Here is a 120,745-nt window from a genome sequence, read left to right on the forward strand (position 1 = left end):
CTCAGCTTCGGCCCCTGCTGCCGCTGAGCTTTCGGCTCGTCACATGTGCTCACGCCCCCCCCTTGGGGTTGCGCAGCATGAGGCTTGGAAGCCATCAAAACGGCCATTCACATGATACACACGCGCACCCGTGCATATGTGCTTATAGCTTACTTGCCCGGTACGATATGCACATGTACATGTATATTATATTGTATACATTACATTACATTACATTTACATTTATATTACATTCATGCACGCTCAGCACAGGTGATACAGCCTTTCCAGCGCCTGCATATGCCATGATGCCCAAAGGTAACCCCAAGCGCTGGGCAGCGGGCGCTCCCCCCGGGATTTGACGGAAATGAGATCAAGATTGACTGAGATCAAGGCTGGGCCTCTTTGTCCTCTTTTGCAGCGAGCTAGTCCTCTGCGTAACGGGCGCGATGCAACCGCCGTCGCTACGAAAACCAACGGCAGCTGGCGATGGCATGGATGTGCCCGATTCTCGGTCAGCAGCCTGGCCTGGCCTATGCTGTAACAGGCCCTTTGGATGGCTTGGCCCATGGCAGTACGACACCAAGCCGTGTACTATCCCCAAGTCACAAAGAGGATGGGCTTGCCACGTAGGGGACTTGCAATCTATCCAAAGCGAGCCGAGCAGCATCTGCCGCGCTGCTTGGGAGGTGATGAGATGTGATGGGATGCAAACAGTGCCGTAGTACCTATGAGACGAGAGCAAGGCTGTGTCTGGAGGTGGACACCCATGATCGCTGCAGGGTGTCTGTTAGCCATGGAACGGCGATCGAGACCAGGGACAGGGGGGCCTGGTTGGCTGGATCATTGCCGACGAGGCAAGAATATACGTGTACTCGTAGGTACAGCACAGCTTCGGGTGTAGGCATGGCAATGCATGCTCTTTGTCTGCTTCTGGACGGACACGCATCTTGGTGCTTTGTTTACTCGCTTTACTCCGAATGGATACAAGTACATACACAAGGCGATATTCGCAGCTTTCATCCTCATCATCCCAGCTACGAGTACATGTACATGTATTCCGGCGCGCCACAAAAAGCCACCAAGACAGGGATATCCGTGTTGTGCTCGGTTTGCGAAAAAAAAAAAAAAAAAAAAAAAAACCACACCGGTACTCGCGCACTGCATACCAGAAACGGAATTGCTTTTTATTTTCTTTTTACTGCGAGAATGAGAAAACAAGACCCCTCCCCAGTATATACACACACAGAAAAAAAAAAGAAGAAGAAAAAGAAATTATGAGGCAGGGAATAGCTCGTGGCATTGCCATGCTTCTTGTGCTTCCAAAGGTCCACGCCCGGCTTGACGCCACAGCCCGGCAAGCTTCTCTCTCTCTCTCTCTTCCCCCTTGCCGCTCAAACGGGCTGTTTTTTAAAAACCAACGGCAGCTAGCCTCGAAGCATGGATAATGCACCCACCAAGTGCTACCGAGAAAAGGATTCTACGAACTGCCGTGGTCTTTTTTAGCTTGTATTGTTCGTGACGGTGCAAAGTACTGTGTTGTAGACCTTGAATCGTGACGAGATGCTCCAACCGAGCTGACTGACTCAACCCTCTCCTATCCAATGCAGCCCGTATCACAAGCTGCCCAAAGGTCTCGTCACTCACATACAAGCTCAATCTATATCCAACTCCCATGCCCTTGCCCCCCCCCTGCTCATACTCAACGCCCCATGTCCCACGGCCGTTCGTGCCACAACGCCTGTTTAGAAGTCTGTGGTGGCCGTGACACGTTTCTTGGTTCAATAAGCCTCTTGTGGAAGCCAAAAACGCACGAGCACAAGAGCACAGAGCACGAGCAAAGCCGTGCCACAAAGGAAACCCAGAAAAAGCAACACAAGAGTCAAGATTCCGCGTCTTGTGTCCGATGAAGTCCAGCAGGCTCCCCGCCTGTCCGATCTTTCCGCGCCCCCCCCCTCTCTCCAGCCTCGTACGACTTTCGCCAGAGACCCCAGGGACGTTGCCAGACAACGGTCGAACTCGTTGGTTCGTTCTTGTCCCTGTTTCATGCATGCACTCCGTGCGGCGGCGCATGGAGCAACCGGTCTTGTTTCCTCCATCTCGGCTGCTTCCAGCTCACTGGCCACTGCAACCCCCCCCCTCCTCAATCCATGATCCATGGCCTATCTCGCCCATCTCTCCCTTGCATGTTTGCCGGACCACCTCCCGGCCCGTGGCTTTTCTCTCTCTCTCTTGATTGAGATGTGACGAGTAAATGTGACGAGTCCTTCGCCTCCAACGCGGCTGTGAGCAAATGCCAACGCATGGGGATTGGCGCCAGAGTATAATCGTACGAGGAGCAGCGTCCACAGTCCTTCCTACTAGCACCAAAAGCTGTTGAGCGGTTTCCATCGTCTCCTTGTATCATGTCTCACTAAGAATGGCCCATGTCGTGGCTTCGTCCACCTCCCGTGCGTTCTTGGGGAGTGATGGTTGCCAGCAAAGAAAGCGGCAGTCCCTGCTCTGTGCTCTAGTACGTGTACTTTGTGTGCATGAAGGGAAACCCTCACTAGCTGTTGGCTTCCGTCCCTCTTTTTCGAAACCCGGGCTTGGTAACGGAGAGTATACGCGGCGCACATGGCAAGAAGAAGAAGAAGAAAAAATCACCGCCAACAACTCTTCGCTTCGGACAGTCCGAGGCCACGGCACGGCCCTGACAAATGAACCGACTGCTGGCACGCAGTAGCACTGTTGCCCAGCTCGGGCCTTGTGTTGGGTGCGTTCTAGACGGGTCTTGATCGAGATGAGATGATGTGGTGTAAGTCGAATCAACAAACGATGCCGTGGCAGGGATGGCCACCGGCTTCCAATCAAAAAAACGCCAATGAGAAGAGAGAAACTCCAGGAGGAGTCAGCAATCTAGAGAGAAAGAGAGGGGGGGAGACACATGCAACACCAAGCATCTCTCCCTCTCTCTCTGCTTTCTGCGCGCGCCCGCCCGCGACTAACAGCAGCTCGATGGTTGATGATAGGCCTCTGCCCTCTTGTAACCCCCCCTCTCCTTGTCCATCATCCATCTTCCAATTCCGTAAGGCCATGCATATCCGTCGCTGCAGCTACCCGGTCTGCCGATCCGTCCGCCGTCAGTTCTCAGCCCGTCCGTGGGTTCATGCTGTTACTAGCACCAACGGTATGTGTGACCTAGGCCTCTCTCTCTTATTTCAAAAGCCGCACATGGCCGTAGAGAAACCATCACCTGCATGAGAGCAAGCGGTTGAAGGATTTTGTGACAATTCGTGCAAGCGAGGGAGGAGAAGTGCATGTACGTGTACGGTAAGCCTCGCTACTACTATTGATGCCGTTCATCTTTCTTGGGTTAACGGCTTGTTTTCTCTTTTATTGGCACTCCATACCGTAGATGTAAGCTAGTTGTCTCGCCGCAACGTAAAACCGCCATGGCCTGATACTACTGATTTCCAGAAAGCACGCCAAAAGCAAAGAGAGAAAAAAAAAGAAAGGAAAGAAAAGTGCCAAGAAAAAAAGAAAACAAGGGAACATACATAAATCTCCGCTTAAAAGCAAGCCGTGGAGCTGAAGTCACGCCATACAGAAAGGGAGGTTGTTGGTTCAACGCACGCATCTCTCTCTAGAGACCTTACTCCGTACCCGCCATCAAAAAAGCAAAAAAAAAGAAAAAAGACCAAAAAAAGAAACCGGCGCTAGAAGCCATGTGCCCCAGAAGAAAAGAATAAAAATAAAACAAAACCTAAAAGATTAAAAAAGACAACAGCACAATCCAAGAAACAAGATAGGAGGAAACAGCAAGAAAAAGCCAACTTCTTCTCTCATCCCCCCAAGCTTACGTACTTCTCATCCTCGTCTCAGGCGGGATCATCGAAAGAGGAAGCGCATCAACCAGCCTCGTTCGCCCATCAGCACTAGCCGCGGTATCGACCCTAAATTGAACCGAGTGCTACAACTTAATCTCACCCTCTTCTACCCGAAACACAGCGTCACTTGATCTCCCTCCCCCAAGATCTTATCCCTTCCCCGATCCTATTAGTAAAAGTCAGATGAGCCAATCAGCGCTGTATTACCTCAACCGCTGTAGCCAGTCTATGACGCACCAATTTGAGGGAGCAACGAAAACTGGAAAAAAAACTGGAAAAAAAAAAAGCAAAGAAAAGAAAACAGGCTTGCACAGAACTTGAAGCGACGGTTTGAATGCATCACGCGCACAGACATCTCATGCATGCGCGGCCTACAATTGAAAAAAAAGGGAACAAACTACTAAGGTAGGCATGTCGCATCTTGTACTCCCCCCCGGGTTCACTGCATTCATCACCATTGATCATGTTGCAAATTTCTTTCTTTAATCTGCCTCTGCCAGGGCAGGCAAGAATAGCAGATACAATAAAACCTATTTTGTCTAAAATCCCAAAGTAGCTTGGCATCATTGTTCCCATGGCAGGTGAATGTTGCCCAGACCCTGAAGTATATATATATATATTGAACGCCTGCAATGCCATGATGATTTGCCGCCCAAATCCAATGAAACAAAAATAGGAAAAGAAGAAAAGAAAAGTAATCCCCGCAATCAAAGACACATGTACAGTAAAAACCATCAGTGCAGGCCCCTCGGCTAGAAAAATGGGTATTGTGTTCTGCAAGTTATTTTTTCCCTTTCAGAAAAAAAAAGGAATGTTGAATATTTCTTTGCGTCATCAATATGCTCCGCGCCCGTTAAGCTCCGTGCCCAGAAAAATCAATAAACATCATGCAAAGGACTAGGGAGTTTGAAGAGTGTAAAGTAGGGTGGTGAGGGTCGGGTTGGCCACGCTCTAACTTCGCTCCTCGGGCTTGGGACGTAGTGATCTTGCTTCCAGCTGGCGTTTGCGCTCCAGCTTGGCGTAATGGAGACCACAGGCATTGCATAAAGTCCTGGCACCATCAGGACCCCGTCTCCATTCCGGAGTGTCGATACGATTGCAGCTGTGGCATCGTCCAGGAGGGGCAGCGCGCTGTTGCTCTATTAGCGGGGCTCATTCATACGAGATTGGCTCTAGGAGTATGGCAAGCTTACGCCTCGTCGCTTTTTGACTTCTGTCATGCCATATGGTGGCTTGATCGAGTCCCCATACATGGGGACATCTTGGTCTTCCTCGTAAGGGCCCTTTGGTGGTTTGGCACCTTCGCGAGCCCTCTCGCTCTGTAGAGAGGCTACAATTACCTCTCTGCATTGCTCGAGAGAACGCTTGAGGTACTCGACGTTGGAGAGCATGTCGCTCACTTCCCGCTCAGTCGGGAGGCGCTCGGGAATTGGTTGAGATCCGTGCTGCTCTTGGGCAATTCGGCCGTAGGCCTCTGCGAAATTGAAAATGGTTCGCGAGCAGGTTCCAATCTACATACTCGTTTAGCGCACACCCTTTTGTGTCTGTCAGCTTCACGTCATCACTTACTCGGCTCAGAGCTTCCTGGTAACTCCAGCTCTCAAACGATCGCGAGGTGCCGTTATCGTACCGAGCCCTAGCAGCATACTCGGCCTCTTCAGCATGTGTAGGCGCCGGCCGAGAATCGTATTGCCCAGGCAGATGCGAAGCCGCATGGCCTCGGGGTGAAACCTGGTAAGGAGGGAGCGGCTGTTGCCCAGGTGGAAGCTGTGCCGGCTGATACGGGACGGAAGTCGGCGGCGGCGGGGGTTGGGAATACACTCCATTCAGTGAGCGGTGATCAGATGGCTTTGGCGGCTCGGCTAGGTGATGAGGAAGGGGGTGGCCATCATGCTTCGTCGGGGGAGTAGGCCGGCGATCAGACACGGGGGGAAGACCGGGTCTGCCAGTGTTAAAGGGCGGTCTCGGTGAATCTGAGTATGCACTGTGGCTTTCCTGTCGAGGAGGAAAGGCAACAGAGTGCAGAGGCTGAGATGAGTGCTTGTCGGCTTCGGGGTACTGTCGAGCAGACGGAGCAAATGGTGAGGGCAGGCTTGAGCCAGGCTGCAGAGTATGCGCAGGCGGGGGGTACTGTCCAGGCCGTGCACCAGAAATGACTTCTGAAATTGATGGTAGTGACTGGCGAGTCGAGGACTCATTGTCGGGAGAGGGTCGTCGAGGCTCCGAGGAGATCATGTTGGCGACGCTTGGCCCGGATGAAGGTGGGTGAGAGTAGTTGGAAGGATATGGCTGAGGCGGGTAATGGGCGCTAGGGGCGAGAACTGAGGCTGCTGCCATGACAGGCTGGTCCAGATACCGTCGGTCGACGGCTTCTCGGTGTTGTTGGTGAGAATGGGGAGATGTTGCAAGTTGATGCTCAAGTCGCGTAGGAGTAGAAGAAAGACCACTGCTGGGGAGAGGGGGACGATGTGAGTTAATAATTCCGCCGATTTAGAGGGGGGGCGTACGATGGAGCGGCTAGGCATGGAGGAATGCACGAGTAAGAACGCACCTCTGTCGGGTTCCAACGTCACCCGCTTCCATAGCGCGTGTGGCAAGTAAAAGATCTGGCGCTCAGGGTCGTCGATACATCTGACTTAGCACGAATGCTAGGGGCACAAAGCGCTGGGTCGAGTTCGGCGTGTGCGGTGGAGTGACGGCTGGGCTGACGACTTGCAAACGGGGCCAAGGATGATCGCAGCAGACACGCATATGTATGTACAGGCGGTAGGTAGTATAAGCAGACCGGGCCTAGACGTGGGGGCCGGGCCAGAAGAGATAAGTTGGAATTTAAATAGAGAAAAGGGCAAGAGAGGGAAGCGAGGACAAGGCTATAAATGGTGATGCTAATCAAGGCCTGTCGCCAGGTTGGCCAAGCCCTGTCGTCTCCCAAAGCATGACCGGGGTCCCAGGAAAAGAGATCTAAACTCGTGGTGGCGTCCAAAGTTGGGTGATGGCTCACCCCAAAGCCTGGCCAGTACGGAGTCTGCTCCGTACACCTCGAGCGGCTTGGCCAATGGGCAGGGGTCCGAAGTCAGTCTTGTTAAGATGGGAGGCTGCCCTAACGAGGCCCTTGGCCCGGCCCCAAAAGAACAAGAGATTGAGATGAGTGCGGGTGGGACCCTGCCCAGCAAATCCGCGGTACTGGATTGCACTTGCCTTTGCGTCCGAGCTAGCGAGTTTGGGCGGGCGGTCATAACGTGGTTCTGGGCGTGGTGTGAGCCTAAGATTCGAAATTCGAACCTTGCCCCGTCTAGCGCCGGGAGAGGGGTGAAGATGATGGAAAAAGGGCGGGAGGGAGTGAGGTTGGAAGACCATGGAAAACGACGACGCAGTGGGGCCCCTCCCCTTCCTTAGCGGCACTCCTCTGCTGCTGGAATGCTGAAGCAGTGACAGGGGCGGCTGAGATGGACCCAAAGCCATGTTTCTGCGTAGAGAGGCGTGTGCGTACGACTAACCATGTACGATACGGAGCTTGGTCGCCGGCCAGCGGTCGCAGCATGCGCGTACATGTACAGGTCGGTAGGGTGTGCTCCGTTTTTGATCTCGATTTGCGCCCTTCCTTGTTGACGCCACGATATGGAGCGTTCGCGGCGAAGAATGCTGCTTATTTGCCTAGGCGCTGCGGAGCTGAGAAAAAGTCGACTGACACTGACAGCCCAGCTGATGGAGTCGGGCGTTTCCATTCACTTACGTACCTGTATTTCAATCGCCAGCATCTTCGTCCTCGTCCTCGTCCTCGTCTTCGTCTCCATCACTCCAGCACGCTGCAGCGGCAAAGTGCTCGCGTCTTGATGAGGATGGCCTGGACACTTCCCGTACCCGTACTAGCATTACTAGCAGCGCGGAGAGAGATGATGCATAACAAAGATGGAGCACCAAGGAGATGAGATGAGATGAGAGGATGAATCATGGCAGAATAAATGGCGAACTGCTGCCGTACGAAGTTTCATGGCCAGCGGCGATTGCCTTGCGAAGCGCGCTACTTACAGCCGCAGTACCTGGTACCTGCCAACAGAACTGCAAGGCCGGGCTGGTGCGGGTATAGACTACGAAAGCCTGATCCTACTCGTACGGTACCTGCTCGTACTCACAGCGAGGTACTCGTAGACCTTGGTAGGCATATTAGATAAAGCGGGAGAAAAAACGGAAGGAGACGCCAGGGGTTTTGGCCCGCTTCACGGACGAGATCAGCAGAGATTTCGTAAGGATACAATAACGGGGAAGGAGCCAACGGCTCTAGCCTAAGCCAGTCTGGGGAGCGCACTTGCCCATCCCCATTCAGCATCCTTTCATGCACGGCCTCACCGCAGACACATGGCGCCACGTGTGTCTACAGGAGACACACGGTACTCTTTGCACAATAGAAATACGCACCAGACGATGCCTTCATCAACCAGGAGAGCATCACTTTACAGTGTTCGCCCGCCAGGTGAGTTGACTGCTATTACTCTCTCTTCCACTCTCCCTCTCCCTCTCTCTCTTCTCTCTTCTGGCTCCGCCTCTTCTCTCCCAGGAGAGGAAAGGGACGGTAAGCGTGCATGAGCTCGCGTTAGGCACTTGTCGATCCACCATGATGGTGACAAGCCCTGGGTTCGATACGGCCGGGTTCTTAATGGCCGTAGTCATCGTGCTAGCACCCACAGGGTACTTGGGCTGTTCCCAGCACTGTACTCCGTACAGGCAACGGCTTACTGTACGAGTACGGAGTTCTAAGGCGGTATTACCTTGGCTCTTGGTACCTTGCTGCTCCATATCGTACGGCACGGGTAAGATTTGATGTGCCTGCCTCATCGGTACGATCACATCTGCGATCACGAGCCTAAGAGGGTCGAGACCCTCGCCACGGGATGACGCTGGACTGTCGGCATCGTCAGCTTCACTAGACGTGCTAAACCACTGCTTAGGTAGGCACCAGCAATGCCCCGTCGAACCGTTGCAAATTCCAGCAGTCGAATTATCATCAAATAGGAGGGCTGTGTGGAATCCAATCGCCCAAGAGTTGCGAGATCTCGACAGACCAAAGAGCTGACGGGGAGGATCGTGCATTACATCTTCATGCAGGAGCACAGCTGACCATTTGTAGTAGTCTTCGCATTCGCCACTCCCTCTGCAGCAGGTCTGAAGGGGCCAACTGCATCTCAAACAGACCAGAACCGTCGTGAGTTGCTCGTCATCCTGCTGCAGTCATGACCGCTGATGCACTTCTGGTCACTTTGGGACATGGGAGATGCCAGATTTGCAGTCCCCAGAATCGGGCCTCCTCGCGCCGCAACTCAGCAGCAATGCAGCTCTCTTGCATACAACTTCTCCGTCCTCCATCAAAGCAGTTTCATTCCAGCAGCTTGGCGATTCGTCATAGGACTGTACCAGATCAGTCTTGGTTCAGAGACTAGATGGTCTAGAGAAGAATTTTCCCAGCCGATGCGACGTTGGACTGTCCGCTCCGTACTCGATGCACTGTCTGTTATTTTATTCTGATTTTCGCCCCCAGTTAGCGTATGCTGGTGTGCCGCTCTCAGCAACCGCGTTTTCCTTCAACCAGTGTTGTTAGTGGCATTCGCCTACCAGGAACCTTGGCGCCATGGACGGAGTATCGTCCAGAGCGGTAAATCTGGCCCCCTCGGCTAGAGTCTTTGGTTACCGTGCGTCGTTGCTCTTCAGCGCATCTACAATTGGTGGGCCGTCACCCTGAGCTTAGCGACGGCCGCAGCTGGACGAGCTCTCTTAAGACTTGCAAGCATCGAAAGGGCATCTCGGTCAGCGGTCTGCTTGAGGCTTCGGCTGTTGCCCCAGGGTTGTGACGGAGATGATTATCTTGCTTGGCTCAACCCAGTGAACAGATACGAAGTACGAGGGTATGACAAGACCTACCTCATGGCAAACCACTCCGTAGAACGTTGGTTGTTTTACCAGGGCGACGAGTGTCGTCCAACCACCGCCCCATCAGTTGGCACAATAGACCCTCTCTTCCTTCGGCAGCCTCCAACTCTGATGACATACCTGAAGAGTCATTCTAGACATCCTGTAGACTCCTAATGTGTCTTGGCAAGACTAGGTATTACTACGCCGACGATTACGACTCGAACTAGCCTACGAAAATCTACTCTGTCCGGAATCACTCAGTGGCAGCCACTCACTAGCTGCTCCAGGTCTCGAAGCCCCTTACCGACACCCAAGCAGCAACGGCGCTACGATAGCTGCGTGCGGGTGGCACCCCGTTGCAATCGCGGCCTGGCAAGATGGCGAGATGGCCCGTCGACCCAATCTCGCTGAGATACTACTAGCCTAGATCAGATGCCTCTTTATTGTGGATCTTGATCACGCCAGGTTGTCCGCTCCTGGTTGGTTCTCATCTTGGTGTTGAGAGTCTCTCGTCACTTGTCTCCGTAAAGACAACCCACATCGCAACGCTCATCAACCCATTCGTGACAGATGGCGACGCGCTACAGCTTCCTTGGCCGCAGACTGCTTTACTCGATTTAGAAGAGTGGCTTTTTGGTCTTGCTCTCCGTTCGGACCTCCTCTCCGAGCGCTACCTGCACTATGCCATCTGATCACACCAATGGTGACAGCCCAGCGGCAAGCTGAGAGATGTGGAAATGAGCATTCAACAGGGGATATGCGATTGGGCTTCACTTTACGAGTTGCCATGAATTGTCCGCCAGAGGCACTTGCGCGTACCTACGAGTACCTCTTATAACATGAACCTGGCTGGACGAAGTGCATTTAGTGGCACCGATAGCATGTATTTTGCCCAGCTGACTCTAAGAATCGACTGCGCTCAGGCCATGCTGATCGATCAGCTAGCCATTGGATAGCCTCAGCACATCGATCGTGCTCCGTCTCCATCATCGTGGAGTGTCAATTGCCAACAATATCAACACATTACCTCAACATCTTGAAGCGTGGCCACTTGGTGGACCGTGTTACTCTCACAGCCCATTCATCGTCTCCAACCCATCAACCTTGTGTTGGCTTGCTCGTGGCACATGTGCACATTGATCAACCGTGTTGTGCAACTTACAGGATACATATGCGTATATGCGTGTGACGACCACCTTGAAAGTCCAAACGACAGCTGCCCAACACACGCTCCAATCGAGTGTTATCGCAAGCCCTGAAGTCTGCAGCAGCGATTCTTACTGGTGTGTACTCATTATACAGTCTCTTCTGCCGTGCATTGTCGCCTACGGCTCTCCTTGATCGGATCTGAAGCACATCATGCTCCATTTGTCCTGCTCGCTTGGCTACAACCAGTCAAGCCTCAGGGGGTGATTCGAAGTGGGCGCAAAGGAGCAATCAATCATTGCCAGGCTGTTTACCCCTTCCCTCCTTTTCTCTGCTACTGATGCTGCTATTGTTATTTGATCAGCCTCAAATTACAGAATTTCAGTCCATTCCTAGAAGCTACTCGCATTATTTCCACAAGCTGTGCACAGGTTGCAGAGGAGTTCGGTGAGGCCTTTGAGAGCGTATTTTCAGATGAATGAAGAGGCGGCAGAGCATCCCCTGGTCTGTTCATTCACTCACACCGGCTTCGATCTATGAGGGCGTGATATAAGTCGCTGCATGCATTTCATTGAACAAGAGCGTTTCTGCACTGCAGGATCAGACGGTACTGCTAATACCGCCACTGTTACTACCCAAGACCTCGAAAGGGCATGGGGGGTAGACGCAGGATGGCATCCACAATGAAGCACTAGCTTCGATCTCGCCCCAGCAACTGCTCCTCGACCACTCGATCCTAGCCGCTCTTCCTACATCTTGAATAACTGGCTGAAGAGATGCAGAAGCGTTATCCGCGCCCAGACGGGTACACTGTTTGCGAGCACGCCACAAAACAATCAAGACGCGGAATTGGCCAGCCACAAAATGAGTCACTAAATCCTTCACTCTTCATTTGTCCATTTGACCATGGTTGGTTGAAATATCTGCCCAGGGCATTCAGCCCGGCGAGTCCAGAACGTGCAGGCCACACAAGCGTGCTCACGTTGACACACCTCACCGCAGCCTTCGCTCCTTGTGCCGCCAAATTGAACGACTTGCGGAACTCGGAAATTTGAATTTTAATATATTCAAGCATGGCTAAAATTTCGTGGTTGGTGCAGCCAGCTGAATCACAAACTTGCTTGTGCGTTGCCTCCCGAACAGACAGCCGTAATTGAAAGGGGGATGAGCAAAGGAATAGCTGGCTGTTTGCTCCACAACGGCCCTATTTAGCAGGGGTTTCATGCTTTTCGAGCCCTACGGAGTACAACAGAATCACTTGTGGCAAGCCTCTGAGTTCTAAGCGCCACATAACGAAGGTCTCAATCAGATTCGTATCGATTGTTGCGCAGGTGGCCTCCAAAAATGATCGAGGATACGTTCATCAAGTACAAGTGGCAGCATTCGTCGCCATCAGAAGAATCAACACCAATCAGCTCACAGAATGCTCAGGTCGCTTACTTCTCTGATTCTTCTCCTCCTTCAGAGAACAAGTCAGCTGGCTGCCCCGTTACAGCTGGAAACGCCACTCGACGAGACAAGAGAGATGGGCAAACATGAGGCCTGCTCTGCCGCGCCCTTATCACTACCTATATTCAACTGTGAGCAGTTACACAAAGACCGACATGTCCGACTACATGACATGTCGTTTGCCCAAAGGCTTGCTTGTGTCAATCAAAGCCAATGGCGTACGCCGAGGTTTCAGGACATCACGGCTTGGCCAAGGCTTGCGTACCCGTCTCTACAGTACTCAACGCAACTACTGCCATCACTACTTTGCAACACACGGCAAGCCAGTTTTCGTCGTCATGAGGCGGGCAAAGCGGGGTTGGATATATTGATCGCTCGGTCTGGAACAAGAGAGAGCCCTTTGTCCTTCACAAGAGGTTCCTCAGCTCGCGCAGACGGCATCGACAAGACATTTGCCCTCGGCTGAGCAGGGACCCTTGCCTGGCCGGATAAAGCCATTCATGGGCCAATGGAACACCCCACAGGTGTCGGAATCGCACGTGGCGTGTGCTTCTAGCTTCTAGGCTGGGAGGATCGAATATTCTTGCAGTTCCGAGCGCGCAAGGCGCCAAGCACAAACAGTCCACTTTTGACTAAAGCAGCGGTATCGTTCAATAGCGCCGATTCTCTGTTCTTGATGGATCGATCAAACGGCGTCCCACTCGAGAGCCACTTTTACGTCGGTTTTTTTTTTTCTTTCGATCACACGCACACACGCCAAACCACTGCGCCCGACACGAACCTTCTCCATCGCAAGCCCGTTTACGAGTCAACGAAATTAGCATGCATTAGTCTGTGTACAAGCCATGATGGGCCGCTACTCCCGTGTCTTCGCCCTCGTACATGCACGTCTTGCGAACAATCACATTTAATGTGATGGGCTTTTGTTGTTGTTGTTGTTGCTCTTGTGGTGATCCTTCGTCTCCTTGTGTGGTCTTGCGGCTCTCTTGCGCTGGCTGGGCTCGGCGGCCATTGCCCCGATGGAATTTGGTCACCTGTCGGCCGAGAAAGAAAAGAGAAGGGGGGGAAAGGTGCGACACCGGGGTCCAACACTAACATAATCCGCCACGGCGCTGCGAGACGTTGAGATCGGGCTGTCCAGCTGCCAGGTCGTTCATTAGCAAGCGAGGATCCGCTGAAAAAAATAATTAACAGCACCTCGTACTTTGTCCTTGATGCGGACAATGTTACGGATCATCTCTCTGGATATTCCGTATTCGGCACGATTCCTGTCTAAGCGAGCATGGCTCTTTCTCCATCCTTGCCCCTTGAGCGCGACGGCGACCTATCCGGGCTGCAAAATCGGCATCACAAGTCACTTTGAAGGGCCATCTGCAAAGCCATCAAGCTCTTCACCCGAACCCCTCCCCAGAAGACGGCTTGCCTGCATAAAGGGAGGTGAGGTGAGAACTCCACCTCTTCACACCAAGATTAAATCTTGCTTGTAATTTTATCGAATCGCTAGAAGCACACGTATGGCAATTTGCTCCGTGGCAATCATTAGAGTTGCACTGCTACCCGAGTAGTAGCTTATGATCTGGATGTCGATGTGGTGTGGCAGGCAATTTGCCATTCACTAGCACGCCACACAAGCTTGATCCGAAAGATGGACCATTTCCAAAGCTGGAAGCCTCCGCCGAAGAACAGACAGATCCTACCACATGTACGGGGTGAGAAAGAGCATGGCGTGTTGGCCGGGACATACCAAAACAGCCTGCGTATACGAATACCATGTGGGCTATCATCTGTTATTCGCTTACCTCGAGTCTGTACTTTACGCTGCCTGGCCATGCTTTTTGTTTTGTCGGCAAATGCAGTTCTCGGGCTTTCGGGATATTTTCATGCATGGGACAAGTTACGCAGTGCAAAGTACGAGTACGGCCGGCTCACCTCCATATCCAGCATGCCATTCCTCCACACCTCCTTTCTTCTGACCCGTCTGCAACTGTCCCAAACGCTCAAGCATGTTGATGGAGCTTGGTTGTACATGGCAGCATCTTCGATGAGCAAATGGAACCTCGGCGCTACCACTTTCCATACTGGCAATGGCAATTGCTGCATGGGGAAGCACACATTTTGAAGCAGCCGCGGCATTCTGAGTGCATTATCAGCATATTGCGCATCTCCTCCTGCCTATTGCAGAGGTCTTTTGGGGTATGTTGCCCTATGCAAGTTGCGTAGCTGACTCTCCTGATCGGATGCGGCTGTGGCAACTTCTGGTGAAGAATTCGGTTGTTTGATCTGGAGTCGGGAGGCATCGCCAATCCTCTCAGATCCATGCTCCGCCAGGTGTATTGATTACGAGGTACATCTTGCTCGTGTCAGGCAATAATAAGCTTCTAGGTTCGATAGGAAGGTCGGAGCCCACGCCGTGCGTCATTATGACTCGAGGATCCCCTTTGAGGTTATTGTCTAGCGCCTAACATGTAGGATGAGCGTTTCACCACGGCAAGACATGTCAGAATTTAAAAGCCGAGATGTTGTCTCCCACCAGAGTAGATCTCGAAGCTAGCCTGGGTTGATTAGAGACCGGTCTTACACTAGGTGACCGCTGTGAGCGTCTTGAGTCAGTAGGAAAAGAAGACGCGAAGAAGAAAAGGGAAAAAAAGTAAGGAGGTAAACCACACCGACTCGCGAATTCGCATCGTGTCTTGCTCTTCTTACCTTGTCGCTGGGCTGGATGCATGAACAAATTCCAGCTAATGCTCCAGTAAGGCGACACTAGCCGCGACTGCAAGGAGAAGCTCCAGCTCACTTGCACAAGACCCTCTTTCATGACAGCCAGACGCCCGCGCCAGTACGAGTACCTACTTGAAGTTGTCTGAAGGATGACAAATGATGGACTTGAGATCTGGCCACGATACTAGCACAATCAGATGCGGCGGGGGTTGGAAGCTTTCCCAGCCACCATGCCCATGCCACAACGCTAGTGCAAATTGCTGGGAGAATATCACGCCAAGAAGGGCGAAGCTCGAAAAAAACAAAGGGGTATCGCATCTCCTTGGGGCCCTGATACTGGCACGCCCCTCCTCGGCAACGGCCGGGTATGTCGACGTTTTGGTCGAAGGACGATTCCCGATTCTGGGACGCTGCAACCCCCGTGTGAGATTTCTGGGCTTATATCAGATGTAGGTAACTCACCGACGTTACACTGCCATGGCGGGAAAGAGAAGATAACCTCCGAACGCCTAGAGTCAAAAAGAAAAGAAAAAAAAACCGACGGCATCACATTGACTGTTGGAGAGGAGAAAAGGGCAGAAGAGGGTGGAGCGTAGCCGATCGTCTGATCTGGGAGATCGGCCGTTGTCAATACATGTACATACGCCGTACTCGCTTCGCGCACACATCTCGACATACTGTGGCTGTATGCCAGCCCTTCGGCGTGAGATATACGCTCCGTGTGACTGATCGTAGATGGATCAGATGGGCCGATTTCCTGCTGCGAGGGGGGAAGACTAAGATTTGGGGGGCCGAGGAGTGGTTCTAGAGGGAACGGGCAAAGGGCCTCTCTGCTGACCATTCCAGGTCTTCCATTTCCCAGGCTGGCACCCTCAAACAGGCCACATTCTGTAAATAGCGTCGGAAGGTTCCCAAGCTACCCATCCCTGGTGGTGGTGTTGCTGAACCCCCGGATTGAGGGGTTTTCCCCCTACGAATTCGGGAGGGGGGTCGATTAGCTTTTTGGGCTGGGAGGCCAAAGGGCAGCGAAATGAAGGGCTTCGTCTTTTAGGCTGCAGCATGCATCTGGAGCCTAGAATGTGGGATCGAGGTCGATGAAATGACGGTTAATCTTGCCAAGTGTTGGGGGGGAGGGAACCCGGCGGTCATGATGTCAAGACTCCGCTGGCCGGCAAAATGCAAAAGGCAACGCCCACGAGCATCTTCGGACGTGAGCAGGGGGTCGTCTCTTTCTTCCCCCTTCACCTTGCGCGCAAAGGTCGATGACCATTTCCTGTTCCGGGCTAATACGACAGTACAGCAGATTTAAAAAGAACGAAAAAAAGCCCGCGTAACAATGTGGTGGGAGCCCTCTCCGTGTGATGTGACGCATCACTAATGATATCTGGGCTTCTCTGCCACTCGCCGTCACACCAGGTAAGCCCAGCGGATGTGTGAGTGGTGGCCGCTGTTCTGCAGACGGGAGATTTATTCTCAGCCATTGCCAGAGCGCGGCTGTGCCCGTCCAGGTGTCAGCCGGACAATGTGCGATCCTACGCATGCAGACGGCCCTTGCCATGACATGCCCCAAGGAGTATCGCACGTACAAGTATACGGAGGGCCGTGTACAAGTAAGAAAAAGGCACTCCCGTAAGAAATCTCCCCTTCTTAGATTTGGGAACCCGGGGGGAGACGGATTGGGAACATTTGAGCGAAAGTGACGTGTAAGATATGACAAAGATGTGGAATAATAACAATGTCAAACGCCAACCCCGTATTCCGTAATTTTTTCTTGCGGGTTTTCTTTTTCGCACAGGATCATTTAAATTAATCGAGGAAACCCGGGGAGCTAAAAGGTTCCTGAGCTGAATACCCGAGGAAGAGAGGTTCCGAAGGCGCATCGCTGCGAGTACCGTACTCGTACAGGCTGACTGAGGATGGAGAAGGATGAGACGAATGAGAAGAGGAAATAAGGGAAAAAAGGCAGATTTCCATCCCTTTTCTTTGATATTCTTCTTGTTTCTTTCGGGAGTGTTTTTCTTCTTACAGATGATGTCGACACGCCTCGTTGCAGCCAAAACGTCGTCATCCTTCAACCGCGGCCCAAAAGCACGAAGCACTGCAACTGTCGCAATATAACGAGTATTGTCGAATAGAGAAGAGGCACTACTGCACCAGAAACAGAAAAAAAGCACGTACTAGTAAGTGCATGGGGCGGAGGCTTGGCGCGCAGCTTTTGGACGAAAAGAATGAGATTGTTCATGCGCTGCCTCGAAGGGGGGGAACCCAGTCAGATTTTCTTCGTCGTCCGCAGCAGAACCTCACGCCATTCCGTTGGGTCTGATTGTTTTGGTTCCTCTTTTCTTTTTCTTTTCTCGTTCTTGGCTTCTTGATTCGGATTGGTCCTTTTACGTATTTACTAGTATTTATTTCTGCTTCTAGAGATTTGAGATTATAAAGGTGGGGGCTGGAAGCGGGTGAGATTTGCTTCTTGCTTCTCATTGCTGGCTTTTTTCGCTTCTATTACGAGTATATGTCTACCTTGCCTATAAGTGTTTGCTCTTCTCGGCGGTTTGCCTCGAGATAGATGGGCAAGTTCGGTGTTTATAGCGCTACGTCTCTTGGCGCAGGTTGGATTCCATCTCGGAAACAGGGGTGCAGTCGGTATAGTATATACAAGTACGTGTAGGCAGTACAGCAGTAGGTAGTAGATTCGAGGTAGATTCGAGACACGGCAGATCGGGAGAGTTACCTGCGGAATACCCAAAAGCAGCGGCGGTTACGAGGATATTTTTAGCGGCCGGTGCATTTTTATTTGCCCTCTTATTTGGATCTTTGTCAGAACGACAAGCTTACCTAAGGCCCCCAAAGAGCCAAAGAGGCCGCGCACAATGTGGACAAAGACAGCGACTCTTCAAGTTCCTACTCGTACCTGCTCCACGGAGTACGAGTTACAGGGCCAGGGAATCGAACTGCAAGGTACCTGGCAAGTACAGCACCGGATCTCTCCTTGTCCTTTTCTCCTTGTCCCTCTCCCTTCTATCCACACGCCGTCAACCGCGAATTCTCTTCCCCATCTTCCATCCTCGACACCCTCATCTGCGGCCTCCAAATAAGCGAAGGCCGAGGAGGCTGCCGCCCGTCAGCCCGCGATTTGCCCTGTGCATTGTCAAGTCAATCTCGAGTCGGCCGGCGTCATCTTGGGGGGGCATTGACTGGCCTGCGACGGCCAATCATTCCGCTGCCAGGCGCGCGAGTAAGTTTTCTGGCTTTGTCTTTGTCGGCCTCGGTTCCTGCCAACGTGACGAGTCTCTTTTTCTGCACGCTCTTTCATTCATTCTTTTTTTTTGCTTTTTGCCAAGTTTAGCCACCCTATGAATGGAGGCTCTGTTGACGGTTGGTTCAAGGGGTGCCGAGGAGGGGGCTGATACGACGCCGTTGGCACTCGTCGCGTGGAACACACCGGGTCATCGACGCCGTCCAAGCTTGGGCTGATCCCATGTCGATATACTACGGCAGATTTCCCCCATTGGGACTCGCAAATATGGAGTTGCTGTCCTGACGTACGGGTACGGGTACTCGCACCCATGGCGCTGTCGTGCTGTGCAGCTTTCGCCCGCGGCATGTCTTCTATACGACACCACTCCGTATACGCCAGCATGGGTCAAAGGACACGCTGGGCCTCGCGAGAAAGAAAAGAGAGTGTATGTGACGTGCATGGAAATTGCGTCTTCTGCTGCGTATTGTCCAACGCCCGGCGGTGCTGCTCAACTCTCCGCGTCTCTCCTCCCTCCCGCCCCTTGGAAGTCGATGAGCTTCATCAGGCCGTGACGATGACGCATTCTTTGTGCTCGATGCGCACCTGCATGCATGTTGCATGGACGGAGCACTGCTACTGCTGCATTCGTACTGTTCTATCAAGCGCCCGTGTATCGGATACGAGTGCTTTGGCGGTGCTCGTAGCATTTGCGAATCGGTACCGGCATGGATCGGCGGGAGGCTATATCGACCCACTCACGCGCTGGCGATGGGCTGTGATAACTCTGCATGTGCAGAGTTGCAACGGCAACCCTCCAAAGTCAACCGTTGCTGGCAACTCAAACGCCACTAGAGAAATCTTCTGGGACGCGGCCGATGGCGCCGCTCGGCTTCGTAAAACAGAGGCTAACCCCGCCATCTCCAACCAAAGGACGCGATGGGAGACGACTCGAACCCGATGGAAGCTGACGCTGATCACGGCACAAGGATCGTTGGAAGCGTATTATTGCGGTTCTCCCTATCGGCAATTCTGTACTGCATGCAGCGATTCCAGCCCGCCAAAGCAAAAATCACGGCAGAGCTGGGCCAAAACTCGCTTGTACAGGCATCGCGGATCTGTTGCCTGTCTCCCGCTGCCCTCTCAGCCTTACCGCATCAATAACAAGAGACGGAATCCCAGCAAGCCCCGATGCTACGCTCCAGTTCATTGAGTCCAACGATGATACGAAAACGGCAGCCTCATTTCATCTCTTGCTATACGTACCTAATATCACGCCGCACTACTTTCGAGGCAGCAGAATCATATCGGGGAGGCTCCGTCGGTTAATCAAGCCGGGTTTCTCACAGTACCTACCGTTTCTCCCCGGTCATTCAGCAGGATGCTATTGGACGGGTTCCATGCTTCATACGTGTTTTTGGAATCATGGAGGCAATGGCTTACAGTGGTCTGCCTTGGCCAGAAACTCCCCAGGATATGTTCCCTGAGCCGATGGCCCTATTGCCATTCTCCATGGCTTCCCATTGCTTCTCCACAACCTTTAATGCCTTCTCCACTTTATATCCATTGTCATCTGAAATCGTACCATTATTTACCGGTCCCAATTGGCAATTTAGGTCGACGCCAGGCCAAGAAGTGCTAGTGACGCCCAAGGGGATCGTGCTGCTTACGTTTGCCTCTACGAGTACAGTACGAGTACAAATGCAGCAGGACGTTATGAAAGCCAGTACTCGTATATCGATCCGTCATACTGCTAGTACGAGGAGCACAACATGCCAAGAGTGGAAGTGCTGTGAGGAATAGCAATCGTTCCTTGTCAATGGAGTGGATGGCCCTATTGCCAGCTCCCGAGCGGACACGGTCACTCCGGTGTACAATGGGCAACAGAAAAGTCAGTCAATGCGACAAGCCCTCCAATGTGTATCCTTACTCATGCACAATCCGGATCACACGGTATGAACGCCGCGAGCTTACGATGGGATAAAAAAAAAAAAGGGCAAGCACAAGGCTTGTGGTGGAAGCGATACGAGGCACGGGGTGAAGATGCCAGTGTCACGGTCGATACATCGCAGATTCCTTTTCACGCGCTTCGATTCGTTCCTAGATCGCGCATGAGGAGTCGAAAGATCTCGCTTCCTATTGACAAGGACAAGGGACGGACCGACATCATCAGCTTGGGATACGCTAACAGGGGGACTTGGACGTATCGACCTGGGCTCTCCGACAACCTTGTCGTGCAGTTGACGGTGCAGATTGGTGCTCCGTAGCATCGGTCAGATCCCTCGATTCTCGGCCAACCTTGGCTTAGTTGGCCGAAGGGGGGGGTGCGAGAACATGCAGTCCAGCGGCCTCGTACATACTGTACAATACTCGTACATGCGCAGCCGCCAAAACCAAACGCCGGCCTTATCGGGTCTGCATCTCTGCCTTGGGGGAGGTATGCATGTGCGTGCCTGTACTCCGTACGTCTGTGTGTTTTGTATGCACGCCCGCATCCTGTATGCAGGCCTTCTGGGAGATCACACGGACAAGGACAGCTAGTTTGAGAGCTTATTGGAGGCTTACCATGCAATCATGGCTCCCGTGTCTCTGTTTTACCGACCAGCTCTCTCTCGTCTTCTCAAACCCAACCGCCTGAGTGGCTTGGGGGGAAAAAAGCGTGTGGTTGCTAACCTCAAAACACATTGGCTAATGGGTGAGATGGGTTCTCTGCTTTGTATTCGCGTGTGCCACAGCTCCATCCAGTGTGGAGCGATTAAGTGACAGCTTCATCCGATGCCATGGAGAAGGGTGACGGCAGCTCACTGCTTGCGCGCAAAATTCCCTGGTCATCGTTGACCCCCTAGCCAATCCTGGCTCATCTACAAGTACGCATCTGCCCATCTTCTTGTACTCTGGACACGTCCCCTTGTTAGTGGACAAGCTGACATGACAAGCTGTATGATTGGCGGGTATCGGCGCCCATCTTGTGCGCAGGTGATCTATCTAGGCTTCGCGATTAGCCTTCCTTGCTGCCTTGAACTGAGGCTTTTCTATCCCCCCTGATGGGTGCCGTTGAGAGCTGCTGATGGGTGGCGGTTTTGCGGCCTCAAAACTTAAAAAATCTACTCTTGTCGAGTTTGATTGGTGCAAAGGCTTTCAAAAAGCTGATGGGTCGTCCCGCGCCGACGCCTGTTTCGCTCGCCCTCGTGTGTGCGGAAGAAAGTCATCGGTTCGCTACTAGTAGGTATTGAAGTCGTGATATCCGTGTGATGCAGCACTTCTGCCTGGTTTAAGCGGCCATTTCTGCCTCTGGTGTTGGCAGCAGGATAGTCTGGCTCCTTCAGGCTACATTCACGCCAAATGACCTGCGGCGTACAGGCAAATCGAAAGGGAGAGTGAGCCTCGTGCTCGATGACTTTGTAGCCATATAGCCCTCAGTGCTCAACGGTTTTCGCCCACCCCAGAGAATGCAGCTCGTCGTGAGAGTTGGTTGTGTCTGTGCAACAAAACTCCACTCAGTCTTTTCTGCCAGCATCTCCTCGGACGCCCCCTTTCCTAGGTAGGTAGCAGAATAACTGCCGGCCGCTTACGCGCCGCAGCCACATCACATCGGGGCAGCACCGGGTTTAGTCTCATCTGAAAGGCATCATGTCACATTTGATAGATGCTCGAGATATCCTGGCCAAGAACCTCTTCCCGGGCGTTGGACTGAGCCTGATACAGAGACACACCCTGTGCGGCCCTTTTGTTGTTGTCTTCTTTTCTTTCGTCCATCTGTGCCCGGGCTTCTGTTGGCCCCCTGCTGTTTCCTCTCATCCGGCCTGCCACTGCGATACCACTCCGTACTTACAGGTGTATTCCTTGTGCTGGTATGAAGAAGACAAGGCTTTAGAGCCCATCAAGCGACTCGTACACAGGTCTACCTGAGGGAAGGATCGCGTATGGGGCAGCAACCCATGCTGTTTACATGATGCTTTTCACAAAGGCTTTCGGAACGTGGAGATATTCATTATACAGTGCAGATACGTGTACTCCGCCATTTCCCCTCCCCTTGCAATCGACGGGCTCTTCCGAGATACTAGCGAGGCGACAATTACGGATCAGTTTCAGCGTTGCTGCGGCAGAGGAATCGGCGATAAAGCGGGTGCAGCGAGCATCATCGAGATATTGATCAGGCATCACCACCACCACTACGGACTTGCAAGATGTGAGATCGCCAGAGTGCGCTACTCGTACACCACTACGAGACTTGTTCGATGAACTATTACCAATGCAAAATATGGGGACGCGGCGATTGATCCATACACACTACCGTTCCGAGACACGGAATCTAATAGAGCGGCAGCCTTGAGCCGCTAGTCTGCGCTGCGAGACTCCAATATTACTAGCGATGAGAAAATCGTACGATTTTTTTCCAGGCGTGGGGGAGAAAAGACATGTTTGTCCGGAAATGGTCTTGGGCCTAATTTTTCTGTTCTTTTTTTTTTTTCCTTCTTCTTCCTCGGCTGCTTTTCTTTTCTCTTCTGCGTTGGATGCTCCAGCTCCTCCCGACATCGGCAGCCGTCATCTTTCCCCAAAGAAGCATCGTGTGTCCGCCGGAAGCCGCTCCCTAAGACTAACAGCGCGAGATATCCCATAGCCATGGTAAGGGGTGCCCTTGAAATCGGCTTTGCCGAAAGAAGTCCTGTCCTGGGTCAAGGATGGGGCCAGCCTTTGAGATCAAAAGTCATGGGGGACCCCCCCCCCCCCCCCCCCCCCCCTCCCCAGCCAGTATATTTTGCCAACGGACTGGGAAGGGGAAGAAAAAAAGAAAGGAAGGAAAAAAAGCTGGGTACTGGGATAAAGTAGGGGTGGGCCTTGTTGTTGGCTCTGCCCGCTGTCAATGATGCCGATCGCTTAAATCTAGCCGCACTGTTCATGTTACAGAACGAAGAAGCCAAAAGAAAGCCCGGTCATCTTTTTTGGCTTTTGGACTAAACTGGGCGTCACGGAGTCTGGAGTTCCGGTAGGAGGCTTGCTTATCAGGGCCAAGCAATTTGCGACGGAGGCCACTTTTTCTGTTTCGAGCAGCATAAACGGTTCATGCGATCGTCGATCGTGTGACTTTTTTTTTTGTCCGGTCCATCTTTGGTTGTCTCTGTTGAGAAGGCGATCTATATGTTGGCAATTTAGGGCGCGCCACTCCCCCTCCTAAATGAACCCCATCATTTATCTAAAGCAGCCGTCTCCCCCCATGTCGATGGGCAAGCCGATGCTTGGGGACGCAAATCTCACGTTTCTGTCGGGGGGGCAGTTGTGCATTGAATGTAATCTCTCGTTCACAAAATATTGGAGAAAGGTGAAAGGGACCCATTGTGAAAATGGGGAACTATGGAGAAGGGAAAAAAATATGGAAGCGTAAGAAGAAGAAGAAGAAAATGCACCGAAAATGCGGCTTGTTAGTGGTTTTTTCCTAGTAGTAGCAAGTACTGTACTCGTATACTAATAGTAGTGACACTCCATATTCCCATATTGTAGCTCCATCCGAACTTGTAGGTGAGAACGAGAGAGAAGGCGTACATAGCCGGCAATTGGGAGCGGAATATACCGCCATGGGCCGCATGAAAGACGACGGCACATGACACAAATGCTCCATGGCATCAAAAGATGCGATCCATCTCCCCCCCTTTTTTCCTTCTTTGATGGTTTTCCATTGCTTCCGTGGAAAGACCTGTCAAGCTGGCTTACAAGGGCATACGAAGCACGAGTAATGTACAGTGCTACATTGTACATGATGGAATTGAAATTATACCGAGCGGGGAGGCTCCGAGCGTGTGTTGAAGACTCAAACCGTAAAAGGCCGTTGGCACTAGACGAGCACAAAAGGTTCTCGGTATAACACGGAACACAACTAAGGCGGTGAACATGTCAGACACGAAGCACCGCTCGAGTCGGCGTCAGCTTGATTACCCAAGTTGCCTATTACAGCAGATGGACCACTTCCATGTAGTACTCCGTACAAAGCATGTAAATACGATCTATCCAATAGACGGTTAGTTGCTGCCTTCTCAGCTCGCTCGCTTCAAGGAGGAAACAATAACCTTCTAGCAGCCGTATCTACACTTGTATGTACCCCATACGGAGCTCCATTCGTCACGCAGCACATCATTTCGCCATGCTCGAGCTGCATCTGCAAGTTCTCTTATAAGTCCATCGTCCCATTCAGGGGCAGTCGTCTGCTGCTGCTCCCAACGTAGAACTTGTAGCTGCCCTGCTGCAACTGCCACTTCTGTCCCTCCACGCTCCACACGCTCAAGTCTCTTCTTGTGAGATGGAATGTCACCGACTGCGACTCATTAGGCTGTAAAAAGGGCTTTTCGAAGCCGCGAAGCTGCTTCGCCGGAGCTCCTGGAATACCAATGTAGAGCTGCGCCACTTCGGCACCAGGAACGCTGCCTGTATTTTTAATGTTTACGCTGACGGTGGCGATTGCATCCCAGAGGTCCGTTTGCCCGCCGCTGACAATAGGGCCACCCGGCCATTGATATGTGTTTGCCCCCTGAATATGGTTGATGGATATGTTGGAATATGCAAAGGTCGTGTAGCCAAGTCCAAAGCCGAACTCGTATCGGGGTTCAATACTCTTCTTGTCAAAGTAGCGATAGTCAAGATACACTCCCTCGTGGAAATCGGCCTGGGGAAAGTTGGCGAATTCGCCTTCAGGCTGTACTGGATCGAGAACATCGCCATAATCAGATTCATTCTTCGCCACTGTGTAGGGAAGCTTGCCAGAAGGGCTGGTATCCCCGAAGAGAAGCGAAACGAGTGCTGGTCCACTCTCTTGGCCTGGCAAATGGGCAAAGATGAGTGCGGTGACATTCGGATGATCAACGAAGCCGTCTACCAATCGAGGCCCAGCGTTGTGAAAGACAACAATGGTCTTGCTACACTGGTCAGCCACCGACTTGATTAGGGAGTCTGTATAGTCATCTCGAATAGCAGGACGGTCGTATCCTTCGCAGGCCCATGCGTTACCAAAGACAATGCAGGCATCGGAACTGGGCTCAACGGAGGGCTTGTTGGATAAGAAATCGTTGAATACAGCCGTACCCTCTTGAGAAGCCCTCATCTTCAAGGCCTCAAATGGGGAGATTGTGAGTGCTGGCGTGATGGCCCCGGAGCCACAGCCGCCGAACATGGTGCCATTTTTGCCAAAAGTGGCCAGCCCATTATCAGAAACATAGTTTGAGTCAAGCGCCTCCATACCCGTGATCCAGTTCTGGCTGTACATTAGATTTGAAGACGGATTGAAAAAGTCCGGAGTCTTAGCAGAATAGCCAAAGAGGGAGAGCATGCGAGGCGACTTCAAAGGCAGTGTATTCTTTGTGTTTTTGACGAGGACGTGACCTTCAATGGCGCCATTCAGGAGAACAGGTGCAGCAGCAGGATCTCGCCCATCAACAATTTTATGAGGATCTAGGACATTAGAAGGCATGCCCACCCCCGGCTCGGGAAAATCGGTGTCCTGATTGAACTGATACCAGGTGGCAATGACTCTACACGTGTATCAGCAATTGTAGAGTTTAATAACGATTAGCACCATTACCTTGTTGCCATGTCCGTCACTCGCGACTCTGGCAATGAGCCATTCTTCACGGCTTCAACCAAGTGATCGCCCCAGAAATCGCTTGCACCGGGCATGGCCACATCCAGGCCAGCTTCTGCAGTAGCAACTCCTGCATGCTGAGCGCCCCAGTCGGAAACAACGAAACCCTTGATTCGAACAATGTATTAGTGTCACCATACAATGTATAAGAGGGAGGATAAAACAAGATGAGAAGGCCTTGGGACAGGAATTTGCGTACCTGGAAGCCGAGCTCAGTCTTGAGAAGACCATTCAGGGTCTTGCTATTGGAGCAGCCGTACGAGTTGTTGACACGCTGGTAGGAACACATGATTTTTCCACTGCCCGCTCTCACAGCATCTTGAAAGGGCCTGGTAAGGGGAGCTGATGATTAATATTTGATCATAGATGGCTCTCGAGGGAGCAGCTCTTGCTTACCAAAGGTATACCTCGTGCATTGTCTTATCGTCAATGTTCGAAGACACAGAAGACGTATTTCCTTCTGGGTTACGGTTGGTCTCTTGCTCGTTGCCGATGTAGTGCTGTGAACGTATTACTTGTCATGTTTTAAGATCTAACATCTCCGGTGAATGGCGAGGGCACTTGGAATTCGACTTACCTTGGTACTAGTTATAACACCCTGCCCCTGAATACCAGAAACAGTCTGAGAAACCAAGACGCCAGACAACCAAGGATCGACAGAGATGCCTTCCCAGTTTCTCCCACCACGAACCGTACGCCAAGCAGGGCCAACAACAGGGCCGAGCAAGACATTGACGCCTTTCTTCTTGAACTCTCCACCCATGGCAGCTCCCCTCCTGAAAGCCAAGTCCTTGCTCCAGCTAGACCGCGGTTAACCTAACAGTGTTCCTCGACTAGATAGCGGGATTTTGACTAAGAAAATGAAAAGAATCTCTCACCTAGCACCAACATGGATTCCGCTGGGGAAACCGCTAACAAAATCTGTATTGCGAAGCCCATTGCCAGCATCACTGAGGCACATGCCCGGAAAATGCAGACGCTTGACGGCAGGAATAAAGCCTGAGCATGTAGACTCAGCTGTAACACCTGCCGTTAGATTAACCTGGCAGTAGGTCAAAAATTGGGTTTTTTTTGTAAAAGGCATCCAAATTTGTGACATCCTCCCCTTACCTTTTCTTCCAGAGTCATCTTGCCGACCAAGACCTTGGCCTTTTGGAAAGCCGCCTCCCACTCATTGCCGCCCACCATTTCAGCTGTTCGGCCATAGTATCAATATCAGAATCTTGCATCTTTCCATCAGGCTGTTGGTACATACGTGATGGATAAACCGGCGGCGACTGGCCATAGAAGTGAGCATCATCAGTGATGACATCTCCAGCGGCGCCCGTCCAGAACGCGAGGCCGGCAAGTAGGGCGATGTGCCTCATTACCACCATGATTTCGGTCGATCGCAAAGCGAAAATCAGTGCCGAACATGCGCGTCTACAGCTGGGGATTGAATACGTAAAACTTAGAAAGCGATTGGCTCTAGAAAAGAATCATTCGCGCGCTCGCAGGCTAAAAGACGAAGGCCTCGTTGAAATTGCAGAAAAACGACGTTGCCGACAAGTCTTCTATGACGAGTTGTTACCACTGAACGAAACAAGCAATTCCATACTACTCAAAGACGGCAGTAAAAAACAAGAGGAAGAGGATAAAGAGGAGAAGAAAGGGGACGAGAAGAGGGGGAAAGGAAAACAAGTTGATTTATCCAAGTCCTGATCCAAACAACCGTGAATTGAGACATGCATACAAAAAACTCCCGCCCCTTCCCATTGTCCGTGCAACTCGAAAATCAGGTGCCTCCCACCGGCAAAGCGGCAGCTCCTTCCCACTGGTTAAAGGGTGATCAACTGCCTACTAGGTAGTTTGGAGGCACGCAACAATACAGCAGCTGCCGTAAACCGCAACCGCAACCGGCCGTTGTTGCTTGCTTGTTTACAAGCTTGAACTGGTTGTATTGCTGCTTCCCCGCAAAACCCGGACGAGAAAAGAGGGCGAGCAGCCGATTGGCGAGTTGGCGAAGGCTGGGGCCAATGAGGGAGCTTGGAGCTCTTTTTTTTGTTTGGCTTGGCGGAGGGTGATCCACTTGCAATGACGATTGTGTGCATGACGTTGGGAGAAGTACTCGGTACTGTCATGTTCGTTGCGTGGTATTCATGAGTCAAATACGAGGCCGTGTTTATCTCTACGACGCGTTTGGTTATTTAGACATTGGATAAAAATTAATGTGAATACTAATAAGAGAAAAAGACGAGAATGAAAAAAAAGAAAAAGAAAAAAAATCAACTGAGCGAGTAGCAATTGCACGTTTCGATCGTGCGACCTCCGGGTTATGAGCCCGGCGCGCTTCCACTGCGCCAAATTGCTTTGTAAACCTGCTGCGGCTGTTGGTAACGACGTGGTGCTCAATCCGATTATGAAGAAAACACTGATATCACAACAATGAAGAAAACACTAATATCACAACAATGAAGAAAATTGGACTTTTCAAAGACTGGCACAGTTCATGTGATGAATATGGCTCGAAGGGAAAAAATGCATTTTAGCTGTTCGATTGTACTCACAGAGATTGGTCGTTCAACCATGACTGCAATAATTCAGGCACGCATCTGTGTACCGTCTGCCTATCAATCTGCCACGTGCTTTCATCCCGTCGTCGCACCATCCATCCGCACATCAAGTACTTAATAAGAAAAAAAGGAAGAGAGAAAGAATTCAAGCACACTTTTCAACTTTCTCTGCTTGCAATTGCAGACTGATCAAGTCTAGTAATGAAAATAAGAGAAGACTTAGGTATCACTGATGGAAGGAAAGAAAATATATAATATCCACCAGTCCTTCATTGATCCACAGGATTCTGGCTTCCCCCTTTTCCACCTCTTCCTCGTTGGCCCCCATCATGTCTTCTTAAGATATCAACTTCAACCCTAGTAACGTAAACTCAAGCAGGCATCCTCCTTCTTCTCATCCTAGATTTCAACAGTCCTCCCCCCTCCCCCCTCCATCCCCTCCATGGCCTAGTATAGATTGGCCGGGGGAATTATACAAAGAAAATAAACAAAAGGGTCAAAAAAATAAAAATAAAAATAAATAAAAAACACGGAAGAGTGGCATGCCCCCGCTAATGTATATGTGAGACAAAAAACCAAAAAATGTAGCCGAGAAGCTTTGGTGCCGATGAATAATGAATGTGAAGCCGTAAAATGCCATAATCATGCATGAAAAAGGGGGGGCCGAGTCGACTCAGGCAGCCCTAAACCCGGGTGTCGAAAAATAACCGGTGGTTGAAGCGTATTTCGAGACCCAGGCAGGTAAAATAACGAGTAGGCGACGATAATAATAACATTGATGGAAAGATGGGAAAAGGTGCTCTAAATAAGTAACCTGGAAAAAACACAAGTGTTAATGATCCACGCTACCACGCCACGTAGCAATAGATTGAAAAGTACGTTAGGGACCTTATAGTATTAACTTTTTGAGGTTTCGCTGGATAATCATGTCTTGGACGGAGCCCATTGTGATTTTCAGCAGGTTTGTGTCGGTGGCATTTGTGAAATGGCCATAGATTTCTTTTTCGGGGTTCCTGCTAAGGGCTCGGAATTTGTCTAGGAAGTATTTGCTGGCTGCCTTGTAATCGTCGTCGGGTCCGTGATAATCGGTGAATCCGTACTTGGAGATCGGGCTCTTGGGGAGCTTCTCTTTGAACAGATCCATCTTGTTGAGGAACAGAATCAGGGATGTCATGGTGAACCAGTGTGAGTTGGCGATGGATTCCCACAGCATCAAAGCCTCGTTCATTTGGTTCTAGCATCTCATGTCAGTTCATTGCGTAGCGTTGAGTAGGTATTTTCTTGCCGAGAAAAACTTACGCCATCCTTGTCTTCCACAAGACACTGGTCGTAGCCACTAATGGCAACGAGGAAGAGGAGACAGTTGACATTCTCGAAACAGTGGATCCACTTCTTTCGTTCTGATCTCTGACCACCGACATCAAACATACGGTATGTCAGCTGGCCAAGGTCAAAGACGGTTTCCGTGATACCTGTAGTTCTCAATCGAGAGCGGAGCAGATCTTGGTCATTCGGTACATAGCCGTCGGCCCATATCCGGTCAATGTCTGTAACGAAGCTGGACGGGAGTTAGCCATTGCGCTCAGCAACTAGATAAAGTGGCGGCCGCTTAAGCAGCAAAGGGTGAACTGACTATGTGAGGTTGTCGTGTAAGGCGTATTCATTGCCCTTGGCAACTGCTGCCAACACTCCGCTGTCTTGCCATAGCGCCTTGATAGGCTCTAGGTAGTCCTCAGGCATGCCGCTGTCTGGGCTGATTTCGTTGTCAACCAAAATGTGAGCCATGTATTTCTATAAATAGCATACGCGTTAGTAAGTGTTTCATGATTTTGAGCTGTGTAACACCCTTATCGCTCCCCGGTGCCATATGGTCTTGCATCCACGGATAGCGTAACACAAGCAAGCACAAACACGGGGCTGACGCAGGGAGCGTATATAGAGACATGCAAGGGTTGTGCGGTGACAAGGAGGGGCCCGAGACCCAATGGTGATTACAAACCTCGTTATCTGGGCTGTCATATTCAATTCCAATCTCGGACATGGCCTCGGAGATGGTCTTGAATGACTGGACAATGTTGTTGAAGATGACTGGCTTGAAGTCAAGTCTTTCGCTCTTGTTGAAGCCCTGAGCATAGATGAGCTTCATCTGCTTCAGAATCGTAGACTTTCCGGACTCTCCAGCGCCTATAGATGGTGGAAACACGAGCGCGTTAGCACATTCAATACCACAGCAGCAATAGATGCTATGCCTTTGCTCATTCCAATTGCTGTCCATTTCTATGTCATTTTCCCCCCTGGCCGCTGAAGCTGGAGAAAAAAAAAGGAAAGTTTTCAACAGGACATCGCAATCAAGACTTACCCAACAGCAACAACTTGACTTCTTTAGCCATGCGCTTCTCCTCCTGGCGGATGACCTTGTCCAGCTCTCGCGAGCGAGCCTCGCCATCTTCGTTCTTGTTCCGAGCGCCGAAGCACATCGTGGCGTTCTGTGACCTGGAATTGGCCGTCGTGACGGTCTTGTGGTGTATGTGATGTGCAATGGCTGAATCGGCGGCCGGGTCGTGAAGTCGCGTTCACGGAAGCGGCGGCCTGCGGGAAAGGCTTGAATCAACGGGTAGCGGCAGAAATTCCGATACTTTGTCTTTTCTTTCTTCTTTTCTTTTTTTTTTGACGTGTGTGCACAAGCGTGTGCGTCCAAGGCGTATCAGTTGACAATGGCAAGATTGTCGCTTAGCAAAAGTGCTACCGTGCTGCCAGCGTTCGATTGGGAGAGAAATGCGGTGCTTCCTCTTCGCCCCTTTGTTTCGCGGTCGTCTCTGTGCCGCGCGAAAAGGCCCCTGTCAATCTCGAGTCCCTGTCGGCCCGTCGCTGTGTAGGGTCCGTCAATCGTCGCCGTCCGTCGTCGATCGGGGTGAGGATCAGGGCACGGATGGAGAGGAGAAGGGAAAGACGGGCTTGGAGAAAGAGGTTTGGACGGCCAAGTAAGTACCCAAGGCAAGGTTCAAGCAAGCAAGCAAGCAAGCCAACGACACTGAACTTGGACTACCTTGCCGGAACAGCACAAGCACTAGCACTTGGGCAGAAAAGTGGTGACCAGAGGTACGAGTACAGTACAAGTACGAGAGAGGAGCGAGAAGAAGAAAATGACAAGATTAAACCCTTTGCCGTCCCCCGTCCAAAAGGCGCCGGGGATGACAAACTGCGACAGCCTATTGTGCCTTTGGGGGGATGGATTTCTTACAAGCATGGAGCAGTCTAAACAACCTGTATTGAGCAAGCTGCTGCCGGAGCATGGCATTTGCATGGGGGCCCTGGGCGGTTCTTTCTATGCATGACCGGGGGGGTCTCTAGTGCCTGCGGCGGCCGAGCCTGCCATCGAGCTTCTCTTCGAGACACCAAGACACTCTAGCGTCCTTCGACGCTACGCTACAGGGGGCGAATAAGGGGCTTGTAGCGGACGGGCCTGGGAGATACTTGTGTGCTACTCGACAGGGATGGGTGAATACTTGATAGAGCAGAGGGAGATTCGGCAGAGATGCCGCCTATTGGCCACGGCTATTGTATCGCCGTCCCACCCAGAGGTACTGTCTGGGTCTTCATCCCGAGTCGACAGCGGAGTATCCTCTACGGCCCGAACTGGAATCCAGATGTAGAATTGGCAGTAGAGGATACCAGGGCAGAGCCGGCCATTTGCGGCAAAACGCAGTCAACAGGAGTGGCGGAACCAACATCCCCGAGGTCGCAGGTACCAGCCGCTGCTCAGTCTCGCCGGCAGCGCAGGTACCCAGTACCTCCGGCTGCGTACTCCGCATGGCTTCCTGTAGCTTTTAGGCCTACCACCTGAGTGCCACGGAGCTCCTCATCTTCAACTCCATTTTAGTGGTCCCTGCATGCGGCGCACACGTTTTTCCACACCAAATGCTGAAGAGACATTTGGGCAACTACCGGAGCGGCGGATCAAAGACGACTCGTGGCACGACCTGATGAAGGAGGGCGATCCCTGCGCGCGAGCCGCCGTGCGGAGCAATACAGCATGTCATGACAGAGGCAAAAGTGACAGGATGAAGAAAATTTTGAAGAGGAAGAAAAAAAAGAGACAACCCGAAAAACACAAGAGCCCACAGAAAAGGGAGATGATATTACTCCGGAGATGGAGGCAGAGATGGATGCCAAAAAAGCGGCTTCATTCAATTCGCAAGCACAGGCTCCCTCCAAGTCCTTCTCTTCGCCACCAATGCTACCGCACTCGTCGGCAGATGGTCAGCCATCCCCTACCTGTATCAGCATGCAGACACCAAAAACCATGGATCTGCTTACGAGCACAAACTCGCCAAATGCTTACCAGCCATGCGCTGCGACTACGCGCTGCTACCCAACAACATCAGACGGCTGCGCTCTCAGCCGACCATTGGCAAAATTCGCAAAAGCAACCCGCAAGGCTCGCACTTGGGAGGGCACTAAAGCCGGTGCTACTGTAAGAGCAGAGCACTTGATCCCATGCCAACGGCGGTTGACATTACGCCACCCGGACTCAAAAAGCTGCCTCGTGGAATACGGAGTGGTAATGCTAGTGTGCTAGTGATTGCAGAACGAGAATGGCTGATCCGGGTATGCATCCAGAGTGCGCCGTAGTCCTTGTATCATTTCCTTTTCCTTGGTTTCGGCACCAAGGCGAAGGAAGCATGGGGGACATTTGATGACCCAGGACGCAATCAATGCAGACATACAGATCGGCGGGCATCGTTCCGTCCAGCGTCTCAGCTATCGAGGATGCGAAACACCAGTCTGCCTTTTCTATTTCTATTTTGATTCTTATTTCCCCAGTATCTTTATAATGCTCGTGCTCTTGCTCGTGCCAGCATTATCCCGAGAAGACGAACAACAACAAGAAAGAAAAGAAAATAAAGGCAAGGGAAGGGGAAAAGCGTCCCTACCGAGAGACACTCGCGAGCATCACCGTGGCGAAGGACGGCCCGTGCCAGGGGAGCCTCTCCGCCTTCGCGTGCTGGGTGGAGCTTGGATAGCTTGTTCAAACTTGCTAGCAAAGGGCCGGCCATGGTTGATGTCTCTGTTAGTTCGAGCCTCCAATTAATCCATTCAATTACATGTACGAGGCATACGAGACGGCGCAGGTACTTATTACTCGTACTAGCACGACTACTGTGCGGCGCTCATTCTAACAGCGCCGGCGTCGGGTGTAGCGGCGACGATCACTTTGATATCGTGAGATTTGCACGGAGCGGTTGGGGGGAGAAAGAGAAAGGGAGAGAGAGAAAAAAAATAGGAGAACCGGTTCAACACCACATGGCGGGAGCTTATTCACGTACGACTACACGGTAGCATCGGTAAGCCACTCGCATGTCATTTGCATTCCTATCGGAGGAGGTGGCGGCCGCAAACGGAGATTTTCCAACTCTTTGCCTTGGTCGCACATGCTCGGCAGCCTCGTGCTTCCAAGACATGGTGTTGCAGTGCAGCTTGGATCGGCACTTTGGGTTGTCTCGCCTGCACCGCACGCACGAGGGAAGAGGCTCTCGTATTTTACTTCACATGACTGCCATGCTGCTGGGATTATTTTTTTGGGTAGCCTCGTTCAGGGAGGAAGCAAGGCTCTAGGATGATGCTGCTTCACAGTGCAATACCAAGGTCGGTCAATACAGTAGGTCGCACAGAGCCTCGTCCATGTGGCATGCAAGTCATTTTGCAGCCATTCGTTGCATACGACGATCTGCCAGACGACAATCTCGACGCTGGCTGCAGCTCGTCAGCCTAGGGTAGCTAGCGTATTGAATTCCGTGCCGTGTCTCGTACGAGTCCATGAAATGAGAACGAATTGAGCTCAACTGAACTTTCACACACACACGAAGCAGCTTATTACGTGTAGTAGCCTCTCCAGATGAAAATGCCTCATTGGGCATGAAGCAACCTCGTGCTTGGTCGCATTGGCTCTAGTGTCGATAAAGATTCCTCTTTGGCATCCAACAGGCGTTTGACTCGGTTGCATTCCGTGCAAAGCCGGGCTGCTTATCCGTCAAGTCTGAACCACGGACCAGACATCAGGCAGTTGTCCAGAAGATCTGAGTTGCCCAAAAGGTATGAGGGGGCCAAGATGACAACTTCGACGGGCTACAGTATCGTACAAGTACAGTTGGTTTGAGCTTGACCAACATGTCATCTATCAGCTTTTCTCCCAGTCTGCCGGGGTCTCGTTTATTCAATGACACCAGAACCGCGTGGCAATTTCGCAAGGTGCCCTTGGCCAGTTCTTTTTTTTTTACGACATGTCAAAAAGAGTACTCGTACGGGTGCTCCATACCCGTTGGCAACAAGAAGAAAAAAAAGAAAGAAGAGATTAGTGTGCCGATGGCGGGCCATGTTTTGATTTGAAACATCGGCGCGATGGCAAGGGTCTGTAGCGTGGGAGGAGGCCTAGACGGGGGGTCCCTTGTCTGGACCAGGTAGGAAATGGTGTCGATGGAGCGGTACAGAGTGGCATCGCCTAGGTCAGTCTTGTCGAATGTCTGTTACACTCCACATCTGGCTGTGTATTTCCGGGATTTCAGTCCCGTCTGTTTAGAGATTCCACGATGGGCAACTGTGCGCGATTCGGTGCTGATAGAGCCGGCCTCATCGGTGCCTAGTGACGCTACCTTGCCAACTTATCAGGTAGGTGGCTGTCTTCCAAGACATTTTGCACGGACTGGGTACGGGATGTTCAGTTGAAATAGATGTCCCGAGTCCGATACGTCATACACGTTCTGTATCTTCGTTGTAGATGCTCATCGTGAATATGCACGTTTGGTGGTGCTCCTGGGAGTGGTGGCCACACAAAGCGCACCTGACACTCACGGTAGAAATCATTGAAATATTACACAACATCTGGCAATCCTAGTTGAATACACATTTATTTTCACCCGCCATGGATTAGAATGGTCGGCAAATATCATCATCATTTGACCTCCAGTTGTCTGGCCTAGAATCGAGCTACCCTAGAGCACTACCGGTGAATACAATTACAGAGCTCACCCGGAGACATGCATAGCCCAATAAATGTTTTTGGATGTCTATAGAAGTATACAGCACAGCATATCGAGTCAATGGCATGATACAATGTGTTGTGGTGGCTAAAAATATCCCTTGGCGATTTGGTAAACGCACAGATAACCTCACCTACATGAACAGATCCTTCGATGCCACACAAGACATGGTCCCCCACCCATTGAGACAGAAACAACTGCAATGTGACTTCGGTGATTTCTAACAATGGCCAAAGATCGGCATTTTGGACTGTTTTGGCAATTCCAGCGGGGAATACATTGAGTTGACACGCTTCCCCAGGCGCAGCCCCGTTCTGTCTCTCCCTCCCTACAGACGGCTTATTCTGTCCTCGTGATATCATGCGATGCATCTCTGAAGCGATAACATGATTTCTTAACCGCACCAATGCGGTGACCGGATATCTTTCGCTGTTGTTTGAGCCATTCATATGTAGCAATCTAACGTGAATCTTCGTGCTGCAAAGACGTATACATTGAGCATGGGCGGGATCGAACGAGCCATCCAGCCTCCAACTTTGTGTCTCCGGGGTAAAGGCAACAATAACTCGTTCTCTACCTCGATGATGTAAAGTCTCCAGCGTTATTTGAGCGACTTTATAACTGCTTTGATGTTGGGAAATAAGATTAGATGCGCATCGATTTCCGTCATATTGCCTACTATCCAGAATACTGCGGTTAAACATGAACCATTAACTCGGCTCTTTAGAGCTCTTCCTTACCATGATCAAATCAGATATGTTTACTAATCCAATAACACCGTAAATATTTCTTATGATGACATCCCTTTCAATACTGTCCGCGTGGGAAGAAACGTCAAAAGCAGCAGCAAAAGACACTTGATTATCGAGCTACTGTTAGAATTTGTGCTACAAAGAATCGGTCACAACTCCCTCCATGGCAAATATTTTCTATTGCAAAACTTGAGAGAGGAGTTTATCACGATCAACTCACATCTAACCCTCGCCAGAAGCTTTTTGCTAGACCTTAAGCCTTGGGGGAGGCACATAGCCGTGGAGACTGCGGGTATAATGATAGCTATCGATGGCTTTGTTTTAGCCTAGGTAAGAAGCGAATCGCCATTGTAATTTATGACAATGGCGTTTACTGTTTGTCAGCCTATACCTGAGGGAATCTCATATTCGCTGTCGGTTGTGAGTCTGGAACAGGTGGCTCTCCGCATGGGCGTGGAAGCTGACAATACATGTGTATTGGAGCTAGATGGCAAACGAAATCGAACTATAAATGTCCTTTGCCAGAAATGGAGCTTGTCGCAGCATCTATATCAAGCAGATTCAGAAGAGGTAGACACATTTGCAAGAAGTGGGTGATGCCTGGGTGCCGAAGATGATGCCTTCGATCTATCAATGGTGGCCGAGACAAATCTCTAGCAATGGTCCATGACCATTAATTCTACTCTAAATATAGGGAACAATTCGGATAGTTGCTTTAAAATTATCGACTTGTGATGCTGCTATTTTTTTCGTGGCCGCCCGAAGGCCACAACTCTACATGTACATTCATTCTGATCAAATGGCAAGCAAGCACGCCTCCCAAACCGATAACATCAGCTACTAGAAGAACGGTGGCGATAGTAGTAGCAGCAACCATGCCCAGTATCCACACAGATAGGTACTGAAGAGTGACAACAATGATAAAATGCTGTTACCCTCTGCACATTGCCGTGGCATTCATAACGGCCATATTGACCTTGAAACGAAACATTTGAGCGCTCCTCGAATATTAGATACCTTGGTATAACGTAACATGTGCTTTTCAGTATCTACATTGAGACTAGTCCTCCATCGATATTCCGTTGAAAAAACTCCAGAGAGGGCTACAACTTGTGAGTAGCGTGATGTATTGCCTCATAGGGGAATTTTCTGAGAATCTGGAGGTTTGGTGGATTCGGGGTTGTTGAAGGCGGAACTCGCCAACCAGTCGTCTGGGCTACCAAATTTCCCCCCCCCCTTCTCTGGCCCCAGGTACATGGCCCCATTCCGCAGCTCAAGAAAGGTACCTGGGAGAGATACCGTTTCGGTTCTGGAACCAGGCGCTGTGGCCAATCAGCAGCTCCGTAGACAAGCTGGAGCCCAATTACTGGTCTCGGCTAGCTCGAAGCTTCCCGACGTCATGCTGTGCCGCAAAGTAGACGGATGGCAGCACCGCCAGCAGAGGAGGTACCTGATGGGAGGTCTTTTCCAAGGCTCAACACTCTCGTTCAGCCTCCAAAGCCATTGTAATACTGAGAGATAATGTACAAGAAAAGACACTGGATTGAACGGACACACCGACAGACATGATTCAGGCAGCTTGTCCTCGTGGCACTGCATCTCGCACGATACACAGCCGGGCTCTTGCTCTTGCTCTCCGTCTCCAGTTGGCAAAAAGTGCGCCAAAATTTTTCACCCCACCAAACCCAAAGCCAAACCCAATTGCGACCGGTCTGTTCCATGCCTCTGTACGAGTAGGCGCTCGGCTCCCTGCTTTTCCTCTCCCGTCTTTTCCTCCCTTGACATCGACTTCTTTCTCTTCTCCTTTTTCTCCTTCATCGACTTTTCTTCATTCCACTTTGATACCCCGTTTCCCGTCTTTTCGCCGCCCCTACACAGCAAACACAATGTCTGACGAAATTGTTCACCCCACCATCCAAGGTTTGTAGCTAAAAATCCCTTCCAACGAATTGATGTCTGCCGTACCCCGCCCTGCCTTGGAAATTTTATTCCAACTGCGTCCCCATGGCCATGATTGGCATGACGATGAATTCATCTGTTCCCTTAGTAGATGAGAGAAGCCAGCGCTGTACAATGCTCGAGAAATCTGGCAAGCTGCCGGTTCATCCAGGTGTCTAGATAAGATACCTATCGAGATAAGAAAAAAAAAAGTTGCCATGGCGGGGTCTCTATTGAACCAAAGGCCTTCCATGTGAAAACGACGTCAACGCCTGATTGGACCTGTATCGATACCTCGCAAACCTGATGCTAACTACTGGTGATGCCTCATAGATGGATGGTACCGCGAAATCTCCGACATGTGGCCTGGCCAGGCCATGACCCTCAAGGTCGAGAAGGTGCTGCACCACGAGAAGAGCTTGTACCAGGACGTGCTCATCTTCAAGTCCACCGACTACGGAAATGTCCTCGTCCTGGACAACGTCGTCCAGGCCACTGAGCGCGACGAGTTTTCCTACCAGGAGATGATCACCCACCTCGCCATGAACTCCCACCCCAACCCCAAGAAGGTGCTCGTCATTGGCGGCGGTGATGGTGGTGTCCTCCGTGAGGTCGTCAAGCACGACTGCGTCGAGGAGGCCATCCTCTGCGACATTGACGAGGCCGTCATCCGCCTGTCTAAGCAGTACCTCCCCAACATGGCCGTTGGCTTTGAGCACCCCAAGTCCAAGACCCACGTTGGCGACGGCTTCAAGTTCCTCGACGACTACAAGAACACCTTTGACGTCATCATCACCGACTCTTCTGACCCCGAGGGCCCCGCCGAGAGCCTCTTCCAGAAGCCCTACTTCCAGCTCCTGCACGACGCTCTCCGCGAGGGAGGTGTCATCACTACCCAAGGTTGTATGTCTCTTTTTTCTTTGGGAAGGCGAGCAGCCCCCCAAGGGTGTAGCCGGCCTGATGGAAGCGACCTGAGCTGCTTTTCTTGACTTGAGAATCAGTTTTGGTGATTGCATCAGTGTCCGACTCCCTAGGGGCTGCCAGAGCCAGTGCTGCCTTCTCAATTGAGCCTCTTGGTAGTTCCGAGAAAGGCGACATTGTCTCAGGAAAAGTGAACACATAGGGCGAAGCATTTTCGCTGAGCTAGGATTCTTGTGCCCTTTTCATTTTCAGATTGAGCAAGCAGCTAACGTCTGTGATTCAACCAGCCGAGAGCCCCTGGCTCCACCTCCCTCTCATCGCCCGTCTCAAGAAGGACTGCGGTGAGGTCTTCCCCGTCGCCGAGTACGCCTACACCACCATCCCCACCTACCCCTCCGGCCAGATTGGCTTCATGGTCTGCTGCAAAGACGCCACCCGCGACGTCAAGGTTCCTCTGCGCAGCTGGACCAAGGAGGAGGAGGACGAGAAGTTGCGCTACTACAACTCCGAGATCCACAAGGCCAGCTTCGTCCTGCCCAACTTTGCCAAGAAGGCTCTGCAGTAAGGGATGGTAAAAGACACCTGTGATGATTTTTATTGAATGAGAGCGTTTGGATCAAACGAAAGAGAAAAGGAAAATAAGAGGGAGGACGCAGGTCCTCCTTGACTGATGGGCAATGGCTTTACGGAAGAAAATGTCTCGGACTGGAAAAGATTGAGGGCTACATGGAAAGATTTACATTAAATGTAGAAAATATATAAACCACATCTTATATATATCGGGTTTCTCATGAAAAGGCTGTTGCATAACACCTGTTTGTGATACGCAAGATGTGACAGTTCAGCGCATCACCCTCTTACAATATGACACTTTGACGCCATGTTTTCCAATCACTGTGTTGGAATCATGATCAATCATGATTTTACTATTTTTTTTATTCTTTCTTCTCTGTATCATACTCTCATCATTCACAGCTCGTCAAACGAGATCTTGCCTTGATTTACATCGGGGTATACATCAAATCTTCTCTGGTTGTTCAACGGGATGTTCTTCCGGGCCTCGGCAATATCCTCGCCAACTAGCTCCGCCTGGACAATCGTCTCCGTCTCCTCGGCCTCGACTAAAACCTTGGCCATTGGGTTGACAATCAAGCTGTGCCCCCAGGCGTTGTAGCTGGCGCTCATGTCTCTGGCAGGGCTGCACAGGGCGACGTAGATCTGGTTGTCGACAGCACGAGCCTGAGCCAGCAGGCGCCAGTGCAAGGCGCCAGTGGTAAGGTTGAACGCGCCGGGATAGATGAGGGCAAAGGCACCGCGGCGGGCGGCGATGGTGGCGAGCTCGGGGAAGCGGACGTCGTAGCAGATGGCGACGGCAATGGTGCCGTACTCGGGCAGGTCGATGAGGGTCAGCTTGTTGCCACCGCTGAGAACCTCGGATTCCTTGAAGGTGATCTTGCCGGGGATGTCAATGTCGAACAGGTGGACTTTGCGGTGGGTGCCCAGCAGCTTGCCGTCGGGGCCAAACGTAAGGCTGGTGTTGTAGTATTTCTTGGTCTCGGGGTTCAGCTCGGGGACGGAGCCGCCGACGAGATAGACGTTGTTCTCGGCGGCCATGGCAGACAGGGCGTGGAACGAAGGCGACTGCTCCTTTGTCGGCGGCGACGGGAGCAGCGTCTCTGCGTACTTGGGGAAGTAGTCGCACCCGTAGGGCGAGTTGAAGCACTCGGGCAGGATCACGAGCTTGGAGCCCGACTGGGCGGCCTCGGCAACCTTTTCGGCGGCGTGCTTGAGGTTGGCATCCTTGTCGGCGCCCGAGGCAAGCTGGATACACGAGATGTTGATGGGCTTCTTGAGCACCGGGGCGGGAGAGGACGACATGTTGCGGAGGAATGAGGAGCGGAGGAGCGATGCGAAGGAGGCTTGGGGCTTGAAGAGGTAACTGGAGCTTTGGAGTATTGGCAGTCCGATTCTCCTGAGAGATGTTCGCATGACGGAGGGGAACAGAGCGAAAAGCAATGGTTGGCGATGATGAGGTGAGGTGAGATAATAGCCGATATTTCTTAAGGTACCTACCAGATTGAAGCCCGATAGCGATGCCGGAGGGGGGGCGGCGGTTCGGGACGGCTACGGAAGGGATCGTTACGGGGACCTGGGGGAACACCGGGTATTGCTGCAGCAAAGGTTTATTCTACATGTATTTTCTAGGCGACGAGGCGTTCAGTGTAGGTACCTAGTACATTATGCACGTCATTGGGACTTAGGTGCAGAAAGAAAAAAATAGGGAGAGAAAACCAAGAGAGAATGAGAGGAATTGCAAAGGAAATGGATCGAATAATTACAACGCAAAAGAAGCAAAAAAAGAAGGGATACCATTTAGCAATTGCACGTTTCGATCGTGCGACCTCCGGGTTATGAGCCCGGCGCGCTTCCACTGCGCCAAATTGCTTTTCTTTGGTGATATGGCACCTCGCTATGAGTCATGATATAGCCTTTGGCACAACGGCTGGTGGATACGCGGAGGCCTGGCACATGTGAGCTTTGGTTGTTATCAAGTTTTGTTATCGCGCATTGCGTCCCGTGCCTCTTATCGATGTGGCTCTTGACGCTGTGTAAGACACGGCAATGACGAATGGCAGCTTGGAAGAGATGTGGTTGATGCAGATGGTGTCGCATGCCGTGCTTTCATTGGAGGCGAGCGAGCGTTATGCAAAATGGATGAGGTGTCGCATTCGTCATTTGCAGGTTGGACTAGCATGGAGATGGCAGGGAGCGGCAGCCAAAAGGTGCCAGGTACTTGGAGTTAAGCTGGGCGTCTAACAGCGTGCCGTGGAAAACAGTGTGGCGTCCTGCTAAGACACTAACTGCAGCTGTGTCCCGCTTACCTTGATTCAGCTGCCTGCTTTTTCTTGCCAGGTACCGCAATCTGCCACAGCCTCAATCGGGCCAGGCAGCCTCTCCTTCATTTCATTGCTCAATTCCCATCTCGACACCTGTTCTCTACTAAAGAGAAATCCTACGTTTTTCTTTTCCTTTGTCGGCCTTTTCAAAGAACCAAGTCCGCGATACGTCTTGTGTGCCTCAGTCATGACCCGGGTCTACGTGTATACGGCGGGTCTCGTGGCCTTTGTTGCCGGTACGTCATCAAAATGGCCCCCCCCAGCTCCAGCTTTGAAGCTTTCGTTCGCGATGGGATCGATCGCCAAGCAAAAAAAAAAAAAAAATTAAAAAAATTGGCAGCGCCTTTTTTGTCACTACGGAGGCAGTGAAAGACGGGACTAACTCGAGCGCGCAGTCACCGCCATGATCATCGCCTCCGTCTCCGAGCCCCATTGGGTTTCGTACTCGGTGACAACGACCAAAGGCGAGACGTTGGAAAAGTACATTGGGCTGCACAAGAGCTGCTCCAGCCTGGACGACCCCCACTGCCGCGATTTCCCGTCCACGGAGCTGTGTCAGTACGGCGAGCGGTACTTCTGCTCCATGTGGCGGACGGTGGGCTTCATGGCCTCGTTTGTCATTGTTCTGTGCCTGGCCAGTCTGATAGCTTTTGCGCTCGTCATGGGCGGCGGGAAGTACAGGCGCGAGTCGGGCTGGCCGTTTGTCGCTGCTCTGCTGACGCTCGTCTCCGTTGTCGAGTTCATCATCATTTCCATTGTGGTACGTATAGATATGAGTGTACTGTTGCGGCGGGCTTCGGGGACTGACGTTTCACAACCACAGGCATACTTGTACGACCATGATGATCAGTTTACCGTTCCGGGCTGGAACCTGGATGTTTCGTGGTATCTTGGCACGGTTAGCGCTGCGCTTTCTTTGGTCACTGCCGGTGGCCTGGCTGCATCTGCCTATCTGCTGCCACCGGAGGAAGGCTACGAGTTTCTCAACGACCCGGTTAACGCTTGAGTTTGTCTCGCCTTTACACGATTTACGGCTTTGCTCATTTAGTTTTGGTTCATTTTCATCGGGCGGTACTGGATTATTGATTTCATCTTTTAAACTTCTCATTCTTCGTTATTGGTAACTGGACAATTTGGTGTTATAGCTTGGCGCTTGGGAGTTGTCAAACACACGGGTGGCTGAAATGAGAGTCTGACGCTGGGGCGTTATTATCTTACTGTTCTTTACATACAGTTGCGATATAATAATACAAGACATATTCGCGATCAAATCATGAGTCTCTTGCCATCAAACCTCGTAACCCGCGGCCCTTGTTGGCTGGAGCTGCTGTATTTGAATGTCTATCAGGGTCGTCGGCGGAGTCCGACTCTCGGAGTGAAGCCCCGGATGAGACGAAGCGGCTTCCGGCGGGGTTGATGGGAAACATGGAGCAAAAAGGCGATATCACCCCACTTGGAGACACTTACACGCACACTCATTATCAAAAGTTCGCCGACGGCCGTAAGGCGCTTGTAATTTCTCTATCTGGACCCTTTGTTCTGTGTGTCTCTTCTTCTTCTTCTTTTCTTCCTTCAACATCACCTCAAGTCTCACCGTACATCTCTCTTTCCTCTGTGGCATCTTTTACCATGGCTGAGCCAACCCCCGGCCTCACTCCCGAGCAACTCTCGGCCTTCCAAAGGGACGGCTACCTCATAATCCGCAACGCCCTCAAGCCAGAAACCGTCTCATCGCTCCTCGGCGAAACCAAGGGCTTGCTCGAGGGCTTCTCCCTCAAGGACCACCCGCTGACTCGCTTCTCCACAGGCGAGAAGACGGACCACGTGGGCGACGACTACTTCCTGACGTCGGGCGACAAGATCCGCTTCTTCTTCGAGGAGGACGCCTTTGACGACGCGGGCAACCTGACCAAGCCCAAGGAGCGCGCCGTCAACAAGATCGGGCACGGCCTGCACGTGCGCTCGCCGCCGTTTGCGCGGCTCATTGACGAGGCGGCGACGAGGGCCGCGGGCGAGGTCAGCCCGGCGGCCGTGGCGCGCGACCTCGGGTTCAGGGACGCGCGGTGCCTGCAGAGCATGGTGATTTGCAAGCAGCCCGAGATTGGGGGCGCGGTGCCGCCGCACCAGGACTCGACGTTTCTGTATACGAGCGCGCCGTCGGCCGTGGGGTTTTGGTATGCGCTCGAGGACGCGACGCTGGAGAACGGGTGCTTGAGCTTCTTGCCCGGTTCGCATCGCTGGGCGCCCGTGGACAAGAGGCTGGTGCGCAAGGCGGGCGGCGCGGGCACGGAGATTGTTGATAATGACGGGCTCAAGTTTCCTCCTGGAGAGGAGTATGGCGGGGAGAAGCTGGGCGGGGAGTACATTCCTGGTGAGGTCAAGGCGGGCGATTTGGTGTTGATCCATGGCAACATGCTGCATAAGAGCGAGAGGAACACGAGTCCAAAGGGGAGAATCATTTACACGTTTCACATCATTGAGGGCGAGGGGAGGACGTATGATGAGAGGAATTGGCTGCAGCCCCCCGAGGAGGGCTTCACCAAGTTGTTTGTCTAGGGGCAGTTTGGGAGAATAAAGGAATTTGATCAGACTATTGTTTCCTTGTTTTGTGGGTTTCATGTGCTCATTATGTCTTGAGGGAGTCTATCTAGCGCTCATGCTCTCTAATGATACATATATGCGTACATACCGTCATCCCTTTGAGAACTCAAAGAAAGAAGAAGAAAAGAAAAGGAAAAAGAAAAAGACCATTTAAACTTGAGAATCCCATCCCAGGTATCATATAATCTCCCCCCTATGTGGCATGACCACATGCAAACAGCTGACATATAATAGCCCACTCGATCAAGAAGATAAAAGGAAAAATTGACACTGTACATGATAAAAAAGAACTTTTGCCCATGTTCCGAATCGCCATGTTTCATAAGAGAAAGGTGAAGAAGAAGAAGAAGAAGAAGAAGAAGAAGCGCCGTGACATCTATTACTCTTCGTCTGAGCTTTCGTTGTCCGAGCCGGAATCTTCTTCAGACTCGGAAGATGAGGACGATGACGAGGAAGACGAGCTGCTGGAGGATTCATTGCCCGCATCAGCTTCCATGTTATTCTCATTATCATCATCAGAGTCAGAGTCATCCGAGGAACTGCTGCTGCTTGTATCTGAGTCGCTCTCCGACTCGGAAGAGCTGCTGCTGTCATCGACATTGGTCCGTAGCTTTCTCCGTCGCTTGCTCGGTCCGTCGCTCAATTTCACTTTGTTGTCGCCTTCGGTGGCCTTGGTGGTGTTGCTCTCGGCAACACTAACCTTTCCAGAAGAAACTGTCGTCGTGGTTGTCTGGCTGGCATCGGTCTCCTCGCCCTCAGATAATTGGTCGAGAACCATTTCCGCCCGCATGCGCTTAATCACACGTGTGATGACATCATCAACGTCTTGCGACGATGTTCGGTATTCCTCCTCGTCAAAGGTTTTCCTCTTCTGGCCCGTCTGCGAATGCAGCAATTGTGCAAGTAGCTGGTCGTACTTGATCTGCTTCTCCACAAGGTTGACTGAACCCTGTGGGAAGCCCGCGGCCCCTTCCGTGCTATCCTTTGTCCGCAGCTCCATGGCAGTTTCTTGTAGTCTCGTGCGAACGAAGCCCTTGATGTCACGGATATACTTGTAGAAAATGTCAATGTTGGCGGAAGGAAAGAGTATAGGATCGAAGGCGAACTTGATGAGGGTCGATTGGTGATTCTTGTTGAACTTCCACGAGTCTCGAGCCGAATTCCACAGACTCAAGTACTCAAGCGCAGGCTTGATATCCGCAGGCGAAGCAGAGTTGGTTTTAGCAGCTTGCTTCTTGCCAGGCACCTTGGCTTTCTTAGGTTTCGGTTTGTCGACGGGTTTCTTGGCGTCGTTGCCGCTCTTGGTGGGCGTCTCGCCAAACGTGACGGACTTCTTCCTTTTCAGCTGAGGGCTGGGAACCGCAGGCTGCGATTCGTTCCTTGATTTTTTCAATGCCGACAGAGGTTCGCCCGGTGGCGGGGCTTCGGGCTTCCGCTTGGACGGCATCGACTGGGTTTGCTGGGTCCTGCTACTGCTTGGATGCCCAACCTGCAGGGTTTCATTTGCTGCTTCGGGGGCGGAAGACTGCTTGAGCTTCAGGCCCAATCGTTTCCAGGCCGGCGCACGAGCCGTCGCTCCGTCGCCTGAGGAAACCATGTTGGGCGGGATGTGCGAAGGAAAAGTCTTTCTGTCGTGATCAAGACGTTTGAGAATATGGCTTTTGAGTCGCAAGAGATGGTCGATTGGGCTCTAGTCGCGTGTGTGGTTGAAGCCAAGCTCTTTTGGCGCTGGGCAACTCGACAGCAGGAGGCTCTCAGCTGTTGAAATCGAGAATTGAGGCGACTCCGGTGCGGAACAAGTCAATGCAGGTCCCCAATGGCTCGCTGCAATCGCAAATCAGGAACTAATCGATCTCCCGGAGAAGTTGTTCGCGCGCATTTGATCTCTTGTTTGATTTCTGCTTGCTCGATAAGATGCCCCGCCGGTTTTTTTTTCTGTCTCCACCGTTGCATATCGGGCGGTCACCGCGTTTCTCCTTCCAGAGCCTGGAGTGGGGTGCGAATTGCTGGCGCCTCAGGCTCCAAGATTACATAAGATCCCGACCTCAGCCTTGGACAAGCTCCCAGTGCTCTAGGCAAGCTGTGCTAACGCGTACGAGCACGGCCTGTAGAGCTACTGGCCCATATCGACGGCATCTTCAACTCTGCAATTCCCTCGCTTCGGACCTGATCCAAGGCGGTTTTCAACGGCTGCTGCGCATCCATCTCCTCGACATTGCCCTCGATAGGGCCAACATACCGTCACCATGTCTGGTTCGTTTGGGCCCTTGCCGGCTCTCCCCGCCATACACCATAACTGACCTGCAACACCCTCTTAGCCAGCGCATACGACCGACACATCACCATCTTTGCCGACAATGGTCGTCTGTACCAAGTCGGTAAGTTGAAATCCCCAATAAACAAGGCCGATTCGACTGCATGGATCGATCTGCGTCGTTCGCACCTAGATATTCAGCCTGAGCCGACCCAACTGCTGACATCTCGAACACAGAATATGCCTTCAAGGCAATCACAGCTGCAAACATCATGTCTGTAGGCCTGCGAGGCAAGGACTGCGCCGTTGTCTTGTCACAAAAGAAGGTTCCCGTACGTATTTTGGCCTCGGAACACCTCGTGGCATGGGCTGATCTTGGGAGTGCAGGATAAACTGATCGACCCCTCATCTGTCTCCCACATCTTCCAAATCTCGCCCTCCGTGGGATGCGTCATCACAGGCTCCATCGCAGACGCCAGAGCATTTTCCCAGCGTGCTCAATCAGAAGCTGCAGAGTTCCGATACAAGTACGGCTATGAGATGCCAGCTGACGTCCTGGCCAAGCGACTGGCCAACATCAGCCAAGTGTACACCCAGCGTGTAAGGACAACCCCTGCTGCCGGATGAACCTTGGGAACTACGTCACTGATGCTTTCTGCTAGGCCTACATGCGACCCTACGGCGTTGCCACCACAATCATCAGCCTAGACGAGGAGCGGGGACCCCAGCTGTTCAAGTGCGATCCGGCCGGATATTTCATCGGCTACAAGGGCACTGCTGCCGGACCCAAACAACAGGAGGCTATGAACCACCTGGAAAAGAAGCTACGAAACAAGGAGCATGCTGAGGGATCCTGGGAAGAGGTTGTCGAGCTGGCCATCACAACGCTGAGCACAGTTCTCAGCATGGACTTCAAGAAGGGAGAGATTGAGATTGGCATTGTCGGCGGACCTCGGGCGGATGGCAAGGAGGGCACGGAGCCGGGCTTTAGAAAGCTCACCGAGGACGAGATTGAGGAGAGATTACAGGCAATTGCTGAGAAGGATTAAGTAAATCGCATAGATGGATTAATGAAGCAACGCAAGAGACGTCTGTTGTCTGCCTAACCAAAGGGCTCTAAGCACCCGTTAGAAGGGCTGTGTGCTGTTGGGATTCGGTCCTATTCAGCTTGAAGAGTTAACAAAAACCCGGTGCCTTCCAAGTGCTGATAGCCCGTGGGAATTTTCTTATTTCTAAACGGGTGCCTAGAGTGTCCTAGGAAAATAGGGCGTAGAATCTTGCTTCGTTGGGGGGGAAAAGGTTGCCTATTGAGGTAACGGGATTTTTTGAGGCAGCCGTAATACTGAACACCTAACACAAAATGGAGCACTACTACGTGTTCATACGAGGACTGAGCACATGTGATGTTACGGCATGGCCACTCTCGTACTCGTAGCCGAGAAGTACTTGTACAGTTGCATTGAATAGGATAGACCGTACGGTGAGGATCCAAGCAACTGGAAAGGAGAAGTCAAGGTTAGTCGTAGCCGTAGCTCATGTGACAGACAGTCTTAATCCACAAGCTGACTCTTAGACTGTCCGGGGAATATGAGGGTGACCCGCCCAAGGCCGTTGAAATGGCAATTTCGTGGTAACCTATGTTGGTGCTGATGCTCAGGGAGGCACAAAGGGCATACGAGTAGTACTCCGTAGTATGAGGCGGTAATTGGGATTTGATATGGGCCCCCGCTGGTGGAGGCTAAGGAGCAAGGGCTTCTCGAACAGGGCGAGCAGGGGGGCAGCGGAAGACGCAGCTTTTATTGGCAAAGTCAGGCGCTATTCAGTGTTTAATAAACCAGATGCGCGTTTGATTGGGCGTCTGGTGGGATTGTGATTATCAAGCGACCACTAGGCAGTAATTGGGCTCGAAAGCTGTCAAGCTACTGTACGGGTAAAGTAGGTGCCTTGGGACTTGTATGAGACGTTGGCTCTCCATTAGTAAGGGCCATGCGTGTGCATCTTGGGAAGATGTCAAATCACGACTGCAGCGGTCGAGTGCAATTTAGAAAGAGCATAGATGAGTGACAAGATATGGAGAGAGTTATAGCAGCAAAGCATCATAAAGCACTGGAGCTCCGAGAGCGAAGAAAATTGCCCCTGATGAGGAACCCCTAAACCAGGTAGGACAGTCTAGCACAGAATTTCCCCTTGGAAATTGTACTGCGGTTGAGCTGGGGACGGTGTTCATTTTGGCAGCTACTGATTAGGACTAGCGCTACTTGCCCCTCGACAACTGGAGCGCTAGACCGGATCATCCCGTTAGCGGCTATTCCCAAAACGGCACTAATTTTCTGTTTATTTCTCTTGATTTTTGCTTTGTTGATTTTGCGACTGCCTGCCGCGCCGACTGGCCTCGACTGGCCGTTTTTTTTATTACCCAACTCCTCCCTCTCTTCCTTTTCTACATCTCCCACCTCTTGCATTTCTTCGCATCTGAAGCTGCAGCAACTCGATTCTCCTATCTCCTTTTAATACAAACTATTTTCTTTAGCTTCATCGCCCAGTCTTCAAAATGCGTGAGATTGTGAGTTTGTTTTGGTCCTTTCCCTCCCCCACCTTGAGAGCTGGCGTTGGGAGCTTCCTCTCACGCGCCCACCCGTCTTCAATGGGCACCCGAGCTCTGACTATGGTGGCCCTCACTGGGAATCAAAATGTCCATATCCGCGAGATGCAAGGAACGCAAGCTAACATATTTTCTTCCCCTTGCTACAGGTTCACCTCCAGACCGGTCAGTGTGTAAGTTGCTTATCCCTTTGCCCCTCCTTGGGCGCTGCCCCCCGCACAAAAACGCGACCATCGCGATGCTGACAATTTCCTCAGGGTAACCAAGTTGGTTCTGCCTTCTGGTATGTTCTCCTCTAAAGAGCAGCGACGAAAAGCTCGAAGCGACGCGTTTGCGACGAATCCGTTACTCATAATCATTATAGGCAGACCATCTCTGGCGAGCACGGCCTCGATGCCAGCGGTGTTTACGGTGGTACTTCCGACCAGCAGCTCGAGCGTCTGAACGTCTATTTCAACGAGGTGCGTGGATCCCACCGGCGTCCGCTTGATTTGGGCGCTGTCTAGACTTCGTGACCTAACATTGCCCCCTTTAGGCTTCCGGCAACAAATATGTCCCCCGTGCCGTCCTCGTCGATCTCGAGCCCGGTACCATGGACGCCGTTCGCTCCGGCCCCTTTGGCCAGCTGTTCCGCCCCGACAACTTCGTCTTCGGCCAGTCCGGTGCTGGTAACAATTGGGCAAAGGGTCACTACACCGAGGGTGCTGAGCTGGTTGACCAAGTTCTCGATGTCGTTCGTCGCGAGGCTGAGAACTGTGAATGCCTTCAGGGTTTCCAAATTACACACTCCCTGGGTGGTGGTACCGGTTCCGGTATGGGTACCCTGCTGATCTCCAAGATCCGTGAGGAATTCCCCGACCGCATGATGGCCACATTTTCCGTCGTTCCTTCTCCTAAGGTCTCGGATACCGTTGTCGAGCCTTATAACGCCACCCTGTCTATGCACCAGTTGGTTGAGAACTCGGACGAGACCTTCTGTATCGATAACGAAGCCTTGTATGATATCTGCATGAGGACCCTGAAGCTGTCCAACCCCTCGTATGGCGACCTGAACCACCTGGTTTCTGCCGTCATGTCTGGTGTTTCTACTTCCCTCCGATTCCCTGGCCAGCTCAACTCCGACCTTCGCAAGCTCGCCGTCAACATGGTGCCGTTCCCTCGTCTGCACTTCTTCATGGTGGGCTTTGCGCCTCTTACCAGCCCTGGCGCGCATTCTTTCCGCGCTGTTTCCGTTCCCGAGTTGACCCAGCAGATGCTGGATCCCAAGAACATGATGGCTGCCTCTGACTTCCGCAATGGCCGCTACCTGACCTGCTCCACCATCTTCCGTGGAAAGGTTGCCATGAAGGAGGTCGAGGACCAGATGCGCAGCATCCAGAACAAGAACTCCAGCTACTTCGTCGAGTGGATTCCCAACAACATTCAAACCGCCCTCTGCTCTATCCCCCCTAAGGGTCTCAAGATCTCCTCCACCTTTGTCGGCAACTCTACTGCTATCCAGGAAATTTTCCGCCGTGTTGGTGAGCAGTTCAGTGCCATGTTCCGCCGCAAGGCCTTCTTGCATTGGTACACTAGCGAGGGTATGGACGAGATGGAGTTCACTGAGGCTGAGTCCAACATGAACGATCTCGTCTCCGAGTACCAGCAGTACCAAGATGCTACCGCCGATGACGGTGAGGAGTACGAGGAGGAGGCTCCCGCTGAGGAGGACTAAATGTAACCGATCTTTTGGTATTGCTCTCAGCCGCTAGTTGGTTGGAATACAAACTTTTTTTGTTTTCAACGGGGTTAATTGTTAGATGCAAGCCCCCTTCTTTTGTGAATAAACTATACTGTTTTAAATAGGCTCAATAATACCCGCGGGCCCAAATATTGAGCTTCCAACTTTTGAATTGTAGTGATTTGCGTATTCTTTAAGCTTTGTGTAACTCCAAGATGTGGCAAACCATTGCCGCCTTGGTTCATGGCGATTTGGTGGCGGGTGAGACATCCATCTTTCTTGGCGTGGCCAACGTAACCTCGTAAAAGGAAGTTTTGATGCTTGCCAGCTGATATGGTTCAAGGGGGATAATTGCATCGTCTGAGATGAATACAGCTTGCTTCTGGCTGGGTGGCGAGTAGTTTAGATTAGGCCGACTGGACGTTTATAGATGCATGTCGTGATGTGTGAGCTGCATTAGTAGGCGCCTAGGTAGGTAGTGTGATCTTGGTAAACGAGACGAAAGATGATTTTATGTCTGATTAGATGCCATAGAATCGTGCCTGTAAGATATTACACTGAGACAGAGAGTATAGAAATGGATAGTATTGAAACAGAGAGTATAAAAATAGATTGTATAGAAATGGAGAGTATAAAAATAGATTGTATAGAAACGAAGAGTACAATAGTTGGATAGTTGTAGGCTAGTTATTTTGAGAAAAGGTTCTCGTAAACTCACCACTGAAGATGCACTACTCCAGGCTAAATTCCGTCCCCTTTTCACAGTAGAAAGAAAATTCCTGCCAAGATGCCTTGATTTCAAATAAAAACGGTGGCGATTGTATGCAAGGGAAGCTTGAAGAACACAAAGTTGTCTCTCCCAAGTCTCGGGCTCAGGGTTGACGCCGTTGCATGCTGGCCCCTGAGCGGATATGCTGCAACTTATATCCCTTGCGTAGTACTCGGAGGGTTGACTGCGGAACGTTACGCCCAACAATACCCTCAGGATAAACACCAAATGCTGCATACCATAGGTCACCCGCAGAAACCCACCCATCACTCCATAGCGTTAGAAGCCGCGTTACTTGGGGGCGTAATCACCTGAAGGGGGGGCTTTTGCTAGCAGGGGGCTCGTTATTGCACAAGATTCGAGCTGTTCGAGGAAAGAAAAACATGGCAATCGCTTTGTGGATGCCCCCATCTCACCATGTGATGGGCGCTTTTGGGATGCCATTGGCTGAGGCTGGACGTTGCTGTCACGGTGGCGTTTATATGAGGGTGTGCCGCGTGGTTGACAGCGCAGTCGGGACAGGGCGTATCATTTCTAGGCAAGGGCGGTTGTGACCAAGTAGAATCCATCACTGAAAGCGGCTCTGCGTGGATAATTAGTAGACAAAGAGGGGGGAGGGTGATGGGAGTGATGGACAAATTCACACCCCTGAGTTCATGTTGCTGCTTAGCGTAACGGTCTTTGCCCCAACTCGACGCCCTGCTCGGAGATTGAGTCAACTAGAGACAAAGAGGCATCAGGATAGCCAAGATTGGCGATGTACTCGATATCTGATGCCGGTATAGGGTTAGAAGTGGTCAACGACTCCTTGGCCGAGCCCGGTATGTCGAGGGCAACGTTGCAGTGTTTGTCTCTTCCTTTCCCCCATCATCTGTGTTTTTGTCTCCCTCCTTTAGACCGGCTGGCTACAGTCAAGCAATGTATTGGTTGGACTATGAGTCAATTTCTGTTCTGAATAGCAATAACAGTCATGCCGGTGTCTTTGTTAAGCTTTCTTGATGATAGCTGAATGATCCATCCTGACACGCGTACGGACATGGCCTCATTACAAAGCCGTCAGCAAAGACGATGGGATGATTCATCGGCATCCGCCAAGCCTTGGATTCAGCTGGAGTTGCATCAACAAGGGCATGGCTACGATGCACAAGCACAGGCACAGGGCAAGGTGAGTCTGCGTGTCCACGGCGTCGAGTAGGCAGCAGCCTCGTCTCAGATGCAAATCTCCAATCACAGCGCCCCGATCTGGAAGCTGCAGTCGTCGGGACTCGAGAGAGACAAGATGCAACATTGCGAGATGACCCTTGCCGTGAATCATCGGGCGATGATCAAGGACTGAGTTCAGCCAGCGACGGGTGCCAATCGGGCGCAGCGCCTCGAAGCCTGCAGCGTGACTTGGGAGATACAAACGCCAACCACGGGCTCGGTGACGTGTCTCTGGATCATCCGCATGGCCAATTCCAATTCGAGGCGTAGCTTGGATTGTGAATCTTTGCGGTTCTGCGATGGACAGGAAGCAAAAAGTGACGACCGGAAACAAAGGAAGAGGAAAGAAAACAGAGGAAAGGAAGGAAGCGTTGGCGGGCACTGCCTCTAAAAAATCTCCCTCCCGAACGGCTTAGGCCGGCGTTGGACAAATGACAGGGCGCAGCGGGTGTCTCTCCAGAACTTGCCTCTTACCTTTTGACATGCATCATCCACAGGGGAGAAAAACAACGTCTTCGGCTTTGGAAAAAAAACCCACGATGCATCTGCAGGCCACGACGGGCTGCCATTGGTCCCTGGGGCTGATCCCTGGCACACGCAGCTCATGCAGGGCCCGTCACTCTGGCTTCGTTCGGCAAGGCTGCGCGTGGTAGCGCCGCTGAGCCGGAGCTGAAGCGTCTGTCTGGAAGAGGGCGAATGCACACCATAGGCCCGATCATCCACGGCCGTCCCCACCGCGCAGGGGTGTTCAGGCGAGGATCCAGGATCCAGTGTCCAGTATCCAGTATCCGGACACGACACGACACGACAGCGTGCCATTTGATCTCTGTCCTGCCCTGAAGGGAGCTTCCCGCCTGCAGCAGCTTCAAAACGAACCGCAACCTGCTTCTGCTTCTGCTTCTGCTTCTGCTTTAGCGGTGCGGCGTGCATCTAACGGCGCTGCCGGGACGCCCCCCCCTCTCCCCCCTTCGTCATGGGGAATCGATGGCCTCATGCACAGGTCCCTTGATTCGACCCACGGAACGGGGACCAAAGGCCTGTCTCCCCCTGGCAGGCAAGGCTTTCCTCTGCCTCGAGTCGTTAGCCTCGTCTGGCTCTGCCTAGCAGTCTGCTGCTGAGATCGACGGGGCCCGGTACTGGCGCAAGAGTCACCCACCCAGAATGCGAGCCCAGCACCACACGGGCGCCCAGCCTCGGACCTCAGGCTGGCTGGTGCAAGAGGCATCAAGGGGCTAGGATAGGGCTGACAACGGCTCCGGTTGGACGGCTCCCGATTGCCAGCTTGTCCGGGGTTCTTCAGGTTTGAGCTTGCAAAGAGCCACCGGGGTGGAGGTGACGGAGAGCACTCTCGTTGGTGTTTGTCAGAGAGCAAGTGGTAGCTGAATGGTTCAGCCTGGTTACCCTCTTAGGGCCTCAGATTCATCCGTCCACCAAGGCCCAAGTCCACCGTAGCTTTGTAAGGCCGAGATGGGCATCGAGCCCTTCAAGGCCCAGGCGAGAGCTCTGCTGGATCCTCCGACAACACCGGACGGGGTCGATCATGGACGAAGCATACAAAAGGATGGAGCATCTCGCGTCGAGGCAAATCGAGCATAGCATCCCGCAGAGTTTCTTCATTGCTTGCCACGCTGAAGCAGCTTCGATCCCCGACTACTCCATCTTGCCACGCTATCCACTGCAGAATATCGAATTGATAGTGCTGTTTTTTCAGCTCAGCATCTCGAATCTTCAGCTTCAACGGCTTTTGGCCATCTCTTGCGTTTTTTTTTTTCACAATCTCCCTTTCGAAGACGACAACTGCGTCACCGTTGCCAACGACGTCTATCGGCCGAGAGCCGTTGTTGCATCTCTTCACCTATTTCCTTGTACGGAAATACCAACTAGGCTTCTTTGGCCCCCCCTTTCGCGCCTGGCCCCCAAGTCTCATCCGGAAGCTTTTCCCTTAGACACCATGGACGGATGTAGGTCACTAGTCTTAGCGAATTGCTTTCATTGTCCCGCTATTCCTGCTCCCCCCAAGACCCAAAGTAAAGCACACATGCAGACCCGGCAAGCACGCCCCCCTTAAAGGACCGGTATATGCGCTTTACGCGGGATACGCATCCACTTCCTCATACAAAGCACAACCCCAGAGCGTAAAGATGGTCATGGAACATGTCAATTCAGCCTTTTGGTGAGAAGAGTAACTAATTCAACATGGAACGAGAAGTGAACGAGTGCCGCACCGCCCGAGTTGCCGAAGTCCTCGCCGACTTCCGGACGCTTCAGTACTACATCGCAGCCGGCCCTGTCGAGCCAGAGAACGAAGAGGACTACTACACCGAGGGATGGGCTACCTTACGCCAGTGCACCATCGACGGCCAATACATCCTCGACGTGGCCGCCGATACCAGGGTACCTGCGGCCCAGGGAGGAGAAGAGGAACAGACCAGAGCCGAACTACAGCAGTGCGTTTTCCTTTCCATTCAGCAGACGAAGCATCGAATCAGCTAACATGGTGTCCAAAAGGGTTTTGCTAGACGCCTACGCTCGGCGGCACGAGGGGCAAAAGATTCTCTTGAGGCAGGCGGCGGCGCAGCGTTGGATTGAGTACCGAGACCAGGTCTTGCAGGGTCAACGACCGCATCCGGGGAACCATGCCCAGCTGCAGGCCTTGGACAACCAGCTTCGAGCGGTAAGCTTACCTACAACTAGCACCCCCAAAAGGGCTCCCTCCCTGGTTCCGATTTCTTGGACGCAGCCTCTTCCCACGGGAAATGGCGTCTCCACTCGGTACATGTCGGGGAAAATCCCTTTCTTACCAACATATGCACGGCCAAAGTAGTGGGGATGCAAATGTAACTAATTCTCGTGTTGCTTAGGAGCTGGCTGCCATTACCGACGAGTACGTTTACACCGAGCTCTTGACCGCGGACCAATCGCAGGGTCGCTGGACAATGGAGGATCCGAGTTTGCGAAGAATCATGCGCTGGCTTCATGCTCGACAGCGGTAACATGTAACATGATTGCTGCGAATACTGGACGATTCAACCGCCACATCTTGTCTCACCTTGACTGCCGGCACCAAGAGCAACTTCTCCTCTTCAGGGGGTGAGGCACCATTGACGCTACACCACCTACCACCTTTTCTTTTTCTTTTTCTGCCACAGCCTTGTACAGCAGATGCTGCAAGGTCTCTTCGATTGTTCTGGTCCGGAGTTGATTTTTTCTTTTCGGGGGCGTGATTTGGCGTATGGGCATCGACGCACACAAGGTTCATAGGCAGCCACAGGGCAAAGGGATACCTTTTTCTTCTCTTGGTTATAATTTTTTTTGGTTGTTTGGGCGTCCTATTTACATAGGCATGGCATGCCACAAGACTGCGTGATAGAAAGCAGTCGTCTTGAGGATACAAAATTTGGAGGATATACGGGGTCATAGATTTTTCTTTTCTTAGTTGGACTGCCTGGAGCAGCCTCACCTTTTTCTACAGCAAATGAGTTTTTTTTTTATAAACTTTTACAAATATATTGATTTTATTACAGCCGCTGGTTTATGATGCCATCAAAAATGGAAACTGATACACCGCACTGCCTTTGCCTCAGGTCTTGCTTTGAACACACAATGCAATTCCCACCAAGGATAGTACCATGCCAATGCCGGTTTCTTTTTTCCTCCCCAAGGCTCTACGATTAGCTCTTTGATCTTTGATATCACCACGGATCGACGTCGATACTCGTTGGGTAGTAAAGCTTGCACATACCTCTACTGATTACCTTTCCCTCGACCAACCACTCACCCACAACAGTAAAGAGGAAGGCCATGGCATTCACAATCGGGACGGTAAGGCTCAGCTCTAACAGGTGGCCAAAGACTGGGTCAGATCTAATGGTTTTACTAAGGAGGGAAAACGACCACCCTGCGGGCTAGCCCAGCAGGGCGGTTAGGTGTGGAAGGGGATGGGGACGTGGATGGGGGGAATCTGAGACAACCCGGGAGGCCTGTCAAGATGAGAGACATGGGGGTGTGCGGTGTCTGTTTCAAGAACTCACCAGCCTTGCCAATGAGGAGGAAGAACCAGACGCTGCCGGTGAGGTTGAGGACGAGCGGGACGGCATAGCGCGGGTTGCGCAGCAGATCGAGGACGGAGAAGGCGGCGGCGTAGAGCGTGGAGCGGAGCCAGCTCTGCTTGACGGCGGGGGAGTCGAGCAGCGGGTGAGGCGCGGGCTTGTGGGTGCGGGCGGCGCGGCGGATGAAGGGCGTGGTGAGGCCCCAGGCGAGGCCGACGAGGATGAAGCTCAGGACGTAGTTGATGGCGGGGGGTTGGGCGGTGGGCTCGTCGGGCGATGACGACGACGAAGACATTTGGATTGCTATGTTTGGCAGGGCTGAAAGAGGGGGGGTGTGAGGATTGGTTTGCTGGCGATTTTACTCGCACATGAGATAGCCTCGTGGGTTCGGTTTGTTTCTTTGGTGGAGTTGTAGTGCGAAAGGAGAGAGTAGAAGAGGAAAAAAAAGAGGCTACGCTATGCTAACTTTGATACAGGGTTTTTTTTTTGGGGGGGGGGGGGGACGGGTTACTCATACCAGATCGAAAACGCATCAATCCATCCTGATTCGGAACACTCAGATGGGGAGGCTGGGTCGGTGATTGGTCGGTTTACGCCCCCCCCCCCCCCTGGCGAGGTTCTGTTTTAGCGCATCTACAGTGGCCGTGGGGATTTGTTTTAGGTCCGGTCCAGTACCTACTATACGTTTCAACGTTGCAACCGGAGTTATGAGTGGTGCTATTGAATTCAAAGTTGACCTGGAGCTTTCGCAGGCTGCTATGTAGAGCGGGGCGGCAACGGGCACAGCCTTTCTTCCTGGGGGACCATCGCAATTGTTGACGTCCCAGTCGAAAAAGGGCTAGCCGGTTTGCCACGCGACGGTGCAGCATGCAGGGCCGGAGAGAGCGATTGGAAGCGTTGCCGGAAGGGGGAGCGTGGGTGGCGAAAAAAAAAAATGGCAGTTGGGGATTAGATGCATTTGATGCAATTCCATTTGCTGGCATTCTGTAGACGGGGAGAGAAGACGCACAGAGGAAGAGAGGAAGAGACCCGCTGGCTATTACAAGTAACGGATTTACACGCTTCTCAACTGCTAACATGGTGCTAGCCAGCAACTAGCACGTCAGTTACTCCACGACTCCATACCCTAGGTACGCAAAGGCACCGCAAGTCATGATGCAGCTTTTTGCTGCCGGGCTAAGGCAAGGTACTGGGAAACTGACCTACTGGGTACTAGGGAATGGATAGCCTTAGTTTAGCAGCAACGGCTGTGCCCGAGGCGAAAGAGGCAGCCAAAAGGGTCCCCGTCCTCTTCATTCCCCATGGGTTCGATTAAACGGTACGAGTAGCGTGGTAATGCACCGGGCCAAGAAGCTCGTCACTCGGCTGAGTCACGGAGAGGTACTATCAGCAGAGCGGTTCCTTGTAGAGCTGTGTATACGCATATACGACATGACATGATGTGACGTGGATGACGCAAAAAAAAGACAGAATAGAAAAATCAATCACAAGACCCTGAACCCTAATCCATCTAGCACTCACTATTCAATAGTGTTTTGCACAGGATTCCATTTCAATAGCGGGCCTTCCTTCAATCGCTAGTTGTACAACTGCCCAGTCCGTGAAAAAAAATGGGCTTTCCAGGGGTCCCGCCCAGCTAGCGTACCCGCGAACATCCCTGTCCAGCTGGAACAAGTCCCAGCGCCTTGGCCCTTTGGAACCAGCATCACACACACGCGGGTCTTTTTTTCTTCTTTTTTTTTCTCCTGGGACGACGATGAAAGCCGGCCAGCCAGTCGTTTTACCCCGAGGGCCCGGCACTCCAGCTAGCGAGAAGGGGAGGAGAAGAAAAAAAAAAAAAACTCATGGGCACAGCACACCCTCCATGGGAGAAAAAGAAGAAGAAAAGTGACAAGGGGACGGGGGGGTTATTCGCCCATCCCTGACACCTAGAGAATGAGCCTCTCTTGGTGTTTGTTTGGCTGCGGCACAGGGAAGATCGTCGTGCACGTCTGTTTCTAATGATAGATCATGAACACATGGGAGTTGTTTTTTGGTCTTGAACTTGGGCCAATCGGTTTATTTTGGGCCTTGCTTCATGTTTTGACTTCCCGTGCAGGTAACGGGGCGATGTTGGAGGGTGCCTAATATACGACGCAAAAAAAAAAAAAAAAAAAAAAAAAAAAAAAAAAAAAAAAAAAAAAAAAAAAACCAAGTCGAGCCAAGCCGAAAAACCCCTTGCGCGCACACGGAAGCGTATTGCGAAATCCGAAATCCGAAAAGCCCCCAATTGTCCCATGCTTATGCTTGTTCCGTCACCTCTAATGGTGCTGTTGCTAGGATAAGAGCTGAGGCAGCCCCAAACGGCGACAAGTTGCGAGGCCATGGTGAGTTGGTGCTGCACCTCTTGGGCTGAAGCATCGCCTTCAGCTGCCAAATCGACGACACCATCACATATTACAAACCCAAGATGCTTGGCATAGGCATAGAATTAACTCATTTGAAAAAAAAAAAAAAAAATCTATAGCTTCATGCGGCCATTTCCAAGACCAGGTCGGTTACGTGTATATGCCAAAACAAGACATTGCACCATTGCTGGCATTAGACCTAGGCAGAATCTTCCAACCAAGTCTACTTTGGCAAAAACACCAGAGACCTGTAGCAGTCACTGCCGCCTCTAGCATTTGGACATGAGTGAGGAACAGCAAATCCTGCACCTCAAGGTTTGCCATATCAGCATGTGAAAGGCAGCAAACGGCGCCAATCGTCGTCTCCGAATAAAAGATATAAGGTTAACATAACAAGAAGCGATACCAAAACGCCGCGCCAAATCACCCCTGTTTCTTCAGTTCCAAGATCCATGCTATGCCATCGTTTCCTGTATTATGTGATGGCAGAGCCGACGACGATTCCATCTGTGGGACTCTAACGTGTCTCTGAATAGTCGTTGAGCGCCACGCAGACAGCTCCTCTGTGATGGCCGTTGTACTGGCGTATTATTTGCTGGCTGTGCAGTTCCCATAGTCGTGCATAGTGGTCTGAGCACGCCGTCACCAAATACGCCGAGTCTGCACTGAACGCACAGTCCCAGACCCATCGCTGATGGCCCGTGAGGGTAGCCTCTAGGGGAAGCGGCCTCGCCTCGTCGGATTTGCCGTTGACCTGCGGCTTGACGTCCTTGATCTCCCAGATCTTGGCCGTGTGGTCTGCGCTGCACGTTGCCAGCTTCTTTACGTCGGGAGAGAGGAGAATTCGCGTAATGTACTCCTTGTGAGCGCTGAAATGCGTTACTGGGAGCAGCTCCGTCTGGTCATAGTTTTGGCGGAGATGCCACACAAACACATTGCCCTGGCAGAGGTTAGCTAATCGGCGTGAAAAGAAAAAGGATTTGTTGTGTGCGACATACTGCCGTGTTTGCGGCGCACAATAGCGTCCCATCACTAGCAACCGTCACGCTTGATACCGACACGTCTTCTTCGGGGATGAGCTCGTGCGCGCAAGTGTTCTCGGCCAGATCCCAGATCCTTACGCTGCCCGACCGGTCGCAGCTGATGATTTCGCCCTGGTTCGGGTGAATGACCACATCGTTGGCCGGGCATCCATGATTATAGCTTCTTTGGATCGACCCCGTCCGCGTTTCCCAAATCTTAACAGTGCCGTCTTCGGAGCTCGTCACCATCCATTTGCCCTCGCAGTGGAATGCCACCCCTGTGATGTTCCCCGTATGTCCCTCAAATGTAAGCAGAGGATTGGGATTTGTCGATTTGATATCGTAGAGCTTGACCGTGTGGTGGCCGGCTGCTGCTAGAAACCTCTTGTCGGGGGAGATACACAGGCGGTTCACCTGTGAGTCTGGGTGCTGGATCGTTCGCGAACAGATTCCCGATAGCGCCTCCCAGAATCTATGGCGCGGGGAGTTAGCACTGCGCGTGAAGCAACATCCCTTTGGTGGACGCCTGCGAACCTGATTGTGTGGTCGTAACCCGCTGGATCGCAGTTAGTAGAAGCTCGCGACAAGTGACGAGAATGGGACTGGAATGGGACTGGGAATGGGGGGGTAGCACCAACCTGTGCACAAAATAACGGACATGGCGACTGGATTTGGTACCTCAATCACCCAGTATCGAATGCCTTTTAAAGCAACGGACTGGAGCTTGTTTGATGACGATGACCGACATGGCTGAGGTTCTTTGGAGGTCCCAGGCAAGGCTTAGTCTGCCGCAGTTGGGATTACGTAAGGATGAGCTCAGGGCTGCGCTGTCCCGAAGAAAAGCCGCAGCGACTTCCTAGGAAGTCGGCAGGCTCACGACTTACACGTACAAGATGCACGACCCCAGAGCAAAAGAAGCTTCTTGGGGATACACAGCCAGTCATTTTCAATTCCTCAACGCAATCGGCTGTGGACCTGCGGCTCGTACAGGTACAGCTCGTGCTGCTTCGCCAATGGCTTTCGAGAGGAGACACGTGATTTACCGCAGATGCGACTGCCCGTCGACTCCTTGATTGGGCCGACTCCAAGATGGCTTCGTACACGGCATCGGTTCTTGCATTCATTCATGCCTTCTCCATCTGCCGATATGATTATGCCGGGGTGTTTATGCGGTATCCAAGGATAAAATACCATTGGGCAAGTGGCTTTTGCGCTAAATGTTACAAGCAACACCTGGGATCAGCTATCGGATGTTCTTCCATCTTTCTAACACGGCCGCTTCTTTCATGGATGATATGCTCAGAGTCTCATGACCATGATGTGCCACAGGCAGCCATGTCATGCATGAAGTAGGCCGAGTATTACTTCAATACAAGCAAGCAATTGTTGGAAAACCAGTGCTCCCCGACTATGCCCTCTCTGGCTTGGATGTTCATCTGCTACGAAATGAACCTGATACTGCCGAGCCTTGACGTGAGTCTTCACTACATTGGGTTGTTTCCCATTGAACTAGAGAAAGAAAAAAGTAACATGGCGATATACTAATTCGTGTACAGTAAACTATGCTCGTTACATGAACCTGTTCAGGTTTTAACCTGAGAGTCACACATAGTGACACCTTTACATACTACTGGGCCACCAGCAGAACTGTCGCCAAGAAATCCCATTTTTGTTGAGAAATTGAAGCCAAAACCTCCTACAATCTGAGTAGGTATGAACACCGGCATCCTTCCCCAATGTAACCACATTGCGAGGCTGAATCCTCGCACCCGCTCAAAGAAAATATACACCAAAGACATTTACATAGATGCGCTGATATGCAGAATTCTGCTTGACGTGTGCTAACTGCGCTTTGAATGGACACCTGGGTGTCTATGATCCGAATCTGGATGGTTGTTTTGCTTCGACGGTGACCTGCCAGCTTGACGAGCAAACTGCGAAGCCATCGAATACGAATAGTTCTTGGGGACCATTCTGACAAGCGAGCCTCTGCAGTACTCGCAATTGAGCCTTCATGTTCATTTTTAGCAATTGGATCCCTCAAACGATACGGCAATGATAAACGTACTGTCTTATACTGCACATATCGCAGGTTATGGGCACCAGGCCTGCTTTCATGCCAGCAGCAAATTCAGAAGCCATGGCTGGATATACAGTTGACGCTCGCTTATTTGGAACAAGGTTTGAATTGAGTGGATCAGGAAAGGAATAGCTGATGATGGGAAGATGGCTGAAATGAACACTTGAAGGAGCGATTCCACTGGAGAGAATACGTGGCGGACCATCTGCTTAAATACTCATCTCTGCGTTGGCAGAGACTCAGGAGCCTGGCCGCCAATCCAACCCGTTTGACTTCATGATACACTGCGAGAAAGACTGCGAATCCTTCTGACCGCCTCGATTATTTTCAGCTATAACCTAAGCCATCATCACATCGGATGCAACAAACCTCGCGATGGCCTCTATCCACCTTGTGTGGTTGCCTCGACATATAGACGAGGCAACTAAGCTATAGGCAACGTGATACCGACCCGCCGGGCTGGACATGGATTTTACATGGAATCCTGTCCGCTTTGGCATCATAAAACGCTCAGCCCATGGCCTATATGCGCCACTGTCACGGACAAGCGCTCGGCGACGTCGAACAAAAAGCCTTACCGCCTCATCATACTCCCCTCGCCTTTCCGCCGTCGAATGAGAAGGAGTTTGGCAACTGCCGCTCTACCGTGAATGAGCCGATTTGACTGTTTAACTGCGACACTGGACCCGTACGCTGTCCTCTCTTAACCCGGACCGTTCCATTCTGTGCTCTGGAGCTGAGGATCCATGCAGCTACCCGGATGGCTGATCGGCATGCTCCCTTCTCATTTGTCAATAACCGGACCGGTCAGCTCTTTGAGGATTGCCCTGTCGACCCAGCTCGCTCAGCTTTCCAGCCGAGATAAATTGCGAGTTTCAGCCCCAAAACGTGCGCCTGCAAGATGACGATTCTTCTTGTCTTGGCAGTTGCATGGCGTCTGTTATTTCGGCACGGGAAACGCGGTTATTGCACTTTACAAGGCTCATGCGAACGGCTGATAATTGGGGGCGCGTCTCTGGCTGTCTCGACGATGATGGATCCGACGCAGTGGCTGGTGTTCCCGGAGCACAAGACAACATGCAGCTTTCCCTGGTTGGATGCTTCCCGCCGAGAGAACAACAGCCTACCTAGCCCAGGCGCGGAGAAACCTTGAGCATCAGTCGCCAGGCCTACATCGGCACTCTTCTTGGCTCCCCTCGGATACGAGTTTGGGCCACACAATATGACCCACGAATCAAAACCCGCTCTGTGTACCCTTTGCTGCCCTTGAAAAAGACACCAGGCCGACCAATCTATGTCATCAGTCGCAAGCTCTGCAGCGTACCCATTGTACCATCGTTTATTTCACGCCACAAGAAACAAAAGCTGACCCCTCAATGATCGAATCATGGAAAGCTGCATCAGGCGTCAACCGATGCGGATAGCCCTTCCGAACCTTTTTGACCGGCCCGCCACGTGGGGGGCTGTTGATCCTTCGCAGACCGGTCTCTTGGCCTTTTCTTCCCTCGCGGATAAAGCTCCTCACCGGCTTTTCCTCTGTGTACACACCCGTCATGGCGGCGTGCATTGACACCTTTCTCGGATCAGGGTTCCGATGTGCTCGGTTATTTGCTTCGCCGAGCGAACCTAGACGAGAGACAAGGAAGAGAAAAAGAAGAAGAGAGAAGAGAGAAGAGACACAAACCGATACGGGGAGAGAGTTGACGTAGCAGACATTTATGTTAGTCAGGGGGGAAAAGGCCTTGAGAGCGGCCGCCGCTCGGTTCTGTTGCTGCCGCAATACGAAGTTTTTTTTCCTTCTCTGTCCCCAAGAGTTTCCCTTGCTGGCTCAGGAGGCGGTGACTCGAGCTCGCGTTGTCAACACCGAAATAACGCCCCTGCGGGTAAGCGGTTTGGTCGAAAATGGTGTAAAGATACACGACTGTGTCTACCAGAGGAGGGCCAGGCTCGCGTCTTATTCGCCAGACCGTCTCCGACACCTCGGCACTGCCTCTTTAGGCAACTGTTGAAAAGTTTTTTTTTTTTTTTGCAATTTTATTTCCTTTCAATTTTCCTTTTTAAAATTATCAAGCTAATTTGGATTATGGTAGTGTTGATTTGTTCCTAGGCGGATGATGAAACAGGGTAATTCCTGTGGCGTTGTGGTGACCCCTGAAGCTCTTCTTCTGATTTTGGCATTTCTATTAACGTATCTATCTGATTTAGGAGACGAAATCATATTCACGTTTGCCCATTGTGAGAACGACAATCCTCTAATGGAAGTATACCTCACCAGCCTTTCACACATGATTATCACGTTGTGTTGTAGTATTGACCGAGTTTCCTTTTGTCGAGTACTAGAGCAAACACACACAAGATAAAGGTGGTGATATAAGGCTGTAACGTTCGAAAAGCCCAGGCGTGCCACGAGTATCACGCGCTGACGAAAACATTCCGTAACGACACAACTTGATTGGTGTCTAGCGGGCGCCCTGTGAAGCCTTCGGAGATTCAAAACCACTTCTTGCTGTGTGTCAGTAACACACAATGGGCTGTGGCTAGAAGAAGTTCCACGCGGCCAAACAAAACAGAACAAGCGGTTGAGATATCACAAGTTCGAGTTTCGTTGATGCATACAAGATACCAATTAGATTATGCCAATCAACAATAGACACACGCGAAAACCAAGTACCGAATGTAAGGGGAAGAAGAAGAAGAAAAAGAAGTTTCAATTTATTGCCTTTCCTCCAAGCTAGAGATTTATAGCACTATTACAAAGAAGAAAAAAGCGGCGAGACCCCTAATGACATACCAAGCTAAGATCGTAGCCACAGGGTTTCGTAGATAAGAGAAAGAAATACATGAAAAGAAGACCGTGTAGAAGTAAGCAAGTGACCACAATAGTCAAGCCTGAATCCTGTCCAATTCAGCCAACAAAAGCCGAGAATCGGCTGCAGTGCAGGCGACAGATTGGCAACCAAAATCATCATATACCCCAACTCCAACAATTATATTGGGTACTCAGTCCGAGGAGTCGAATTTCTTTCATCAAAAAGAAAGCAAAACATCCATATTGAGGACAAAATAAGGACAAAAAAACAAGTGGATAAGCAAAGTAAGAGTTTCAATAAGAATCAACAATCGTGACCGAGGGGTTCTGCATGGATATTTCATCAGATGCCACAACGTTTATAGTGTTGGGGCAGTGGCGATCAAGGCAGACATGACAGCAACTCCCCCAAGTGCCGCATATCCAAAAATCTCAGCAGCTTTGCGCAGTCGCTTCACTTGCGGCTCCTCGGCTCCGGAGTGGACGTCAACGGGAGAGATATCCATTACAGAGTCGTCAACAGACCTAGGTTTTGCAGAAGCTGGAGACGAGTCTTGAATATGGGTGAGCTGTGGGGTGAGCTTGGCGAAGGGGATTTCCTCGGCAGTCATTTCGGAAATTTCCAATGCCTTGCGTTTGTTTCGAACCGCCTTCTCTGGGGACTCCATAGGCTGATCAGCATCCGCGTTGACACTTGTAAGCTCAGCCTGCGGCTGCTGTTGCTGATTCTGAACCTGCTCGTCTTGCTGACTCGGCTCCTCTTGGTGAATCTCCTCTTGGTAAACTGGCTGCTTCTGCTGTCGCTGTTGCTGAAGAGCGGCCTTGGTTACCTCGAATTGGTAGGCGGAAGATTCGTCAAAGTCAAGAGTATCTTCTTCCGATCTTATGTGTACCTCAAGATGCTCCTTGAGCGGAGATTTAAGGAACTCGGCTCCCGAGTCTAACAGAATGCTGGACTCGGTTGCTCGACTTTGGGCAACGTCTTCGGGCCAGAATCTGGTCTCGACTTGCTCCGGGGCCGTGGGGACACTAACAAAAGATTGATTTGGGGTATCTGTTTCGTTGGTGTGATTGTATGTTGTGTTGTGTTGACCCGTGGATATATCCTGCGATCGGAAAGTGTCAAAGAGGGACGGCAGCTGCACGCCAGGCAAAGGTTGATTTGGAACAGAGGCTGCGTTTGGCAGCGAGAAATTCATGATGGGAGGTAGGCAATGGTTTTCAAATCGATCAAATATCTCTGCCTCATGGATTTCTGTGGCTTCGATATGAGGGACATGCTGGTCGCTGTCCAACAGATCGTGATCTAAAGCGTGATCGAGATGAGTGTCTTCTAGTGAAGATTGGCCATGGGAATCGTCATCAGACTCAGACATGTACTCCCCCTCATACTCGTCTTCGTAGAAGACGCCGTCGTCGTCTGAAATATCGTCTGGAATATCGTCTGGGATATCGTCTGGGATATCAATCGTTCCCGGAGGAGAATGTATGCGTGAGTGAGATTGCTCAGAGACAGCCCCGTCAGTCATCAGATCCTGGATGGACCTGGTAGAGATCGTTTGATCCTCGGGCGCAGGCGATCCCATCTCGTGGTCAGATAGGTCAATAGCGATAATTTCTTGTCGAGCGATACAGTTTTTGGCCGGACGAATATTGTTGTCTCGTAGAACCTGCAGGCCGTGTCGGATGGTACTATCGCCGTGATCTTCTTCGGCGCTCTCTTCCTCATCGGTCTCATCGGGCACTCTGAAAACGGTCGGGGCTTGAAAGAAGCTATCAAAGCGTTAGAATTCAGCTAAAATGGGGGGAGGGGAGGGGAGATGCATACTTCTGCGGCCCAAATTGAACACCAACTTCCATGGTACAAGGAGCACATATATCTGATCCTCTGTCAACAGGAATGCCGAACCGGATCAGGTCACCATCCTTGATGGCTTGGATTTGATGAGGCTTCAATCGGGTATCGTTATAAAAGGTTCCGTGAAGGGAACCGGCATCTCTGAGGAAAACAGCCTGCATGCGAATTAGTTGGGAACAGATTGTCACCCCCGTTTGGATGATGATGCAACTTACATTGTGCTGTTTATCAAAAGATAGCGAGGCATGGCTTCTGGACATGACGGCGGAATCTATCCAGCCATTCTTTCCGGTGGCAGCATATGTGGTGTTTTTCTTGCTCATACGTCCGAGAGGGATTGATTGGTCCGATTCGAGTAGAAGGTGACGAGTCGGAAAGGCAAAGTCAAAAGGCGGATTCACAGCGGTCAGGGTGACCAGCACTGCACAGGAGATTAGCTTTGGAGAGTCTCGGACGCTGCGCCGCACCTCGGGGGGGAGGCTCACCTTGGTCACGAAGGCAGGGCGACGCCATGATGAATCTGAAGGTATCTGGGCCGTGGGCGCCTTGCAAGTATCGAGTCGAGTCGGTCGGAACCTGTGCGCAGCTGCGGCCGGGCTGCAATATAGACGAAGGAGATTCGGGATCGGATTCGGGGATGGAAGGGCGCAGTGGAAGAGAGAAGATGGGGGGGATGAAGCAGATTAAAAAGAAGAGTGAAGAAGTTGTTTGGCCAAGAGAGGAGAAAGTCGAGGCTTCGGAAGTAAAGGATGGGGTGGGGCTCGAGTCACTTTGACCTCAGAAGTTTAAAACGCTGGGGTCCGAGTACTTTGAAGAATCGATAGAGGGTACTTGACATGAACGCATCCAGCTGGTTGGCACGGGTGGGAGAGAGGCGGTTTGGCGCTGAGCCGAGGGGGATTCAAGGGAGGTTGTTGACCGGGCGAACCAGCGTTTCGATTTCGCGGTCAGGCTGGGAGATGCTGATGTGAAGTGATAGTGAAGAAATCTGGTGCAGCATCAAGTCGTACCGATGTGCAAGATACAATACCTGGTACAATATGAACTTAGATAACGCAAAAGATGGGACTCGAGGTTTATTCAAGGGCCAACGGCAAGGTACGAGTATGTACTGTGCCGTATAGGAGCGGTTGATGCGAATGTAGCAGTACTTTGGTTTCTCCATCCATCATTACCTATACGGCACTAATGTGCCCTGTAGGCAGCCCCAGGCAGAAGCGGGCAGCAGCGATAAGCCCCGCGATGGGTGGCTTATCGTAGCTTGGGTGGGGCATTTGCGAAGCCGAGTATGTCACTGCCAGATTGCAGCGCTGTGCTGGTATCTGTATTTGTATTTTGTATTTTGTATTTTGCGACGCAGCCGCCGTCAACGAACCTTTTCGGTCTCGACGAAGAGAAAGAGGAGAAGAAGATGAATCAACGGATGCAGCATGATCAAAAACGCGGCCCCCGTTGTCTCTGCAGATTTGCGTGGCCATGGCTGGGCTGCCAAGTGGGCGAGTCACAGTGCAGCACAGGTACCAACAGCGCTGATTCCCGCATTCTTACAAGCAGGTACGAGTACCGATACCCACGGCATGCCAGCCAATTGATGGGCCGCGACGGGTGCAGCACAGCTGCTGCAGCTGCTTTGCTTTGCCTTAGCGCCACGACTCGACGCATGATTCAGGTGCTGTCGATACGCCGCCGGTAGGGGTATCGGTACATGCAACATACATCTACATCAGTCCCAAGTCGTCCGGCAGAAATGGGGGTCCGTTTGCCTTGCCTGGGTCTGCAGGCCACATGTTGCAAAGACATGGATGTGTGATCTGGGCAGGTCGGAGCACGTCTTATGTGAGGTTCCATTCCGGATCACTTCCAGTACTATTAGTACGAGTATACCAAGCAATAAATAGCCCGGCTCGGCAGGGAGGGCAGCGTGAGCGAGTCTCGCCATGCGGAGTGAGCTGTTTATCACGGCATGCCCCAGCAAGATGGCTTCGAGGCGGAGATGGCTTCATCCACTCACGCGCAAGTTTGCACGTACTGTTGGGTTGTTGAGCATCCAAGGTACATGGCTGTACTCTCTACAAAGTATAGCACTGTAGGGGAAAACCCCTCGTCTTGGGTTTCGGCGGCCAACAGCTTCAATCCAATAAGGCTGGGCTCGTCCCCCTTCAAACGCCTTTATTTGCCAGTTCTGCTCCTCCCTATGGCCGGCCGCCTGCTGACCCGATGCCCAAGGGCTCGAGCCATGCCCCGCCACGCTGCATAAGAGCCGTCAATAGCAGGCCAAGAAACGAATCGCAGTTGCAGCACGTGAAGGCACTCTGGACGGGATACGAGCCAATACAAATAAGACGAACAGATGGTCACGAATCATCTCTCGGAGTCCGTCACCGAGGCAAGTACAGTAAGCCGGCGACAAGGCGCAAGTTCAGCCAGGCATGCCCGATGCGACAAGCACAGAGCAGAACAGAGAGACGAGACGAGACAAAGATAAACCGGCTTTATTGAGACCCGGGAATCCTTTGTGTGTTAAAGTGGCTACAGCAATGACGCATGACCAACAGGGATGCCGCATCTTTCTGCGGAGTAGCTCAGAGACCGGAGCAAGAAACCAGCCCGAACTTGGCTTGGGGGGGATGGGGCACGGAGCCTGATAAAAGTACAGCTACTTTGCTAGCGGTACCGGGGAAGTTCTCCATCTCTATATCGTCATCGTCGTATGTACGTGCTGTAGTAAGGATTCACACCTCAATAAGGTACATAGCAATTAGCCACCTGTCTCGTGGAAAAGCTTCGACATTTTTGGCGGGTTGGGGGTTTGCCCAAGGCCGAAGCAAGGCCGAAGCACAGCAACTTTGGAGAAGAGAGAGAGAAACCATATAAACTTGAGGCAGCGAAATGATTGGGTGTTTTTCTGTTGCAGCGGCTTTTACCTTGGAATCGTATGGCTGTCCGTATTTGATGATGCTGAACCAGAACATCTACCCAACTGTGTCGCATCACGCATGCCTGGGAATAACGAGTACCTTTGCTTCTTGTACCTCTACATTCGTATTACCGTCCGCCTGTCAGTCAACTGTGCAGTGCAGCTTCTCACATGCTCTCGCCGGCGATCTCAGGGCCGCTTGGTCCTTGCCCTAAGCCCAAGTACCGGCTACTTGCCCCGATCAGCCTAGCGCCCATGTTTCTTGGTAGCGTCGACATGGGCAGCTTTGCGAGACGGTCATGCCCACAAACCGAACGCCACCGAACCACTCAGCTGCTTTGCTTTATTTTCTGGCCTCACCCGTTCATCACCTTTTCCCAATCTTGCTCCCTTCAACATTGCGTAAGCTATTTCTGGTCGCCCGTCGCATTTCTCGTTTCACGCCGCTGCAACTGCACCTGCTCTCGCCCTTTTCTCTTGTCGCCACCCGCCAATTTGCGCTGCACTGCATCTCGACTCTCATGGACAGTCTACTCCTCCATAGCCTCACCAAGCCAGCATCCGACGCTCTCGCAAACAACCTTGGATCATCCAGACCCAAGCGCAAACCGACGTGACGTAGCCTGTGCTTCCATCGAACTCAAAGGGGGGAAGCAGAGTCTGGCCACCAAGGGCTGCACGAGTGGAATACCTAGTGGAACGTTTAAATTGCCATCGTCTCCCTACAAGTCTTAAACTTTCACTGGTCCAGAGTTGATATTTAAGCTCGACGACTGCCCGTCGCAGCATCTTTTCTCCTCTTTTCCTCTTTACATCCAGCTTCTTTCTCTAGCAACTTTACTCTTCTTCTTCTTCTTTACTCAAGATGATGAACCACGCTCGAGTCAAGGCCCTCAAGGGCAACGGGAAAACCGTCTCCAAAAAGGCCATCAAGTCTGGCCGTGCCTCCGGAAGCAACACGCCGCGGGGCTCTCCTCTGCCTTCGCTATTGGCATCACCCACCAATTCTGCCGCCCACAGCCGCGTCACATCCGATGTCAGTGACGATGATGGCGATTTTGAATTGGACGACATGGCGTCAAGCGTCTACTCCGGCGGATCTCACGACGAAACACCCGAAGAGCCCGATGCTCTTGTTTTCGACACAAGGGCTCTGATAGACGGCCTCCGAGATCGAAAACACAACAACGGCGAGATGCGAGAATATTTCCTCAGCGTTTACATCAAAACGATTCGGAACCACTATACCGCCGACACCCATTTATGGCTGGACGATGCCTCGGGTGAGCTGGCAGAGCTTTTCCTTCACGATTCAAATCGTGCTGCTACCGCCAAGGAGCGGCTGCTAAGCCTGCACGCCTACTGTCTCACAATCGGAACGGTCGGGTCCCTGGAGATTTTTGACGGCGCACAAAAGATTCTCAAACAAATCATGACGGACGATGATGACGACGATTGTCGTGTCTATGCGATATATGCACTCTGTCTCACAGTGCTCTATGCTGGCGGCCTAGAAGAGGCTGCCCTGGAAGTCATGGAGTTCCTTGTCGAGATTGTGCGGACCGATGGAGAGCACATTGAGGCCCATGACAACGCCGTAATCGTCGCAGCTGCTCTCCAAGGCTGGTGCTTTGTCGCCAGTCATGTGTCCGATTTTTCTGACTTTGCCGATATGGCCATGGATGCGTTTGTGGACCAGCTTGATAGCGATGATGTGGAGATCCAGTCCAATGCCGGCGGCTGCATTGCCCTCATTTTTGAGGCGTCACGGAACCACGTTGAAGAAACAGGCGAGCCGTTTCAGCTCCAGTATGATCCGCAAAGGTTGGCTGGCCGTATGGGCGAACTGGCCAAGCTCAGTGCCAAATCGGTGTCGAGAAAGCACCGTCGGAGTCTGCGAGAAAATTTGATGAGTGTGGTGACCTCTCTCGAGAGGGGCGTTGGCCCCTTCTACTCTACCGCCCTCTACATTCCCGAAAAGGGCGAGCATGTGCCCGCCTCACAGCGCACCGATGACGGACAAGCAGAGTACGGTTATCGATGCAAGCTGAGGTTGGGTAACCACGTTGCCAAAATCGATACGTGGTCTCTCTACTTCAGAACAAGCCTCATGAGGATTATCTTTAAAGGCGGGCTTCAGAATCACGTCTTTATCAATCCGGTCGTAATAGAGTGCTTGGAGGATGCGCAATTCATACAAGACTACTCACCGCTCCAGAAACCGTCAAAGGGCCGGAAGAGGTAGTTTACTGACAGCATGGCTTATTTTCAGAATGTTCTTTCTTCGGTTCCTCTGCGAAGCAACTGAGAGCTAGAGTGTCACTGCACATGGGTGTCTTCTCTCCCTCACTCCCTATCATCGATTTATGGCCTGTTTCTTCTTCTTTTTTCTCTTTTCCTCTTTTCTCTTCTTTTTGAATATGGATTAGGCAGCGGGCAAACCGTTAGAATCAGAGTAATGGTCATCCAGAGCGCAACAGAGCTCTCATTATTCTACTACGCACATGCTGGCGATTGGCGATGGCGAGATGAAATACGTTGGGCTTTTTGTCCGTGTTTTGCTGCTGTATACCAATAAAATGAATTCAAAGCTTCAAGTAGTTTCCAATAGTATCAATAGATGTTTCAATTATAAAAGATTAGAGGGAAAATAAGCTCAGCCGTGAGGAGTTATCGTATACATGACATAGTAGGTAGTCAGTGAAGCGGGTACCGCAGTATTGTTTAATGATTAGGGTTGCTATTGCTACCTTTATGATCATGATCTATGGAATCGTACCTTGTTCATTACCGTCTTTATCTCATTACTCGTCCGTTTTAGTTTTCCCCTCGTTGACTTTTTTCCTTTGCATGCTGCTGTAAATGGGACAGCACTATATCTGTGTCGCCAAACGCCTTGATGACATCCCTATCTAGCCATTTCATAAAAGCCTCCCAACGCCGGGAACCGTGTGCCACTTGAGTAGATGTAGATTTTTTTTGCAAAAAGATCAAAAAAAAAGCCCAACAGCTCAAGCCCACAATTTGCAAATCAACAAAATTACCATTAGAAGATGGCTTTTCCTTTTCCTCCCAGAGGCTGCCACCACAGACGCACTCCAAGGAGCATCAGGGCTCCGAGGAGAGTGAGCGCGGCGGAAAAGGAAAAGACGGCGAACCACGAGGTGGTCGCGTCTTTGATGGCGCCGCTGGCAGGGCCGCCCGACAAGGCGCTGAAGGATGCAAAGGCCATCATGAAGCCGATGCGGAGGCCGATGTGACCCATGTCTGGCGTCGTTTGTGCGACGCAGGCCGAGCCCAGGGGGATGAGGCCGCCTGAGAAGAGGCCGAAAAGGACGGCAAACGCCATCATGCCGCTGAGCGTGGTCATGGCGCCCCAGCAGAAGGTGATTACGGCAGTCAAGACGCCCATTATGAATAAAACATTAAATCTGGCGGTTATCAGCGTCAGTTTTTGGGGGAAATCGGGGGAGAATATATGTGCCAGGAACCGTTCCCCGGGATCGGGGGACAAGTGGGGAGACTTACCGGCCGAAGCGGTCCGCGATCCAACCGCTTCCCACGCGGCCGACGACAGAACCGGCGTATCCAATCGCCAGGAGGTTGTTGGCCATGGTGGCGCCCACGCCGTGCTCGATGGCGAAGAGCGGGATGTAGTAGAAGGGGATGAGCATGCCACCGTAGATGAAGAAGAGCGACAGGCAGAGGGCGAAGAAGCGCGGCTCGGCGACGGCCTTGCGGATGCTGCCGCTGCTGCTCTTGTCCGCCGGCTTGACGCGGTTGCCCTCGGTGTCGTGGCCGGCGGCGTCCTTGCGCTCCGTGACGAGGAAGCAGGCGGCGAGCAGGACGGGGATGGAGATGAGGGCGATGATGCGGTGCACCCACGGGGCGGAGACGACGGTGAAGAGCTTGTTGATGATGATGGGCCAGAAGATGCCGCCTACGGAGGAGCCTGAGAGGGCTATGCCGAGGGCGAGGCCTCGCTTGTGGTTGAACCACTCTGAGATGGCGCCGGTGGCTGGGTAAAAGCTTCAGTTGGAGAGGACGTGTCAGTTTGTTCGATAGTTGAGATGGAAGTAGGGGGATCTGCTTCAACTTACAGCAACGCATTACCGATTCCGAGCAAGATTCCTTGAGCCAAGAGGTATTGATAGAACTGAGTAGCAAAGCTGGAGCAAATAAAGGAAAGCAGACAGACGGCAGTTCCCGAAAACATGAGAGCGCGAGAGCCGTATTTGTCAAAGATGGGACCGACGACGGCGCCACCGAGGAAGAGAATGAAGAGCTGGATGTTGTGGAGAGAATAGTTAGCATGGATTCGACTTGACTTTTGTTGTTCTTTTCGTGTTTTGTATTGAATGAACAGTCATGATGTTGGAGTTCTCCCTGTGTGCTTACCTGAATGCTACCAATCCAAGTGATGGTTGAGGTGGAGAGCCAAGTCCACTCGCTTTCATAGCGAGCCTGAAATGTTCCAAAAGAGTTTACAAGACCTATTTGATAGAAGTGTTGGATTAGTTCAGGAAGAAAACAAGACTTGAACTGGGACTCACCAAAAGCGATAGCAAAATCCAAGAATCCGCCAACAACCACGAGCCAAGCTCTGAATCCGCCATCAGGAATGCCAACGGCAAAGTCGTCGTCCTCAGCGACCTTTGTCTCCTCGCTCATAGCAAAGGACGCCACTGGCGATTCGAGACCTCCCGTGATGACGGTCGTGATGGGCGGGATCTCGATGCGGGCACCCAGGGGGTTGTCTTGGGGCATCGTCTTTTCCATGGTTTCGGCTTGACTCGAAATTACTCTTTTCTTTTCTCTTTTTTTTATGGCTTTCCAAAAAAAGGATTGGTTCTTAGTTAAAAGCAAAGAATGTGTTGAGGACGAAGCTCAAGGGAGGAAGGGGGGGAAGGAGGGTTGAGATGGAAGAAGCGAAAGTTGAAGAAGAGAGAAAAGGAAAAAGGGAAGGAGAAAGAAGAGATGAATATATGCAGCAAGAAAAAATTTTCTTCTTCATCAATTCATTGCAAAGCAAACGGACGACAGACTAGAGACAGAAAAACCAGAGAGGGGGGGGGGGGGGGGGGGGGTCCCTTCAGCGTGTGGGCCGGTGGGTGAGTGCAAGGTCGGGAGAGCAGCTGGCCAGCTGGCAGAAATTCATTGAGGCCGAATTGACCGTCGAAATTATTCTGTTGAAGCTACACATGGTCAATGTTGGAGAGGAGAGGGGAGAAAAGGAATTTTGGTGTGAGATATAGATATCGCGATCGTAGGCGGAAAGGAGCGAAGCGGTCCGCAGTCCGGGGAACTCCTACACCCCTACATAACAATTTGGATCCGGGTTGGCGGTGTTCCAACATAACCCACGTGAAGCCAATGAATGAATGGCTTAGTTTTCCTTTTTTACATGAATGTATGCGTGTTTCATCGTCTGTTGTATGGCGTCTCTGCCGTAATTTCGGCTCTAACAACCGACCCCCCCGGAAAGGACGCCAAGGATTCTATACGAAATCTCGCCAATGAACAAGATGAACCGTTGCACTGCCGCGGCGTCTGTGGCGCATAGGGAATCATTGGTTTGGCTTCTTTCAGTAAGTTTATGCGTTGATGCGAAACAATAATGCCTTGATAATTTGATGCATCATGTTCAGCTGGCTGGGGGGGCGAGTGACAGTTATCTGGGATGCGAACCGCCGAGGCACTACGACATTTCTACTGATACATGTTGGCATCATGCCATTTTTACGGTACAATTGTCAAGGTAATGTCACATGAAGCAATTTGGTAGGCTTGTCGTCGTTGGATCTGGCGTGAACTTGGCACTTTTTGCTGGGGGAAAGCCAACCAAGCGTCTGGGTTGCGGTGATCGAGTGCTTGACTACAGAACCTATAGTAGACCAGGTCCTTTATACATGGGTGTTGCGAGTTTGAACAGATATTTACAGAATTTATAATCAATCTGGACACAATATCTATTATATTGTTCATATATATTGTTATTCATGCTACTCTGCACTGAACGTGATGCTCGCTCAAGATTTCAAAAATCCTATATGAGCCCCCATGTCAGTCATTTTCAGCCGCAGAACGTAGACCAGAATAGGTAAAATCGTATGATTGAACAACGACACTCTTCAATTTAAACATGTGCGCCAACCCGTCTTTTACCGTTTTACCGACAGACCCTGCTCTTTGTTCGTCTGCAATAACCGTCGCGAGCCGTGTCCGAGCCAATCAAGTGCATTCATCTAACAGGCTTCATTCCCAAGTTTGGACAAGGACCAGGAATCCAACATGCTTCGAGTTCCTCTTCATCATTCTTCACCTTTTCCCTTAGCAGCATGACGCCGAAAGAGTACCCCAGATCATCCCGGCGAAAGCAATTGGGCAGGACGTCTCTAACTTATCTATTATGTGAAAACCCTCATCTGGCTGGTCTTCACCAGTGCTACACACATTCTGATATTACACCCAGTGCCATGTGCCCAGTAGAGGAACCACAAGGCGCATCGCCAATTTGCATCACCAACCCTTTCCATCCTGCTCACCTCACGGGGCCAGAAGGCTCTGCCAAGGAAGCCCCCAGTACCAGCTAGCTACCGCCATTCCACTCACGCTCATGGTTACGGCCATGAGAAAGTTGACATCATTGTTGTCGAGCAAGTCCCAGCCATTTTCGACTACACGAGAGGCCTTCTCGTCACCAAAGCTAGGTTTCCGGTGTTTGTTCTTGGGGTCGAACTTGTCGGCGGCTTCACTCGACTCATCAACAGCTGATTCACTCGCACCCCCTGCGTGTTGCAATGAAGCCTTGATATCAGCCCGCTTCTCTGAGCCCTCGGCTTCGCCAGAGACCAGTACTCGGGAGCCACCATCACCTTCGACAATCTTTCCGGTTCGCACGTCCTTCACGGAACGCTGGAAGATGGCCCCGAGAAAGCTGTCCAAGACGCTGCCCAGGGTACCCCACAAGATCAGGAAACCCATAAATAGGCGCCTATTGTCTGCCGTCCAGGGTTCACCACCTCCGCGCTTCGAAACCGTGGATTCGTTGCAGACCGGCAGGAATAGCATGGAAGACGTGACAATTGTGAGGGATCCTAAAAGTCCAGCTCCCAAGCCCAACAACGTCACCCCGCCATTTGTGCCGCGGGGCACCTTTCGCAGCGTAAGCGACGTGATGAGGCGGGGTTCGCTCTTGGACAGGATGCCCAGCTCCGAACTGAACGTGTCAGCCGCAACCGCAGCGTAGTTGGCAATGATGCCGACGATGAAGAGATCGCCTCCCCACGAGTAACACATGGATCCATTCGGTTCCGGAGCTCCTGGAGTCCTGAGGGCAGCAGCTCGAGCGTAGAGCTGGTTGGCGTGAAGCACAGACAAGATGGATGCCGCGAGCGAATTGGCAAAGACTTGGGCACGAAATTAGCTTCACTCTGGCAACTAGATGCACAGCCATGTGCGGAATTCGTCTGCTTGCCTTGGACATGTGTTCGAGGGCCCTCGCCGCCCGAGGTTCCCTTTGCACTCATGGTGAGCGAGGCCTTGACATTTTCCTTGACCTGGCTCCATCGTTAGCACCTCTGGCTTGCAGCGATGACAACTACATCGACCTCATTGACTCACATGCGTGACTCGCGTGCCGGCCAAAAAGAAGACAACCAGGAGGACAAAGGGAAGATTCCACGGGTGATAGGCGTGCGCAATAGCTGTGGCCGTAGCCGCCACCAGACCTGCGGGGGTCAGGGACTTCTTCTTCCAGGCCCTCAGCACAAGGGCTGCAATTGCTGGAACGGCAATGACGAGCTTCATGATGCGACGAGGCTGCGTGAGTTTGTAGAGATTATGGGCAATGCATGTGGTGAGTTGTCCAAAAGGTGAGATGCTGATATGCCTGCTACTACCTATAGGTAGCCTAGCAGCTTGGCCAGTAAGCTGCTCTCTTATCTCGCCTGTACACGTTAGCTGCTTATCAGATCAATACGTAATCGTCCACTAAGGCGCTGTAGCAATGGCCTAAGCAATGGCGCAACAGGGCACTATGGACACTGTAGATACAGACTGGCACTCTTATACCTCTCCGCTTCCATAACAAATCCATCTACTTGCCATCAGGATTCCCACTCTTACCTCCCACGACGCCCGAGTGCTTCAAAGCTACACGACATTCATTCTTCACTCTCTAATTCTCATACTGTTGCATATTATTCCCCTCATCACTCGAAAATGGGTTGCATTCGGCACGATCCGTCGCGGCCCAAATGCTGCTTCACTTACAAACTGCGAGCGAGAGCTGAGAGTGAAGCACAGAGTCTAATCATCTGCCACTCCTGATCCCAACCCAACGTGGTGTATCACAGGCCATGTAATAAATCCATTATATTCATTATCCCTCTGTGCTAACATTTAATTACATAGGAATCATGAATCATGGGTTGTTACACAACACTGGAAATCGAATCTTTGAATCGTCGAGCCATTCAACCCCCTCGTCAAGTTCAGAGGGGCCTAAGTCGCACCGCTTCAAGATCTTCAAGGCCCTCCACTTCCATCAAGGAATTCTATCCAGTGACGCGTCGCTGTCGTATTCCAGACTGCAGATATCCTAATTCTACATCCTTGCATCGTTGGGAGTCAAGGACTCGACTTCACACCGAGCAACCTGGAATAATGCACAGCAACTCTCCATCAGTCTTTCAACTCATCACGGCTGCCTGTTTAAAGATAATCAAATCGCAAATATATATATACAAACTAGGATGAGTTTCCAAACTGTGCAATCTGCACAATCGGTGAAACAACCAGATGGGCAGCAATGCTGTATCCAAGTCGCATCCCAAAAAGCCGCCACTTGACGCTGCCCAAAGCCGGACGAATGCAAGCCGCAGAAGATTCGACGAAGAAGACACCCCAGAGATCGGCTAGCCGCTGGGTCAACAACATGCTTAGTCTTATGAATTCCGGTTTGCCTTCAAACCACACGTCAGCCAGAACACGTATATTACATGGTCACACAGTTTCACGCTCGTGGCCGCCTAGCTATACGGGATATTATATGTGAGACAATCATGGAAGCCTAAAATAACCACTCGCATACTTTCCTCAGAGATTACAACACTAACAGAAGAAGGCTCCCAGACACCAACACTTGGCCAGCCTGGCTTGCATAGGAGTGCATAGTTTGCACATCAGATGCAGCTTGCCTCACACAAGTCAAGATTGTACAGAGTATCATAATCTAGCATCGTTGACTTCTGTTCGTCCATAAGCAAGTGCAGAATGCCAAAATAGAATGGGTCAATTACAAAGACGAGATGCTACTGTGAATCAACATTTTGATAACGTTTGAAACTCTCAACTTCAGGGCCAACACCAGCTCTGGCTCTACAGTTGAGATTGCCTCTCTTTTCGACCGATACATGGCCAATACAGCACAGAACACCCAAGGAAATACCATTGGCGTCTCTTCAATTTTCTCAGCTGGACCGGTTGCAGGGAATCTGTCACCTTCAAAAAAGCTTGTCCGTACTCTATGTCATCTTATTAATGATGTCTAGCCTTTCCCCTTGCCATGGAAAAGCAAACCCTCCGGCAATTGCTGCCTTGTCGTCAATATTTGAATCCATTTGCCAAAGAATGAAGTCGATACCTGCAGTAAGTCGGCAATAACTACCTATCCAGAAATAAGGGTCTCTCTCACCTTACACATCACAAAACCAATATCGTAGCCACTTCTCTTCAGTATCGGACTGGATACCTGTGCTTATTCTCTGGAAGCGCCGTGCTTATCATCCATCAGAGTTGAAGGCTATCCAACCGTTTCAAAGTTGCACATTCTTGCAAAGATCATGCCGTATGGCGGTTTCACGTCGATTAAACCACACACACCGAGCTTCGTTTAGCCATTGACTAGCCCCCTTTACGCAATACGTACGCACCTATACTAGAGACGTACGCGCAACACAACTAAATCTCATTGTCCACAAGAAGCATCCTTCTTCTCTCAGCTGTCGTATACAACAGTGGCTTCTTCGCGACACCTTCTTGAATCGGTTAACATGGACTCTCTTAGCCGCTCTCGGCGTTGCTGACGAGCCACACAAACAAAGGGGTTTGTTGCAAACCAGATTTCCTTTGAGGCCTGGCGGTTTGTTGCATTACCTACAAAGACTAATTATCCCAATATAGATTCTCTGAATGCTATCCATGACCATACTTTCCAGAATCATTCTTATTATGAAAATGGTGATCCACAGCGGCGACTTCCACAAGACTCTCATCCCCTTGCGAGTATATCCTGACCGCTAAACGCGTTGCCATCGTTCATGTTCACTCATATTTTTTTGGCCTATAGCTCGTTCGTTCCCTCTAGTTCAAACCTCCGGGTGCAAAGTTACACTATGACGCTTCACAGACCGGGAGATTATATCGAGCCCTCGTCTGGAACTGCGAACAGCCCCTACATCTCTGGACGCACACTCATCGCCTGTCAAAACTGCGCGAGTGCAAAGACGGGCTGTGACAAAAAGATCCCTTGCTCGAGATGTATCGATAAAAATCTACAATGCACCGCCAGATATGCCCGTCGAGCCTCCAAGGCTGCGATCCGGGCAGCACAAGCGACACCCTCATCGACAAAGGGCCAGTTAACCGGCTTCTGCTTTGGATCACAGCCATTTCAAAAGACTTCCTTTTCTTTTGATGTGGGACACTATCCTGAAAACACTGCTCAAGATTCCTCACAAGGTGTACGTGGAGATGCAGATCAACAGGATGATAGTCTCTGGGATATCCTCAACCCACTTTCGCCATTATCCGGCTACTCCGTTGTTGCCCCATCGTTGGGTGGCAGCTCATCTTATTCAGATAACCGGAACGCCTTTGAAAATAAACAAAACTCGCCCATCCCTATCTTTTCCGAGTTTTCTACAAACCTTGACCTCCTCAACAACGACATCTCGATGAGAATACCGAAAAGCCATCGATACTACCCAGAAAACCTACTCAACGACCCCAATAGCTCCCATACTCTCTTCGAGGTATCATACTTACCGAAGATGAAAGATTATGCCGGTCTGGTCCACTCGCCGGATGCTCGTGAAGACGCCTCTAGCTTCTTGGGGGGCAGTCACAAATCCAGGCTCGACATCTGCAGCGCCCCCAACCTGCCGCATTCGCAAGAAACTCCAAGCTTATCCAGTGCAAGAACTTGGATAAAGAAGCTTAGACAAAAGGGACTATTTGATAGCCATGCTCCAGACTTTGCTGTGGGCGAATCGATGCAGCTGCATCAACAACCAAAGGCAAAGAGCCGGTACTCAACTCGCGATAGGTATGTATATCCATGACAACTCGTGTGACAGATGTTAACCATTTACGTAGATTGTTATATAACTGGGTCAAAATGGATCACGAGCTGAGCCTCCTTTACGATACGGCGCAGACCATTTCCGCGTGCGACTTGGGACGCCCTCTCCCCGATCCCGAACTTCCATGGGATACGAAAAACCTCTCGCAGACTAGCAATCTGTATCTTTTAGATGGGTTATACGCCGACATTAAAACAGAAGAAACACTCGACTTTGAGCCTCGCCCGACCTTGAATCAACTATTCAAAGACTTTCTTCACGGGACCCTGCCAAAAAGAGTACCACCACGGCATCTCCAGCTTCTTCTTCACCCGCTGCAAGCTCTGGTTCACCATTCACAAAGTCTCCTTTATTTGGCAAAGCACAGCTATTCTCCTGTATTATCCGACGCAGCAAACTCTGCTCTACTAGAATCGCAGAGACTTCTCCAAGAGTGGCACAGTCTAGCAATGCAATGTCATACCGAAAATCTCTACCCCCAAGATACTACACCAGCCTTGATCTTGTATCATTTCACATGCCTCAACCTCGTGGCAAACTTCGTCGACATCGAGCGCCTCGCCGACAGAGAGAGCCTCAGCATCACCTTCTGGCAACAATCTCTCCAAAACGAGAGAAGCATCTTCAACCGCCAAGACGCCATTTTCCACTGCGGCCAAGCGCTACGGTACTTGCGCGCCATCAACGACGACGCACATCCCTGGTGGTGGTCGACAGCCGTACACAGGGCAGTCTTGACGCTATGGGCGGCTTCTACCCTTGGATCCAGCCCAAGCCACGGTAAACCAGCGCCGTTCTCGCCAAAAGCCCCCTGGCCGCGAGATTCCATGGACGTGGACCCGAGAATGAACATGTCTGCTACCCCTGAGCCCTCCATTGTCGCCATTGACAACATCACCCCTGAAGACCCTGTCCTCGGCGATGCAGATTGGAGCGAGAGGCACATGCTTGTTCTCACCCGTCAAGACGAAGGGGCAGTGGTCTTGAGCGATGCGGTGGGGATTCTCCAATATGGTATTTCGCTCATAAAGGCGTTTCCAAGCTCACCTGGGGGGGAGGCGGTGGTTACGAAGTATATGGATCTCGGGCAAGCTTGGGAGGGAAATAAGAGCAGTCAGATGTACTACCAAGATTGATTTCCTCTGTGCTTTCTGCTACCGGCCCTTTCAGCATCAAGCATTACTTCTTCTCTTCAGCTAGCAAAGTTGGAACGAATTATATCTTCAATGACCAGAATAATATAATTAACATATAATATTAAATCAAGGGGTTGTTATATTCATATAGTCCGTGACTACCAATATTGTATATACCGTGCTCAACCATCCATAGAAACGCCAATGGCAAAGCCCTTCTCAACTCTAGACAGCATCAATAAAAACGCCACCATCCAAATGTCCAAAGATTGCCGCAGTATCGTCACATCATCACATCATCACACTCTCACCAGCCACTCACTCAACATTGCCGGATATCAAGCTCTGCAGCTCAAAAGGACTAAGCGTGCTCCTCCGCCTCGACGTAACCTTGGCCGCCCTTCTGTCCCTCTTGCGTTTCTCCGGCTGCTGTGCTTCCGGCTGCGCAACTTCTCTCTTTACCGGACTCAAACCCCTTGCGCTATTAACGGCTGGAATGCCCGTCCTCGTAGCTGCCGGCCTTGACGATCCTTCGGCAGAGGCCACGGTAGGCTGTTGGGCAACTTCCGTGGTGTGGAGCGCTCTGAGCTTTGCGCGGGCACGGGCAGCATCAGCTTGTTTTTCTGCAGCAGCGAGCTTGGCAGCAATCGCAGTCTTGGATGGAGACGGAGGTTGAGGCCTCGCGCCATGTAATCGCGGGTGTGGTAAACGAACGGGCACACGGCGTGGATTTGAGCGCAGGTTTCCAGCTTTTGGAGCAGTGCCAACAGCGAGTCCGCCCCTCGAAGGAGCATGCTCTTCAGAACGACTGTTTTCTCTCTTGCTAGTCTCCTTTTCATTATTTCCCAGTAGAGCTTCGTCCAGAGATGTTGTAGAACCCATACGGGTTTCCTCTACGGGTTTGTTAGCCTTTGTGGCAACAGGCAGCTGCCGTTGGGTAGCAAGAGATCTGGTAACCCGGTCAAGCATCTGCTTGGCAGTATCCATATTGGCCGTTGTAACAGGCTGTTGTGGCCCCCTCGCGACAGAGGCAGTGTAAGTAAGCTTCGGTCGGAGTGTGCTCTGCTGAGGACCACGGTTGCCAGCCGAAGAGGAGTTCTGAAGAGGGCCAGTCTGAGACTGCTCAGATAGTGACTCCAATTCCATAGGTTGTCCCATATCGTCGATTACCATTGTGGCCTCTCCTGTCTCCGATACGTGGCCATTCGGCTCTTCAGTGTCGCATTCCATAGCTGCCACATCATCGTCGGCGGCGTTATCGTCGTTGCCGTTGCCGTTGTCCCCGTATTCTTCTTCGCCGTTATTACCATCGCCAGAGAAGCCACTAAACTCGTCATCACTATATCCATATATATCTTCCTCGGGCTCTTCCTCCTCTTCAACGACTGGTAGGATAGACTCGCGAGCGTATCTCGTTTCCTCAACACCAGAGACGCGAACTGGGCTCAAGTGCAACCCCATCATAATATCCTCCTCTCCAATGGGCTTGCCGCTTGTCGCCATTCTCTTCCGCCAGCCATCCATCAGTTGGACAGTATCTTCCCATCGGCTCTCCATTTTGATCACGGCCTCCTTGAGTTGGTCGATCTGTTGCTCTCGCATCACGACTTCTTCGATTGGTACAAATGACGGGTTCGTCAAGATGTTTCTCATGTGGTTCATCACGGCCCCCAGCTCCGACGCCATCTCCTCCCAGCCTTGAGGCTTGACCACTTCAGAACCCTCTTTTTCTTCCCCGCTCCATCCACTCATTTCTCGCAATTGGTCCTTCGCTTGCCGCATTACTCCCAAGAGGACTTCGTTTTCCTCGCTCAGGTTTTGTGCCAGACTCGCCAGAAAGGTATTCGTCTCGCTGCGCAATGAGTAATCCTTGTCCTCAAGGTTTCCGCCATGCAAGGGTGACGTCCTCTCTTCATTGTTTACCTCTCCCGTCACAGCAATTGACAGGATTCCAGAGCCGGACCTTGTCCCTCTGGCACGGCCCGCCTCGCCAACTTGCTTCTTGAGTGTTTCGATTTGGCGATCGCGCCGCCGTATCTCGGTTGCGCATGATGCTCGCACCTGAGCCACCAATCCTTTTGTCTTTGCTAGTTCATCTTTAAGTCCTTTCACGACAGACTCGGCCGACTTGAGCTGTGTCTTAATATTCGCCTCGGACGTCGCCGCGATGTCGCTCCTTCGCTGTGCGTCGGCACATTTCTCTGATAGTCGGGCAATGTCGTTTGTGTGTTTCAAGTTCTCTGCTCGAAGATTGATAACCGTTGCTGAGAAGGATTCGCGCTGCTCTGCATCGCGCTGAAGAGGGGTCAGCCAATGTTTGCGCAAGGGAAAAGAAGCACTGCAAAGCTTACATCCCGTCGGAGGATCAGATCGTTCAATAGGCTGATGATGCGACTTGCGTTGCGAGGACTCCCAAGTCCCCTCTCTCCAAAGTCTGCAAAATTAATGTCGTGGCCATCTCGGATCAGACCTCTCGAGAGCAGCTGATTGTTGATGTATAGCGAGGCGGTTCGAAGATTGTCCGTATCAATCATGGTGAGGCCACAGCTGGGAGGCAAAACAGAGATGAATAAAAATTGTGTGTAAATATTGATCTTATCTCCGATTTTGCAGTGTCATGCTTCTTGTTCAAAGCTGCCGTGGACAGAAGCACTCGATGATGGTCTCCAGTATTGCTCCTCTGTTATCGCAAGTTTTGGTTGTCAGGCGGAGAAAGTAAACAATGCCCAAGTTGCCGCGAGTGATTGGCTGACTAAGCGGGAGTATCTGCGAACCCGCCAGGCAAGAATTCTACTATCAAGACGGCTATATTACTTCGAATTGGATGTTCTCTTTTGTTTCTCTCTTGTAATTTTGGAAGAGTGTCAAAATGTAAAATAAATTTCTCAAAGTTTTCGATTCAAGAGCACTCTCGAGTCCGAGTCTGTATCATCAGCGCCGCCTGTACAATCAAAGTACATTGAACCATCATGTATTGTTTGTGCTTTCAAATATTTGTATCTGCGATGGGCAACTTTTTGAACGCCATAGCCGATCTGAGGATATCCAAAGTGTTTCTTATTATTTATATACATTGGGGGTATCATTATCCACCTACACTTCCGCGGCACGATATCCTCATGATAGCTTTGCTGCTGCATTAGCAGATCCTAGCTCTCAACTTATAAGTGAGTCTGACGGCGATCATCAAGCTAGAGTAGGAGGTAGATCTGATGCGATATTTGATGAAGTTGCATGATTCCAACAAGTGATAACCAAATCATATGATTGCTCCACGTATGCCTCGTTTTCTCTTCGCTTGTTCAACGCCCTCATCAGACCGAAAGCTCGATTGTTCCTGTGCATGGCATTAATACCATTTCTCATCCTCAATCGTCATATAAAAGCACCATTGGTTATAGTTCAAGCTTCAGACAAGTTTGAGAAGATTGTTTTACGCGGTTTTTGTCGACATTAGCCGAGCTGGGCTCAGGCTAACCCGAGCCCATTCCAGCCTCTCGATGGCCCCGCGTGCGTCATCATGCTTGAGGGCAAAGAAAAGTGAACAATGAAAAGTTCGACTTACTTCACTATACGGACAGTGTGTAACGGGACCATCCACATCATGTTTCGGGCTTGAATTTTCCTCTCTTTTCCCGCATGGCATTGACCTTCTTCTTGTCTTCTTCGAAACGCTTCAGCAGTTCCGCTTGTTCTTGTTTCCGTCGTTCTCGCAGCTGGAATCGGTAAAAGTCCTTCATTTCCGACTTCTTCTTGGCCGCCTTTTCCATCATCTTTTGTCTGGCCTCCTCGGCTTCGAATTGGTTTGCAGGAGTACCCTTTCCACCACGAGTAACAGTAACGAAGCCATCTTCATCAGGTTCGTTGCGTAGTCGCTTGCTGATTTCAGCAGCTTCCTTCTCCTTCCTGTTGAACACATTGAAGAATGCATGTGTAGCTTTTTGTATCTCGGCCTTGTCGGCACGGCTAAGGCGCAGATGGGAAGACACCCAAGGAGCTCCCAGTGGTGGAACATCGCCTGATAAGCCCTGTCCCCACACAGGATACTTTTTGGTCTTCTGAAGCTTTGCAATCGCTTTAAGGACGAGCTGCACACTCTTCTCATCGGCGAGTAACACAATCGCGGTGCTGCTGCTTCGGTGAAGTTGGCGCGTCCAGATATCTGGTAGCTGCGCGGCTTCTTCTTCCGCCTTTTCTTCTTCTTCCACATCGCTTCTCTTCCGCTTGCGCGCGAGCGCAGCAGCCTTGACTGCTCTGACAGGGTCAATGGCAACAACAGCCCTGTCCTCTCCTTCAAATGCTATCGTCTCGAATCGTCCAGCACCAACGAGCTCGGTAAATACGGCCCTAAAATGGGGTTCTGTGCTATCGGCAGGAATATTCTTCAGGAATAGACTGCGAGAATCATTCGCCGTAGGGATTTTGGGCGCATTTCTTCGTATCCGCACTTCGTGGAGGGCAGTTTCGGGGAATGAAGGCACTGGCGGCATCTGAATGGGGAGAACGGCGAATTGATCGCCGGCCGCATCTACGGGAACCATCTTGTAGCGATTTATGGCCCCTGGATGAAGTATGTGCGTGTTTGTGGATGGTGATTCGGCTTTGCGTGTAGCAGCAGGACGAAGTTTTGTTTAGCAGCTCGACACTCTTGAAGTCTAGAGAAAAAATCGGCCCCACAGTCTCGTATCGATATGGGTGGGTCAACTCGACGCTCTGTGCGGAAAGGATTGGCCCTCCCATCTGAACAAAGTGAGCAATGCAGCGCAAAAAAAAAACTGTCAACATGAAAAGAAATTCCTCACGACTCTTTTCAATCAAACGAAGCTCATGATGCTATTATCGGCAAAAAAGAATATTCGAAACCATCAAAAAATGACGAGAGTGGGACTCGAACCCACGCGGATTGCTCCACCAGGAATTGCTGTTAAGGTAGCCTTAACCTGACGCCATAACCAACTCGGCCATCTCGCCGTTCGATGCTGTGCCAACGGAATGTTTGCATTAAGAGCCCTTCTCGCTGGATGTTGAGTCCTTTGTCCAGGTTCGTGAACTGTGCAAGCAAGTAGGAGAAGATGCTGCAACGTGCTTGGAAGATTCATATTCGTGGTATTCCCCTCAAGATGGAAAGTAAATTTACGGAACGCCTATTTGGCATCCCTATCGCAAATAATACTGAGTGCTCTACTGGACGACTACAGTTATGATAGTAAATCCTACAAACATCTACCCAACTATAGTAGCAGTTACTAGAGAAATATAGACATACTGGTAAATACTAGCGAAATATAGCTATAGTAGCGGATATCGTAAAGAACTAGATACTATATTTATTACTGAAATAAATGTTTGTGATAGTACTAGATAAAAGACTTTCCCATTCCAATGCTTAAACTCATGTAGTCGCTGGGGTGCTAGATAGCCAACTTGAGGTGTTGAATAACTACTCCCTAATTTTATTTCAATTGGCAACGGAACATGTGTAACACCCTTACACGAAGACACCCTTCCCGACATCTATAATTCAATTGCAATCCTTCCAACACCACGGCTGACACACGTCAACATACAAGATTCTTTCTCATCCGGCATGAGTGCCGAACCTCGATGAATCACCTCTCCGCTCTTGATAGTAACCTTGCAGGTACCGCAGTTACCCACCTCGCAACTCGAGGGAATATCTCCAAATTCGCGCTGAAGGACTTCCAAGAGGCTCTCCTCTTCACCCACTTTGACAACCTTGTTCTTCCTATTCACAACTTCTACTTCGAAAGGATCTCCGGTCGTGTCGGCGGAAAAGGCCTCAAAGTGTATCTCTTGGGGAGGGATGGAAGCCTCTTCGGCGGCAGCTTTGGCTGCTTCCATCATACGGTTGGGTCCGCAGACGTACAGGAAGCTGTTCCAGGGCATGGTCTTCATGATGTTCTTGATATCCATCCGCTGGTCTTTCGACTTGTCATATATTATGACTCTCTCTCCATACGACTCCAGTTGTTCGCGAAAAGGCACATCATCCGAGGATCGTACTGCATAATGAAGTTGAAAGCTCCAGTTAATAGAGTCGTACATCTTCATGAGTTCCAAAAAGGCCGTGATGCCGATCCCTCCCGCTATAAAAACGTGGTTGCTTGCTGCACTGACTGGTCCGTTGACATCGCTCGTCACACCACCCACTTCAATGCTGTCTCCGACTTTGACAGACTCGTGGATATAACGCGAGCCGCCTCGGCTATTTTCGTCGAGAGCAATACCAAACTCCAATCTTCTGGCCGATTCGGTTTTCTTGCCGCTATTTGACACGACGGAATACGTCCTCACAAGTCCGTTGGCGAGTCTCAGTTTGGCATGAGCCGCCGATGGAAAGCCCTCAGACTGGGGGTTAGGAGCTGCCTCAATGACCAGCGAAACCGTCCTTGGTGTCTCCATCTTCCGGCTGACCACTTTGTAAGCCTCCCAGGGATCTTCTTTCTTCTGCTGCTTCCGTTTTTGTGCCTTGGCCACGCGTTTCTTGAATTGACCGCGGGCCTCGTTGCCCAGAGCCTCCACTTCTGCCAGCTTCTCATTCATCTCATCATTGTCAGTTACGCGATGGAGATATTCCTGCACGCGCTCAATTGTCCACTCTGGCCATTTCCTCTCAACCAGCTTCAGCTCGTCGCCAGTGCTAACGTTGCCCCCACGGAGGACCCGATAGTACCATCCGGTGCGACTAGTCTTGTAAGTTTCAGGGGCGAAGTTCTTCAATGAAAAGCGGTGGTTGAGCTTGAAACACGGTTGCCGCGGGAGCGATACCTGGAGGACCACTTCGGGACCAACAGATATAACGTCTCCTATACAGACATTTCGCTCGTTCATGTGCGCTGTGACAAAGTTCTCTCCGAAGCCTCCCGGGACGAATTTGTCGACACGTTCGGGATAAGATTCCTGCCAGGATGGATAATGCGAGGAGCAGTCTAATAAAAGCAAGCTCGGTCATTAGTTGGTCTATAGTTCACGGCAGCCATTGAGGAATGCCCACATCCAAGAATTGCCTTGTCCACGCCGCCATGAAATGTAAGATCGTGCTCATCCCCTTCCAGTCCCAGCTTATCGACTTTCATCGAGACAGTGCGGAGCTCCTTGTCAATGCCCGACATGATGGCCAAACCCGGCATTTGCTTCATTCCAGACGTGCGAATTTCGATAAGCCGGTCGGCCTCAAAGGGCGCCGCAAGATCATCGAAATAAGAGCTTCTCATTTTATGTTTATTTTCCTGCTGTCGAAGAGAGCGGCAAGAAAATAAGTTGGGAGGAGAGAGATCTAAAGGTGTAAGTGCGAATCCTGCTGAAAGCTATGCGCCTTACACGGTTGTTGTAGACAGTTTGGACACTGTCATTTGGACTCGCTCGCTTTGAGTCAGAATAGGCAAGTTGTAGCGACAGCGCAACGTGATTGCGACCAATGGGTTCGTTTCAAATCGGAATTCTTGGGTCCGATGTATCATTTTTGACTAATTCAAGCATCTGCATGTCACGATGATTTACAATCCTTAGATAAAGGTCGTCTATAACATCTACGCACACAAAGTGTCCTGTCTGATCGTTCACAGATAGAATCCTTCGTCGACGCACTGTGCTGAATGTTTCCGGTTAGACTCCCGAGCAAACTCTTATCCACCATGCAATGTAGCATCGAGCATTATACAAATTAGGCCAAGCATGCGTGAAACCGGGCACATGCAGAGGTAGTTGATGTTTTTCTCTTTCAATTCACTTGTATGCTGCTGCTGACACAATTGAGTGCCAGTCCAGGGATCGCGGCTGATTCACAGCAACAATGACGCTTTGTTTCAATGTCTACAAAACGCAGCTCGAAGCAATGCGCCCCTCCCACTATCATTTCAATGTTACAAAATCTTAATAAAAAGATGAATCGGCCAGCGACAAATATTTTCAGCCATATTTGAAATCCAGCTCCCACGCAACGTTGACATTTCCGCGGAGTCGCAACGCTACCCTAGAGTAAAAAAGACAATATCATTTCGCTAGAGGTTTATAATGCTAAATATGGGAAATTTGACCAATGAACCTTCATGGTTCTGTGGTCTAACGGTTATGACTCCGGATTTTGATTCCGGCAGCGAGGGTTCGACTCCCTCCAGAACCTGTTTCTGTTTCTTTTTTTTTTCCCCTTTTGCCTTTTAGCTGTTGGCCGAATTTGATCTGTGCTTACGCCGCGCGAATCCACTTGGGCAATGTTGGGCTCGTTGTGGCCTGCTCTTTTGGCTCAGAAGTGGCATTTGTTGATCTGCATCATGCTTCTCAGGTGCCCGGGCGATTTAACCCAGGTGGGTTTTGCGTCCTCTAAGTTTCTCATCCCATCAGATATCCTCCAATATTGGGACCCGGAATGCACTTGGAGTCATCTATACTTTTTAGAGGTGAGTCAATCGTGGGCAACCAGCAGCTAGCAATTCAAGGCCCTCTTCTTTGGAGTAGACCGTAAGAGGAAGACAATCTCTCTCTCCATTTGCTTAAGACTCATAAGAATGTTGCAATTCCTTCCGAATATTGTAAACAACCCAGGATAACTGCCTAATGACTCCAAGCAGAGCTGAGCCAATGTTACTGTAGCACTCAAAAACATTCGTCCCGACCCCTGCTCTATCATGGAAGAAGCAATTGCCGGTTTTCGGCCCCGATGTGGACGGCGGGTCGGGAATGTGACTCCGGTACCCCGCGCTTTCTGCCGAATCCGCCCAGCATCTCCCCCGGACCTTGAGATATATATGAGAGAACGTGGACATTCAACAGCATCATTTTCGTTCACTCCTCTGAAGACTAACAAGTTTAGCACCTAAACATCACATCTTCGCCGTCGCCATGCGTCTCCCTTACGTCGCCGATCCTCCCCCGGTTCAAACCGAGCAAGACGCCGCCATCGTGCAGCGCATCCGAGACCGTCGAGCCCCTCGCCCTCTCCAGGCCCTGGACCTGACCCTCCTGCACTCGCCCCCCGTAGCAGACGGCTGGAACTCGTTCCTCGGCGCCGTCCGCACCAAGACCTCTCTCAGCGACGACGTGCGCGAGCTGGCCATTTCGCGCGTTGCCGTGTGCAACAAGGCGTGGTATGAATGGGGCCACCACGCGCCGCTGGCCGTCCAGGGCGGCGTGAGCGAGGACGCCTTGGAAGCTATCAAGAGTGACTCGTTGGGGGAGAGGCCGGAGGGGCTGTTGAGCGAGAAGCAGTGGGCGACGCTGGTGTATGCGGATGAGATGACCAAGAATGTGCAAGTCTCGGACGAGACGTTTGCGGCGTTGAAGAAGCACTTTAACGACCAGGAGGTTGTAGAGATAACGGCGACGGTAAGATGCTTTTACTTGCGGCTAATGAAACGCTGCATTTCGATTTACTGACGGAATATTGGCATGACAGGTCGCTGCCTACAACTGCGTGAGCAGATTCTTGGTCGCTCTGGATGGTAAGTCAAGCTCAAGCTCATCATCAAACTTGTATTTTATTTTTAACTCTGTTTGCCAAATTTCTAACTCTGCATACAGTGGGCGAGAAGAATGGTACAGGCCCGGATGCTGTTTTATCTGCTCATTGATGGGAATTTGCCTCGGAGACGGTACTCATTGTGAATTTAAAACAGGCAAGGGCAAAGTGAAGGAAATGGAGCAAGCGTAGAGCTGAATGATAATGAGTGTAAAAAGGTTGCATAGAAGAAAAGAAAGTGATTAACTGTGTTGAGAGGTAAAAAGCTGGAGAGGGAGAAGCTTGCGTGAGCAATCTTGGTGAAATGAAAAGAAAGTGAAACAAACGGGGTATCCTATCTAAGAATAAAGTGTGATGTGATGGGGTTGAATAAGAGAGAGGAACAAAGGAGAAAATCATCAAAAGACTTGGATATAGTTCACCGCCCACACCCGTATCCCATCCATGTCCCATCCATATCAGCGGGCGCCATAAAACAAAGGAGATCAATTCGTGCCTCATAAACCTGAAACTCTTTTTTCTTGTCTCATACGTCGTAAAGTAAAGCTAGCCGTCGAACACTTGTTCTAGCCTATCAATTCGTCCTTCTTTATTCGTTCATATTGCTGGTGGTGTCGTGTAAGATTCGTAACGAAAGTCATGGCCATGTCATGGTAAACTTCTACCGTCTGCATGCCGTTGAGTTGTGTGTGTGTGTAGGAATGTTAAATCATAGCCGGTTCGTCTCGAGAGGAACCGGATGTGGAATACATTAAAGTAATAAAAAGGGGGGAATGAAGAAAGAGTAAGGGAAGGAGATCGGCCCAACAAAGCAAGAAAAACCCCAAGCTGATGCTAGGTTTTGCTTCTAAGGTGACGAGTCTTCCATGAGCTTTTCGATGGAGGCGTGTCGTGCCCGCATCCGCGGCGACATCTGCAACTCCTGGACGACTCCAGCCCAGCCGCTGCGCTGGGGTGTCTCAACGTGCTCATTGTGGCCGATGGCCTGCGTGGTAAGTCTTCGGGTAGGCGTGCGCCGGTGCAGATCGTCAAACGACTTCTTTGCCGAGGGTCTGGTGGGTGTTGTGTAAGTGGTCTTGTCCGGCAACTGCTTGGGCAGCGGTGGCGGAGGGGGAGGCGGCGGCTGCTTTTCTGCGATTGAGGTTATAATGCCTAGATAGACCATCATGAAGCGCATGCGCAGCGTTTCCAGCCGCCTCATTCTCTCCTCCAGCTGCGAGCGTTTCGACGCCCACATGAGCCTCGAGCTGGTCCGCAGCGTGGTTGCGCCCTCCTCAAGGACCAGGCAGCTCAGCTCATCGCGCAAATCATCGCCGATTTTCTGGATTTCCCTCAGCAGGCGGTTAAGGCGAATCTTGTCCTCGAGGCGCTGGACCTTGGAGACGTCCCGGTCGTAACCTTCGTTCTCCTCGATGGAGAAATCAAGAGTGTCAATAAAGCTAGCCACCTCCTGCGGCGCAACCTTGTATGCCGCCCAGTACGAGTTCGCAGTCTGTGCGATCATCACGATGGCCATGCCAGTGGCGGTGGTGGCCAAGAGGTAGGCCCACTGGAGCCAGCCTGAGTCGGCCATTATGCAGCGGAGGGCAACGAAGCACAAGTCGTGATGTCGTCCTGGAAGGGCAGAGGCATGGTCCGGCGGGAGGAGGCGGGGAGCTTTGGTGGATGGCAAGGGGGAGAAAGGGAGGAGAGAAGAAGAAGAAGAAGAAGAAGAGGGAAGAGAGAAGAAAGAATCAAAAGGAAAAAAGGAATCACCAGCTAATGCGGCGAACCGGATTGCGATATTACGTAGGGGAGGAGGAGGAGGAGGAGCCCTGATCCAAGCCCTGATAGGGCTGGTGTGGCAGCAGAGAGGTACCTAAATAATTAGTACCTAGTAATGCCAACAACTCTCTCTTTTAGAACCAAACCAAGGCATTTGTGCAAGCATCGTGGGCTAAGAAGCCGAGGGAGGAGAAGCAGGTAGACTCATAGTGCTACTAGCGGAAGAGCAGATACTGTGTGTGTGTGTCGTGTCGGGCTCTCGGAGCACACAGCACAGAGGCGAAGCAAGCAAGCAAAGCAAAGCAAACATGACGGATTCCGGATTCCGCACTCGCCTGCGTCAGCCCCTGCAAGGGCATCAGCTAGACTCAGCTACTATGACGACGGGAAGGGTTCGTTGGGGAAGGGTCAAGACTGGAGGAGTCACATGGGATGTCTGTCGTACGGCGTTCTCATGATGGCACGGGAGGGAGTCTGAGATTGCTGCTGCAAAGAACCTGGAAGTACTGGAGATATCATATAGGTACTATAGTACCTGAGGCATCAAGACCAGCATAGGTAGATCTGATTTACACCGGGAGGCCGATCAAATATTCTATCAATCTATGTGTCGAGAGTGTTCTTCCAGAAACATCATCCCCAAACCCGGTCTCATCAAAGAGGCAGCCCTGCAGAAGCGGACCCAGTCCAGCCCACGAATGGCAGACTGTCCAGAGACTTGAGCTTCCATCGTCTTCCCTTGTCCTGCATATCGGCCTCTTTTTACGCTTGAATTGCTGGCGGGCGTCGATCCCCAACCAATGGCACCGGCAATCCCTCGCTGTCAACCCCACTACAGCGCCGTAGTAGCTTTTTCTCTCTTCCATTTTTTTTCTTGCTGCAGGAAAAAAGGGCCGTGAATTGCGGTTAAGCACTTTTGCGATGACCTGCAGAGTGCATCGCAGCGGTCCAACCCCGAAGCAGGCTTGTTTCGTCCATCTGTAGAAGTTTCTATTATCTTATCCGGGATTGTGCCTAAACACTGGTACCTAAACAAATTTCTCTCCTCTCTCTCCTCCCGCCTCCCGCCTCCCGCCAAAACCTCCAACCATGGCGGCCACCGCCTCGGAAGCCGTGGTGCATGAATTTCCGCTGCCCGCGATCCTCACCAGCCCCGCGTCGACCCCGCCAACGCTCATCACTCAAGGCGCCGAAGGTCGGCTCTACAAGACGACGTACCTGCTGCCCAGCATCCCCTGCGCCCTAAAGTACCGGCCGCCGAAGCCATGGCGACACCCGATCCTGGACCAGCGCTTAACGAGGCACCGCATCCTGTCTGAGGCTCGCATTCTCTCCAAGTGTCGCAGAGATGGCCTCCGTGTTCCCGATGTCTATGCTATAGACGAGTCAGCGGGGTGGCTGATGTTGGAATGGGTCCAAGGCACACCCGTGCGAGTGAACATCAACCAGAGGCTGGGGAACAGGACGGAGGGCATTGAGGACGACGAGGAGCTCAAGGACTTGATGCGGAGAATCGGCGCTGCTGTGGGCAAGATGCACAGCATCGGCATCATCCACGGCGACCTGACGACGAGCAACATGATGTTGAACCCCCCCGCGGGCCAGGCCGAAACCCACAACGTGAGTGGACTCGAGGGAGAGATTGTCATCATCGACCTTGGACTCGCCAGTGGAGGAGTACACGATGAAGATCGGGCAGTCGACCTGTACGTCCTTGAGCGTGCCTTTGGCAGCACACACCCCCGGGCTGAATGCGTATTTGGCGAGGTCCTGGAGGCATACAAAAAGTCTTTCAAGCAGGCTGGCGTGGCTCTCAAGAAACTAGAAGAAGTGAGAATGAGGGGCCGCAAGAGAAGCATGCTCGGCTAGAACGTGACATGAGACAAACAAAGACAAAAAAAAGAAAAGAAAATTCTTTATTCTCTGTTCTTTCTCACTAGCAAGAGAAAGAAGGGAGGAGATGATGTGACATAGCTCCCTGTAATGATGCCCGCTATTATGATATCCCAATGGACAAACTAAATCAAACAAACAATAAATATCGCTTTTAGTGACAAAAGAAACATGATATCCAAAAAAAAAATGCCGACACAATCCGTCCGTTTACTGAAGCTCAGCTCCTGCAAAGTAGCCCTTGTTCTCGATGACACCGCGATCCTTGACAAATGCCACATATCGAACAACCCATTGAGGTGAGAGCTCGCCCTCCAGACCGGCACCGCCGTGAGCAGCATCTGCCAGCACTCCAGCTCCCCGGGGTCCGTGGCCGAGCAGCTCTCGCAACGTGCCACGAGGGAGGATATCAGTGCAGTCAGTATGGACGTTCAACTCCACGCCCTCTTCCTCGGCCAGTCTCTGGAGGGGCGCGGGCACGTTGCAGCAGTCCTGAAGGTTGACCTGGTCGACAGTTGGGTGGATCGACGTGCGCTCGATAAAGGCGCGAAGCTTTTCGCTCCCAAACTCGGCAACACCGAGTCGCTTGGCCAGCCCCTGGCTGTGAAGGTCTTCAAAGACTTTCCACGACGCCAGTTCCTCTTCTAGGTCACCCTGCTGGGCGTTGATGCGCTCGGCTTCCTTTTCGCATGTGCCCTCAAACGACATTCCGGGGAAGGAGACGATGAGAAGGTCGATTGCCTGGATGTTGAGCTCCTTGCGAACCAGATCGAGCGCTTCGCGCGCATACTGCTCTCGCGCCGAAACTGACGTGCCCGGGAGGAGGAACAGCTTGACGGTGATTTCGTAGTCGCTAGCCTCCTCGCGCAGACCGGCCGCTTGCCAGTTGATTCTGGGAATGTAGAGAGTCTTGTCGTCCAGCTCCGTCCACACCTCCACCGGCGTCTGAGGGGGTGAGGGCAAGGAGTTGGAGCCGTTGGCGGGCGAGGCATCGATCGCATAGTCTAGCCGCGTGGAAACGAAGTTGTCTCGGAGGGAGTTGACGAGCTCTTGGTTCGATTTGGAGTTGCCGCCGCCTTTGCGAATGATGGATGGGCCGCCGGACATGACATTGCTGCCATGGCGTGTGAGTTAGCGGAGGGAGCATGTTAGAGACCTGAAAGAGGGACAAACCCCGTGGAGAGAATGATCTTGGTCATTGTGATGTTGGTTTGGGAATCCTAGGTAGATATCTGCAATGGGATAGAGCCCTAGGGCGGGAGACTCGAAGAATAAAAAAAAAACGATGAAAGATAACAAGATGGGGAGATAAGAGGCCGACTTTGGTTCGATAGTGCTCTATAAGGTAAAAAAAGCAATTAACCCGGTTCTCGGCATATGCGAGCAATAACTTTTTTTTTCTTGTCAAAAATGCCTAACTAAATGTGATGGTAATATCCCGTAGTCCCTACTCCAGACGGCGCTTGTGGCGGTTCATAGCACGCATTAGTAATGGGGGTTGCTGAGTGGATATTGGGGGGATGCGGCCTCGGAGAGAGAATTTGTAAACAGATGGTATAAGCTGTTCTGATGGCTCTTCTACTTGATAGTTTTGCCGATACTGAAGAGGCTGCTTGAGGAGGGGTTGCTCGTATGATGCTTTTTTTATATGTGCCTGGTGACGTCCCAGAAAACGAGAGAATCTCCCCACTGTTTGTCTCGTGGTTCATTTTCTTCCGTGTTTCTCCATCTAGGCTCATACCTGAGTATATACAACCTGTCTCAAATTGAGTTTCGAGGAATAATAATATTTAGCGAGGACCCTTTAGGGGACAATAGACTCGTCATGGAATCAACTGAAATTGACCTCAGAGGCCACGCGGGGTTGAGCCTTACAAGCCAATCTGGTCCGGGCCCTAAAATTGCAGGGCTCTCTAGCGCTATTATCGTCTTGCCAAGCGCTGAAGGTTCGTGGTGACAAAGAGAGGGGCACAAGGTACGGCCCAGACCAGCGGAAAACGGGGCGCGGAGCAAGGTACCGGAGTACGTACAGCATGTCCTCCCGTCCAAGGCACGCGCTTACTGCCTCGTCACCGACCTGGCAAACTTACATGTACCTGGTCCGAACAAGAGACGCCAGCCTCAAGTCTACCTTATTCAAACCACATCTCGCCTCTGTCACCTTGTCGCGGGTGATGTGAGAGAGCCGTCACAATGGCGATTCAGTGCGTACCGCCTCTGCTGCTGCTGTGGCGCCCGTCGGAATGATGCTGACCGGCATCTCTCTCTAGCTATCTGATTCTATTGTCCCGTCAGGGGAAAGTGGTGCGTAGCTCCTCGTCCCTCTCGTTGCCGTTGAATGGCGGTGGAATATGAATATGCCACGAGCGTGTCTTGCTGACCGACCATCTCCCCATCAGCGTCTTGCCAAGTGGTTCACCACGCTGTCCCCCAAGGACAAGGCCAAGATTGTCAAGGATGTCTCACAGCTGGTCCTCGCTCGAAGAACACGCATGTGCAATTTCTTGGAGTACAAAGGTGCGTGACGAATGCCAAATCCCATCCGTTGCCTTTTTTGCCCATGGCAAGTTGAACTGATGAATATCTGTCATCACTAGACACCAAAATTGTATATCGACGATACGCCTCGCTCTTCTTCATCGCAGGATGCTCATCCGAGGACAACGAGCTGATTACGCTTGAAATCATCCACCGATACGTCGAGCAGATGGACAAGTACTACGGCAACGTGTGCGAGCTCGACATCATCTTTTCCTTCACAAAGGCATACTACATCCTCGACGAGCTACTTCTTGCCGGAGAGCTACAGGAGAGCAGCAAGAAGAACGTGCTGCGCTGTATCGGACAGCAGGATTCACTCGAAGACATGGAGGTGAGTGTTATACACGGTTCATTGTGACGGCCGCATCGCACCGACCCCCGGCACCTCCCCTGGCGTGATGCGTTTCCGCCGCCTCGTTCCCGGTTAAGGCTATGCGACTTTGACACAGCTGACACCGAATTTCCTAAACGCAAAAGGTCGAAGACGAGGTCACCAAGATCCTATAAATTGCGCACATACGGCATTGGGTACTCAAGCGCGCGAACTTTGGACGAGCGATCTGTTTCCACCGGCCGGCCCTTCATCACCACCTACCACACAAGAACATGCCCCTATCGTCCCACCAGCTTCTTGGAGTCATCGAGGCGCAAGAGTTGAGATGGATTTGATAGTTAACAATTGGTGCAGCAGGCCGAGCAAATCACAGAGAAGCTTCGCGAAGTGGGGATTCTTTGATACACAAGCCTCAGGAGACTGAGCATCTCTTCGATGGGAAGAGAGGACAAACTGGGGATAAGGGGATAGGGATGTTGATGTGGATGTGCTGGGAGAGAGAATATGGCGTCATTTTTCTTTGTGTTTATAGATCTTGGAGGATGGAAAACCATCCTCTCCCATGTCAAGAGAAAACAGAGGCATCAGGGGAACGATGCCCGGAGCCGGCGGACGTGTTGCCGGCATTGATGAGCAAGGGCCAGGACTTGGCCATTTGGTTGAGGTGTGAATCTAATAATACCAGGAGACGAGAAGAAGGAGCAACAGCGTCGAAGCCAATTCCAGAACATTTTGACATCGTCAGTGATTCCAATCAATCCAATCCACTTACCGCACAGTCTCGTCTCGTCTCGCTCCGGCCTCCCGCGTCACATCCTCTTGTCGTTGTCGCGCGTGGCAGCTCCATGCATCGTTATTCGTTACACTGCCAAAGCTGACACCAGCAAATGGGCTCGCCAGAAGCGCCCACTCTGCCAACTTTGGCCCCCTCTTTTCCCGCACCACGACTGGCAGTAGCTGTGTCTGTTGTGGTGGTGCTGTTCTTGGTCGTCTTACGAGCACTATCCGGGCCATCTGGCCATTTGCCGGGCGCAGCCGACGCGGCGATCGGATTCGGAACTATAAGGAGAAGCGCCAAAAACCCACCAACTCGCTGGCTTGAGGAACGTGGGCCATGCGCGGAATGGCGATGGACGTTCTAACTTTGCTCTGGCTTGTCTAGCTTCGGATCAACAGCTCGACGTGGGAGTTTTGAGGACGCCGCCGGCAGAGAAACCAGCTGAGGCCGCATGGTTGCACGGCTTGCACGGCTACAGCGCTCAACCTCCCCTATTGCCCCCCAAAATACAGCGAGTTACAGTGAGCCCACCCTCCGCCTGCCTCCGCCTGCCTCCGCCTCCACCGCTGCAGCACGCGCAAAGCCCCCACCATCTGGCGACTGATTGATGTCACTGGGCTGCCAACGTCGGGATGCTGATGCGTGTCACCCCTCGATCCGGCTTCTTGTCCACTAAACCACACAGTGCCGCCGGCTCTCCTCTCTCTATCTCTCTCCCTCAATCCCTCTTCTCTTCACTAGCCCTCCTAGGCTTTCAATCTGCCGGTCTTGATCCAGCCCTGTCTCCTTGCTCACGAATCAGCTGCACTTAGCGTCGACAACGGCAGCGCTACTAGATCTCAAGTCGAGCCTTGCCGCAACACCACCAATCCCCTGATTCCTCCTCTCTCCTCCTTCACCCTCCTCGCCTTGGGTGACCAGACAATCATTACCAAGATTACGATCCCGGCTCTTCTCCCTACTTACTACTTATTGCACGGCAGAATCCGACTGGGACGCTGGACTTGATTGTATCGCAGCGCTTCTCCCCCCCTGCTCCAACTCGATCGCCGTGCGGATCCGCGACTACGGTCCCAGAGTAGAGACCGAACAACCGACGAGCGTCACTGCGACGAACCAGACCTCGCCTTTGAGTGCTCCTTGTGCGCAACACGAACCCCTGAACAAAGCGATACCGCACGTCATCCGCTACCAATCTTGCCGGCTTTAGAGACATTTTGAGTCTCCGTCTCTGAATCTCGCTTCCATTACTGTCGCATTCACCGCTCATCGCTCGGAGATCCAGCTTCGAGGCAATTCACGGTCCTCACCGCACGTTATTTCTCTCTATCAGCTCATCCCCCCCCTTCTATCAATTAATGCAAAGAACCAGAGCCGCATCCAGCAGCCAACATGAAGGTGAGTGGAATACATGACCAGCTGAACTCCGGCGTGAGACAATCCCCGGCTGACAAGACATCCCCACTACGCAGTACCTCCCAGTCCAAGAGTTCGAGGCCGTAACCGGCGCTCTCAATTTCAACACGCCCGACTGCAATGTCACAGGCGGGTGCGATCTCTACACAACTAAGTCTACCGGATCCGACAAGAAACTCTACAAGAACATCGACAAAGATCTCAGCTCTCAACATGCTGCGCTGCTCAAGCTGGGCGCCAGCCTGTCACCACCCGACAGAGAGCACATGCTGGCAACGTCGCGCAGCATGCAGCTCTTCTCACACTCGAGCGCATTTGGCCCGCTGTCCGAGCTTTCCAGTCGGCGGACGTTTGCTTACTTGATTGCGACGCTCAACGCGAGCCATCCTCACTACGACTTCTCCCACGTCCTGCGGCCCGGCGACTTTAAGCGTGAGAGGAACCTGAAGCGTGTCATGGCCAACCTGGACTCGATCCTGCAAAACACACGACCTGGGTTCGATTTGGGCTCCTCATATGACTCCTCCGCTGGCAGCGACGTCAATGCCCAGTGGGGGCCTCAGTGCTGGTCTTTGATCAACAAAGAGATGCGCTTGAACGAGTGCACCATCTTCAGCTACCACCCAGAGGTCGACCCCTTTGAGGAAGACGAAAGCGCCATTTGGGCGGTGCACTACTTCTTTTTCAACAGGGCGCTCAAGAGAGTTGCCTATCTCTATGTCCGCGTCGTCCCCGTCATCTCATCACAGAGCCCGACACTGAGACCCGTAAAGAGTGGCGTCCACAAGCGACACACGGCGGTCGAGTCAGACGGCGCAAAGAAGCGCACAAAGTATTGGCTAGGCGATCAGGACGCTGAGCTAGTACCGCCGTACGAGGACGACGAAGAGCCGCTGGACGATGGTTTGTACTGGAACCGTGGCGAGGATGGCGATATTGTGCAGTTTTCAGACGACGACTTTGCTGAAGATGAGCCCGTTGACGAGGACGAGGACGAAGATGACGACTACGACATGACGAGTCCCAGGCGGGAGAGGCTTATGAGCGAGGATGTTGCAGGACAGATGGAGATTTAAGGTGGCGCCTCGTCAAATCACAACTGTCTCCGATCCAATCAAAAGAAACGTCATGTCTTTTTCAACACGACATGCGCTCCGGCATGACAAAAAATGACCTCCACGTCCGCCTCTATACTCCAATCTGCATGAAAGGACTCAACCTATATCATATCCGCTCCCCGCCTCACTACTACTGCTTGCTACGTTATAATTTGGTTTGGATCGACTGAAGGGGGGGCCTCTTTCATCCCCCGGCTATGCTTTTATGGCTTTATCATCGCTATGATTATGATTTTGTGTCGTTTAGCGTGGCGCAAGGTTTTGGTTTCTGGTCGGTGAGAGCGACTGGGAACAACGTCGCCCGGAGTTTTTTACCTTTTTTTTTTTTGCTTGGCTTTGTTACTTTTCTTATCGTCAACTTGATCATCTATATTTTTCCTTCATCCCGCTGTGTTATTTTTTGGATTAATCGGTGGCTGCCCCCAGTGAGAAGGGTGGCTCTATATCTTTTATTGCTACGTCGGTTTTTTTTTCCCGAGCCTGGATCTATTGATCTCCTGGTGGGAAATGACGATTTTGCTTTCTTAGTCGCGTCTTATTGCTTCTACTCTCCTCTTTCCTTTCTTTCTTGTTTTTTTTTTATCTATGGATTCAGGCGGTACCACGTATATATATATAACGCAGTAATGCTCCGATCCGCCTCGCTGGCAAGAGGCATCGATGGCTATTTTATTTCTGATATTCGGCAGGCTACTATATGCAATCTAGTTTTCAAGTATTTAATGCTCATCACATGTTTCAAAACGTCTATTTCACACTGGCCGTTGTTACAATGGGTCCCTCGAGGTCTATATTGAACCATTAAGGCGTCTGCAAATAAATTGCCAAGTTTAGCGGGAGATATTAGCAAGTATAACAACGCCTTATTCCTTCACCGAATACACAGTGACAATCATGTAGCACGAGCTATCCATTCATCTAAATAACACAACTAACGAAGAAAATGCCTGCAAAGAATAAAAAGTGAAAAAAAAAGTGAAAAAGAAAGGACTAATGAAACCAGCCTTCGAGTCCGCCCAACGTTTTTCTTTTCCGCCTCCATGGCAATGTTCCCCCTCCCATTTAGTAATTATCAGTCCCTATATCTCGACTGCTCTTAAACGCAGAATCTCTCCAGTCCGTATGATTAATCTCGGGGTATCAGTAATCGTAGATGTAATAAAATGAATAATGTGATGTAAAGAGCACGCTGCCATCAAATGCTCTACCCAATCCCCGTCGACTGGACCATTTATCAATACTCTTTTAAGCAAGGATAAATATCTTCGAGTAGGAAGTATATCAAATGCAAGAGAAACATCAGATGCAAAATGCAAAATGTAAAACGCGGGGCCAGGCAATGCCAGCAAGCAGCGTTTTCGAAAAAGAAAGGGGGGATGAGCCAAGAATGTAAGCTCATATTGTGAAAATACGGTGACATCGGCCCCTAAACAACGGATGCCTTTCTCCTTCGCCCAAACATTCTGGCGAATCCACTGGGCTCGTCCTGCGGGACTGGAGCTTGAGCGGGAACAATCTCCGGCGGAGGTTCTGAATCGCGCAGAAATCTCGCCAGATCCGCGGTCTGTCCATAGGAGACAGGCTCCCGTGTCTCATATCTCTTCATGGGGGCTCTGTTGATATTGTTCATGCTCACAGGAGGAGGGTTGACGTTAGTCGGCCCGTATGCATCGTAGCCCGCTGGCATCTGGATCGGAGTGTGCTTGCTTCGACCATTCATCGAACGTGCCTCGCTACCAAATCCCAAGGCACTGGCTCGACTGCCGGGTGCCCGGCCTTCGTTGAAAGTATTGACTTCCTTAGAGCCACTGCGAGTAAACCGGCCAATTAGACCGGGTGTGCTGGTCTTCTTCTTTGGCACCTTCATGGGCGGAGATGGGGGCTCCGGCGGGGGATCGTAGTTGAGCAGAAATTCTGCGAGGCTCTCCTCCTTCTTAGGGGGAGGCCGGGGGGCTATGTCCAAATCATCATCTTCTTCTTCGTCGCTAAAGTCGATTGCGTATGGGTCGCGAACGCGGCGAGTTTTCCTCACAGGCATAGGCATACCACCCATGTCGTCGTCGTCTTCTTCACCAAACATCTTATTCGCCTTTGACATGCCCTTGTTCTTGAGAAGCGCGGAGCTGGAGTTGATGGAGGACTGGATCGATGGCATCGAATTATCCGTCACGCTTGTAGATGCCTGGCTATGCCGCATGTCGGGAAGAACCGCATCAACAGCCCGGCCGCCCACAGCGCCTGACATCATATCCACATCCATCGTGTTACGGAAAGGTGCCACATGTCGAGGAATGTGATTTTGGCTACCTGGAATGGGTGGGCCTTGTCGTATAAAGTCGATCAGATCCGAGTTATCGTTTCTGCTACTAGCAGCAGCCTCTCGAGGTTGATAGCGATTTCGAACGCTGCTGCGACTTGTCACGGTAGAGAAAGATTGCTTGGGTTCCTGGACGCTCGCAGTCGGGCTGGCAGGAACGCGAACATTGCGCAGAGCGGCTGGGCCTTTGTCACCCGGCGGGCCTGTAGACTTGATAAACTCGGCAAAGTCTGAAAGTGACTCGCCAGGTGTGCGAGCATCACGAGCATGAGCTCCGCCCATTCGGCCAGACATGGCGGCGGCGGCTCCTGTGGGGGCACGAGGAATCGGTCCAGAAAGCTTGGGTTTATGCTCAGGAGCTCGAGGGCTGGAGGGTTGTGCTCTTGGGATGGATGGTGACGTATTCGAGACAACCGGTGAAGATCGCATTAAATCCTCGCTCTTACGAGTCACCTTGGTCACAACCGGGCTGTCATGAGGTGTTTTGACCTGGAGCGGAGTAAGTCAGCAAACTCTATCAATGCTTACATAAAAGGGAGAGTGGCGGGAACATACGTCAATATCACGCATATTCTCCGGCGTCAACGTGTACGTGATGGTTTGGTTGCTTTGAATGAGCTCCTCAAAGTTACGCGCCATGCTTTCGGCGCGGTTCGATGAGTCGTCGGAAGTGGTTCTGACCGCCCTGAATCGGCTGTTTGTACTCGAAGATGCAGACGAGCCAGATGTGTGGATCTGGCGAGGAGGAGCGATGGAATGCAACGCCGTTTCCTCCCTCTCTTCCGGCACTGGTAGGTCGACGGCAGACACCGGAATCTGTCGATTGGGATGCGCTCCGGCTCTGTAAGGAACATCCGAAAACTGTGCATCGGTAGCGCTTTTGGTGGCTTTCAACGAGAACGACCTTTGGTGAGTTTGCTCGCTTTGAGAAGTAGAGCCAACGTTTGTCTGCAGGCCGTGGGGGAGACGATCGAGTTGATCTCGAGTCCGAGACGCCGTTACGGGCTTGACAATAGGGTTCACTTGGTCAGTGTCCTCTTCGGATTCGGAGATGGTGGCAGCGTTTGGAATTGGCGGCCTCATCCTCTCGACCGGAGACCTTGCCGCTGATAGAGGCACTCCCGTCCGTGAGCTGGTGTCGATTGCCTTGGCCTTTCGCAGCTCGTCGGCGCCTCCCGAGCGTGACAGAGGGCTTGTGCCAGAAACGGTGCTTGCGCGCGGCCGCTCCGTCGATTCCAGAGACGGTGGCCGAGTAGTGGCGGGACTACGAGGCGGGACGTCAATGAGGCGCGCAGAGTGAACACTAGAAGACCTGCTCAGATGGATGGCTCTACCTGAATCCGAGGCGGATCGAGAAGAAGTGCTAGAGACTGAGACTCTGGACGATGTCAGTATCTCGGCCTTTTCATAAACAACCTCGTCGAATTCATCCGATCCACTTTCATCCGAGTCGCGGTTCTTCTTGAGAGAGGCCTCCTTGTCTTCGGGTGTCGTTTTGTGCTCCTTCGATTCAGAGGCGTCCTGCTCTGCCTCGGCCGATTTCGAGCTCGGTCGTGCCGTCGCATAAAAGACCGACCTTCTCGAAGTCGGCAGTGAGGTAGATCTCCTATGAAGTCCGAGCAGGGTGGCGTAGTGTCCTGACTCCGTGGCTAGAGAATCGCCTATCAAGGAAGCTGTCCCGGCGAACGACTTGACGCGGCGCGCGTCAACATCGACCTTTTCCTCCCCCTCATCCTCGTCGTCACTGTGGTGGGCCAAACCCGGCACCTCGATTTCGGCAACGTCATTGTCCCCCATAGGTAGCGGAATGTTCATGGGGTGGACTTCCTCTGCAACGGCGTTGTCGTTTTCGGGGCGATCTCGCGCCTCATCAGAGCCATTGTCATCTTCACTAGCACGACCCTTCCTATCGTGAAGTCCAGCAGCTGGACTATCTGACTTCATCTGGCTAATGTGGAGAGGCCGGCCGGTGGCGAAATCGCCCAGCGGTGCACGCATCCTCTTTTTCCACCCTCGCCATAGGCGACCCAGAGTTCGGTCAAGCGCAACTCGTTCCATGTCGACATCCTCCACTACAACTCTTTCAGAAACAGCAGCAGGGCTGCGCGTTCCGTCCTTGAGCTCCTTCTCAATCTTGGAGCGCATTCTTTGGCTGGCTGCCTGTCCAGCAACAGTAAGTGTGAGCTCACCCATGTACTCCAAGACTGAAGTCAGGAAGATGGCCACAGCGGGCGAGATGATGTCAGAAGTCTGCTCATGCTCGCCAATCTCGAGATTCTCTTGCGTCATGTACTTGTCTTCGTCTTCCTCCTCCAAATCACCCAGAGATGAATAGACCATACACCTCAACCTGGCCCGCTTCCAGGCCAATTCAACGTCCCAGTCCCGCGCATTCGGGCTTTGAGGGTCGGCATACTCTTCTTCTTCGGAGCCTCCAAGATACTCTCTCAGCTCCTCGTCGGCATTGCTTATAGTTTCTTTGGCCAGCTTGGGCTTGAGCACATCGGAGACAGCCGGTCGCAAGGCGGAAAGCGAGGTAGACCTGGCAACTTGTAGAAAGTTTAATAGCAGCTGGTCGAGGAAACTGTTGACTAGCTGCAAGGCGGCAGGGGATATCTGAGCGGGTTCTCCAGACGGCTCGACGCCGTTTTGGTCGTACCAGGTGGCTTCGTGGCCGTCGTGATCGTTGGTGACAATTTGCGAAGCTGCAGTCGAAGCAATGAAGGCGGCCTCTGGCGATACCGAGAGCGGAGGTGCAAAGAAAGTGTGGCTCGCGATCGAAGGTCTGTCGCTAGAGATGCTCTGTGATCGCACTTGGCGCGGCGAACTGACGCTGCTCGCCGGGCGCGACTCGACGGCGGAGCCCGTCATGGCTGAGGCTGGATTTCTATCGAATGTGTGTCTTGTAAGGAGTAGGATAGGGGGTTTCTTGAAATTGGCCCCCTCCTTCTTTTCCCTTGCTGTCTATCGCTTTTGGCAAAAGTGATGACTTGCGTGATACCAAATCAAGTGGAAAGAAGAAGAGAATCCCGCGTGCTCGTGTCGGGCTTTGCAGCTCGTCGGCAGTTAATGCGAATAGGCGACAGGCACAGCAGAATAGTGCGACCACCTAGCTGTTCGTGGAAATGGGGCCGCAAAAAGAAAAAGGTAATCAATGCTCTAGATAAAGGCCCCCTGTTCGTTAATTAGTTCATGAATCGGGACAAAATCGAACGACTAGAAGTGGAATGGCGACAGGCCCGCAAGCACATGGCTTTCTGGGGACCGGGATGATGAGACACAGGAGGATAAAATGCTGGCTAAAAGTGACTCTCCAGGCTGTGATGGGAAAAGACACGGCGTGGAACAGACAGACAGCTCGGTGCCACAATGGAGCAGGTCAGACTGATCTGATGTTGGCACTAGCAATCAGACTCATTCGCGTGATGACACTGAATGCACAGGGCAATGTCTAATGATGGAAAGACAGAAACAAGATCAGATGCAACTCAACTGTGGCGGGCGATGGGGGAGACGATGAAGAGAGGTGAAGCAAAAAGAGGGAGGACGTGCATCAAGGGTCAGGGGGGGAAGCGAAGAAAGAAAGCCGGCACCGCTCGGTACGGATCGATACTTTGCTTAGTGCAGCAAGAGTGCGGGAGCTCGAGGTATCAATAGCTCACGACAGCATTTCTTCCATTACCTGTACCTGTAGAGCATTCGTATCAATACAAGACGTGAGGATGTGCGCTGGCGAGTCAATGCAGAACAAGCACGGCTCGTGACATGGCCGCTGCTGCAGGCGGTTGGAAAAGTACTGAAAACAAAGCACTCGCCGTGATACGAAAGAGAAGTCGAGATGCAGATATGGGGCTTACGGTATTGCAGCGGACGGGGGTGTTTCTTCCGGCTGGGGGTTTTTTTTTTTGTTTAAATGAAGACCCGACTGGACCCCTTTCGCTAGAGTTTAATGCTGCTGCTGCTGCTAGTACCTGGATGGCAGTTGTTGGCTGCACCAGAACGTTGAGAGAGCAGCTGGAACGTGTGTGCTCGTATGTCTGGTGCTTTGTATGTAGGTATGTAGAGAAACAGAATGAGCCGAACGGGGCTCGTCTAAAATAAGCCCAGCCTTGAAAAGGATCGACAGGCCATCAAGTGCTGCTCTCTTGCATGAATGTCGATACCTTATTACGCAGGGTTGGTTAGTACCTAGTAACTGGGATTTCGAATTGCCTGCTGTACTCGTACTCAGTCCCTTTCAAGTCGCTGATCAATGACTTCCAATGTAAGCTGATGTCCATCATCTGTCTGTTGTATCTACGCCTCTCCCAATTCAGTGTTCCCCTTTCCTCCTCCATCTCACCTCTTCCACGCTCTTCTTCTTCTTCTTCTTCTTCTTCATCATCATCATCATCTTCTTCTTCTTCCTCTTTTCTCGTTCCCCCGCCCTCATCGGATCTTTTTTTTCCCCCCCTCTCTCTTCAATTTGCCCTCTCGGCCCTGGCCCTCAACGGCCGACTCGCTCGCCCGTTTCCAATCCCAATCCTGCAAAGTCCCGCCTCCACTCCGCTCCAGGCCATGGCGAGACGGGCCCTGGCTTGCCTGAACTTGGCTGGCCAGGATGCCTCAAGGGGCCTAGCACTGGACCTCCTAGCGTCTTCGTTGGGCCCCTAGCCGTGTTCCCACAGCCGCTAGAAGGAGCCTGCCAGCACCTCGAACCCGCAAGCTTTCAGGGGTCGCATCAACGATGCCGCTCAATTTAATATCGGGACGAGATTTGGGAGCCTCGATGCTGGGATGGGATGCCTCATTTCTTGGGGATCCGGAGATGTTTCTCAGTCCATTTCCTGCTGCCTCGTCCGTCTGGTGTAACATACAAGTACGAGTATGCTGACGAGTCCTGTCGTTGCGATGGACAGTCTGTACACACTGTGTTGGCCCGATCACAGCATATAGAACTACAAACTACTGCAGAGCACATACAATCTCGACCATGACTCCCTCACATCGTGCCTCCACACCATCTGCATCCGCGTTCCTCCTCGGAGCTTGGATAGGTCAGCCTGGTCGTATCGCCAAGGTGTCCATCGGTTAGTCCAACACTGCCTAAAGCGGCAGTCCTGATATCCACGGGCCAACGCTTACTGGCGCTATCGAGAGCTGTCGTGATGGAATCGAGCTGCGGAGTTCATCTGATCAAGAGAGAAAACTTTTTCCCCTGGACGGCACAGCTGCTCGTATCTGGAGTTTGCAGCTCAGCTCGCCATCGAACCACCTGACTCGGACACAGTCTGTCTGCTTTGCTAGTCTGTGCAGGCAGGGCGAAACCACACGAGACAAACTCCGTTGTTTGGCCTGCTAGCCTCACGGGCTAGTTGTATATATGCGGCGCGATTGCTCCACGCATCAGGGATCATGGCACGACGACATCTATGTGTGTGTGTGTGTGTGTGTGTGTGTGTGTGTGTAGAATCGGATGCTAACAGTTGTCTCAAGGTGATTTCGTTTTGCTACTGTACAGTCTTCGAAAACGTGCACGCTGTTTGCGGTATTGCGGCCATACGAGTCACCCAAGACCGCTTGTTCCTAGGAAGCATCGCAACATCGGCCCAGACAGTATCCTCTCAGGATGGCTCACACTGGTGCGAATCTCTCCGGCGCCCCTTCGCACCGACCCGTTGAGCTCCCAGCTTTGTCTTCGCAGCGCCATTTCAAGCTAATCTCAGCTCCCAGCCACTATGACGGGAGTGAATCGCCAGCCAACAGCACTAGCAGCCTCGCTGCGCTGCCAAACCGAGATCCTTTGGGACGACACTCCTGGATCCTTTTGCAGGCAGCCCATCCAATCCCACCGAGTACCGAACACCAACCGCATACGAGTCCCTTACGATATATTGTAAACTGCTGCTGCTGCCTTTCCTACATACACGTGGGCTACTTGCAAGGCACGGTGCATGGCTTGTTACGGAGCACCCCGTCCCTTGATTAATTGGCCCCCTCACCCATGAACGACGAAGCATTGGCCATCCGTCCCCCGCTCACTACAGATGGCCCCCAAGGGCATCCCCCCCAAATCCCGAGCCGGCATGGCCGCCAGCCCCGGGCCTTGTGGCGTATCTGGCCTGTCTGCGTGTAGACGTTGGGCCAACCAGGAAACGACTACGAGGCAATGGCTAGAAGGCGAAACACGCCGGGGGCGGTTGAAGCCCTGGGGATTTTCCAACGTTGTTTCGTTTCGACCTGGCTTTGCGCTAGGAGCCTTTGCTGTCGACATTCCAGCCCGCCTTCTTTTCTGATCTGGTGATAGCTACAGTAGTACTGTACCTTGGTGTTGGCAGTTACGCAGACTTACTCCGCAGTCCGTGCCCAGCGCTCTACCGCAGGTGGGAAAAGGACCAGACATTCTCAGCCACCGGCAGGCTTAAACTTGGGACTGGCACAAGGCCTCATCCATCGCTTATCGTGGCAGCTTAGCCTGCCCCTGTAGCAGCAACAGCCCTGCATTCAGCGGAGCATTCGTACATGTACGAGTAGGTCTTGTGCATGTCTCGGAGCATGCGGATTCCTCCTCGGACAAAAGACGCTGAAGGTGTTTTGTATACAGGAGGAGCCAGCATCTGCCCAGTGCTCGATACTGCCTAGAGTAGAAAGAGTAGCAGCAGTAGTAGTATCGAGCGTTGCACTATGAGTTTCCACCTGCCTGAAGAGTTGATGCTGACTGCATCGATCACCTTAGCTAACGCATACAAGCACTGCGAGATGCACTCTCTGCAACCGCATGAGAGCTCTGTCCACCAATAGGACAATCTTTCAACAAAAACTGCCCTGTTAGATGCTCGACAAGGCATTATTCCGGGGCTGCCGTGCTTGTGCGACTACAGAGTGTATGGGCGTGTTAGCCAACCAGCAAGGACAGCGGCAGTTGAACAAGATGCCCCGGCATATCCAAGGAAACAAAATAGATGCAACAGACGGATATCTGCATGCGAATAGACATGAATGGATAAATTAAGTTGTCCAATAATACTCACCGCTCAACGGTTTGTTTGGAGAGAAATATCCATCGATACTGTTCTCGGAATATCTAGCTGAGTACCTCTCCAGAGCATCGCCCGGTCAGTCAGCCTTGCACGTACGAGTACATCCCATGAAAGGATCAAATCTCCATCCCTCCGTCCTCCCCTCCCCTCCCCGAAAGAAGAAGTTGTGAGATCGACAGAGCTACGGCTCCGCATCGGCATCCTTTTGTAGCATCAGCGGTCCTTCACGCAGCAACAGTTGAGGTGCGTGGCACAAAAAAAGTCGCTTCCCGTCAGAAAAACCCACGCAAACTCCATGTCAGCCTCGGCGAAGCCCGATGTCCGCACTTTGCTGGAGACGGAAGGCTCTATTGTGCGACTTTGATGGATATTCCCGATCCCTGCTTGAAATGCTGCTCCGAGAGGATTTGCTTGCTACGGATAGGCAATAGTAACTTGTATAGGTATGTAGTTGTAAGCTACGTACATGTACATGCGGGTATGCTTGGAGGTTTGCCAACGCAATCCTCAGCGGCGTGTGCCCAGCGAGGAAGACATTGTATATTTGCATCCTTGAGTCTACGCACAATACGGTTTGGATCTCTGTGTGCTGTTCTTTGAATGGTTTGCGGCATGCAGGAATCAAGGGAATGGTCACTTGCTGCCTTGCAAAGCCGGAGCAGGAGTCTCGTGGTGGCAATTATTTGCCTTACATTTGATACACATAACGATATTTCCTATTTGACTACGAGTGAGCTTAAAACAAATCGTAATCGGTTTTAACCTTGCAGTATTTTCGGAAGCGCATTGAATGACCAATTAGCAGCTCATTTTAATTTGCTGCCAAGGTGTGAAAATCGTATACATTCTCGCGGGCGTAGCACCATTGATAACGACATACACAAGCTACAATGTATTGAGAGCACGAGGTTTAATAGATATAATCACCGAGTACAGAAACATGTAGTGGAATCTTCAACGATATCACAAGCAGGGAACTAGTTATCTTGATTCCGTGCAGATGAACAGCATAGGAAACGGTATTGACCTGCTTCAGCACCATGGCGACCAACTAACAAATTCCAACATCTTCGCCGCACCGTGGTTCTAGGCTCAGCCGAAAGAGGAGTGGTAATAGAATGTCATGAGTCCCGACAGAATAAGTCGAGATAGGGGGCTGAATGGAACTTTGTTGTTCCTGTCGTGCACCAACCCAACCCGCCTTTTCAGTTCTCTACAAGTCAGATAACCCCCAAGTCCACAACCATTGTCACCATCTCCAGAACAAAAAGAGACAATTTCCTTGAAATCCTGCCGTCCAGACTTCCAGCTGCAGTAGCTCATCTCGCTCCTCTTCGTGAACCTCTTCGTCATCAAGCTCAGCTCCCGATGAGCGGCTGTCCATCGATGATAAAGCCATAACAAGACATCATCTGTAAACACGATGGTAGCCTCATGTTTGACATCCCCCTCCCAAGACCAGCATGTATTGATTGTGTTGTACAGCGAGAATTTAGCATTATGGATGTCGGACAATCGAACATGTCCCATACTCGGTGCGTTTGACAAACAACTCGAGGACAAAAACACAAACTGCAAAACAAACATGTCAGGGCGCCCTCGTAAGCTCTACATCCCAGCATGTGATCTAACAGAGTCAGTCTTGTGCCAATCATCACCGAAGAATATGCCCTGTCCATCCGCTGGAGATGGCATCAGATACCCCTGAGCCATCTAGGATCCAGGCGTCATCATGCTCCTGGGCATCCAACGAGGAGTCACAGAAGCCATGATTTTCGCCAGCATCTCCACGGCGATACCCAAATTAGGCGGTACCGAATTGCCAAAATTTCTCTTGTATTTTGTCCCTGTTTCTATTAATGCAGTATCTAGAGCAACCTGCTTCCAATGCATCTTCAGCGCCCTTCTCCTCATTCCCACTCTTTGACTTCTTAATCATAATCTACTTCGCCGGAATGCCCATATGGTAAACCATTCACCAAAATCAGCCTCGTTACTATCGTTGGCATCTTCCCCGTCTTGTCGCTCCCCAAGCGCATCAATCCAGCCCAAATTGATCAAGATATTCTCACCAGCAGTAGCACCAACGGTCGTAAATCTGCCAAGCCGAGGACAGAAACAGGGCGAGACAGCAAAATGAACAAGCGCATGTATTTAGCAATATCAGCACCCAATCAGCTCGGTGAATGGTGCTCTTGTAAGGAAATGCCTATCCGACCAGCAGCTGAATGTTACTACATAAGTACAGTACTAGGTAGCATTTACTATAAAAATATGCCTGGATATAGTAGCAGCTACTGGAGAGACATATATATAGTAGTAAATACTAGAGAAGATATAAATACTACGTATAGCAGTGATACTTAAAGAACAGGCGTATGATTTAACGTGTGGATGTTTGAAATCTTCTCGTTCTCGGTTTTTCTGTCCTCCGCTTGATCTGCCCTCGCTTCCACAGGACTCACGCTCACGATCCTCTTCCGCTGTCCGTCCTAGAATATAGCTCCCCTAAAATACATTTCGCCATGCCCGTCGTCATATCATCCTTCGGTGCCATCGGGCGGGAATACACGCCATTATGTATACTAACCAGACTCTACCTACACGCCGCATGAGTGTCATATCGTCTTGTACTCGACGGCACCTCAGCTGGAGTGGAACGCATACAACAACTCTGTTTTGTTACACCTACCCCGTATCGGCGCTTCTGTTTCTTGATAGCACCTGTTGGCGTACAACATATGAGAATTGATTTATGTAGAGCAAATTGCACATGGCTCTGCCACTATAGGGACACAGCAACAGCAACACAATACGTGAATTCAGGGGCGAACAAGAGCAATTTCAAGGAAATCGAGTCAATTTGGTCATCAATCGATCAAAGCTAAAGACTATTCATAGGAATTCCGTCAAATCATAACACGGTTAGGGTATCTTTCCACGCCTTCAACGTCACTTTCCTCCCCATAACCATCAGCTCTGCCGGGCTTAGTAGTTGGCCTCGCCTTGCTTCTGGATGTCGTGCTCGGCACCACGCTGCTGTGTCTTGCCCTTATCGTGCAGCTCCTCGTAGTGTACCTGGCCGGAAGTGTCTCCGGTGAGGCCAGTGACGGCACTGCCGACTGTTCCCTGGACACGATCACCAATTCCATGGCCGTAGTCGTGCAGCTGGCCCTTTGCTTCCTGCTGCTGACCCTCGAGGTTCTGTTGACGGCCTGACGACTTCAGAGACTGTGATGTCAAACATGTCAGCTCAAGAAGGCATCACGAGAGGGTGGCCGTTTTGATTGAAGGGAAGCATACCTCATTGCCGACAAGACCACCAAGTGTCTCCTTAGCGGCACCAACGGTCTGGTTCCATGAACCCTCGGTCCTGTTGGGGTCATCCTTGGCGAAGGCACCTGTGCTGCCAATGGTGCCACCGGGGAGCTTGACTGCTGCTTGTGAAGCGTCGTACTCGGCCTGAGCCTTGTCCTGGCGAAGCTCGCCCTTGGCCTGATCGCCTGAGCTGCCCGTCAAGCTGCCCACGGCATTCTGGACGGCACCGGTGGCGGAGTCGATGTAGGACTGGAGAGTAGAGGGCTTGTTGTTGGAGTTGTCAGACATGATTGCGGTGGTTGTGTGAACGAGTATAGTGTATAAGTGTCTGTTTGTATAGTAGGCTGTTGAGATCGAAGATGGTAAGATTGTGTTTGTTGTGATTGTTGTGAGTAAAGAAGTAGATGCAAGAAGGAAAGCCAAGACAGCCTGGCCCTTAAATAGCATTCACCCGCCCACGCAAATCATCTCATCAAGGGAAACCACAATCATGATGCCGATGACGATGCACGCAACCGCCATCCACGATCCACGCGTCGCAGCTTCCAACCGTTCCAAAATCCACAATTGATGTCATCAAAAGCCAGTTGCGTTTGATCTTGTGAAAGCTTCTTGGTAGGTGCTCCCAGCTGTGGCGCAGCTGACGTCATGGATTCATCATTGACTGCCACCAACTGAGACTCGCCCATTGGAAACTGCAAACTGGAAAATGGGCCCTCAAAGGGACTGGATAGAGGGGCAGATGCATGTGATAGATACCTACAGAGTTGCCTTGATAGATGCCGGTTGCCTTTGAGTGGCAATCGTGATGTAGCTGTGAAAGAACAAGGCACGCAGACGGTGCTGAGGATTAGGTACATAGGGCGCTGTCGGGGCGCTGCAGTGACTGAGGCGCTGTCACATTGGCCTGCTGCACCAATGCAGTTGAATAGAGCCCCATTGCCAGTTTGGGATACATGACTGGCATCGGTTGGACGGCTGCTGTAAGAGGTGCAGAAGAGCAATCATATGCTGGCCAGTTTGGGCACTACCAATAGAAGCATCTCGAAAGCCCCTACCAAGCACCAGTTACTGGTTTCTCGTTGTGTCTAAGAAGTGTGTTATCCAAGTACCAAGCAAAAGAGCAACAGCATCCATTCACGATAGGCGAGGCAATCCAATCTGATCGTTTGGGGAATTGTCATTATTTCGTACTCGTAAATCAGGTATCTTATACTACAATATGCTATTACAGCGGCTTGGCTGGCGCAAACCTGGCGCCTTTTGGCCCAATCCCTTGGGTTCCGCTTATACCCAGACCCAGTTGATAACTTCCCCGACCCAAAACACCAGCTTGTGTCATGTTCAATCTTGGGCCACCTCAGTGTTGGCTCCACTGGATCGTGTTCAGGTCGATGCCCTCTTGCACAAGCTCCCACAGGGGGCTGAGCTCACGCAGGAACGTGACACGCTCCCTGACCGCCTTCAGCACGTAGTCAATCTCTTCCTCCGTGGTAAAGCGGCCAATGCCGAACCGGATGCTGCTGTGCGCATTCTCGTCGCTGTTCCCAAGCGCACGAAGCACATAGCTAGGCTCAAGCGAGGCCGAAGTACATGCGCTACCCGAAGACAGTGCAATGTCCTTCAAGGCCATCAATAGGGATTCACCCTCGACGTAGGCAAATGAAACGTTGACACAGCCGGGGTAGAACTTATTCGAATCGCCATTCTGGCTGGTGTGCTCCATAGCAAGCAGTCCACCCAAGAGTCGATCTGATAGGAACTTGATCCTCTTGGAGTCGTACTGTACAGCGATGCTCGGTTAGCCATGCCATAATAGGACACTCAAATGATCTGAAACCAAGACAACGTGGGAAAGGGAAACCGCAAGAATCAGACAGGTTGCTACACTCAACACGAAGGGCCTTGTCACGGGCCATTCAGAAAGCCATGCATGTACAAGCAGATCATCACATGGATGCGGAAAGGGATTTGACGAAGTGGTTGTAAAGAATGGGAAAACGATGAAAAAAAGAGGGGGGAAAGGTGTCAACATACCTCCATCTCTTCCTTGGCAACGCGGCATGCCTCACCAAAGCCAGCAACCAGGGGTGGTGCCAAGGTACCGCTTCGTAGACCTCGCTCTTGCCCACCACCAGTGATGAGGGGGTCGAGCCGAACCCTCGGGCGTCTGCGGACATAGCATGCGCCAATGCCCTTGGGGCCGTAAATCTTATGTGATGAAATGGACATGAGGTCAACGTTCATGGCATTGACATCAATGGGGATCTTGCCGACAGCCTGTGCAGCATCGGTATGGAAGAAGATCTTCTTCTCACGGCAGAGCTTGCCAATCTGCTCGATCGGCTGGATGACTCCGATCTCGTTGTTCACAGTCATGATGCTGACCAGGGCCGTCTCAGGCCGGATGGCAGCCTCAAGGTCCTCCATCTTGATCAGGCCGTTGTTCTGGACAGGCAGATAGGTAACCTCGAACCCTTCATCCTGCAGATGTCTGCAGCTGTCCAGCACACACTTGTGTTCGGTCTGAGTGGTGATGATGTGCTTCTTCTTGCCAGATCGGCCGAAGAATCGAGCAACTCCCTTGATGCTCATGTTGTTACTCTCCGTAGCACCGCTGGTGAAGATGATCTCTTTGGGGTCGGCGCCAATCAGATTCGCCACATGCTCTCGGGCCTGCTCCACGGCCTTTTCACTCTCCCAGCCGTAAGCGTGCGTTCTTGAGTGGGGGTTGCCATATTCGCCGACGTAAAACGGCAGCATGGCATCAAGGACACGGGGGTCAACAGGCGTGGTGGCCTGCATGTCGAGGTAGATGGGTCGCTGGCCCTCCTCCATGACGGCTGCGGTCTTGAGAACCTCTGCAATTGCGCATTAGCCTCTATGGTGTTCATTCCTGCAGTTCGCAACAAGAGGTAACCGAGGACGACATACCGGCCATCGGGCTGACCTTCATGTTAGGCGAGGTCATGTCCATCTGCTGAGGAATGTCTGCAAAATCCTTCTTGTCCAGCTTAATAGCCGTTTCGACCCGCGCATTGTCTCTCTTGGACTCGGTCACATAGCCTCGCCTCCCGCTCCTCCTCGTAGCCGCCACCAGGGCAGCTCTGTGAATTCCTCGCAACGGCGCCGCAGCGACAGCCGTGCTGGGGCCAAGGCGGCTCGCCGACCTCAGCGCTGACGATGCAATACTAGCCATGGCTGTTGTGCGGATGGATAGTTTACATGGGGACAGAAACTTCCAGCCAGGTGAGAAGGTTGGAGTTGCTGAGGAGAGGCAGTTTTTTTTTTTTTTAAATCAACGCGAACTTGTATTTGTCAATGGGGTCCGGCTCGGTACCTAGCTCGGTGATACGTGCGGGTAATTGGCTGAAAATGCGTGGAATATTCGGCTGAATGCCGGAAAGCAGCTCCACGGCGCATTCAATCGTCTTTTGGACGCTGAAAGGCCGAGATGGGCCGGTGTCTTTTATTAGCGGGCGGCATAGCAGCAGTGGCAGCAGTGGCAGCAGTAGGTAGTGGCGGCCTTTGGGTGACCCAGCAGATACAGTGACCCCGTTGGCGGCAAAAAAAGGTCTCGGATATCGAGGCCAACGACGTCATGTCACAAGCTGGTGCTCAGTTCAGCACCTTAATAAACCATGATGCGGGCTTCCTTTTGCACTGAATCATTACTGAGCTTTGAATGCGTGTATTGTCAGTAAATTCCGTTGATTATAAGGATGCATCAATATTCTGCCCATCAGGCCCGTCCCGGGAGAGGGAGAGGTGATAAGAACTTGTCCGGGGTGCTGCATTTTGATTCCATTAGCGCTAGGGCATCTCCTGCATGTCAGTCCGAGATGTCAAGGTGCAACAAGTAAAACTGCCACTGCTAAAGCTGACCCAGCTTGGGTACGGATACACAGCAATATGGTAAGCAGCCCCATCTTGGGGGAATCAAATTCAGTCGATAGCCGTCATCATCATATTACGGAGCATGGGATCATTCATTTGCTAGCACTGGAGGTATAACTAATAGCTTGGCTTCTGCCCCAGCCCAGGCAAATTCCGGCGGCTTCCACAGCGCTGCGGAGGCCCGGAGTTGGACATGCGCCACATGCTAAAAAGCTAGCACAGCCACCCAAAGTCGTCACCGTCCCATACATTTACTTAGACTTTGACCTCCAACCCAGCTGGCGAGGGCTTCTGTCCGTCTCCCGGATCGCCGGTGCCTTGCGCGCGCAACTTGCTCTTTGTCACCACCCGAATTTCCGCTACTCTTGCTGCTCCCGTACACAGTTCCGATCAAGAGCGCGTCGCCATGAGTTTCAAAGGCTTCCAGAAAAGCCTTGTCAGGGTAAATGCTCTTCTTTGACTCCCCTTGCCCCTCACCCAAAGCGGCAGCAACACAAGGCCGCCCCTCCGAAACTTGGAGAAGGGAAAATAAGAGATGCCACGGCCCAGATCGCGATGTGTCCTCAAACAGCTAATCCGTGCTCGCAATCTAGGCGCCGCAACAATTCAAGTCAAAGTTCAACATTGGCGAGCACACCAAAGACGCCGTATACATCGACGCCGAGCGACGCTTCCAGGAGCTGGAAAAGGAGACAAAGAAGCTCCACGATGAGTCAAAGAAATACTTCGAGGCCATCAATGGCATGCTCAACCACCAGATTGAATTTAGTAAAGCAATGACAGAGGTCTACAAGCCCATCTCCGGTCGCGTGTCCGACCCCGACTCCATAAAGCCCGAAGGGAACCCGGAGGGTATTGCTGCCTGTGAGGAATATGAGGCCGTTGTGCTAGAGCTACAGGAGACGCTGGCTCCAGAGCTGGAGACTATAGAGTCCAGAGTTATCCGGCCGGCCAACGAGCTGCTGGATGTCATCAAGGTCATCCAAAAAACTGCTGTGAAGCGAGACCACAAGCAGCTAGACTACGATCGGCATCGTACCACCCTCAAGAAGCTTCAAGATAAGAAGGATCGCTCGGCCAAGGACGAAAAGGCCATGTGGAAGGCCGAAGGCGACTGTGAGCAAGCAACGCAGGATTTTGAATACTACAACAATCTCTTGAAAGACGAGCTGCCCAAGCTATTCCAGCTGGAGCAGGAGTTCATCAAGCCGCTCTTCCAGTCCTTCTACTACATGCAGCTCAACATTTTCTACACATTACACGAGCGGATGCAGCGGTGCGATATTGGATACTTTGATCTGACTAGGGACATTGAGGAGGCCTTTAACGAGAAGCGAGGCGATATCCAAGAGCAAGCCGAAGCGCTCAGCATCGTACGGTTCAAGACTACTGGACAGCGGCGGCCGCCTCCCAAGGTCGGTGGTCGCCCTACGATCGAGGCTGCTAAGCCTCAGGGATTGCTCACCGCAGGTTCTGCAACACCAGAGAAGATGAGCCCCAAGTTCGGCGGCTTCCCAGCAGAAGACACGGGCGAAGCGGCCGCGCCGCCGCCATATAGCCCTTCTACGAAACCCGGCCTTTCAACGCTGGTTGCTGGCAAGGCGAAGCCTCCGCCGCCGCCCAAGCCCAAGCCGACCCGTCTGAGCGGTGCGCCGCCGCCTGAGACAGTGACGGCCCTATACGACTTCGCGGCACAGGCAGAAGGCGATCTGAGTTTCCGGGCAGGTGATGTCATTGAGATTATACAAAGAACACAGAATGAAAATGAATGGTGGCAAGGCAAGGTGAACGGAAAACAAGGCCAGTTTCCAGGTATGCTTTGTTGTCTTTTGCCACTGCTGCAATCTCCTCTTTGCGCATTTGGATGCTAACCCGTGCTGTAGGAAACTATGTCAAGTTGAACTAGAGGCAATAAAGTCCGTGGAGGGTAGCAACAACGAGGGTGATAACAGCGTGTTCCATCACGCAATGAGTGGATGCGAGGAGAGACTGAGAGAAGGAGGGAGAAACGGGGGGGGGGGGGGGGGGGTAGTACGCGGGTTGCCCAGGGGTTTTATTTTTTTTTTTTGTTTTTTTTT

The 120,745-nt window shown here is 51.6% G+C and overlaps 30 protein-coding genes across 30 annotated transcripts; 12 read left to right on the top strand and 18 right to left on the bottom strand.

The window, feature by feature from the left end:
- Positions 1-4,799: 4,799 nt before the first annotated feature.
- Triagg1_9545 (transcriptional regulator family: GATA type zinc finger) lies at positions 4,800-6,431 on the bottom strand (the record flags this gene model as incomplete). The annotated part of the gene is made up of 4 exons (XM_062904514.1): positions 4,800-4,979; positions 5,042-5,359; positions 5,418-6,297; positions 6,400-6,431. 4 exons carry the CDS (start codon positions 6,429-6,431, stop codon positions 4,800-4,802), a joined length of 1,410 nt encoding a protein of 469 aa, XP_062751475.1.
- An 18,032-nt stretch (positions 6,432-24,463) lies between these two features.
- Triagg1_9546 (CAZyme family GH3) lies at positions 24,464-27,303 on the bottom strand (the record flags this gene model as incomplete). The annotated part of the gene is made up of 8 exons (XM_062904515.1): positions 24,464-25,817; positions 25,868-26,034; positions 26,127-26,256; positions 26,324-26,427; positions 26,505-26,727; positions 26,806-26,969; positions 27,038-27,120; positions 27,183-27,303. The coding sequence occupies 8 exons, from the start codon at positions 27,301-27,303 to the stop codon at positions 24,464-24,466; spliced, it is 2,346 nt and encodes a 781-aa protein (XP_062751476.1).
- A 2,065-nt stretch (positions 27,304-29,368) lies between these two features.
- Positions 29,369-30,956, bottom strand: Triagg1_9547 (uncharacterized protein; the record flags this gene model as incomplete). The annotated part of the gene is made up of 5 exons (XM_062904517.1): positions 29,369-29,713; positions 29,779-30,037; positions 30,113-30,270; positions 30,479-30,663; positions 30,839-30,956. The coding sequence occupies 5 exons, from the start codon at positions 30,954-30,956 to the stop codon at positions 29,369-29,371; spliced, it is 1,065 nt and encodes a 354-aa protein (XP_062751477.1).
- Positions 30,957-38,154: 7,198 nt separating this feature from the next.
- Positions 38,155-39,692, top strand: Triagg1_9548 (uncharacterized protein; the record flags this gene model as incomplete). The annotated part of the gene is made up of 3 exons (XM_062904518.1): positions 38,155-38,188; positions 38,540-39,109; positions 39,415-39,692. 3 exons carry the CDS (start codon positions 38,155-38,157, stop codon positions 39,690-39,692), a joined length of 882 nt encoding a protein of 293 aa, XP_062751478.1.
- A 404-nt stretch (positions 39,693-40,096) lies between these two features.
- Triagg1_9549 (uncharacterized protein) lies at positions 40,097-41,005 on the bottom strand (the record flags this gene model as incomplete). The annotated part of the gene is made up of 1 exon (XM_062904519.1): positions 40,097-41,005. One exon carries the CDS (start codon positions 41,003-41,005, stop codon positions 40,097-40,099), a length of 909 nt encoding a protein of 302 aa, XP_062751479.1.
- A 1,206-nt stretch (positions 41,006-42,211) lies between these two features.
- Positions 42,212-43,030, top strand: Triagg1_9550 (uncharacterized protein; the record flags this gene model as incomplete). The annotated part of the gene is made up of 3 exons (XM_062904520.1): positions 42,212-42,260; positions 42,420-42,784; positions 42,848-43,030. 3 exons carry the CDS (start codon positions 42,212-42,214, stop codon positions 43,028-43,030), a joined length of 597 nt encoding a protein of 198 aa, XP_062751480.1.
- A 623-nt stretch (positions 43,031-43,653) lies between these two features.
- Triagg1_9551 (uncharacterized protein) lies at positions 43,654-44,580 on the top strand (the record flags this gene model as incomplete). The annotated part of the gene is made up of 1 exon (XM_062904521.1): positions 43,654-44,580. One exon carries the CDS (start codon positions 43,654-43,656, stop codon positions 44,578-44,580), a length of 927 nt encoding a protein of 308 aa, XP_062751481.1.
- Positions 44,581-45,004: 424 nt separating this feature from the next.
- Positions 45,005-46,222, bottom strand: Triagg1_9552 (uncharacterized protein; the record flags this gene model as incomplete). Its single annotated transcript, XM_062904522.1, has 1 exon — positions 45,005-46,222. The coding sequence occupies one exon, from the start codon at positions 46,220-46,222 to the stop codon at positions 45,005-45,007; it is 1,218 nt and encodes a 405-aa protein (XP_062751482.1).
- Positions 46,223-46,871: 649 nt separating this feature from the next.
- On the top strand, positions 46,872-47,928 carry Triagg1_9553 (uncharacterized protein; the record flags this gene model as incomplete). The annotated part of the gene is made up of 5 exons (XM_062904523.1): positions 46,872-46,878; positions 46,944-47,003; positions 47,117-47,211; positions 47,267-47,479; positions 47,542-47,928. The coding sequence occupies 5 exons, from the start codon at positions 46,872-46,874 to the stop codon at positions 47,926-47,928; spliced, it is 762 nt and encodes a 253-aa protein (XP_062751483.1).
- A 1,502-nt stretch (positions 47,929-49,430) lies between these two features.
- Positions 49,431-51,195, top strand: Triagg1_9554 (uncharacterized protein; the record flags this gene model as incomplete). The annotated part of the gene is made up of 4 exons (XM_062904524.1): positions 49,431-49,646; positions 49,739-49,764; positions 49,846-49,942; positions 50,017-51,195. 4 exons carry the CDS (start codon positions 49,431-49,433, stop codon positions 51,193-51,195), a joined length of 1,518 nt encoding a protein of 505 aa, XP_062751484.1.
- Positions 51,196-55,369: 4,174 nt separating this feature from the next.
- On the top strand, positions 55,370-56,166 carry Triagg1_9555 (uncharacterized protein; the record flags this gene model as incomplete). Its single annotated transcript, XM_062904525.1, has 3 exons — positions 55,370-55,620; positions 55,682-55,847; positions 56,035-56,166. 3 exons carry the CDS (start codon positions 55,370-55,372, stop codon positions 56,164-56,166), a joined length of 549 nt encoding a protein of 182 aa, XP_062751485.1.
- Positions 56,167-57,049: 883 nt separating this feature from the next.
- Triagg1_9556 (uncharacterized protein) lies at positions 57,050-57,517 on the bottom strand (the record flags this gene model as incomplete). The annotated part of the gene is made up of 1 exon (XM_062904526.1): positions 57,050-57,517. One exon carries the CDS (start codon positions 57,515-57,517, stop codon positions 57,050-57,052), a length of 468 nt encoding a protein of 155 aa, XP_062751486.1.
- A 2,609-nt stretch (positions 57,518-60,126) lies between these two features.
- Triagg1_9557 (uncharacterized protein) lies at positions 60,127-61,291 on the bottom strand (the record flags this gene model as incomplete). The annotated part of the gene is made up of 4 exons (XM_062904528.1): positions 60,127-60,549; positions 60,608-61,103; positions 61,166-61,187; positions 61,270-61,291. The coding sequence occupies 4 exons, from the start codon at positions 61,289-61,291 to the stop codon at positions 60,127-60,129; spliced, it is 963 nt and encodes a 320-aa protein (XP_062751487.1).
- Positions 61,292-65,879: 4,588 nt separating this feature from the next.
- On the bottom strand, positions 65,880-67,891 carry Triagg1_9558 (uncharacterized protein; the record flags this gene model as incomplete). The annotated part of the gene is made up of 4 exons (XM_062904529.1): positions 65,880-67,293; positions 67,349-67,533; positions 67,594-67,799; positions 67,864-67,891. 4 exons carry the CDS (start codon positions 67,889-67,891, stop codon positions 65,880-65,882), a joined length of 1,833 nt encoding a protein of 610 aa, XP_062751488.1.
- A 3,269-nt stretch (positions 67,892-71,160) lies between these two features.
- On the top strand, positions 71,161-72,540 carry Triagg1_9559 (uncharacterized protein; the record flags this gene model as incomplete). The annotated part of the gene is made up of 1 exon (XM_062904530.1): positions 71,161-72,540. The coding sequence occupies one exon, from the start codon at positions 71,161-71,163 to the stop codon at positions 72,538-72,540; it is 1,380 nt and encodes a 459-aa protein (XP_062751489.1).
- An 801-nt stretch (positions 72,541-73,341) lies between these two features.
- Triagg1_9560 (uncharacterized protein) lies at positions 73,342-75,074 on the bottom strand (the record flags this gene model as incomplete). Its single annotated transcript, XM_062904531.1, has 5 exons — positions 73,342-73,726; positions 73,824-74,324; positions 74,396-74,580; positions 74,694-74,788; positions 74,849-75,074. The coding sequence occupies 5 exons, from the start codon at positions 75,072-75,074 to the stop codon at positions 73,342-73,344; spliced, it is 1,392 nt and encodes a 463-aa protein (XP_062751490.1).
- A 1,767-nt stretch (positions 75,075-76,841) lies between these two features.
- Triagg1_9561 (uncharacterized protein) lies at positions 76,842-78,104 on the bottom strand (the record flags this gene model as incomplete). Its single annotated transcript, XM_062904532.1, has 3 exons — positions 76,842-77,704; positions 77,746-77,854; positions 77,919-78,104. 3 exons carry the CDS (start codon positions 78,102-78,104, stop codon positions 76,842-76,844), a joined length of 1,158 nt encoding a protein of 385 aa, XP_062751491.1.
- A 2,588-nt stretch (positions 78,105-80,692) lies between these two features.
- On the top strand, positions 80,693-82,797 carry Triagg1_9562 (transcriptional regulator family: Fungal Specific TF; the record flags this gene model as incomplete). Its single annotated transcript, XM_062904533.1, has 2 exons — positions 80,693-81,624; positions 81,675-82,797. The coding sequence occupies 2 exons, from the start codon at positions 80,693-80,695 to the stop codon at positions 82,795-82,797; spliced, it is 2,055 nt and encodes a 684-aa protein (XP_062751492.1).
- A 318-nt stretch (positions 82,798-83,115) lies between these two features.
- On the bottom strand, positions 83,116-85,331 carry Triagg1_9563 (uncharacterized protein; the record flags this gene model as incomplete). The annotated part of the gene is made up of 2 exons (XM_062904534.1): positions 83,116-85,092; positions 85,149-85,331. 2 exons carry the CDS (start codon positions 85,329-85,331, stop codon positions 83,116-83,118), a joined length of 2,160 nt encoding a protein of 719 aa, XP_062751493.1.
- Positions 85,332-86,399: 1,068 nt separating this feature from the next.
- On the bottom strand, positions 86,400-87,338 carry Triagg1_9564 (uncharacterized protein; the record flags this gene model as incomplete). Its single annotated transcript, XM_062904535.1, has 1 exon — positions 86,400-87,338. The coding sequence occupies one exon, from the start codon at positions 87,336-87,338 to the stop codon at positions 86,400-86,402; it is 939 nt and encodes a 312-aa protein (XP_062751494.1).
- Positions 87,339-88,285: 947 nt separating this feature from the next.
- Positions 88,286-90,032, bottom strand: Triagg1_9565 (uncharacterized protein; the record flags this gene model as incomplete). The annotated part of the gene is made up of 3 exons (XM_062904536.1): positions 88,286-88,311; positions 88,365-89,747; positions 89,813-90,032. 3 exons carry the CDS (start codon positions 90,030-90,032, stop codon positions 88,286-88,288), a joined length of 1,629 nt encoding a protein of 542 aa, XP_062751495.1.
- Positions 90,033-91,656: 1,624 nt separating this feature from the next.
- Triagg1_9566 (uncharacterized protein) lies at positions 91,657-92,384 on the top strand (the record flags this gene model as incomplete). Its single annotated transcript, XM_062904537.1, has 3 exons — positions 91,657-92,139; positions 92,210-92,255; positions 92,335-92,384. 3 exons carry the CDS (start codon positions 91,657-91,659, stop codon positions 92,382-92,384), a joined length of 579 nt encoding a protein of 192 aa, XP_062751496.1.
- Positions 92,385-93,119: 735 nt separating this feature from the next.
- Positions 93,120-93,845, bottom strand: Triagg1_9567 (uncharacterized protein; the record flags this gene model as incomplete). The annotated part of the gene is made up of 1 exon (XM_062904539.1): positions 93,120-93,845. One exon carries the CDS (start codon positions 93,843-93,845, stop codon positions 93,120-93,122), a length of 726 nt encoding a protein of 241 aa, XP_062751497.1.
- A 1,280-nt stretch (positions 93,846-95,125) lies between these two features.
- On the top strand, positions 95,126-95,905 carry Triagg1_9568 (uncharacterized protein; the record flags this gene model as incomplete). Its single annotated transcript, XM_062904540.1, has 1 exon — positions 95,126-95,905. The coding sequence occupies one exon, from the start codon at positions 95,126-95,128 to the stop codon at positions 95,903-95,905; it is 780 nt and encodes a 259-aa protein (XP_062751498.1).
- A 234-nt stretch (positions 95,906-96,139) lies between these two features.
- Triagg1_9569 (uncharacterized protein) lies at positions 96,140-97,128 on the bottom strand (the record flags this gene model as incomplete). The annotated part of the gene is made up of 2 exons (XM_062904541.1): positions 96,140-97,043; positions 97,103-97,128. 2 exons carry the CDS (start codon positions 97,126-97,128, stop codon positions 96,140-96,142), a joined length of 930 nt encoding a protein of 309 aa, XP_062751499.1.
- Positions 97,129-97,754: 626 nt separating this feature from the next.
- Triagg1_9570 (uncharacterized protein) lies at positions 97,755-99,206 on the top strand (the record flags this gene model as incomplete). Its single annotated transcript, XM_062904542.1, has 5 exons — positions 97,755-97,875; positions 97,921-98,105; positions 98,329-98,446; positions 98,527-98,801; positions 99,159-99,206. The coding sequence occupies 5 exons, from the start codon at positions 97,755-97,757 to the stop codon at positions 99,204-99,206; spliced, it is 747 nt and encodes a 248-aa protein (XP_062751500.1).
- Positions 99,207-103,542: 4,336 nt separating this feature from the next.
- Positions 103,543-107,304, bottom strand: Triagg1_9571 (uncharacterized protein; the record flags this gene model as incomplete). Its single annotated transcript, XM_062904543.1, has 2 exons — positions 103,543-104,922; positions 104,989-107,304. 2 exons carry the CDS (start codon positions 107,302-107,304, stop codon positions 103,543-103,545), a joined length of 3,696 nt encoding a protein of 1,231 aa, XP_062751501.1.
- A 7,136-nt stretch (positions 107,305-114,440) lies between these two features.
- Positions 114,441-115,058, bottom strand: Triagg1_9572 (uncharacterized protein; the record flags this gene model as incomplete). The annotated part of the gene is made up of 2 exons (XM_062904544.1): positions 114,441-114,683; positions 114,756-115,058. 2 exons carry the CDS (start codon positions 115,056-115,058, stop codon positions 114,441-114,443), a joined length of 546 nt encoding a protein of 181 aa, XP_062751502.1.
- A 1,072-nt stretch (positions 115,059-116,130) lies between these two features.
- Positions 116,131-117,969, bottom strand: Triagg1_9573 (uncharacterized protein; the record flags this gene model as incomplete). Its single annotated transcript, XM_062904545.1, has 3 exons — positions 116,131-116,553; positions 116,808-117,631; positions 117,705-117,969. The coding sequence occupies 3 exons, from the start codon at positions 117,967-117,969 to the stop codon at positions 116,131-116,133; spliced, it is 1,512 nt and encodes a 503-aa protein (XP_062751503.1).
- A 1,104-nt stretch (positions 117,970-119,073) lies between these two features.
- Positions 119,074-120,573, top strand: Triagg1_9574 (uncharacterized protein; the record flags this gene model as incomplete). Its single annotated transcript, XM_062904546.1, has 3 exons — positions 119,074-119,109; positions 119,261-120,479; positions 120,551-120,573. The coding sequence occupies 3 exons, from the start codon at positions 119,074-119,076 to the stop codon at positions 120,571-120,573; spliced, it is 1,278 nt and encodes a 425-aa protein (XP_062751504.1).
- Between the last annotated feature and the right edge of the window lie 172 nt (positions 120,574-120,745).

This window comes from Trichoderma aggressivum (assembly GCF_033847375.1).
Source record: "Trichoderma aggressivum f. europaeum strain CBS 100526 chromosome Unknown scaffold_055, whole genome shotgun sequence".
NCBI lineage: Eukaryota > Fungi > Ascomycota > Sordariomycetes > Hypocreales > Hypocreaceae > Trichoderma > Trichoderma aggressivum.